This window comes from Microtus oregoni, unplaced genomic scaffold (genome assembly GCF_018167655.1).
Source record: "Microtus oregoni isolate MIOR12 unplaced genomic scaffold, Mior012 000036F_ref0000092, whole genome shotgun sequence".
NCBI lineage: Eukaryota > Metazoa > Chordata > Mammalia > Rodentia > Cricetidae > Microtus > Microtus oregoni.
Window position 1 is genome coordinate 24,395,826 of NW_024543095.1, and position 113,730 is coordinate 24,509,555.

General features: G+C 37.6%; 1 protein-coding gene across 3 annotated transcripts; it reads right to left on the bottom strand.

Annotated features, from left to right (window-relative positions):
* Window positions 1-9,651: 9,651 nt before the first annotated feature.
* Window positions 9,652-103,278, bottom strand: Rictor (RPTOR independent companion of MTOR complex 2). 3 transcript variants are annotated; one of them, XM_041631000.1, is made up of 39 exons: window positions 103,240-103,278; window positions 103,032-103,079; window positions 72,793-72,890; window positions 68,218-68,282; window positions 67,060-67,191; window positions 65,012-65,075; window positions 60,161-60,287; window positions 57,505-57,674; window positions 50,126-50,193; window positions 49,297-49,364; window positions 46,079-46,161; window positions 44,814-44,901; window positions 44,161-44,251; window positions 43,777-43,843; window positions 43,571-43,651; window positions 41,634-41,734; window positions 39,977-40,142; window positions 38,957-39,058; window positions 38,786-38,832; window positions 37,367-37,502; window positions 36,600-36,799; window positions 35,911-36,037; window positions 34,879-35,043; window positions 34,641-34,717; window positions 33,513-33,591; window positions 32,041-32,150; window positions 31,521-31,608; window positions 30,675-30,767; window positions 30,177-30,283; window positions 29,588-29,817; window positions 26,376-27,384; window positions 26,029-26,100; window positions 24,022-24,199; window positions 22,898-22,979; window positions 22,008-22,241; window positions 15,989-16,144; window positions 15,204-15,327; window positions 14,156-14,294; window positions 9,652-14,020 (listed from the first exon to the last, which is right to left on the bottom strand). In XM_041631000.1, exons 3-39 carry the CDS (start codon window positions 72,826-72,828, stop codon window positions 13,946-13,948), a joined length of 5,037 nt encoding a protein of 1,678 aa, XP_041486934.1. In that variant the 5' UTR covers window positions 72,829-72,890; window positions 103,032-103,079; window positions 103,240-103,278; the 3' UTR covers window positions 9,652-13,945. The 3 variants fall into 3 exon arrangements, with proteins under 3 accessions (XP_041486934.1, XP_041486933.1, XP_041486932.1); XM_041630999.1 differs by lacking the exon at window positions 26,029-26,100 and having other exon boundaries at window positions 22,008-22,127; XM_041630998.1 differs by lacking the exon at window positions 26,029-26,100.
* Window positions 103,279-113,730: the final 10,452 nt, after the last annotated feature.

Sequence of the window (113,730 nt, forward strand, 5' to 3'; positions counted from 1 at the left end):
TTCTTTTGCAGCTCTTATTTTTTTTATTCTGTATGTTTAGTGTTTTGATTATTATGTGGTGAGGGGGACTTCATATAGAAGTAAAAAAGACTGAATACCCATAGCAGTTCTTAGCTGGAGACATTATGATATTTGACCATAAACCATTAGATACTCCAAGGCCACATAAACAAAATCATATGCTATGAGCACAAAAAGAGATGGCCAGACTATTGAGATGTGGCAGACAACTCAAAAGCAAACCTACACAGCTACAGCCACCTAGTATTTGAAACTCTGAAACTGCAGAAGACATTAACAAAACACTTCAAGATATAGGCATTAGCCAGCACTTTCAGAAAAGGAAAGGCCAGAGGAGATAAATCTAGGAATTGATAGATGGGATTGCATGGGTTAAATGCTGCTGCACAGCCATTAATCAGCAGAGAGACAGGAGAGCTTGAGAGAGGATTCCTGAACTCATCGGCCATAGCTTAATCATGATCTAAGTTCATCAACAAACCCCATCTCAAAAAAAAAAAGGTGATTTGATATTTGACCTTAGCTCCACATATACAAACATATCTATGTACAGTGTGTGTGATTCTCATGGTTAATATCATTTACAAAGTGTGCATTTATAAGAACACCAAGTTGAATTAGACTTGGAGTTGTATCTATGAGCTGTTGGTTAAGCTTGCTTTGTCTCAAAGGGCTTAGAAGACACTGTATGGAGGGCTTCTTAAACCCTGAAAGATAAAATAGACATGAAAAGTCTTCAAAATTAGCAAATAAAGCCGGGCGATGGTGGCGCACGCCTTTAATCCCAGCACTCGGGAGGCAGAGGTAGGCGGATCTCCGTGAGTTCGAGACCAGCCTGGTCTACAGAGCTAGTTCCAGGACAGGCTCCAAAGCCACAGAGAAACCCTGTCTCGAAAAACCAAAAAAAAAAAAAAAAAAAATTAGCAAATAAGATCATGAGTTACCTCCAACATGAAATATTAAGTGTATGAAGTTGGCCTAGTGCCCCAAATAAGCACTAAGAAAATCACAGGTGGGTGCCGGGAATTGAACCCAGGTCCTCTGAAAAAGAGCCAGTGCTCTTAATCACTGAGTTATCTGTAATGGCGTAAACGAATGCAGACAGATTGTAATAATATTGTATATATATATATATATATACATAACTTTAATGTAGAAATAGACTTACAGAACCACCGTTCCCGCGGAGACCAGGAAAGCAGAAGCAGCTGCTGGGAGCACGCTAGCCAAATTTATAGGCAAACATTAGCCCGAGGCGAACACGCCCCCCAAGGGGCGGGACTTATCCCTACATCTCCCCTTTTTATCTAAATAAGACAGAACCAAACCAAATACAACTATATACAATAACAATAAATAATAAACATAACAAACAATATTGAGAACAAAAGCTTTGCTAAACATTCTATCTCAAGGAGTCCAAATAATGTAGAGAGTAACTACAATTATATAATCTTCAACTCCGTCAAAGATCTGAGAAGGGAATAAACACTACTCAACAAACGAGATATATCCAAAATGTGCAACAATTGACAGAGACAACTGACTACCTGGGCAATCACCCAAAGTCTCGTTTGCAATGTTGAGTCAACCAATTTTGGCTAAGGCCTAACATAACTGACATACCATTATTAAAGGCAAGGAACTTTTCAAAACTATCTTACCCTGTCTTGGCAGGATATGACAGCCCTGTTTTATCCATTGATGCACGCTCTGTATCTCTGTCAGTGGTTGAGGTATGGGCATTTCTTTGCCCAAAGGCCAGTTCTGCCAAATAGAAAGGCTCCAGGTGGAGTGTCTTTGGTGCTCAACATTCTCTCAGGAATAGAGCGGTGTTGCCAGGAGCAATTGTGTCTCACTATCACGAAACTCTGAGTTAGATTAAAGGCCATTTTCTACAGCTCTTTGAAGAGGTCGAAGATTATCTATCTATACTGAGTATAATCTCTATATATCTAAAGAACCTGATTAGTCTAATTATAAATGACAAACTTAGATGACTATTTATCTATATAATTCTCAATATCTATCTAACTTAAAGACTAAGACAATAAACAACTGTGTAACAAATGAGGATAATGACCTCCAAATATAAACACTGTACAAATATACATTGCAATATGGTAAATATATATCAATACACAAACATTATATAAGTATCTTAATCAGAGGTAGAAATGTACACTGCAATATGGTAAATATATACAATATATATTTATCAATACAATATATGTCAATACATAAAAAATGTTTTAAACAGAGATAGAAACATGCATGCATACAATAGTCAATATAATTTAACTTTGTATTAATATACAAGAATGGATACCAATATATTTGTCTAAAAGCAGTAACTCACAATTATAAATCTATTATCCCATCATTCCCTCTTTTTTTTTTCTTCAAAATGATCCCTGAGCTTATAAAATTCCTCCCCCAACCTCCCAACCCCTAAATGATGTCCCTAAACCCAGGGGTAAACTTTACTGGGAGAGGGGACGTCGTCCTCTAGAATTACTTCCAGCTGTCATGGGGGCGACGTTCTTTCTGGGGGATCCTGTGAAAGTAAAATGATAGTTAAATTTCAAGATCAAGGTCTTTTAAAATTGCAAATAGTCTCTGAGTATTTTGTGGAGGTCTGGCCAGAATGTTGTACAAGATGTGCACCATTTCAGCTAACCAAGTTGGGATCGTCTTGTGCAGCTGGTATCCAAAACAGGTCTTGTAGTAGCGCTATCAGTATCATGACGTCATATCAACCAGGTAGAGTTGTTGTTGTGGGGCCCCATCTTCTTTCTGGAAACTTCAAATGTCACTTCAGGAAAAACTCATTGTTCATTGTGAAAAACTTAAACATTAATCATATAGACATACATATATATTTTCAATGAAAGGCATGATAGATATATTCAATGAAAAGTATGATAGATATGGAGAAAAGCAAAGATGTTTTCTAAACTCATATTTCTTTCTGTCCCATATAATGGCTCTTGACATGAGACAGAAACTCCAGAAACTCTGGGTTTTTCTCTTATTAACAGGCTTGGAATCGGAGAGGGACTGAGCCAGAGTCCAACTTCAAAACCAGCTCTACGTATTTATAAAGAAATGTTTAATAAGACATATATATATATATAAAATTAATACTTACAAAATGTGTCCATCTATCAGTAATTAAATATTCAGGGTCCCTTAATTTCTTTGAAGATGAGTATTTTCCTGTGGAGATAAGAAAAGAACCCTGCCCCAACCTATCTGTATTTCTTACCATCAGTATGCTCACCATCCTTGTGAATGAATTGCTATTTATCTTTTCCAAGTGGCTTCTCTTCTTCAAACCGAACCTTTATTAATTTTGACGGTATCCACAATTTTTCCTCACCTGTGGAGATAAGAGCAAAACCCCTTCCCCAACGTAGCACATCTCCTGGCTTCCATTGTGAGGTCAGCACATCCTTGAAATAATCTGGTTGATTTAGTTCAGTAGACTTTTCCATTATCCAATGTCTTTCTGCAGCCGTTGTTCCCTTCTCATTAGCGTTGAGAAAATTCAAGGTTAACAAAGCATTATGCAACCTATTTCTGGGGGTGTTTTCCACCCCTTTCTGTTTGTTCAACATATCCTTTATAGTTCGATTTGATCTTTCTATGACTGCTTGACCTGTAGGATTGTATGGTATACCTGTAACATGCTTGATATTGTAATAATCAAAAAACCGTTTCATTTTCCTAGAGACATAAGCAGGACCATTATCCGTCTTTATTTGTGTAGGAATACCCATGATAGCCATGACTTCTAATAAATGAGTGATTACTGAATCAGCTTTTTCTGAACTTAAAGCAGGCACTGAAAGCCTGAATAAGTGTCAATGGTGTGATGAACATATTTTAATTTGCCAAATTCTGCAAAGTGGAACACATCCATCTGCCAGATTTCATTCGTTTGGGTGCCCTTTGGATTAGTCCCTGCAGGCAGTGGCATTTGGTTATAGAAAGAGCAAGTAGGGCATTTCTTTACAATCTCCTTAGCTTGTTGCCATGTAATAGAAAATTCTTTCTTCAAACCTTTGCTATTAACATGATGTTTTTATGAAATTCAGAGGCTTGTAGCACACTACCAATTAATAATTGATCAATTTCTACATTACCTTGTGCTAGAGGACCTGGCAGACCCGTATGGGATCGGATATGTATTATGTACATAGGGCAAAGCCTGTTCCTGATCAAATCTTGAACCTGGAGAAACAATGAGGTTAGTTCTGTATCATCAGGTATAAATTCAGCAGTTTCAATATGTAAAATAACTCTTTCTGCGTATTGTGAATCTGTAACTATATTAATAGGTTCTTTAAAATCCCTTAGCACCATAAGAATGGCATATAATTCCGCCTTCTGGACAGAATTATACGGACTTTGTTCCACCTTACCCAAGTCTTCTGATTTGTAAGTTGCCTTCCCTGATTTATTGGCATCAGTATAGAATGTATGGGCTCCAGTTTTTGGAGCATCACGGACGATTCGAGGAAGAATCCAAGAAGTTCTCTTTATGAAGTTAAGCCTCTTGCTTTTTGGATAGTTGTTATTAATGTCTTCCAAAAAATTAGCACAAGCTCTTTGCCATGGTTCATTATCTTCCCATAATTTCTTTAGTTCATCAGCAGTGAAAGGTACTATAATTTCTGCTGGGTCTATGCCTGCTAGTTGACGAAGTCTCAGCTTGCCTTTTATAATTAACTCAGAGACTTTTTCCACATAAGTTTTCAGTTTCTTACTTGGTTTATGTGGTAAAAAGATCCATTCCAAAATAATATCATCTCTCTGCATTAAAATTCCTGTAGGAGAAATTTTTGATGGTAGTATGATGAGAATACAATCGAGCTCTGGATTCGCCCTGTCCACATGTGCCTGTTGTAATTTTTCCTCAATCATTGTCAGTTCCTTTTCTGCTTCAGCTGTTAATTCTCTGGGACTGTTTAAATCTTTATCACCATCCAAGGTTTTGTTCAAATGAATTATTAGATCAGGTGTTATTCCAATAGCTGGTCGTAGACTGGAAATGTCTCCTAACAGTCTTTGAAAGACATTAAGAGTCCGTAGGCGATCTCTCCTAATTTGTGCTTTTTGTGTCTTAATTTTCTGCAAACCTATTTTATAACCTAAATAATTAACAGAATCTCCCTTCTGAATCTTTTCAGGAGCGATTTGCAATCCCCATTTAGGTAAAAGTATCTTTATTTCTTCAAACAGTCTGTTCAAGGTATCCATGTTTGAATCAGATAACAAAATGTCGTCCATGTAATGGTATACTATTGATTTGGGAAATTTCTTGCATATTATTTGCAATGGTTGGTTCACAAAATATTGGCACAGGGAGGGGCTATTTAACATACCCTGGGGGAGAACGGTCCAGTGGTACCTCCTCGAAGGTTGAGAATTGTTATAAGTAGGCACTGTGAAGACAAATTTTTCTCTATCTTCTTTTTGCAAAGGTATAGTGAAAAAACAATCCTTTAAATCAATAACTATGAGAGGCCATCCTTTTGGTAATAAAGAGGGCAAAGGAATTCCAGATTGCAGAGGGCCCATAGGTTGAATAACCTTGTGGATGGCCCTGAGATCTGTCACCATTCTCCATTTACCTTATTTTTTCTTAACCACAAATACAGGAGAATTCCAAGGGCTGGTAGATTCTTCTATATGTCCAGCATCTAATTGTTCTTGTACCAGCTGTTCTAAAGCCTGTAACTTTTCCTCAGCTAAAGGCCATTGCTTTGTCCATATTGGTTTCTCAGTCAACCATTTTAGAGGCAAGGCTGTTGGTATCTCTGAAGGGACATCAATTGCTTGTTCTTGTACAGCCCGAATGGCCGGTTTTCTCTGTTTGTAATATCTTTTAATATTATTCTCAGAAATATAGGCTCTAGAAGTAGCAGGAATGTTAATTTTGGAATTCCATTGTTGTAATAGGTCACGACCCCATAAATTCATTGCGATATTGGCTACATATGGCCTTAATTTTCCTATTTGTCCCTCTGGCCCTATACATTCAACCCATCTCGTGCTCTGCCTTACTGGAGATAGGGTTCCAATTCCCAGGAGCTGAACATTTACATTCTGAAGAGGCCAGCACAGATGCCAAGATTCTGGGGTAATGATACTTACATCAGCACCTGTGTCCAGCAGGCCAGTAATAAAAATGCCATTTACACACACTCTCAGTTTAGGTCTTTGATCATTTATAGAAGTTTGCCAAAACACATGTAACTTATCTTTCTGATCATTATTGCTTGTAACAGTAGGCATGGGGCTTCCTAATTGTCCTGATGAGGCACGTTCTCTGCAGAAACTGGAAATGACTGAACCATGTTTGCCATGGGGGCCTGTGAGGCCCCCCCTCTCACATTTCCCGACTGTATCAGGTTGCCTTGTCTATCTCTTGTAGACCTGCATTCATTCGTCCAATGTCTGCCTTTTCCACATCTTCTACATAAACCTGAAGGCTGAGTCCTATTTCTGTTATTTCTAGAAGATGCATTATTATTATTATTTCTGAAAATCCGTTGTCTACAATTCCTTTTCATATGACCCATTTTGCCACAATTAAAACATTTGGTATTCTGGTGTCTCCTTTTACCTTTGGAAATTGCTTCTTCTACCCATGCTTCAGTGCCATAATCAAATGTATCAACATTGAGTGTATGCAAGACCCATTCTTCCAAGGGCGCTGATCTTTAAAGGCCCCCAAATCCTTTTGCATTCCACATTTGCATTTTCATAAGCCAGAGACTCAATCATTATACGTCTTGCTTCTGGGACAGATATCCCTATTTGTACAGCCTTAGTTAATCTTTGTAAAAAGTCACTAAATGGTTCTCTCTGACCCTGTTTAACTCTGACAAATGATTCCATTCTCTGTCCTGGGTCTTGTACCCTGTCCCAAGCCCTTAAGGCTGCTGTAGTACACATGGAGAGTGTGTTTTCATCCTAATTAGCTTGTTCCTGAGGGTCGGAAAAGAGCCCTTCACCTAGAATTTTATCTAGGGAAATGTCAATTCCCTTCGCTTTTTCCTGCTGTTCTAAGAGTCTAGCCTCTTGCCTGAATAAGCATTTCCATTTCAATGGCGGTCCACTCTCAAGTACCGCAGAGCTCAGCTGGAGCCAGTCCGAGGGGGTTGCTCTGCTTGTCGTGGCCCAAGTTCTTAGCATCTCTTTAACAAAAGAGGCATGCATCCCAAAAGTCATGACAGCCTGTTTTATTTCCTTGAGATCATTCATATGGACAGGCTCCCATGTATCCTCCTTGATGACCCTAGGGTTTTTGGAACCAATCACCTTCTCTGTTGTTATTACTGGAAAGGCAGTTAGAGCTGTAGGTAGAGCGTTGTGGAAATTGTCCCGGAGAGATTTACCCACAGATGTAGTTAAAATTTGCCTTTCTACCCTTTGCTCTTCTTCATCAGAATTTAGAAATTCCTCAATCTTTTCATTTCTATTCACCATTGCCTTCTGCAATGTCTCAATCTCCTGTCCAGAATTATGTTCCAAAACCTTCATTGAGGATTCTAAAGTATGAAGTTTGTCCGTTAGAGATAACATCTCATCTTTGGACATAATTTTTTATGGCATAAACCGTGCCTTCTTGTATTGGCAATCTTTCCGTCAATCTGTCATAAGCTTTAGACAAAATCCGATTGTCACATTCAGCAGTTTTGATTCTCTCAGTTAATGTTTCATTTCCTACAGAAAGGGACTGAAGCTTATGATCCAATTCAGCTGTTCCCTCTTCCATAGTAATGAGTTTCTCCTTAATATCAGCCACTAATGTTTCATTTCCTACTGAAAGGGACTGAAGCTTACGATCCAAATCAGTTGTTCCCTCTTCCATAGTAATGAATTTCTCCTTAACATCAGCCTGGAGAACTTCAAACTGATTCTTGAGAAGATTGTTGTCATTCTCAATTGTTTTTAAGCGTTCAATCTCTGCCTTAAGAATCCTGGATTCGTCTCGTAAAGACTTTATCATATTTCTATTATCAAACCATTTAGTGACAATGAAAACTACGAATCCCAGAAGGATCCATAGATGTGGGGTGATAGACACCTCTTGTAAAATCTCCCACATGGTACAATTAAAAAAAAACTGTTAAATTCTTGAATACTAATGTGTTCAGACATTTTATTTATAAATTTTTTTTACCTGCAATGATCGATTCCTGCCAGTGGTGATCTCTGTGCTTTTGGAGCCTGTCCTAGAACTAGCTCTTGTAGAACAGGCTGGCCTCGAACTCACAGAGATCTGCCTGTCTCTGCCTCCCAAGTGCTGGGATTAAAGGCGTGTGCTACCACCGCCTGGCTGGCCTCAAACTCACAGAGATCTGCCTGTCTCTGCCTCCCAAGTGCTGGGATTAAAGGCGTGTGCTACCACCGCCTGGCTGGCCTCAAACTCACAGAGATCCGCCTGCCTTTGCCTCCCAAGTGCTGGTATCAAAAGCGTGTGCCACCACTGCCCGGCCAAGTCACTTTGTATCAGACCAAATCTGCCACTGTGGCGGCTTTTGTTGCAAAACCACAAGTACTTGAGCTTCTGCTAATTCAGGCAGTGGGGTTCCGCTGCAAACTTAGCCAAGGCAGGCAGAATGGGCCTGTGTGGCCGTGTGTGTCTAGGGCTCGGCACTGGGGCCCGAGTCATGAACTAAAAAACAGCACCTGGGAGGGTGCTGTGTTAGCTAGCGGGCTACCTGCTTGAGTCGGGAGCAAAATAGCCCATGTTGGATGCCAAAATGTAGCGGCGTAAACGAATGCAGACAGATTGTAAATATATATATATATATATATATATATATATATATATATATATATATATATATAGCTTTAATGTAGAAATAGACTTACAGAACCACCGTTCCTGTGGAGACCAGGAAAGCAGAAGCAAAGGCTGGGAGCACGATCCAAATTTATAGACAAACATTAGCCCGAGGCGAACACGCCCCCCAAGGGGCGGGACTTATCCCTACAGTTATCTCTACAGTTATTTGAATACTTTCATATGGTAAAGCTTAAAAAAATACAAACTATTATTTTCTTATTCAGTTATGACAAATTAGGCATTCTTTTCATTTTACAATTTTGATAAAAACACGGTATAAGGTGAGAACAATGACACACTCATACATAGGTGTCTACAGGCCAAATATCTGAAACAAGGTTGCTTACGGTGGGGAATATACTTTGGCAACTTCGACTTTCACACTGGCTCTTTCCCTGCAGGGTGCTATTCTGCCTGGTCAGGGCAGTGTGGGAAGAGCTGAGCCAGTCCACTTACACATCACTTTCTTACTATCTCAGGAAGTCCAAAGCTGCTCTAGCTAAACACATTTCTATTTCCAAACCTTCACAATAATGATTTCAAATTTAAAAGTAACTATGTCAGATAAGTTCTAGAGAATACCAAGGAAAACAATTACTTTAAAATTGGGAGCAGCCCCTTTTCACAGGACAAGACCATCCCCATTTAGGGATCAAAAAGGCTCACTCACTGGAAATCATACCTGTCAACGTCAGTATCATGTGATTCAAGTCAAGGAAGGCCCAGGTGACACACATTTTCAAATAGAGCAACACCACCACAAGTTTAAGAATTTTAAGTACATTTTATTAACAATGAATCCCTTTGATAAGATTATGTTTCAGGAGGCCTTAATGCCCTTAACATAAACTGTACACATTATACAAAAACAATAAAACCACAACAACAACAACAAAAAATCAAGGTGAGCAAAACCATTTGGGGACATATCTTATTTAAATTATATACAACTCAATGAAATATTCTTAAGGAAAATATATAAATACTTTTTCTTTCTATGTTACAGTTATACAATATAAATCAGATTTCAATGTCTGTTCAGTGACCTACAAACACCAGAACCTCCAAAAATGTAGCAGCGTATTACTAAATAAAAAAGGTCATGTGGTCAGAGAGCATTGAGTCTAAGATTCTCTTTACCATCCCTTACCACTTTTCAAAGCTAATTTAATTTAATTTACATCATCTGTTTCACAATGCATTGTTAGGGTTTCTGACAGGCCAGTAATGGAGCATTTTTCAATAATTGTTCATAAAAAATTTTCACTACTCCCTCTCTGCCCCAAGACTTTGCATTTTGTGCTAAACCAACCTAGTTAAATGGGAAAATTTTTGTAGGATATGCTTCCTTTTTGGCATAACTTTTCATATTAAGTGTCTTACAGAGTCAAATGTGCAATCCATGCATCTGTGGCAGAGCTGTCCACCTAACTATAAAAATACTCCAAAGAGGAGAAATCCCACATTCTGTGAGTCGTATAAATGTACTAGAAATGAGACACCCCCGGGGACCCTGTGCAGACTTCTGTGTCCTTTGTAAGCACTGCCCTCGAGTTCACTGGCACACCTGGAAGTGGGACTTGGTGTAGTGAAACTCTCAAAGTTAAGATGGGAACAACAGACTCTGTCTATACAGAGAAAATGGAGCCCTTTGCCAACCCACACATAGGAAAATCTGAAATATACATTGCAAGCAGCTTTTCTTAGAAGTCTCTCAAACAATTCTACTTTTCTTTCATGGATTGTGAATTTGAGACAAAATGGAAGTAAAAGTCTAAAGGAAGGGTAAAAAAACCTTACTTCCAAAATATATTTCCAAAGTGGTCACAAATTCTTCACACACAAAATTAGCACCTCACTCTTACCACACAAGAATAATCGCAATTATAATTTGAATGACAGACAATTTTGTTTCTTATTGCTTAATGATCTGTGCTTTGATATGGGGCATAAAAGGCATCCTCTGAAAGGAATGAAATAAAAATGTCTATAAATAGCAGTAGACAAATCTAAATACACAGTGATATCCCACTTTGAACACTCGGCCATGGTAACATGGAATTCAGCTTTACCCATCTCAAGCACTGGACAAGAGTGGAACATGGCTGAAGATACGTCTGCTGGAGACACACCTCCCAGTGACTTTGAATACGGCTGAAGACATGTCTGCTGGAGACACACCTCCCAGTGACTTTGCCACATCACCATAGCAAGAATGCACGCACTTCCTTGCAATATCACTGTCTTATGGGATGTCTATTCATTATTCTATTAGGAACACTTAAGTTAGGGAGAACATTTTGCTCCTCCAATATACCCTAACCACAACAGAAAAAAAGGATAAGAAAATTTAGAGCCTATTTCCTTATAAATACTAAATTTCTCCTTATTTGTCAGTATTTACTTAGTATGTGAAGCTGAAATCTGTTCTTCAAAAAAATTCAATTAGAAATGACAATTTACAGTTAGAAATTCACAGTTTACAACCAGCTTAACTGTTCAAACTCCTCCAAATTATTAAATAATTACGAACAGTACAAATTTATATGACTAAGATTAATTCTAAACTCTTGAAAAACTACTGTATTGACATTATTTTGGTAATATCTATCATTTATAGTTGATTTTCTCAATGATTTCTATTACCATTGACATCATTCCTAACTTCTTCTGCTATAATTTAATTGTCTTAAACGCCTACACTAATCACTTGGCACTGCATGTAGTTTTCATCATGAAAGTCTACTTTTATACAAGTAAGTACTTAAAGGAAATGTATTACACCTCTCGGTGAAACCATGGTTAAACCAAATAGCACTATAAATTTAAACATAGATAATTTCCTCAAATATACTGATAATCACAAAACTCTGATATCTTCCCAAAGTAAGTGCTATAGGCAGATGATGATACATACACATATCTTTTCAAAGTAACAGTCAAAAGTCAAAACAAAACAACAAAACAAAGAACCTGCTTAGGACACTAGGCACAGCCTTAATTTCAGGATGGCTGACTTAGGTGTGCAAGGCTGGGGACAGTTTTGTGTGATGAAACACAAACAAAAATAATAACTGTTATTTTAGAGGGATGAAACCACAGATTTTATACTCTATGTTAACTGAGGTAGTGTTGAAATGAATGTCTAAAATGTTAATCCCATTATGAGTAAGACTACATTCCTTCCTTTGGAATTGTAACCACTATTTGGTCTAGTATCTCTGACATTTGGTTCTCTGGAAAGGCAGTTTCATTACCCAAGACCAAAGACCAAGGCGATAGGCAATGCTCTTAGAAGTACTGTTGACATTTAAATAGACGCTTGGGTTCAGTGATGAAGCTTGAAGTTTTACTCTCACTGAATTTTCTGAGTTGTAACATGAGCAGCAGTTTAGAGCCCTTGTCTGCTTTATCATCATGAAGTTGCTACACAATGCATGTACGAACAACTTGCTGAAGTGCAGTCAAAGAGGAGTTGGGAAGGGAGATGAAATGCTTCATCCTAGTGGGAACTTTCAGTGCCAGTTTAAAAAAAGCCTCTGTGAGTTGTCTCCTAGTTCACAGGCTACTCTACAGAGATCTTGCAAACAAGCCCATTATGAAAAGGGTGTGCAACATGGGAAGATAAGGACTGGTGGCTATGGCGGTGTTAAAGCTGATGTGTAACTCTAAAAACGAGCTACACAAAGGAATTACAAAAGGGTCCTAGTCAGTCCAGCTGGATGTTCTTTTTCTATATATATGATTTCAAAAAAAAAGATAACCCTTTTACTTACAAGCATTCTAGCAATGATGTTCATGCTACTTTATGTACAAATTTGCATATATGTTTAATTTATGTAAAGATTTTCAAATATCTTTATACATACACAAATTAGACAGACAAAACCTTGCCTTCATCAACTTCACAAATGTGATAAAGGCAATGACTGTATTCTTCAGTTCACCTATAACTGACATTATTTTGTGCAAAACAAGAACACTAACAAAAATTGCATTATCACTGCTGTAAAATTTAGTAATTAAGGCTTTTCACCACAAATTTTAATCTTAATGTGTGTCAACGATGCATAATGCTTTTTTAGATATGGCTCATCATTTTTACATGGAATGTATAAATTTCAGGCAAACTTGTTTTTTATTTAAGAGATTGGAAGTATCATTTAATGCTTTGCTTTGCTTGGGGTCCAGACTACTAACACTTGCTCAATCTGTTTAAAGTGGTGATGAGAGGAGCTGATTAGCATGGAGGTACACTGGGCATCCATCCAACCATTTATTTATTTATTTGCACTCTGGAGATGGGACTATGGAAAGTATTTCAACTGAACTATTTACTTTAATCAACAACTGTAGTGAAAAACCTTAATTGGTACAAGTAACCTTTAACAACATACTACAACAAACCTGAAGAGATGGAAAACAAGGAGCATCTTTATGCATTTAGCAACATAAAATAACTTTTAAGTTCCAATTGTTGAGGCTCTTCTTCTGCTCCGAGGTGAGAAACCTCTGAAGTAGTGTTACAAACATTAAGGAAATGTAGAAGGGCCAATGATTACCCTCTGATACCGTCAGTTACAGCACAGCCTATGGGATAACAGGACGCAGCCTCAGAGACAGTGACTCCTGGCTTCCACGAATTATTTAACAAACAAGGCATCTTTTTAATTCACCCTTAACTAAAAAGCAGTCAGAAATAACTGTGTGGAGGGTGCTTCTTCATGTCCTGCTTTTATTCCACTGCCATTATGCTTTTAAAATAAAAAAATAGAAAACCTATGTAGCTATTCAGTGCTTGGCTCTTGAATATGGTGGCAACTAAATTAAAACTGTGGTACTGAATCACGAACCCCAAGAAGGACCCCAAAGGGAAGAGGAAGTCGGCTTGGTTAGGGACGTCAGCAGTTGCAACTGTTCTGTACCAAGGACTGCTGGGACAGCGTCAGAAGATACTCTGTCTCACTGACAGCCAGTCAGTGTCTTGTGAGGCCTTTAGGAAGTCCACAAGTATGGATAAATATATCGTATCTAGCTATAAACATCATAAATATGAGGTCAGGATTCAGCAGATTCATCAACTACAGGTTGTTTTGGTGGAACTGCCAACACAGCCTCTGCTTCTTCATGCATCTAGGAAAAAGTGACAAACTGTTAACTTTTTTTTTTTTTTAATAAAAATGCATATAATGTACATATACTCTTTCAGCTTACTTCAAGTATAGAATAATTCTGGGAGACAAATTTCAGAAATATAGTCTCACTTACTTGTAAAAATTGTACATCCTGAAATAACTCTTGTATGAACCTCCGGCACGGAAGTCTAAATGTGCAGTGTGATAACAAAAGAGAAACTTCAGAATAAAGGCATATGTCATCAAATGTTTGAGGATACTTCTCTTTAATTCTAAAATGAAAAGAAAAACAATGTTATGATAAATATTATAACCAAAATTTATTCATTTAACCCTCAACAATGATACTTTCTGCTAACTTTTTTCACCAGATATCGATTAGATGGAATGTTAGGAGTGGTAGATTAATAAGTTAAGTCGGTTTGTCTGTCTTGCTCTTTTTCCCTTTTTGCTACAGAGTTTCATGTAGTCCAGGCCAGCTTTGAAAACGATTCCATGTCCCTAGCATTTCAGATCCTCCTCCCCAAGTGCCCGCACTAAAGGTGTATGCCATTATACCTGGCTTATTACAAATTACTTTTATAAAACACTTCTTTTTAGAACCACTACTTTAAATAGTGCAAATAAAGATGAATTGCTAAAAATCATTTTTTCATTTATCAGGCTGCTCTGACTTAGAAAAACAATTTTAAAAATTCTACATTTTTCTCTTAAAAGAAGAAAAAGAGAAAAATAATTGAATTAGGAAACCCCACCAGTTTGTAACTTAAGTTTGCTTCTCAATTAGGTCTTCATTTTCTTGAAAAATGATTGAAAAACCTAAAAAGCTTGTTTTTATATTCAAGTTACAGCCACCAATAATTATACCAGAAGCTGGAATTTAGGAATTTATACATTTAATATAAATAATTATTTATTTACCCCCCCCAATTTTATCAAGACTTAAAAAAGAGACAAGAGTGGCCCAGCTTTTAGATAGTTTTCCCTCTTTGCAGACTTGTTTGAAAGTCTAGGTGGAGTCCACTCTGCTCTTCAACCTGTTCTGCAGGCTGAGGCATCACTGCGAAGCCCCTCAGATGGAAACGCAGCCCGTGACTGTTGTTGTGCAACTCTAAGCAACCCAAGTGTTTTCCTGCAACTGACAAAGTAGAACTAACTGCCAGCCTTCAAGCAGTACTCACGTCAAAAGCCCTGTTTCATGACACTTGGTAGAAACCGAGCTGCTCAAATTGACAACTAATCTTAGCACTTCTTTACGAAGCAGGATACGGCACATTGGAGTATCGTCTGGAATGGTTTTCACACCTGAAATGAAGATGTCAGTGTAAGGTCATTCATCGGATCACAATGCAGAATGATTACAGTTCATGGTATTTGTTTTCAAACTACATAAGCAACTAAAACTGGAATCAACTGCACATAATTTGCCAATGATCTAGAAACAGCTCTAATAGAAGAAGATCACTGAGAGGGAACCTGTGAATGGCTGTCTTAGGTGCAGTATTTAAGAATCTGCTAAGTGTCTAACTAATATTGACCTGTCGTAGCTCTGAAACATGTAGCACAATTAATAAAACCTGGAGACAAAAACTGGGGTTCAACAAGAAGATCAGAAAAGCAAAACAGCCAGCCACTGGCTCCTACCTCTACCTCAGTCCGAAATGGTGCCTCCAGGAATCTCAGAAGGAGATTATGTCTGAGAGCTGTCTCCTCCCAGTTTAGTTCTGGGATTAAGGGCGTGCACCACTATTGCCTGGTTTCTATGACAAATAAATGTGGCTATTGGGGTTTCACCACTGCCTGGTCTGTAAGGCTGACCAGTACGGCTGTTTTACTCTGAATTTCAGGCAAGCTTTATTTATTAAAATACAAATGAAATATCACCATAGAGACAACTCTAAATTACAGTACATATGCTAACAAGCAAAATCAACTGAATACAGTTTTATTAAGGATGCAGACTTACCCAGTAGCAACTCTGTGCTTTTGGTGCTACTGACTGAGCCTTCTTGAGACGCACCATCACTGCACCCAGAAATCCCTGAGAACTTGGAGGGAACCACTTCTAAGGGATTGTGGATTGTCTGCTCACACCAATCAGAATACGGAATATCTTGAAGGTCTGAAGGTAAAAGCATTTCGATTAGAGCTCCATTCCTATGCTAAGACTGCACACTCTAAGAGAACTCCTTTCCCGTTCTCAACAATTTATCTCATGAAGATTTTTGAAGTAAATCTAGACTGCTTAGATAATGAGTGTTCACACAAGTGAACCTGCTATATTCCAGAGTTTTTTTTTTCCCGAGTACCAATGTAGGAATATGCCATTAAATTTCAAGCAAATATGTAGAACATACTTTATTATCTTCTCTCCTCCCATCCTTTCTACCTCTACCTGAATGCATCACCCAACAGTAAACGCAATGAAAAGTCTACAGTCATTTCAGACCTCCTCCTACTTTATTTCCCCTTCTTGTTTTTCTCTGTGTGTACTGCTAAGGGCCCCAGCGTGGGATTTTAAAGTCAACCTAACATCTAAGTGAAAAAATTTTTTGGGTTTAAAATTGTCTTGGGCATGGACCAGCTGTATGATTCAATGGGTCAAAAAGGTGCTTGCTGCTAAGTCATACTACCTGAGTTTGACCCCAGGACCCACAGGGTGGAAGGAGAAAACTGACTCCAATTAGTTGTCCTCTGATCTTCAAGTGGGTCCTGTGGCACATGTATATCGGCATACATGTGTATACACGATATACAAACACATGAACAAATAAAAAAACAATACATTCAAAAAAATCCCTAGGGGTCATCAAAAGAACAAATAATCCAATAAAAAAAATGGAGTAGAGACCTAAACAGAGAATTCTCAACAGAGGAATCTAAAATGGCTGAAAGACACTTAAGGAAATGCTCAACATCCTTAGTCATCAGAGAAATACAAAACAAAACAACTCTGAGATTCTATCTTACACCTGTAAGAATGGCCAAGATCAAAAATACTGATGACAACTTATGCTGGAGAGGTTGTGGGGTAAAGGGAACACTCCTGCATTGCTGGTGGGACTGCAAATTGGTATAACCCCTTTGGATGTCAGTATGGTGATTTCTCAGAAAATTAGGAAACAACCTTCCTCAAGACCCAGCTATACCACTTTTGGGTATATACCCAAAGAATGCTCATTCATACCACAAGGACATGTGCTCAACTATGTTCATAGCAGCATTGTTTGTCATAGCCAGAACCTGGAAACAACCTAAATGCCCCTCGATCGAAGAATGGATAAGGAAAATGTGGTACATTTACTCAATGGAGTACTACACAGCATAAAAAAAAAATAACATCTTGAAATTTGTAGGCAAATGGATAGATCTAGAAAACACCATATTGAGTGAGGTAACCCAGACCCAGAAAGACAAATATCATATGTACTCACTCATAAGTGGCTTTTTTCAAAATAAAGCAAAGAAAACCAGCCTACAATTCACAATCCCAGAGAACTTAGACAACAATGAGGACCTTAAGAGAGACATACATGGATCTAATCTACATGGGAAATAGAAAAAGACAAGAGCTCCTGTGTAAATTGGGAGCATGGGGACCATGGGAGAGGGTTGAAGGGAAGGGGAGCGGAAGGGTGGGGAGCAGAGAAAAATGGAAAATGTATAGCTCAATAAAATCAATATAAATAAATACTTAAAAAAAAGAAAAATCCTTAGGCATTAAAAATCAATGATGAAAACAAATATGAAAAAGCTGTTGATCATTCTTTCAGAAAGTAACACTGGGCAGCCTACAAAAAAAAATCACACAAGCTCAGTACTATAAAACAAAACAAAAATTAGTTAAGCATCTATCCTGCTTATGAAAAAAGAGCAACTCAGACAGAAAAGATAAGCACTCAGCTAGAAAGTAAGACTTCTAAAAGCTGGCCTTCTTCCCTTTCTTCATTATACACATGGGAAAAAAAGAGGTTCAACCTCACCAAATTTGGTTCCCACAAAATAAACTTTGTACTACTTTTTATTTCACCTTCAAGTATTTCCTAGATCACTACTTCCATGTCTGCTGTGCTAGATACTTTTATGTCAACTTGCTAAGAGCTAAGTCATCTGAAAGGAGAGAACTTCAATTTAAAAAGTATGCCTCCAATAAGATAGGCCAGAACACCAATAGTGCAGGAACTAAGAAAGACAATTAATAAATGGGACCTCATGAAACTGAAAAGCTTCTGTAAAGGAAAGAACACCGGCAAAAGGACAAAATGGCAGCAGTCTACAGAATGGGAAAAGTTTTTTTTTTTTTAAAAAAAAAAAAACAACAAATACTACATCTGATAGAAGACTAATATCCAAAATACATGAAGAACTCAAAAAACAAGACATTAACAAGCCAGATAATCCAATTTTAAAAATGGGGTATAGATCGAAACAGAATTCTCAACAGAGGAGAATGGCTGAGAAACACTGAAGGAGTTGTTCAACATCCTTAGCCATCAGGGAACTGTAAATCAAAACGACTCTGAGATCCCATCTTATGCCTTTCAGAATGACTTAGATCAAAAACACAAGTGACAGCTTATGCTGGAGAGGATGCAGAGCAAGGGGAGCACTCCTCCACTGCTGGTGGGAGTGCAAATCTGTACAGCCACTATGAAAATAAATATGGAGATTCCTCAGGAAACTGGAAATTGATCTGCTTCAAGACCAGTTATACCACTCCAGGGCATATACCCAAAGGATACCCCATCCTACCACAAAGACACTTGCTCAACTCTGTTCACAGCAACTTTATTTGTAATAAGCACAAACTGGAAACCACTTTGATGTCCCTCAGCCAAAGGATGGATAAAGAAAATATAGTAGGTACATTTACACAATGCTTACAAAAACATCATGAAATTTGCAGGAAATCATCCTGAAGTAAACCAATCCCCAAAAGACAAACATTGCATTATTCACTTATAAGTGGTTATTAGCTGTAAAGTAAAATCATCTAAAATCATCCACAGACTCAGAGAGGCTAAATAACAAGGAATTCCCAAATGGAGGACACATGGCTCTCCCTGGGAAGGGTAAACAGAATAACAGAATAGATTTCATAGGTAGACTGGGGACAGGTGGGGTTGGGACTGATTGGGGGAATGGTGGAAGAAGAGCGGGCTTTACCTGTCCAACAAGGACAACAGCCCAGTTTTTTTTTTTTTTTTTTGGTTTTTTGAGACAGGGTTTCTCTGTAGCTTTGGTTTTTATGTCAGCCTCCCTGGTACTTGAAACCCAGGCCTCTGCTGTTTACATCTGCGCTCTTGCTGGCTGGATGTCCTGGACTTCCTGGCATTTCCTAACCCTCTGTAACTTTGGGAAGAAGGTCAAATGGACCGAGCTCTGCCTCATGATTCCTCAACAGCCTCATTCATACAGCATTGGTCTTCTCACACTTAAAGCATTTAATTTTGAGCTCAAAATAATTTGAAAACCACCTCAGTCAGTCTCCTGACTGTCCTCCAGCTGCAGTCTTAGGTACACCTCCAGTCTATGAGTTTCATAGCTGGTTCTCCTACCATTACTTTTTCTTCCCCTTTTCTGTTTTTAGAAGACACTGGCTGAATATTCAGCATATGAATATATACACCACATATTCCCTATCCATTCATCAATTACGTATTTGTTTGCACTTCTTGGCTATGTGAACTGCAGTTCATTACGGATGGCGTTATCTTTGACATACTGATTTCACTTCCTTTATCTCTCTTAAGTGATGGGACTGCTGGGCTGTATGGTTAGTTTCATTTTGCTTTTCTGAGATTCTTCCTTACTGCTTTCTTTAGTAGCTGTAGCAATTTACATTCCAAGCAACAGTGTGCCAGGATTTTCCTTTTCTTCCTGTCCTTGCCAGCATCTGCCACCATTTGATATTTTGACAAGTATTCTCACTATTGTAAGCTGATAGCTCAAGGTGGTTTTGATTTATATGTCCCGAGAAGTCTATTGCACATTTTTATCCTAAATGCTGTATATTAAATTTTCTTTTCCAGACAGTGTTTCCCCATGTAGCAATGGCTGTCTTGACACTCACTCTGTAGATCAAACTGACCTTGAACTCATAGAAATCCGCTTGCATCTGCCTCCCACATGCTGGGATTAAAGTTGTGTGCAATTAAACCCAGCTTGTATATTAATTTCTTATCAGATATGTAGTTTGTAAGTATTTGCTTAATTTCTGTATGTTCTTTCATTCATTTCCTTTTCTCCATAAAAATGTTTTCTTATAGTTTTGGACATTCTAGCTGTTGTTCCCTAGAGTGTTATTTTAGAGCATGTAGTGAGTGGGGTGGCAGTTGGGATTCCCAAAGATCCTCACCCATCTGAAACTGCTGACAGATCTTCAGCACTTTCACATTTAAGGTCCATGTGAAGTTGAGACATTTGTTCAGAGTGAGACATCTAATCTTATTTATTTTCTGGAGGATATCCAGTTTCCCTTTATCACAAATACTGCCCTCTCTCCAGCAGGTGATCTTAGCACCTTTGCAGAAGAGCAGTGAGCTGAAGATACACAGGCTGGCTTCCAATTCCTCCACTCTGTGCTTTTAGTCTTTGTGTCTGTGCTTAATGCTGACCTCATGCTGCTTGGATTACTACAGCTCTGTAAGGACTGAAGTCAGGTATCTAATTCTGGCTGTGTTCTTTTTGCGTAAGACAGTTTTGGTGGCTGGTCTCCCTGTGCTTTTTCTAACTACAGAGCTCCATACTAAATGATTCACACACTGTTGAGTGAGTAAATGAAAAGTTGAAGGCCCTAAATCATAAACAATATCGCCAACTGACCTAACATGCCCTCTTTTTATGGTGTGTAGTACATCTAATATTTTACAAACTCAAAAAATAATCAAATAAACATAGTTTGCTTTAAAAAATCATAGCATACACAGGCCCTGGGTTCAGAGTGTGAAAAACCTAGTTTAGGAATCTGTCAAATTCAGGCCCATACTGGGACATGGAACCACTGAGAGGATCAGTTTCTAAGCACAACCTCAACCCATTGCAAATCCCAGGAAGCACACTCCTGGCTGGGTGTTTCCCCAGCACCATCATGTGGCATAGGCTACAAGTTGGGAAGTTATGAAATCCTACGGAGAACTTCACAAGAGTCATGCAAAGAATCCTGGTCATCACTAGACTTCTGAGGCTAGTCAACTGATATTTAACAAGAAAAGGTATATACACAAACACTTTAAACATTAGTTGAAATCGTTAATATATACACTTTGGTGACTCATATTAAGAAACTGATCATTTGTGCCTACTTTAATCCCTCTCTAATAAATGTATACCAAGAGCCTAGTGTACAAGGCAGCAGCTACTGTCAGAGATGTGAAAATGAAGATAGTAGATCACGATCTGAAGGAAGTCACCATGGTAAGCTCAGAAGATGACTTGAGTAATGACCACAGTTATAAGAAATCTCTGTACAAAGACAGTGAGAGAAAAAAGGAAGGAATTTCCACACTCAGCTTAGGAGTCGGGACACTTCTCAGACATGAGATTTGAGATGAGGCAAACGTTCCAGACAGACTATGTTTGTTTATGTAAGAGCATGGTGTGTGTTTGGGGGGGTGGGGGTGGGAAAGAATAGGGGGGAATAGCAAGGAAAATACAACTTCCATTCCCAGCGGTTGTTGAAAACTTTAAGTCAGTAAAGCATGGTCTACCAGCTACAAGAAATGAGAACAATGAAAACCACAGAGCACAAAGAATCTTATGTGTTGGGCTACAGAGCCAATAAAGAATTAAAAACAGATTAATTTTAAATAATATATTAAAAGATAAAGTGGAGAGAAAGAGAATTAGACTAAGAGTGCAACTGGAAGCTGCTAAAGGGCTAGACTATGTCTGAGGTAGTGAGATGGAGTGGGAAGGCCTCATTAGAGGGTCGCTGGATGGTTTGTGACTGGAGCAGATGCATCTCCAAGGACGCTACCACTCACCTGAGTGACTACATACTGAACTTAGCTGGGTACTGGGCTGGAAGCCCAGAATTTCAATGCAGACACAGTAAAGGCAATTGTCATCTGTGTGTTCCTGCAGTCCAGTGTCTTCTGTGCTCTCTAAAAACAGAGAAGCGTCTGAGTGAACGGAGTTCATTATTTCCGTGAGACTCATCTGCTGCCGTAGCAAATGAAAGGAGTTTTTTACAAGACCGCCAGCTCCAGATGGAAGACCTGCACGTTTAAGTAAATAAAAATACAATCCGATAAAGACACCTTTGGGATCTTTTTCATGACATCTTAAAATAATACTTTTTAAAGATGAAAACTTAGAACTTTTGATGATTCAACATTTAATAGAAAGAGAATAATTTGTTAAAAATTGTAAAGATAACAACAGATAGCACATATACCTTTATTATTTCAATAGAGTTTTTTAAAGATAAACAAGAAAGGTTATATTGATGTATCATTTTTCCATTAACCCTGATAATTGCCTAAATAAAATCAAGTCTAAGAGGTCTATGTTAAAACAAGATTATAAAACTATTAAATCAACAGTTCATATGCACACATTCACAAATGCAGCAGTTCATAGCACAGAATAACACAATGGCAAATAAGCAACCCCCACCCTTTGTTGATTGTAAGCAGCTGTGCCTCTGGCCCAGGAGACAAGTTTTAACACTCCTCCTGCACTTTAAGAAAAGAAAGAACTATTTTATCAACTGGAGAGGCTGGCCCCTAAAACTGGGAAAACAACTGCATTTTAATTTTTAGTTGACTGAGTTATTTTGGTTTAGTGTGCCCAACTTTTACTGTTACCTCACGAAAAAGAGAATTTCACTTTTAAGGTAAGGAGTCACAGGAGAACCAAGGGCACACATTACCTCCTGCATCGTGGGAAAACGCTCTCGCACCTCGGTCATCTGGTGGCACATGCTTTGATTGAAAATAAGGAATATCCTTTATCTAAAATGCATACAAAGTAGGGTCAGTTTCATCATACAAAGAAATTCATCTTATGAATGTTAAGAAAATTCAGGGAAATGCAACAGAAACAGAATAACTGTAGCATACAAATCTATAAGGCAGTTTACTAAAGAAGATTAAAATTAACAAAACATAACCAAATAACTAGTGTCTTAACTTTATTCTTGTTTAATTAAATGGGTATTCAAGAAATTTAGTGCTTATCTAAAATATCTAGGAGCTAGGGATGGCTCAAAGAGAGTGCTTGTTTGCTTGCTTTACAAGCATGCAAACAGTTTCAATCTCTACCATCCACAGAAAAGCTGGCCATGGCCATGTGTGCATGTGTTTGTAAAGGCTGTGAAGGATGGAGACAGGACGACTGCTGGGGCTTGATGGCTGCCAGTTGAGCTCCAGATTCAATGAGCAATCCTATCTCAAGAGTAAGATGGAGTACATAAGCATGATGCTGATGAGCATCCCTGGCTACTGCAGGTTGTAGACCCAAGTACACACACACACCCATACCACACACACTCTACACACATACTAACAAAAACAGGCTGAAGGAATAAAATACTTAGTCATATAAGAAAATATGTATTATTTAGTATTATTATAACCCACTAGAAATTGTATACACAGATATCACATGTGACTGCTTTAGGTGAGAAAAAGATCAATGACTAAAAAGGAAAAGTTGTATGAGTCTAAAAGATGATTAGGAATTTACTAAACTACTATAGACTACATATAAATCAAACAATTAGATTACCGTTAGAAAGAGTAATGCTCCAGAGACTGAACAAGAGTCTTACTCAGAGGAGCGGAATAAGTACAGAGCAGCTAAGAACATGCTATTCTCATCTTAATGCATTTTTAGATGAAAAAATCACCTCAAAACCTTTATCTTTCCCATAATAAGTATGTCCACTATAAGCTACACATTCTAATAAGCAGTTACAGAACACTAAAAAACAAAACAAACAAAAAACCATCAGGAAGCCAGGTCATAGGAAAACAGTAATAGACTGGATGATACCTGAAATATATCATTGATGTCTACTGGAAGAGCAAGTCCAATGTAGTCATCGGAACCTCCGTATGTAGCACTGGATACCATGGACCTAACTGAGGAGGATCGCTGCAGGGTATTTTGATTAATAGGACTTAATAAATCTTCTTTATCTAATGATGCATAACTTAAAGCTTTCATAAACCTATAACATCACAAAAAACCTTGAATTAGCTTCTTGATTTGTACTATTAAGAATATTAAAAACAAACGAACAATCCCTAATTTTATACCACCATCAAAGTAGCTAGTCAAACATGAAGCAGTATCATTTTAGTTGGCTGGGAACACATAAACACTTTAACATTAGCTGCTATTGGCCAATAAATAGGTTACCAGGAATTCTGCATGTCACCAAAAGAACAACTGCTAAGTTCTGACAGGTGAAGATGAAAGGGGGGTAATGAGAACACCACCAATTTGCAGAAGTAGTAAAGGGAACTAGCCTAAGACAGGTGCAGCTCAAAGACTATGTTTGCAGTAAGTAGACCGCAGGACTTGAGTTATACAGCTAAAGATGTGTCTATTAGCACATGAAAGATTACTCACCAATCTTCTGGGCTAATTAATGCTTGCTTATCAAACAATATTTGTCTAACACAGAAGGTACATACACCATAGTAAAATCCAATCGTTTGTAACTATTACAAGGTACATCTCACAAAACGCTAGTCTTTCTTCATAGGGCACCCTTCACAATCATTCCCTAACCATGGTAAAAGGACATCTCCATAAAACACATTTCTGTCATACCGATTACCAAGCAAGAGACACATTGTTCACTCTGTATAGGCCTTGCCAAATATACAGAACACTATTCAAAGTCTTACATTATTAAATAGAAAACCAAGGCTTATAAAACATATAAATGTAAATCAAAGGATTATTTCACATAAAACACATAAATTTTATGTGCTTTTTCACATAAAAGAAATGTGCTTTAAACAGTAGCCATTAAGATTATAATAGTAAAAACAATTCCTCATTTCCAAGAGAACTCGTATCTGAAATTGATGAATTTTATAAAAGAAGTCAATGTTTTTCAAACCTTACATGGTTATAGCTCTGATTTTATAAAACTCTCTAAGAACTACTGGAGTCAGAGGAATTATGGGAGTGTTTCACTTTCCAATTTTATTTCAATCAGCTATAGCTCCATTTTAAACTGTTTTGCTTATTGGATTTTTATAGAAAATCTTTAAGAAAAAAATTATTTTTTTCTGCTTAGAAAGTAACATTTTAAAGATTTAAAAGCAAGGCTCTAGCATAGCCTCCAACTGAGCTTATGGAAGCCCAGACAAGCTAACCCATCAGCTCTGTTGCTTGGTGGTAGCTCTACACCCATGACTTGCTGACAGGCATGTGGCTCTGTTATGGATTCACAAAGATGACAGATAATGACTTCTAGTTACACCAATCATTACTGTACCGTTTTTTAAAGAGGGGACAAAATTCACTATCTGCTACCAGGATCTTTTTATTAAAAATGTTACTAAAAAAATCAGATATGAGACTGATGGGTTATATAAATAACTCCCAATGCTGAAAATGAGAATATTCTGCAAGCTAGTGTTTACTTTTTAGATACTGGTCTAACTACTCAACACCTAGAAATCTGTTTAAAGGAATATAAATCATTTAAATGAATATAATTCAACGATGAGAAGTCAAACAATAACAACAAAAACAATGCAAGTGGGGAACTTTGCAATGATCAAATTTCAAAGTGTATCATTTTAAAAAACAAACCTAAACTGTATACTGTTAATAGCTTGATATGATCTAAATATAGAATATTTAACATATAAGTGGGACATTTTTTAGCCTTGAGGACCCAGGAACTCATTTAGTGTTTATTGGGTTCCTATTTAATAATTACATGTACTTAAAACCAACTAAAATAATTTAACTGAAATTTTCAGTTATTTTAAAAAATAGTAAGAGGTCAACTTTTGGAGCTTTAAATTGACCTACCTGAAAAGGTTGTTTGTTATTGTAGGTCTTAAGCTCCTGATTCCCCCGACATGCTTCTTTTTAAAATCGATCCTTGCAGAAGCGAAAAATAAATAAAAAAAAGCTTGTGACTTGTATAACCTTGCAAAACAAGTTTATTTTCAGGGCCTAGTGGAGTTTATCTTCCCCCCTCGCAGCTGCAAGAATCCATTTCAAATCATATCAGGTAACAAGGAGCTCACAGCCTACTGTGGTAAATGGGTCAGTTCTGAGACTTGGCTTCTGTGGTGCTCAATCTGACTAATGTCTTATATGACTATCTGTTAAAATTCAACCACTTTCACTTATTTTAAGTATGTACAGCTCACCTGCTTGGGGTCAGTCTGGATTCAAAACTGTTAGCCTTCATAGTGATGGTATCAGTAAATAATACGTCTTTTGCTGGGGAGGCCAAAGCTTCGGAGTGCGATAAGGATGGGTGCATTCTTTGCTGCTGTAATCTTTTCAACGTAGCATAGCCAAAGGCATCTCTAGAACTTGTATAGCTGAAGTTGCAATCTGCTAGACTTTTTATTGTTGCAATGGAGGGCGCTTTAAGGGACTGTGCTCTTCTAGGAAGCGTATGAGAAGAACCTGGTGGCACCAGGGACACTGAGTTTGATTTGGAGAGAGACAGATGGTTAGACTGTGGCGTCAGATAGTGGCTTGTCTTAACTGTTTTAGTACTTACCACAGTACTCATACTTCCACAGTCTGTGTCCATAGTTGTAGGGTCTACACCAACTGTCTCTCGAGAGGGACTTGAGCTCATTGAACTTATGCCACTTGTTGTAGTGTCTGTGTTAAAGCTCTGGCTGCGGATCTTCATATGTGAGCTTGCTGAGCTTTCTACAACCAGCCTCTCTCGGCTTGTGTTTTCTCTGTGATTCTCTGTACCAAAACTCTTGGGGAATTTTAAGTCATTCTCTCCAATACTTGGAGTGCTGCCAGTGTCTTCAAGGTGTTTATTCACAACAAAAGAAGTTTCTAGCTGTAATGTTTTCTGTGCTGTGGAGATAGGTGTAAAGTCATCACTGTGATTAAAGTCAACGCTGGGCTCTGTAAGTGTTCTGATTCGCCGGTTGCTTGTCTTATTTTCAGATGAAAGTTTCCCTCCTTTTGGATCACTGCTGCTGCGGTGTTTTTTAGTCGGCAAAGTAAGTGAATTTAAGATACGATGCTTTACAAGTTTGCTAGACGCAAAAAAGGGAAATGGATTTTTTTCCTTTAGGGGTCCAGGTCGGTCATAAAATGCTGGCTCAGCATCTTCATTGATGTCAAGAAAGAATGTACTGGTAGAGCTGCTGCCGAACCGGTCATCCTCCAGTATGAACATGCCTGTAATTGGAGAACCAGCTGTCAAAGCATGCAAATATGAAGAATTCATCACAATGCTTAGTGCTAGCCCACCTTTTAAACAGCCATCTGGGGGAACATTAAAGAATAAAAATGCTACCCTGAAGGTCAGAGTTACAATATGAATAAACTAGAAGACTGTGTTATTGAGGATCTCTTATTTCTAAAGAAAAACTACAAGACTCATCCTGGTACAGAGTATATGAAGTTTTGATTTTTCAAAATATTCAGGATTAAATTAAAGAGAAAGTAAAAGAAACCAATCCCTTGAGCATGGGTGCTCATTCTGGTAGTCCATGGCATGACTGCTTCTTCACATTACAGCAGCAAGAGACATTCATCTTAGAAGAAATAGACTGCTAAGCTTTAAATACTGCAGGCTTCCATATCAGGAAGTTGTGTATACATGGGTTCAACTAACCAGAAACCAAAAATATTCAAGAAAAGTGCTTAAATTAAACATGTACATATATTTTTCTAGCAGTTATTCCTTAAGCAATTAAGAATAAAATTTACTATTGAGTATTTAGATTAGGTATTAAAGGATCTAATGATTATATATAAAATATTTGGGAGATTTGAATATAAGTCAGATACAGAACCATGTCACTTTATTCAAAGGATTTTTACCATCAATGGATTTGGATACAGAGGTGGGACGGAGTCTGGGATATCACACAGCTATGAAAAGATAACCACACTTACAGATAACAGAGGCACACGTGTAAGCTTCATATTTAAATCAATTATATTTACTGTCCATTTTGCCCATCAAACTTAGTGTCTAACTGTTATACATCACATCAATTAACCCACAGGTATCTAACAGTACCAAAAAGATTTATTCTGTTTGTAACTGGTCTATTGAGTAATTATTAAGAACTTTAAATATATTTTGAAAAAAGACAAAGTAAAATCCTAAGTGAATTTACATATTACACTAACTTTCTAAATCTGTGAACTCTAAGATGTATCTTTTCATATGCAATTTCTCAAAAATCAAGTTTCACCATGTAGTAAAGAGTATGGAGTAGTGTAATAGACAATGATTGAGACATGATTTTACACTGCCCAGGCTGGACTCAAATTTAGTATGTGTATCCCTGACTAGTCTTGAACTTTCAACAGTCTTCTTGCCTCAGGCTTAAGTAATGAAATTTCAAAGATATACTTGCAGACTCAACTTCTCTCCTTTCCTTCCTTTTCTCACGGGTACTGGTGATTGAACACAATACCTCTTATGATTGGCCAAGTTGGCCTTGGCTTTATCCTACAGACTGGACAGGCCTTGAGATTCTCATGCATGAACCTCCTGAAGAATTAGAATTGTAGGCATTGGCAACCAGGCCTAGCCTATCATCACCTTTTCTTTTCCCCTTCCTTTGGTTTTTTGAGACAGGATTTCTCTGAATTAACAGCCCTAGTTGTTCTGGGACATACTCTGTAGACCAGACTGGTGTAGAACTCATGAAGATCCACCTGCCTCTGCCCACAAAGTGCTGGGATTAAAGGTGTGTGTCACCAAGCCCTGCCTGTATTTATCATCTTAAATCTAAAAAGCATGCCTTAAATTCTGTACAACCATTAACATTCAACTCTTGAATCATCTGTTTCATATATCTTTTAACACTTCCACCAATGTCCTTTTCCCCCCTGATTCTGAGGCATAAAATAGGAAAGTGCTCTACAACTGAGTTACACATAAGGCTCCCACACTCTGTAACATCTAATGAAGATATGACTCTCAGCAAAACACATTCTACTTTAGTTACTTATTCTTAAGAAAAAGAGGGAAAGTATTAAGTAAACGAAGTAGGTAAAATCTATCTAGATTGGCTTCTCTACATGACGTATCATCATCTCTGAGCACATAATTCCCTAAAGCTATCCAAAAAGCATGGGAGAGAAGTAGTTAGGCTAGAGACTGTGATATTTGTTGTGAGAAGAGACCCTTTAATAGGGCATCACCACCAAACCATCATCTTTGAAAACATAATCTTGGGCCTGTGTGTAGCTACATGCCTGTACCTCAGGAGCAGAAGCAGGCAGAGCCAATCATCCTTAGCTATTTAGCAAGTTTCAGGTCACACAAGACTCTGTATCCTGATAGTCCAAAAACTAAGAAGAAAAGAGGAATGTAACAAATACAACAGGTTCATTCCTGTGACTCCATCACAATACTCACTTGACGGTGCGGACTCACTTTCACTGTTATGTCTAGAGCCGGTTGACTCAGAGTTTAAACTGAGTGTGCTTGGGACAGACGAGAGCTCATTGCAGAGCTGTTCCACATCATCTGCAACCACCGGCCACAGATGCTTGCGACTGTGCCTCACAGAATCCCAGCTGTGACATTTCAGAATATCACAGCCTTGCTTGGTTTTAGCTATGAGTCCAAGAACATATACACAGGTCCTGCAGGAAAACAAAACAAAACAAAACAAAAACAATATAGTAAAAACAGTTTATAATCCCAAAGTGAGATTTCTTAAATAACCATAAAATAATCTGCTAGATGAGTATCTACATTTTCCTTAAGAAGATACTTAAAAATTGTGCCAGTTTGTAGAAAACAACACATTAAATCTAGTGAAGAATAAATAAACCACAATGAAAATCATGTAAATCTCCCTAATAAAAATAATGAAAACAAATGAAGGCAGTACAGCAGGACCCTAGCAGAGCATATTTAAAGTAACAATTATGAATCATGAAATACTTTGCCTTACATCTATTTATATTCACTAGAAAGACTTCTCAGGTACGTAACATACCCTCTGATGGAAAGAACCTCACACTGTTTTGCAAGTTTTAGTATATCTGGAATCACATTTTCTTCCTGTAGCAAATTAAGCCCCCAATTCGATGAGCCAATATTTCCCTAAAAGAAATAATATCAAATATTTATGACTAATATTTTGAAGAAACTTTAAAAGGTACAAAAAAAACCCCCAAATTTAAATCCAGCTATAAGAGGGAAAGAAAAAAGCCTATGGAAGGAGAAACAAAACCTTAAATAAGGTGTGCTAGGAGTAAGCAAACATGCTGTTTGTCTTAGAAGAACAACAAAAAGCAAAACATTAATATCTTAATCATCTATTTCTTCAGCATAAGAATAACCTTTAAATTGGTAAGAACAATTCTGGTTTTTGAATATTAATCTAAGAACAAGTTCAAGGTAAAATAATTTAAATTTATTTAGCATTAGTGAGTAGAACCTTAAAAAACAAAACCTATACACACTGGAAAGATCAGAAAAATTCATTACAAACCAAGGCCCAAAGAGAGGCTTTCAGCTTTTTAATTTCTTCCCATTTATCCAAGTCTGGAGTACGAACATTGTGACAGAGTTCTGTGATAACATTCTAGACAAAGAAAGAAGTACCATGTAAATAAATAACAATGGGTTATGCTTCTAAAGTATTTCCTTATACTTTGTCCAAGTCAACCCCAAGGTTTGTTTTGGTCATTTCTACACATTTAGAATTCCAAGAGTAACTTTACATATAGTTTACTTGGGAGCCACTTTAGGGCATAGGTTCTGATTTCATATTCTGGATTTATAACTAACTTGCATTAAGGTTCAGCTCAACCTCTGATACAAGAAAGAAAGCAACTTAGTTTTTCCATATTTGTGATCGTAATTTCTTCAGTAAATCATGAAGAATACAACCTGAGCCGAAGCTAACTCTACAGAACAAATGAGCTATCCAAAAACTACTGAACTTGCCCATGCCATGAACTCCTAATCTATAAGGGATAACAGCACCTGCTTTACAAGGCCTGGTGTGTTAATCAATCCTTTACATATGAAGTACTTAGTACCTAGTATTAATTACAGATATTAATTTGTTAAACATTGTATTTGTGTGTGTCTGTGTGTGCATGGGTGCACACGCATGCTACAGCATACTTGTAGCTATCAGTGGAGAACCTATACAAGTTGGATCTTTCCCTCCCACGTGTCTCCTGGGGATCTGACAGACTGTTAAGCTAGACAACAGAAGTCTTTGTACAAGACAGCTTTTGAAAATTCTTGGCAAAGATATTTATTTTAGCACTATTAAGATTTTTTCTTTTACTCTTTTAATAACTTATAATGCATATTATGTTTTTACCTGCACTTCCAGTAAATGGCAGCCTGTTTTATGGTGTACCAGTTGTCCATAAAGGTGTACGGGCAGATAGACATGAGGTCGTTGTAATCTAGTATGACAAAAGATGAACTGAGAAAGCTACTAGCAGACTTAAGTATGCTAATTAAGTAAACAACTATTAATAAGCAGGAAATGATTTCTAACAAAACAATAGAGCTTATGAAACAACGAGGATTCCTCTGAAAAAACTAATAGTTTTGTCAGGTCTACCAGTTTATGGTAACAAAGCAGAGCTAAAAAAGCAGACGGGGCTGAGAACATGGAGTGTATGAGTGGAGTGACAGGAAGCATGTTCAGCATGCCTGTCTAGCATTGCACGATATACACCACTGGAAAACTGGAGCAAGCACTGCTCTGCAGAGATTTTTCCTGTATCGGTGTACAGAAGTCCTCAAAATTTTCTAAATGACCTATTAAAGGCTGATTTTTAAATTTGACATTTGAGAGGTAGTTACACGTGGCCCCACTCACTGGACCATACCTTTGGTTACTCCGACGAACGTAATTATCACCATCAATAGGCTTCCTGTATGTAGTGAGTGCTTCATTAAGTTGTTCCTCAATCAAGTCAACGTATTTTGAATTGTATTCCTGGAAAATAGTATTAAGTCTATATTTTCATAATAACTGTCACTACATTATGTCAGATATTTAGCAAATTTGCGAAGTATAAATATGAGAAAACTAAGTATCTTCACAAGCTTTTAGAAAAAGAAAAGCATGGGTCATGAAGGTAAATGTTCTACCACATCTAAAAGTGTTCTGCCTAATTTTTCCCTCTTTCCAAGTTAGAAAATAATGTTTTTTTTTAAATCATACTTGAATTCTTGTTTCCTTGAAAAAGTTGCTATTTTATTAAATGCTGAAGAGTCAGTATAAATTTAAAAAAGAAAACTGGAATATATAATTTCAGTGTTTTTAATTTAAAACCTTTACCTTACTAATTAAATCAAATCAAAAATAAATTTATTTCATACAAACCCTTGGGAAAAAAAATTTCACTTCAATGTTTTAGACTGAATATATCATACTGCTATCTCTATTACAAAAGTTTTCCATTTCAGGTTGTCAACAAAAATTGGTACATCCAATTTGGAAGGCAATACAGCAGCATTTACTAAAGATTAAATTCTGATTTTTTTGTGGTAATAATAATATTTTTATAATTTAATACAATTTATATACTTTTAGAACTATGAAATACATATCTTTATATATAATTATATGTAATAATATTGAGCAAGTCCCATTTATTTAAAAAATTAGGCTGTACTGGACACACTCTAAATATACATTAATAGCAGGACTGGAACATTACTAAAACAATAAGGTAGTAGCCAGTGAGTTAGTTTTAATGGGGAGAAACAGATGCTGCCAAGTCTGACAGCCAGTTCAGTGTTTAGAGACTACATGGTAAAGGAGATGAATGACTCCTTGAGCTATTCTCTGACTTCACACATGCTTCAGAGCATATGCATGACGTCCATCCCCTTACAACACACACACACACACACACACACAGTTTTAAAAGATGAGGTAGATCTAAATACATTGCTCTGGAAAGTTCTTTTAAGATAAAGTATTAAATGAAAAATTTCAGTTTTATTTACATTTGCAAACTGAATTCACCCCTTTGTATTTTGAATAAAGAATGTGTGTATGTGTGTATGTATGTGTGTATGTATGTATGTATGTATGTATGCTTACAGCTATACACAACCATGGTGGTAATATATTAAACCTCTGAAACTATAAGCTAGCCCCAACTGAATGTTTTCCTTGTAAGAGTTGCTATGGTCATGGTGTCTCTTCATAGCAATAGAAAGTCCAAGATAACATGAATACATTTATTTTTGTCTGTTTTGTAGATAAGGTCTAATGTAGTGTAGATTGGTCTGAATTCCCAAAGGAAAGAGTATACACATTAAATCTTATTATTTAGTAAGAAGTTACCTTGTGCCATTTTTCCAGTTGCTTTGCTACATAACCCCTTTCATTCAGGTAGGAAAATCCTTTTGGAATGGAGAGAAATCTGCAAATTAGAACAACCATAGCTAAACATCAAGTCTAAAAGAGATCTAAATAACCTATAGAATATGCTGAAGAAACAAAGTCTTTGGAATATTCCTGTCTAAGATAAAAAGGTTAACTACAATTTATTAAAATTTCAAACACTAGGACTTCCATTTCTCCCTACAACTGACAGTTGCGCTGGAATGGTTTTTAGATAGACAAGCTGAAGGGCTACCCTGACCACCACTTCACCTGAAAGGAGACAGATCAGCCATCACCCAAATCCATCACGAGGTCTCAAGCCGACAGCACTGTAACCATGCAATTTGTTTATCTACCAGGTACAAAAAAGTCCATGTTTCCCTTTCTTCTCTAAGCATGCTTTCCTCAAAACTCCTGGGTTTCCCCCGCATTCCAGGCTTCCTCCCTCTTTCTCTAATGTTTCACTCCCCACCACATGGCTGCTTATCTGCTAGGCATCTCACCTCCATGCCAGATTACAGTATGGCCTTTTGTCCTACTCTCCTCCACTGTCTTCCTCTGGGCAGCTGTGGAGGTTTTAGTTTGTCTGCCAGGGGTTTTTTCTCTTTTAAACTTTGACAAAATTGTGCTTGACCTTCCAGCTTTTTTTTTCTTTTAAAAGATATTTATTTATTTATTCATTATGTATAGTGTTCTGCTTGCATTCATCCTTGCGTGTCAGCAGAGGGCACCATATCTTATTACAGAGGGTTGGACCTACCATGTGGTTGTTAGGAATTGAACTCTGGACCCCTAGGAAAACAGTGCCCTTAAACTTCAAGCCATCTCTCCAGTTCCCCAATTTTTCTCAATTGCAGATAAATTTTCAATGAATTTGCAAAAAGACTGAACCCAATAAAAATAAAAAAAACTTCATGAAAAGCATGAGACAAATACTGAATACAAGCACACAAAACAAGGAACAGCTCAGTTCTAAATTTAAAATAGATTTGGAGTATTTAGTCAGATTTGGATTTAACATTAATACACATGACTGAGAGGACACAACAAAGAGTATCACCACAAGAACATGTACTTAATCCTTACCTCAGGAGGAGGAGCAAGCCCTTGTCTCCAAGGTGGGATAAGGCTGGTTTCATCTGAATAAGAGCATGAAGATTGGCCTAAAGGGATGACCATCAAGTTAATAAATACACGAAGACAGCATATGCTCTGTTCTAAAATGTTTATGCATACTACACTTTTGTAACACTGCCAATTAAAATGGAAAAAATTATAAAATTCGGTCTAAATGTTTCATTATAACAATACAGTTCAACTTTACCTTGTCTTCACAAGCTTCATCAAGAATATCCAGAGCTTCAGAAGAAATTGTTTTGTTTTTATCATGTAGTTGAGTAACTAGTAACTCAATTCCCCAATTATTGAAGAATTCGACATTAGCTCTCAACAAAACCCTTAAATGTTTTGTTGCATACAATCTGCAGGCCTAAAGAAATAAAGGAACACATTAAAAGTCATCTCAGATATTTACCATTGTTTTGGAAAAGCCGTTGGAATTGAGGGAATGATACAGCCATTCCCTTCTAACTTAGGAGGGTTCTATACAGAGTTCCTCAGAGACACTGAGTTCACTTTTCATTTGGTGAACAACTGGGCACAGGGTCAACCTTGAAGAGTGGTCAATATAACCAATGAGACTCCACTGGAGAAAACTTAATTTTCCCATTGCAAGCAGGTATCAATTGTAGATAGCTTCTTAGTCAGGAGTGGGAGCCATGTCTGAAGTGGGACTCCCCTCTGTATGCTGTGAATATGTTTTATTGCCATTGGCTAAAGAAGCTGCTTTTGGCCAATGGCTTTACAAAATATAGCCAGGCTGGAAAAGATATATAGAAAAAGCAGGTGGAATCAGAGAGATGCCATTTTGCTGCCGAAGGAGACAGACACTGGAGAACCTTACCGGTAAACCACAAGCCTTGTGGCAAAACACAAAACAATAGGAATGGGTTAATTTAAGATGTAAGAGCTAGCTAGAAATATGCCTAAGCTATTGGCCAAACAGTACTACAATTTTAAAAAAAGTTTACTAAAGAGAATATGTGAATGCAATCCTCAACTATCATAAATTATGCATCAAATTTCTTATATTTTGGCAAGTCACAGGGGTCAGCCTATGTGGCGTATGATGGGTCCTGGAAAAACCACTGTATTCACAGAATGTCCCTTGCCAGTAAGTATAACAACTAAAAGTTAAGGCTAACTCAATTTCTTCCCCATATTCTTAGTTCAATGTATAAAGTACTGGAAAGAACTGGTTATAAAACTACAGCTTTATCTCCCATGTTGTACTCACATCAGTAGCTGCCGTGAGGATTTTTGAAAGAATGACTCTAGCTAATCCATCTCGGCTATAGTCTAGGCTAGAAACAGTGAGCTTCAGCAGGTGATCTTGGTTTTTCAAGGAACAAAGATTAAGAAGACTAAAAAAAAAAAAAAAAAAAAAAAAAAAAAAAGAGTATTTATTATAAATTACTGTGTTGATTCATTAATTCAATAAACTTTTCTCCAGTTTAATTGAAATATAACTGAAAAATAGAAAATTATGCATATTCAAAGCAGACAACCTGATTAGATACACAGTTACCTATCAGCTGATACATTCTTTAAAGAACCCATTAGCACAGATGATTAAAATTTTAGGAGATGGTCATGTGAAAACAATTCAGCATACATTTTATTTTGTTTATCAAGACAGGGTTTCTCTGTGTAACAGTCCTGGCTTTCCTGGAACTCACTCTGTAGACCAGGCTAGCCTCGAACTCACTGAGATCCACCTGCCTCTGCCTCCCAAGTGCTGGGATTAAAGGTGTGTGCCACCACCACCTGGCACAACATACATTCTTTAAATCCTGTATCAATAAATATCTATAAGAAAAAGCATTTACCAAACACACGCACACAGACTAAAAAGCATATTGTATATCTGGACTCATTAAAACTCAAGTTTAGGCTTACATTGCAACACAATTAGAGAATGCTCACCACTGAAAGACGCTGCATTTTTCCAACATTTTGACTCCATGAGGATGACAAGAGAGTGTTCCGATGAACAGGAAGTAGTGTTGACTGAGGGTGGTTAGCAAACCATTATTCTGAAGGCTTCTTTCAGGTTTCATCCCAGATGAAGCATTGAGCCACTGAACAATATCTTTCACGAGATCTTCTAAGTACCCCTGCCCATCCTGTAATTAGAAAGTCATCTCTAATAGCCATGAAAATCTTAGTGATGCTAAGTCACTGGTAACAGGATCACCGAGTTTGTGGAGTTTGATCCCTTTGAATTAAAAATAAAAGTTATCTGGAGATCCTCTTTATTTTCATTTCTCCATCTTATCTGAAACCAGGCCATCTAGAGGGTGGGTAATTCCCTAAGGTTTCCTAACTAGGTAGGACTATGTCAGGATTCAAATACAGGTCTAAGCTTATATTTCAAATAGAGCTTATACCAACTAGGGGGGAAAAAGTATACCACATGGGCAGATGTGTTAGCATACACTTTAATTCCAGCACTTTAGGTAGACAGATTGTTGAGTTTGAGGCCAATGTTGCCTACATAGTGAATTCCAGGTAAACAGAGAGAGCTATGTACTCTGACTTTTCTTTAGAAAATGGGAGCTGAAGGGGCGGGGCGGGGGGGAGGGAGAAAGGAAAGGAAAAAAGAAAGTGTGTATTTAAGGGTAGTAGTAGAAGAGAAAAAAGGAGTAGATTCAACAAAAACCATTTTCTGTCAAAGTCTCTAGAAGGCTTACCTCTTCAGACTCAAGAAGAAACTCTGTAAACTGACAGCCGACAACTGTGAGCTGCTTGGACTTGGCAAAGTCTAGATCCAGACTGGCATACAGCTTACTGCTGGGCTTGTAAAAATAAAGAAGTCTACGCACGAACCTAAAATCAAGATGAAATTAGCAGCAAAGTAGGAAACCACAATAATTAAAGAACCTTGAGCAGTTTAGGAAACTTACTAAGCACGTTGGTACATTTCACATTTAAATAAAATATCATTGGGAACCATGTCTGTTAAATAGGAAGTTTGCAGTGAGACCTGGTAGGGAAAGTGCAGTCCTTACCAGGCATGGGCTACATTAAAACCCTCAGCACTCTGGAGTCAAGGGCAGAAAGAGAGTAGCTGAAAGTCGCCAGGACAGGCCACATAGTGGGTTTCAGGTTACCCTCGGCTACATAGCAAGATCATGCCTCAAAAAACCAAAGGAACAAGACTAAAAACAGCCACCACATCCTCAACAGCAAAATTGACATAACACATCTAGACTGGAACGCTGGAGAGATACAAGGAAGCCTCTTACAGATACCAACTTAACTGAATTCATGAATATATTCCAACAACTTTCAATGCTGTGATCACTTAATATAGTTCACTTTAAGTTCTTGCACTACAGTGTAACCTGAAGAAGCAGCTATGCACAGGAGTTACAAAACAAATTTATTATATTATTGTTTTATTCTTTAAGAATATCAAGAGTACTATACTTCTTCATGTCACTGTAACTTGCCTATTCTATATATTTCTCAAAGCCTGATATAAACATTAAGTCGCATACCATTAAGTATGAATACAATATAAGAAATGCTAATGATATGGACTTCTCTGGATAAAAAAGGCCTTTTTATCCAAGGAGATTGGTAACAGTGTTTGCTTATAGTCATGCATGAGTAAAAGCACACAGGTGCAGTAGAGAGCAGCTTCACGTGCCATGAAGTCCTCATGCTTTACAGTGCAGCAGCTTCATGTGCTATGTCATGAAGTCAGCATGCTTTAGAGTGCAGCAGCTTCACATGCTGCATGTGCTATGACATCAGCACGCTTTACAGTACATAAGCGCTGTTAGGAAGAGACAGCTCTCAGAAGATGACTTGTGTGCAAGCACAAGGACTCCAATAAAAATGGATGCCATTTCTTAATGCTGTCCTTGTGTCAGGGTTAGAACCATGGCCTAGATAATACTACCCCAGAGTAAGTAACTTATCATAAAGATCAAAACTGGAAGAAGAATATAAATATCAAGAAAATTAGCTAGTGCATTCTGGTTACAAGACTGCACATAAAATGGATGCATCTTTTAAAAATATCAATGATTATTTTTAGCAGGCATTAACCATAATATAAATTGAAGTTCTTTAAATTTAAATGCACAATAGTTTTTACATACCTGTGCAACTGTTCATCTTTATAGTTTCTTAGATTTACATTTGGCCACTAGAAAAACATGGTATCTTACATTAGAAATGTATATTTGGCAACTCCTAAGCATATAACTATAGTAAATTATAGCAATAAAATGAAAACAGTTTAGCAATCTCCACAAAGTACTCTATCATACCTTAAGAATGGTCCCAATGAGATTCCAATTCCATTCAAGATTTTCTTTGTGTTGAAGAACTTGGCTATCCCTAAGGTTTATTAAAAGAGCTTCCTCTGTATCCTAAAATTAACAGACAATAATAAGGTCAATTAAACAATCTATGCTCACATCAGAAAACTAATTTCTAATTTTAAAAATGAAGGGGGGTATCATTAATGATCTTCAAAAATAATTTTCAAAAAACTAATAAAAAATCCTAAAAAACTAGGGCAGGTAGAAGTTTCAGTTAATAAAGTACTTGCCTTGCAAGCAAGAGCACCTGAGTTCAATCAGCAGAACCTACACATGCTTAGACTGTGACACACACTTGACATCGCTGCACTATGGAAGAAGATGCAAGGGGAATTGTTGGGACTAATGAGTCCTGACCTTCAGCTGCTCTTCCCTCCTAGAACCTTCTAATTAAAGTTACTAGAAGCTGTGCCTAGCTTAGAGAATCAGAGGATGGGATTTTCACCTGTTGGCCATTGACTGCAGGGTATTTAAGCCTACATGGTGCTAATAAAGAGGGACTTTTGGTACCAGTGTTGGAAGGTCTGCGTGTCGGTCTGACTCTGTGTCTGTGTTCTCAACCTCCAGCCCCTTGCCCGAAGCTCGCGAACTGGGGCCTAGGGCACAGAGAGCAGACGGAGGCCACGGTGTGCGTCAGGGAATCTGTATCTGCTGGCCAGCCCAGCTTCCTAGTCTACGCAGTGAGTTTTTGGTTAATGAGAGACCCTATCTCAAAAACAAACAACTCAAGGTACATGGTGTCTTTTGAGAAACAGCACACTGCTGTCCTCTGGCCTCACACAGATATCTGCAACACATACTCTACCCTCACATAGACTAAACCCAGCTCCAGGGTCCCTCTTCAACGTAAAACTAGTAATTTCAAAACCCATATGCTTGAATGAAATTGAAAACCCAAACATGTATAAGTATACTACAATCCAGTTGTTGAGAATTAGGAAACTAAAGTAACATTCACGCCAATACCTTAAGAACAAATATATCTTTCTGAACTCGAAGATACTGATCCCGTTTCTGGTGTGTTGCAATTGCTTTCTGAATGATGTGATCTAAATGAAGGCTATAAGGCTTAGGTCCTCGCTTCTTCATTTCATGGAAGCGTTTTAAACAGTTCAGGGCTGCACTGGCTCGGCTAAAGGAAAGAAAAATCAATACTGTAGCAAGGCTAGCATACTTTTAAATTAATGGCTGCTAAGTTATTTAAACTTACATAAATTCAAGGATAGCAATTACTATGCAAACAGAAACATTTACTGAAGCATGGGAGCATAAGAACAGATCAACACTGCTGATTCACATAAAGAAAAACCCATTTTGGGTTCAAACTTTCACTTACTAATCTTTTCTTCTAAGGTGGTAGGCCCATTTTGTGTATTGGTTTTAGGAATTCCTATGCAGTAATGATGAGATGATTCAATGCACAAGGCATTTGCTTTGCAAGCATTAGGGTACCTGACTTTGGAACCCTAGTACCCACAAAAAGGACTGCACTGCAGTATGCACCTATAACTTTAGAGTCTGAGGTGAGGACAAGCAGATCCCAGGTCTACTTAGCCAGCCTAGCCAGAGGGTGAGCTCCTAGTTCCATGAGAGAGATCCTCTCTTATCACAGGGAAACACCTGGCTTCTACATACATAACAAGTGCACCCCCGACCCCAAACACATACTCACAGGCAGTTACAGAAAGTCAAGAACCCAGTTTTCTTATTCACATTTTAAAGCTTTGCTTTTCACAAGTGTTCTACTTGAAACTGATTTTTATTTACATTAAGTTGCAATAAAACTTCATTGTCCATTAATATAATTTAATATAATATAATTTAGCAACTAAATTGTCTCATCTCGGCATTGACTGATAACCATAATTAGAATCCGTTAAAGTTATTTAATTACTTGTTATATGAAAAAAAAACAATTTTGAAGAATTTGGCAGCAACCAAGTCTCAACCTTAGAACTTTTGGTAAATAGAGTCTAAAACTTTTAGGATGCAGTCAGATTGGCAAATACTTAATCTGTTAGTAAAGAGAAGTTAAGGAGCTAAAAAAAACAATAAAATAAACAAAAACTTAAGAGTACTACTATTACTGTTATTTTAAGCATAATTTTTATTGCCAATTTATTGGCAAAATTAAAGCAAATAATTGATATTTATTGATAGGCCCATTTATAAACATTTGTTTTACTAAAGCTAATTAAACTTTTGAAGAATGTGTAATTTTAAAGAAAAGTTCAGAGCTCCAGAGAGCTAGTGAATTGCATTTTATTTACATTAGCAGGGGATACTGTGCTTGACATATACTAACTTTTTCCAGATCATAAAAGCAAATAAAAACAACAACAACAACAACAACAAACCCTCATAAGTCATACAGTAAAGCCTGCATCTTTGTTCAGAAACATGGAAGGAAATAGGTCAATTTATCATTTATTAACCCTCTGTAGTCTCAAATAAAATTATTAAATATTTTGAGAATCCTAACTTTCCTTCCTTGAGGTTTTCAAAGGTAATTCCCAAGCACAAGCTTTCCATACTGTTTGTTTTCTTTCCGTGTTTAAAGAGAAGATTATCTAGGAAGATACTAAATATATTAAGCATACTTTGCTAAGGCTCTAATACTTACAGTCTCTTTTCCTTGGGAATATCAAAGGATGCAGCCATATTCATAAGGGTTGGCAAGCAGTGCAAATGATGGCTATGTGAATGAGGAAGAATTGTGTTTGCCTAGATGAGATTTTAGAAACAGTTACTTACAGACATAGCATGTAAGACTAATAAAACTCAAGGCTTTTCATAAAATTAACTTATTTTTCACCCACACATACTTAGCATTTTTAATCCCATCCAATTCCATTAAGAATGATAGGTTGGAGCCAGTGAGATGGTTTCACAGGACAGAATATTTGCCATTAAATTTGAGGACCTGAGATTGATCCTAGGACCCACATGGTAGAAAGGACAAACCAACCCCTCCAAAGCTGTACTCTGATCCCCAATGTACCATAGCACAATTGCATGCCCACATGTGTCACACACACACACAATTTAAAATATTTTTAAAATAATGAGAATTTTAAATGACCTAAAGAATTATGTAGCAAAGCATCATATTTGAGAAAAGTACAGAAACAATATCAACCTTCTCAGAAAATGCTGATGCCATATAGCAACACTCTTTAAACAGAAACATTATCTCCTGGTGCAAGGCAAAATTCCACTACCCAACCAGTTTCCTACAAATAAGTACACTTATTAAATGTAAATAAGAAGATATGATAAAAATAGTAAATGTAACTAATACTGTTATCCTTCAGTCTGGTCAGCTTTTATATTTCATGAGAATCACAGAATTCTGAGACTTGAGGGAAAATATTAAATTCATATAAAAAGATTCCTCCATAAAAAGAAATTAGTACTAATATCTTTATAGGAAATGGTATCTTGAGACCTAACATACAGCTTATCTAACGTGAGAATTTGCAGTACTGCTTAGTGCTTTCACAGAAAGGCCAATGAGATTAGAGAAAGTGACTACGTCATTGATAAGAAGACAGATTTTATATAATGCTTAATCCTGTACCTTACATATACAGCTCAGTTACTATGTGGGGAAAAAAAGAGTTGGGGGAAGAAAGGAGGAAACATGCACATTTTTGGTTTTGGAGACAGTGTCTATTATGTAGCCCTGGCTGTTTTGATATTCACTGATATTCATTATGTAGACCAGGTTGGCCTCAAACTCAGGGATCCACATGGCTCTGCTTTCTGAGTGCTGCAATTAAGATCAAGACCAGGTGCTACCACACCCAGCCAGAAACACTTAAAAAAACAAAAACAAACAAAAAATAATTCTGCCAATAAAAGCAAGCCATGGTGAATATGAAAAGGTATATCAAAATAATCACTTCTTCCTAATCAAGTCCAAAGTGATTTTTATTTAGTATTTTATCAGTTGGTAGTGACCTACAAGTACAAATCTTTATAATGTACAATTCTTTCCCTATTCAGTTTACTAAAGAGTATAGAAAAGTGCCCACAGCCTCTAGTTTCTGGTAGTTAGTAAACGTCAGAAAAAAAATCAAGGAGGCCTAGCTGAGGACTCTACCCAAAGAATCTCGTTCTTTAAACCTAAAAGTACTAATTTGCAGACATCAGTGATATTCAGATATTATATTTAAAACTTTTTCACTAAACTTTCTGAAGGTCAATAAGTCACTACAATGTATGGATTACATTCCTTGCAGACATAAAATTCATGGTTTTGTATTTTTTATTTCTTGCTTTCTTCAGTTAGGATGCCTTTCTGAATGCAATCAAGGTTTAAAGGATCAAAATATCAACATTAAAAGAGGTTAAAGAAAAAAAATCAACATTCAGTACTTGTTACATTTATAAAACCAGTTAATACAGACATAGAACATCTCTATCAGGAATCAAGGGCTTTGGCAAAAGGAAAATGTACTGTCTGAACTATCATAAAGTAATGCCATCCAATTAACCAGTTTTATCATTTAAAATCCTACACATTTTAACCACATAACCAGAGGTCATAATACTTACCATATGCAAGAGCTCTCCTAAAAGGATGGTCGCTCTAACTGAGATGTGGTCATCACTGTTCGTTATCACTTCAACCAAGCCCTATGGCGGCAAGAAGAAAGCATCACTGCTGCACAATGGTGCACACAGACATATTTCTGAATTAGATCTGTTTCTCACTCTAACGAATTTTGTTAATGGACAGAATAAAGGTGTCGAAACATTACCTCTAAAAGTCCATTACGAATAAATGCAGAAAGTATCAGTGCCAAGTAATTGTCCATGAGGTCTGGTCTAGAAATAAAAGCATATAAAAAATTTACATGTTCTACATAACATAAAAACAGTAATGGTGGGGGCTGGAGAGATGGCTCAGTGGTTAAGAGCATTGCCTGCTCTTCCAAAGTTCCTGAGTTCAATTCCCGGCAACCACATGGTGGCTCACAACCATCTGTAATGATCTGTAATGAGGTCTGGTGCCCTCTTCTGGCCTGCATACATACACACAGACAGACTATTGTATACATAATAAATAAATAAAATAAATAAATATTTAAAAAAACCAAAACAGTAATAGTAATAAATGAATCATTTTTATATCTATATTCTACCTGGATCTAGCACGATGGGGAAGAATAGTTTTTGCTTCAGCTGCCACAAAGCCATCTGAAAGCCTCCAACTGTCCTGGAACCTTCCTGGATCTAAAAGAGTTAAAATAGGTAGTTACCAGATTATGTAACAGTGAATAAGATGAGTATTGGACTATCAGCTATCCAGGCTACAGAAAACTTCAAGGGGGTTTTAAAAATAATCTGCTTGTGGAGTGGTAGAGACTGTCATGATTGGCAAAGGGGTGGTTACTTGGGCCTGTTATGTGGACATTTCTATAATGTCTGTGCTTGTCAAGTAGTGTGTATGCCTGTGACAGTGGCATATGGGAGTGGAGACAGGCAGATCTGGAGAGCTCAAGGGCCAGCCAGACTAGCTGAAACAATCAGGCCCTGGTTCACTGAGACTCTATCTCAAAGCAATAAGGGAGTGACAGAGGAAGAAACCCCATATGGAGTGAGCATACCTGCACACTCACATGCAACACACACATGGCATAGCAGCTGTAACTTTATGAGTCAGATAATGTCTAACTTTCCGAAAGAAGAGAAAGTGATGTTCAAATTAGTATTTCACCAATTTATCGTTTATTTCCATCAAGTCATTTAAAAGTTCCCATAAGCAACAGATCCCAGTGCAGGTGTTAGTACTCACCTACACTGAGCAGGGCTTCTATGAACTCATCTGTCACAACAGGTAGAGGGAGACGAAATATATCATAGAGCACTTCAAGCAGACCTCGCTAGAAGAGCAAATACAGTTCACTTATTTCTACAAAAGTTTTTTAATGACTTTTAAAAGATCATGTTCAAAGAGAATGACAAAATTAATAAAAACATACCTATCACATTCTATCAAGATTATATTAGGGAACAGATAATTACTAAATATTTAATATGTCAATTTTTTTCCAAGAAAGTGTTTCCTTATCACCATTGTGCAAATCTGAAAACAGATTTCAGTTCTTTCCACGCCCAGGAAGTCAGTAGATGAGCAGGGGTGTGCTCAGTGGCAAACTACTTGCCTACAATGTCCCAAGGTTTGATTCCCAACACCCCAAAAAGGGTCAACAAAGTTGCTCCTTTTGTTCCTTGCTGGAGATGTGTTTGTTTATAAGCACACCTCCCACTTAAAAGGTCTAGTGCATTTTATTTCACATTGTAAGCAAGGAATGCCTAGCCAAGGTTTTCTCACAAGCTTGTTCAGCTACAGGTATGGTTCATTTAAAGAAAACCAACTAGGAGGTAAAACAGAGAAACAAAATTAAAACAAAAACATTTAAGGGAAAAGAGAACTGAAGAGTTAATGTATTTTTTTTCCCCCTCTACATTCAATTTGTTTTTAGCTACTTACTATAAATAAAGGTCTTAATTATAACCATTTATGAAAATATCTAATAAATCAAGACACAAATAACTTAGTTTTAGTGACAGTCACCATCTTGGAAATAAAAACATGGTAACAATGGTATCAAAAATATATAAATTACAAAGCATGACTACATAAATATACATCTACTTTTTGTTACATATATTTCTAGGTTTGATTCTTTAAAATAAAAATGTTCTTCTGTTTCACTTGCATTGTTTTAATAATTTTAACTCAAGTTTTAATAGAATTGTCACTCCCAACAGTATTTTAAATGATCCATATATTACTATTATGTAGTCAAGTGCTGTACAATGCTCTAAACTAAAAGTTACCAGCTTGAGGTAAGTGCAGATGACTGTAGAGACCAGTGGCATTAGACTTTAGTGGAACTGCAATCACAGGTAGCTATGACAGGTGTGCTGGAAGCCCAGCCTGAATCTTCCACAAGAGCAGGGCACAGCTCACTCTTAATAAGAAGCCTTCTCTACAGTCACTAATGTAACTTTTAAGAGTCCAGGCATGTAAGAATTACAGTAACTGTTACTTACCCTTATTTCCATATTTGGTATGCAAAGTACTCCAATTAGGGACTGGATCCCAGAGTTCCCAGGTTTACATAAATTAATAATACCTAAGGAGGATAAAAGTTAAAAAAAATTCTACAATAATATATCATGATATAAAATTTGTGATTATCTTTCAAGTTAAATTATACTACTTGGCTACTCTAATTGATATCATCTAACTAAAGGATACCAAGTATTCTCTGACAATCCCCACCGATTGCAAATTGTCATTAAGTCCATCACCTAAATTCCTCATCAATTTCTATTTCATATCTAGAAACTGATGAACACCAAGGTATATACATGAATACCTCTCTAGAAGTAAGAACATGAGAGAGAAAAACAACAGTATTTTCCCTATCGAATACTCCTCAGACTACAGGAAAAAAAAAAACAAACCCATATGACATTTGTCAAATATATTTCTAAAATCAGTTGAATGCATATATGAAAACAAGTAACATACTCTAAATTCACGGATCAAAGAGTTTAAGTTGCAGAATTTTGAACATACTAAAATTTTATGTCACAAAAGATATGTAAATAGGTGATAAGCAAGCATAAAATGCTCAGTATCATTAATTTTCATGAAATGCAAATTGTATCAGAGAGACCACTACACTAAAATAGTTAACACTGGGGATCACAACAGCAAACACTGAAAAGGATGCAGAGCAACTGAACTCACACCGGCTGATGGCAGTGCACAAGAGAACATTTGTACTGAGCAGCTAACCAGAGTGTGCATGTGCACCTTTTCCAGGATTAAAGAATGCTGGCATCTGTAAGCTTCTTCACAGTACATCACAGAAACTTAAATGGAATGATGGAGACACATAGGGACAGACAGACAAGCAGATAGTGGAGACAGATACAAAATCTACATAGTAAGAATATATGCTAACCACAGCAGTTTTCAAAATTCTTCCAAATGTTTTGTATTAAAATGTTAGGGTAGTCACACAGGACTCTAAAGCTCACTGTCACCACTACAATGGCTAAACAACCATTAACAAAAATTCTTAGAACCAGATATGTTTCAAATTCTGATTTTTTTCTTTCAAACTTCAGAATACCTGCATGTTTGTCATGGGATAACTCAGGTATGGACCCAACATAAAGTCATTTATGCTTCATATATACTTTATATATATATATCCTGAAGACAAATGTTCCTGTGTTAACTGTAACTAATCACATGAGGTCACATGTAAAATTTTCTATTTATGTCACCACTCCAAAAAAAAAAATCTCAGCTATTGAAGCAATTTGGATTTCATATTAAGGATGTTTGATTCGTATGTCCGTATGCATGAATAAGTTATAACTTCTCTTTAGACTTAGAAACAAAGTTCAAGTTAAACATAGTAAGCAGAATTAAGTGCTTAAGTTCTTGAAGAGCACTTCTCACACCTTGAGAAGCCAGAGATTGTGATAAGGGGCATAAACCTTCTTTTCTGCTAACACAGGAGAAAGGCTGTTGACACTTGGGGAAAATCTGTGCTGCTGAAGTTACCATCCCATCAGTTATGTGGAACTTGAAACCTGTCACCGTGTTAGCACTGCAGAACTTTATTTAATTCATAAATACTGCCACAGAACCTAAACACTATTTAGGAAAATGTTTCTGTTCGAAAAATATTTTGAAGGTGGGAACTTGAAATGCTACTATTTTCATCGTTCAACAAAAGGTAGAAAGCATCTAACTTTTAAAGTTTCTAGTCACAAGTCAATATATAATGGCATTGGGAGAAAGTCACTTAGTAAGAACGTATGAGGTGAATTTTAAACAGAGACTGACAACAATAGTCTAGAAGGAAGGTCGAAGAGTGAGCAGTTAGGTCATCTTGGTAGTTAAAGCACAGTGCAATCAATATGTTTCGTAAAAACAAAAACAGCACTGACAGTGGTTAAGCTGGAGATAACAGAGGACACTCAATGGCAGAAAACAGCATCATTCTCCTTAGCAGGAGGACCTAAGCTGTGTCTGTTAAAGAGGACCTGGGAGCTAGGATGCACTGCTCTATACTTTCAGCCTTGAGGGACCTCAATGATCACATGCCAGAAACCCAGTCCCCAAATGCACACTGATGGTTTCTGAGAGGTGACTGGGGATTAGATGAGGTCATCCTAACAAAGCCCCAAAACTAACTCTACGAGAGCAAAGTCTGGAGCTTGCAGTCTGTCATTTTCGCCATATGAGGTTAATGCCAGGTTCTTGAACATTTCAGCTTCCAGAAGTAAAAACTATATAAATCTTAATTTTAAAATAAATCACATACTTGTTAGCATTTAGTTTTGGGAATAAAAAATAAATTAGAATAAGTATGAAAATTATTATTATTTACTCTTACATTCACACACAGCCTTTCAGCTGTCCATGAAGGTAAGCACAACAGATAAGGCAAGGTTTTCACTGAGGTACTAAGATGGCAGAAGCACACTAGACACACTAGCGAAAGCCCAGTGGCTAGGATAAACATTTGTATAGAAAAGATATTTGTAAGATAGGGTTACTTAGTACACAGCAGTATTAAAGGAATTTTCTTTGTTCTGCTTATGCTAACGTTCCTTTACAAGCTCTCTTTGCAGGAATACTGTGAACCCAAGAAGGTGATCATTGCCAGAAAATAAAGTCAATGGCCATATTACTTTATGAAAAAATATTTTTTACTTCAGAGAATGAGGAAACATGTATAACCCGATATTAAAGAACTCTGGTGAGCTGGTTATGAGGCTCAGGAATAGAGCTCTTGCTTATCAGGCACAAAGCCCTGGGTTCAAAACAAGTAACAACAATGTTTGAGACTCCTAACACCCTGCCTAACATACCTACTACTTATGACATTACTAAACGATTTTAAGCAAGAAGCTTCAGCAATACATGATACATGAGTTTTGTCTTTTACTTTGGGAGTCTTCTTCAGGAATGTAGATCATGCTGGATTTTTCTTAAAATGTCCAGGTAATCAATAGCACAGTCTTGCAAGTATAATGAATGTGTATATACAGAACGGAATATGCTACTTATTATAAACTTTCTTCATTGTGTTTTAATCATTTTGTGTAAATCTCCTTGGTTATAATACCATAAATGTAAAACTACATTTGTATTTAAATTAGATGCTACAACAATTAAACATTTGAAAAACCAATTAAGGTCTATTCTTTGACGTCACTGAGCAACATACAGAACCTACCTGCCCATGAGCGGAATGTCGCAATGATTCCCATTTTACTGGCTAGAAATCGTGCCTCTCTGTCTTCTCTGTTGGAGGGTGGGGATAGGGAATTAGTAAAGACACAAGAGAAAAAAAGGAGGTGAGTTTCATTAAAGTATTTATGTTTGAAATCAAAACAAGATGTTTAAAAAAGAGCAGATTACTCTACAATTAGACAACTATTAGTATAAATTGATTTTCAATTTTCAATTGACAATATGATCTCAGAGCTCAGGAGACAGACAGGAGAACTGCTGTAGGTTCAAGGTCAGACTGGGCTACACAGCAGTTTCCTGGCTAGTCAGAGATAACACAGAAAGGCACAAATAAATTAATGAATAAAAATAAAATCTACACCATGATTTATAACTAAGTTAGAAATCTTGATCCTTCTGAAAACTGCTCTTTGCTGGGCTTCAACTGAGCACGAGAGCACAGCCAGCTGAATGAGCATCTGTGCAGCAAGGATGCTCCAGAAGCAAGAGCCCACGCCCACCACAGAAGCTTGTCAACCAGCATTCTCTTCCGCTTTTCTACACAGCAGGCCCAGTAATCTGCAGTCATCAAACAATTACTAAATCAAAGGAATCCAGTGCTGTATCAATGTGAAGATCACGAATTAACATTTAAATTTCTCAAAGCCTTCCTTTAGTGTATACTATGTAACTCAGAGAGTACAACGTAAACCCTGAGATAGGACATTCACGTATACTCCCACTCCCTAGCACTGTACACTATCAGTGTAACCATAGCACTTAATATAAGTACACAGACACCACACGCCCTAGCAGAAACTCATGGTACTTACTTGAGCTGTCCTTCAGCTGTATCTGGACTGTGTCTGTAGTGGAAATCAGTATAGGGTGCTAAAATTCGCTAATTAGAAAAGGAAATAGAAACAGAAGCAATTTTTATTATAAAAGGCATTCTTTCTATAACACAAAATTAATTTCATTCCTCTGTGTCTTTAAGAGGATTAGCTGTTTTAGTTATTTAATCTTCAAATTCATTTTAAAAATGTAGCGTGATTTTAGGTACATTAACTGAATTTTTAGTTCATAAATTAAGGTATAATATGCATCTATGAAACAAAGCAGACACAGGTATAAATGTGTTTCTCGGTTGGGTTGGCAGTCATCTTCCTTCAGCACCCAATATGATTACCAAATACACCCGTTTCCATTGACTATTGAGAAACCAAGTGTCAAAGGTTCTTTTGAAGTCACATGTCTTTTTGTTGGTTTCTTCTTCTCCTCAAGTTGTTCTTGAGTTTATGAAATCTGGATTTAGCAGTCTTATGATGGAGTGTCTAACAACTTATTTTCTTTTACATTCTATTTGAAAAATGTAGTTAAATCTAGAAGCTAAATTTTAGTCATTGTTTCTGTGGATCCTTGCTTTCTGCTAATCTTCTCTCTCCTCCCTAAGGATTGAACTGTTGTTGTGTTGATGTTCTGTGTCCCGGATGCCGCTCACCCTCTCTGTGATTTACTCTGGTTATTTTCAGTTTCCTATTGACATCTCCTTGTCCACAATAAAATTGGAATTTCACAGAATCCTGACTTCTAGATCTATTTTTCACACTAGAAATTTCATTTGACTCATTTTGTATGTCTAATTATAGGACAAAAGTTACCATATTTTCACTTACAGTTGCTTTCCAGAACAAATTAAGTATGGTTTACTTAAACTCTTTTCTATTTGGATTATGCCTAAGCAAGTACTAAGAATTTTTTTCTTTTGAGTTTTCAGTAATGTGATTTTTTTTTGTAGAATAGAAATCATGTATGCTGGGAGCTGAACTGTCTGTCCAAGCACATACACTTTTCCACCATATTTTCTGATATAGCCTCCCACTGAACCTAGAGATCATTGTTTACGCTAGTCCACAAGGTACTGTGCCCCTGGGACCCATCTGTCTCCGGCACATTTCACCATATCCAGTTGTTCATCGGGTGTTGCAGATGCCAACTTCGGTCCCTGTGCTTGTACCAAGCACTTCATACATTGAGCCAGCCAGTCCATGACTAGACAACTCTAAATGAATGTTCACAGTCATTTTATAGAAGATCTACCTGATGTTATCTCCCACTAGAGGTGGTTGATCTTTTCTTTTATGCAGATAAATGAAAGCAGCTAATCATTCTACTCCAAGGCAGTTATACTGCAATTCCAGTAACACTAGGTCTATCTGTTTGTTCTGACATCCTAGTATGTTCTGCCAGTGCTTTCAACAGAACGTAGGTATTTTTACTCCTTAGCAATGAGAATGGGGTTTTAAAAGATTCCTTTCTATTATTTTTCACTATGTGTGCGTGTTGTGACTTCATGTGCATGAGTGTGGGTGTCCACAGAGGCCAAGGAGGCAGGTGTCCCTGGAGCTGGAGTTACAAGAGCTGTTTGCTGACACTCAAACTGGGACCCTGGAAGAGCGGATGGCTCTAACCATGGAACCACCTTTCCAGTCAAAAGGATTGGATTTTTTTCTTCTTCTTCTTTTTAAAACAAAACCAAAAAAACCCCCCAAAAAACAAAAAAAAACAAGGTCTCATTATGTAGCCTTGCTTAATCTGGAATTCACTATGTAGAACAGGGTGGTCTAGAACTCAGAAAATTATGCTTGCCTCTGTCTCCCAAGTACTGGGATTAAAGGCAATACACCATCCCAAGAACGATATTTTAAAGACAATATTTTGCATGTTAAACTGAGACCTTTATTCCAATAACTTTGAGAATCTGGTAAAAGTCAAGAACAGATTAGTTACAAATTATCCAGTTTGTTACTTTAGCACACCCACCAAAAGTTCTTGAGTTTTCTGATCTCAAGTAGAGTATATGTGAATTTCCCCTTCAAATATACCCTGAGTAGGAAACTGCCTAGGAAAAAGTAAACACTTCCATGATAACTTGTATAAATTCACTACAAATGAATATCAGGGTAAACTAAAAACATAGTGAGCCACTCATCTATTTTTAACAGGAGGAAGATGATGTCTGGTAGCAGAGATAAGGGTACTATCGGTAGTTCTTTATAGAAAAGAAAAGGCATTGATTTAAAATGAAAACAAAATGATATGATGAATAAAAAGATTACATTCTCCTAACTTAATCCATGATAAAGACACAGTGATGAAGACAGAGGACAGTGATAGCCAGCCAAGAAAGCTGGCATGTACTACACAGGAAGAACTATGCAACATACTTATGTAGAGCAGAAAAAAAGAGGAAATGCATATAGCTAAATGTAAACTTGGATGGATGAAAAGTACTACAGTTATTATTGTTAAGATTTGTTATTTAGAACACTGAAATTTCAAAATATTTTTTAACTCTGAAAACCATGGCCTTCATTTTACCTATGAAAAATATAAGTAGATGTCTTCGTAGTATGATTGAGCATCTTTTGGGTATATGCCCAAGAGGAGAATTGCTCCATCCTGAGGTAGGTTGATTCCCAATTTTCTGAGAAACGGTCATGCTGATAGCCAAAGGTTGTACAAGTGTGCATTCTCACCAGCAATGGATGAGTGTTCCCCTTACTCTACATCCTCTCTAGCATAAGCTATCATTAGTGCTCTTGATTTTAGCCATTCTGACAGGATTAAGATGGTATCTGAGAACTGTTTAATTTCCCTGATGGTTAAGGATATTGAACATTTCCTTAAGTGTCTTTCAGCCATTTGAGATTCTTCTGTTGAGAATTCTGTTTATTTCTGTATCCCACTTCTTAATTGGGTTATTTGGAATTTTGATGTCTAATATCTTGAGTTCTTTATATATTTTGAAGATCAGTCCTTTGTCTGATGTGGGTTGGTGAAGATCTTTTCCCATTCAGTAGGCTGCCTTTTTGTCTTATTGTCTTTGTCCTTTGCCTTACAGAAGCTTCTCAGTTTCAGGAGGTCCCATTTATTTATTGTTGCTCTCAGTGTCTGTGCTACTGTGGTTATATTTAGGAAATGATCTCCTGTGCCCATGCATTGGGGGATACTTCACACTTTCTCTTCAATCAAGTTCAGTGTAGCTGGATTTATATTGAGGTCTTTAATCCATTTGAACTTGAGTTTTGTGCATGGGGATAGATATAGATCTATTTTCATTCTTCTATATGTTGACATCCAGCTATGCCAGCACCATTTGTTGAAGATGTTTTCTTTTTTACATTGTAAAATTTTAGCTTTGGTGTCAAAAATCAAATGTTCATCAGTGTGTGGACTAATATCTGGGTCTTCAATATGAATCCAATGGTCAATTTCTCTGTTTTTATGCTAATACCAAGTTGTTTTCATTACTGTAGCTCTGTAATAGAGCTTGATGTAAGGTATGGTGATGCCTCTGGAAGTTCCTTTATTGTACAGAACTGTTTTGGCTATCCTCGGTTTTTAATTTTTCCATATGAAGTTGAATATTGTTATTTCAAGGTCTGTGAAGAATTGTCTTGGAATTTTGATGGGAATTGTATTGAATCTACAGATTGCTTTTGGTAGAATTGCCATTTTTATGTTGATCCTACCTATCCAAGAGCATGGGAGATCGTTCCATTTTCTGGTATCTTCAATTTCTTTCTTCAAAGACCAAAGTTCTTGTCAAATAGATCTTTCACTTCTTTGGTTAGTGTTACCCGAAGACATTTTATGTTATTTGTGGCTATTGTGAAAGGTGATTTTTCTCTGATTTCTTTCTCAGCTTTGTTATCATTTGTACAAAGGAGGTTACTGATTTTTTTTGAGTTGATCTTGTATCCTGCCACATCACTGAAGGTATTTATCAGTTGTAGGAGTTCTCTGGTAGAGTTTTTGGGGTCATTTATATATACTATCTTATCATCTGCAAATAACAAAAGTTTGACTTTTTCCTTCCTAATTTGAATCCTGTTGATCTCCTTTTATTGTCTTATTGCTATACCTAGAACGTCAAGAACTATGCTGACAAGATATGGAGAGAGTGGACAGCCTTGTTCAACTATGTTCATAGCAGCATTGTTTGTAATAGCCAGAACCTGCAAACAACCCAGATGCCCCTCAGCTAAAGAATGGATAAAGAAAATGTGGCATACTTACATGTTAGAGTACTCTCAGCAATAAAAAGCAATGACATCTTGAATTGTACATGCAAATGGGTGGAACTAGAAAACACCATCCTGAGTGATATAACCCAGACCCAAAAAGATGCGCTATGTACTCACTCATAAGTGGATACTAGCTATAAACAAAAGATATTGAGCCTATAGTTCATGAATCTAGAGAAGCTAAGTAACAAGGTGAACCCTAAGAAAAATATATATATAAAACCACCTGGAAAGTTGAAATAGACAAGATCACCTGACAAAATTGGGAACATGGAGGTAGGGGGAGAAGGCTGGATGGAAGGGGAAAAGGAGAGGAGAAGGGGAGGGGCAAGGAGAACTTGAGGGAACAGGATAGTCGAGATAGAGTAAGGACAGAGATGAGAGCAAGGAAAGAGATCCATTATTAATTGAGAGAGCCATTATTGGGTTAGCAAAGAAACCTACCTGGCTCTAGAGAAATTTCCAGGAATCCACAAGGATGACCCCAGCTAAGACCCTAAGCAATAGAGAGGGGGCCTGAACTGGCCTTGCCCTGTAGTCAAACTGATGAATACTTTAAATATCACCACAGAACCTTCATCCAGCAACTGATGGAAAGAGAGGCAGAGACCTAGTGGAGCACTGCAGTGAGCTCCCAAAGTCCAGCTGAAGAGTGGGAGTGAGAATATGAGCAAAGAGGTCCAGACCATGGTGGAGACATGCGCTGAAACAGTCTACCTGAGCTAACGGGAGCTCACCAACTCTAGCCAGACTGGGAAGGAACAAACATAGGACCAAACTAGTCCCTCTGAATGTGGTTGACAGTTGTATGGCTGGGGCAGACTGAGGGGCCACTGGCAGTGGCACCAGGATTTATCCCTACTGCTTGTACTGGCTTTTTGGGAACCTATTCTCTTTGTATGGATACCTTGCTCAGCCTAGGTATAATAGGGAGGGCCTTGGACCTTCCCCAAAAAATGTGCCTTACCCTGGCTGAGGAGTGGATGGGAGGGTAAGTGGAGGAAAGGGAGGAGGCGAAGGAGTGGGGAACTTGGATTTGTATGTATAATGAAAAAAGATAGTTTAATTTAAAAAAAAGAAAAATTTAAGTCAAGAAAAACTAAATAACTTGCCTAAAGCCACAAAGTTAGCAAGATCATGCGATAAATTCACACCTAATATACTATATTCTTGAGGGAACTATATTCTCATCATCTAACAGAACCTGTAAAGCCTAAAGTCGACCCTCTCAGGCTTTGTGTCACTGGGGTGACATCTTATTAAGGGAAAAAAATGTTTATGGCTGCAAGCATAAAATATAAGAATTTATTTAAAAATATATCATAGTCTTCACAGGTTATTTTCATTTACATAAAGGTTTGCTAGTTTGCTTTATAATGTATAGAATTTAAAAAGCCTATGCTAATACCTTGAGTCATCTCTTCTCTTTAAATAAAAACATCTTCAATTTTTAATAGTAATTATTCAACTTGATAAAAATTAAAGCTAAGTATTCTATGAAAGATCAGTAATACCCATTGGCATAGGACTCCAATGAATAATACATTTAAAAATCACTAAGAGACTATTATGTTTATTACATTTGTTAGTAATGATAGTCTGATGAAGTTTCATCATCTGTAACGTTCTAAAAATAGTCCCAATGGCAAGAATGCTGGTGCTGACTACAGTCCACCTACATGGCAAGCTGAGGTGGGAGTCTACGATCTGGAGACCATCTCAGGGATCATAGTAAGACCAGATCACATGAAAGAGAGGTGGGGGAGGGGAGAGGAAACATCCTAATAAAATCAGAACCACAACATTTTAAGGCTCCTACCCTAAAATGGTAAGGATAATTAGAAAATGGTAAGCATTCTAAATCTCATTTAAATTCTTGACTTAAATTTATTTTAGATGCTATCTTCAACAAACAATAATGTACTACATTCAAAACCAACTCTTAAGATCTAACTTGTGATAGCTGCTCTGTCCAGTATCGTCTCACTAGGAGCCCTGTTTGGCCTCCAACTCCCATTTCTCCTACTCTGCCTCATGAATGCTAGGATTATAGTCAGGGCTGCCATCCTCAGTTAATAACACCTTATCATAAGAAGTATATAGTAACCTCAGTAATTTAGATATAAAACTTCCACCTGAATTAGTAAATATTTTACATTCATATTTTTAAAAGATACATTAATTACAGATAGTGTCAAAGTGTTTTTCCCCTTTTGTATTATTAATTTAGGATGTGTACAAGTGTGTGCACATATGCTTATGATGTGAGCATAGGTATACATATGCCATGGTGTGCCCACGGAGGTTGGAGGACACCTTTTGGGAGTCTCTTCTCTCTTCCACCTTATTTCTGAGGAAGAATTCTTCTTGCTGATTTTTTGCCCCTGAGTTTCCTACAGGAGCTTCCAGGCAGATCTGGGATCACAAAATTGAATCATGTCCAGCTTTTACGTGGTCCCAAGACCAAACTCAAGCTGTCAAATTACATGTTAAAGAGTTTTCCCTCTGAACCATCTCTTCAGTCCCCAAAGTGGTTCTTATATTAAAAAATTTTTGTATTGTTTAATGAATAAACAGAACATAATTAGCAGAAAATAGACAATATTAACATAGTGAATTTCTTATTAGAAGGTGTCTTAGTATAAACTTTACTCATCCTTTAGTTTGCTCAGGAAACTTCTTAGGGCTAATACAAAATGAACTATTTTGCATGTTGCTGAAATACTGATAACATTTTTAATTTATTACTAATCAAATAACTATACAAAATGAGAATAAACCAAATGAACACAGGTTAGATAATTAATGTAGCACTTGAGTCTATAATCTCAAAATTTCAAAGTAAGGTTATGTATTTAAACTTATATATTTTGGGCTAGAGAGATGGCTCAGGGGTTAAGACCATTGGCTGCTCTTCCAAAGGACCCAAGTTCGATTCCCAGCACCCACATGGTACCTTACAAGCATCTGAAACTCCATTTCTTGGGGTTCCGACGCCCTCTTCTAGCCTCTGTGGGCTCTGTACACATATGGTGCACAGACATTCACCAAGGTAAAACCCTGACACCCATTAATTATTTTTAAGAATTGTATTTTAAATTAGAAACACTAAAAGTGCCTACCTCTAATTCTACATCAGCTCGCACATACTGTCGGGTCTTTGGATGATTAAGAAGGTGCAAAATTGTAGTAATGAGGGCCTCATTTATTCGACTTAATTGGCAATCAATCACATTTTTCAGGATGGTGTTTAGTCCGCCTCGAAGGGCTACCACCTCGGGGTTCTGAAGTGCTAAAATGAAAGAAAAACTAATTATATTCATAGTATTAAGTATTTAAAACCTACACTTTTACTAAAATCTTAAGTTTCCTTTTGGATTTGGAAACTTTCTTAGTACCTATATTTACAAGTAAAAGATTTCACTTAAGAGTCATTTACTATCTTTTTCCCAAGCCTGATTTTTAAAATGTCTTTGAACAATTTTGTCATATTCTTCAGACTTACTTTACTTAGTATTTTTCTTCAATTTCAGAGTACATTTTACTGTGGAGACACTAGCCCTTTAGTGATTTTTTTTCAAATATTTTATAGTATTTGTAATTTTAAAATTTGCTTCAAATAGTGTATATCATTTACTTTTATCAAAAAAAAAAAACCACAGACATAAAATCATACATCCACACAGACCCCTTTGTAACTTTAAGATAAACTTCTCTCTTACTTTGAAGACCATGACTGCTCCTCACATGTAGTTTCTGCTTTTTGTTGTGGACCTTGTTTTGGAAACAGTGCCTAAAAGTCAGCACAGAGCTCAGACAGTCTCACACGCACTATTCTGTCTGTGTACTGAGTGTCTATCACCATGTGGGTCAGACATGGATGCATCTTTATGACTTACGTTTCATCTGTTTCAATCTGTCATGAAATTGGAATTCACTGAGATAATAAACTCAATTTTCCCCACAAATATTTTACTAATTATCCCATCATGTTTCTCTAATTATACCTATTCTCTTTTTAGAGACAGTGTTGCTATATTTGCAAGCTGGTTTTGAATTTGGTGTCTTACTAGCTCTGGCTCCCAAGGCTGAGATGACAGGGATATGTTGTCATGTCCAGTAGGGTTTTTATTCTTAATGATATGCCAATGTGTTTTTCAAAATATGATCAGTAACTTTTTTTTTAAAGGTTTTTTTCTCTTAAAAAATGAGTGAAGTTAATAGTTTTAAAAATAATATGAGGGGGCTGGAGAGATGGCTCAGAGGTTAAGAGCACTGACTGCTCTTCCAAAGGTCCTGAGTTCAATTCCCAGCAACCACATGGTGGCTCACAACCACCTGTAATGAGATCTGGTGCCCTCTTCTGGCCTGCAGGCATATATGCAGACAGAACACTGTACACATAATAAAAAAATCTTTAAAACAAAACAAAAAACAAAATAATATGAAAAGAAAGTTTCCTTTCTCCTAAATTTTTTTTTCACAATGTTTCTAGAGCTTCTTCTGTCATGTTTGTTCTGGACTTTAGAGTTGGGTTTTCTCCTGTTTTCTAAAATTAGGTAAAATCACACAGGACCACAGTGCAGATTTCAATGGTATGGGTCAGTAATATCTGAACAGTTACACCCACGCCCAAATCTGCTTGATGTAGAACTTAACTACGTTAGAAGGTCCAATGTACTTCCTCCCGTGTCATCACTGTCTTCATTATCTCTCTTTATTACAAGTTAGCTGTACCTTCTTAAACCCCAATCTGACACACTCAAAAGCATCTTCTCCACACAAATCACCATATTTCCTATATATTTCTTTTGTTTATTCTACTGTGATTATTTCTGAAATATATCAAATTTAAATTTTCACAATTCCACATAGATCACTTCTTCACTTGATTCAGTTTTCCGATATATATTTATAGTGACAACTAGCAGCTTTCCAATATTTAAACTTCATTCATTACTTTATCCAAAATATGGTTAAGCATTTTAAACAATGTTTACTAATTGTGTTGTTTCAAAAAATAAGGTACAAAGTAACTAAGAAAGATAATGTATGTCCACCTCTAGCTTTGAGTCTTCAGTGGTAGAGTGGCTCTTCGTTTGTAACTTAAACTTTATTAATTTATTTATTATCCCAAGCAGAAATATGACCGCCACAATTTGTACTTTTGGCAATAGAAAAAAAACTCATTATCTTCTTGATACTTAAAATTATATTCCACTGATAACAAATGAAATTGAACTTTTAAAGTTTTTAAAGTAGGTATTTAGGGATTATTTCTGTTTACTATTTTACTTTATACTTGTTATTTTGCTTGTTTGATCTGCCAACAATCTTTTTTTGTTTTTGGTTCCTTAACGTAAACTCTATTGCTACCACCCATGTACAATAATTCACAACCGACTTTCCTCATGTCCAGATAAATATACATTCATGTTTCTACTCTCCCTTTTTTCGCTCTAATCTCTGATCTGTAATACAAAGGGTTTTATTAGGATTAATTTTTTGCACTGTAAACTATTACTTTAAACCATATCAAGACATAGTATCATCAATGTCAGAAGGTTACACGAGTAGATTTCATTACTACTGGATTGAAGACAATCAAATTTTATAATAAATTTGAAAATTTACACAATAATAATATGAATTTTGAATTGTCTACTTTCCAATAAGAAGTAAACATTTTCTTATTTTTGTAGCACTTTTCTTCTAAGGACATTAGGTAATATTATATGTACTTTATAAAACATTTCATTACTTCAAGAAAATTCTGACCTAGTTCACAGATAATGGCAATGCATGCCCGGACCATTCTGTCTCTTTCTTGAAGGCCATCATTTCCAACTGCAATTAGTGAGTTGGCCACAGAACTAGGAAACAAGGAAGCATTCACAGTAATCATCTGTAACAGAGAAGAATCAGAAGGTAAGTCATTTACATTGAAAATTTTATTTTATTCAGATGGAGATAGTTCAGGCACAAAATTCTCGTAAGATCAAGGCACCAATTTTAACATTTAGCTTTGTATGGACATCCTAAAGGATTGTTTTAACTATAAAGATTGCTATTATTATAACTAACAGCAAATATTAACAGTAGTTCCTATGGAAATGGTCCTGATTCTTTTCTAATAATTTAAAACTAAATTAATTACTAAACAAGATTATTTCTAAGATTCTAGGTCTCTCCAGAATAGGAGTGGCATCTTACACAGCTCCTCGGTGTCCACAATGTCGCCCAGTGGACACACACCTGTGCTGCTCCATCATCACCATGTCCCTGACACTTACCTCCATTCCTCCCGCCTGATCAAACTTATTTGAACTTCATCCAGTCAAAACTCTTTAGCTGTCACTACCTGTTGCTATGCCAAAAGGTAGCCTGACTAATTCAGAATCTTTTCTTGATGTGTAAAAAATTCTGAGGTAAATCATATGTATATATACCTTGCAATAAAACTTGGGGTAAACCTAAATCAAAAGATGAACAGTCAATAACATTAACTACAATTCTGGAAATATGTCAAGACCGTTTATGTTTGGTTTAAAAAGCAGGAAGAAAATAAAGCAGGTGGCAAACTACTGTTTAATACAGACTATGTGGTAAATCAACTATTTCAAAGTTAACACCCTTGGGAAGGAAAAGAAGAGAAGTTTTGTTCTGACAGAGAGAAAAGTAACTTTTCCTGATGTTACTGGAGTTAGAAACCTGTTAGAAGAATTAAAATTTGTGTTCTGATACAGGATACAAGATGACTAGAGAAAGACACTCAGGTAAGGTTATGAGGACCAAGGAAACCATCTGTGCTGGTCAGTCTGGCTGTAACACAGGTAGCTTATGTCATGTAAGCAGCAATAAGTAATACTACACGGTTCAACTGAAATTAAAGAACTCAATTTCACAATCATAAGATAAACATTTCCAATCACTAGACTCTAAGTAAGGTGTCCCAGTTGTTCTTAATCAATTCTTCCCACTAACCAAATAAAGGAGGATAAAGGTAGTGAGGTAGAAGAAAATGATCTTCCCGGGGAGAAAAACCTCATATCTTATATTTTAATTTTTGCTGGTATGCTATACATAGCTCTGGTGTTCGTAAGAGAACTTCTAGGAAAGAACTGGAAGATGGATCAGGAGTTACCAGTACAGCTACTCTTCTGGAGGACCCAAACTCATTCCCCAAGACCAACTCTGGGGAATCCATCACCTCTGGCTTCTGTACCTGCAACCATGTGCACATAGCATTTGCCCTCTATACATATATATATATATATATATATATATATATATATATATATATATATATATAATTTTAAAAATTAAAAACATTTAAAGAATTATCTAGAAATAAATTTCATGTGATATATTTCTAAAAGAGCTAAGATAATTTAGTTTTCCAAATTAAACAGACTACTAAGTAATAAAGTATATTTTCTTTGCCAAGTCAATCCTCTTTTTGAGTGAGATTGCTTACATGGAAAATGAAGATGTAAACAATGAAATTGTGCCAACAATTTCAAATACAGAAAGAAATTCTACCTAAAATCTTATATGGCTACTAAAAACATTCTTTATCTATTAAATAGATTATGGACCAAATACATAAAATTAAATTTTATAAATAGAAATTATGGTTTATATTTTCCAGGGAGATGCAAGTGAAGAAACTCTCAGAGTCAATGAGATCGAAGGATGCTTTCCTCACTTATTTGTCTAACCTCAATAAAGGAAAAGTCCTACAATGTCTGATACTTTGTGGCCACTATTTATAGCCATCTTTTCTGGCACGAACAGACACATAAAGCAAGGAGCAAGCCTAGACAATAAATCCACACAACTGACACAAAGCAGATACACACAGTGATCTTAGAAAAAAAGGTAAAATTTGTGTTGTGACTGGAAGGTGAACGGAGGGTGGAAAGAGGAGGAAATGAGAAGCAAGCAGTAATTGTGGTAATGGTGGTATTTTGCATACTACATGTATGGTGTCATAAGATGACAGCTTAGATAGAAATGTTTGGCAGGACCAAAGTAGGCAGGTTGTACTTAACACCTATTAGTCAATGTAGTTTTGGAAATCTGGACACTGAGTTCTCATTCTGGCTTTCCCACTATCTAGTGTTATAGTATAATGAGGGCATCTAATTCCAACAAATGAAATCTTACAGGTACAAAGAACAGAAAACGACAGTATAAATTCCTATTAATATTAATAGTATTAATCCCCGATAGTATTAATTCTTATTTTATGAATAAAGACATTCCATATGAATATAGCAAAGATAAGCTAGCATGGCAAGAAGCAGAATATATAGTATTATGTATGTGTACATTTGAAGGGGTATGTATATGTGTACAGGTCCCACTATGTGGAAACCAGAGGTCAATGTTGGATGTTTTCCTCAGTTACTGTTCATCTTATGATTTGAGACAGGGTCTCTCACTGAACCTGGAGCCCAGTGATTCAGTTAAACTGGCTGGGCAAGAACCCCAGGGATCTGTCTTACCCTTTCTGCAGCACTGGGATTATGCCATATTCACATTTTTACTAGAGATATGAACTCTGGTCCTAATGCTTATGCAGCAAGGATTTTATTAATTGAGCCATCATCTTGCCAACCCTAGTAGAATTTAAATGAAAAGGAGAGCAGGAACAGACTATGCAGAAAACATGTACAACAAAACCAGAAAGAAATACCAGATGAAAAGAGCAAAAAAAAAAAAAAAAAAAAAGATCAGAGACACTGAAGAAAAAGGTCGAATAAATGAGGTATGTAAATGAGAAGAAAAGATAATTACTCAGACTTTTTATGTGCCTTCACACATGTTTGAAAACCTAGCTTCTTTAGCTTTAGGGTAGCTTAACCCATGACTAATTATGGAGTATGTCAGTTACTTTTCTTCTAATATTTTACTTAAAACAAAAGTTTCAAAGCCTATCCTTGTGGCAATTTGAAAGGAAATGACCGCACTAGGAGTGGCACTATAAGGAGGTGTGACTTTGTTGGAGTAGGTGTGGCCTTGCTAGAGAAAGTATGTCACTGTGGGAGTGGGCTTTGAGGTGTCCTATGCTCAAGTTAAACCTAGTGGCAATTTAAGTTTTGTTGCCTGTGAATTAAGATGCAGAATTCCCAGATGCTTCTCCAGCACCATGTCTGTCTGCATGCTGCAATGTACCACAAACCTCTGAAACTGTGAGCCACCCCAATTAAATGTTTCTTTTATAAGAATTGTCATGGTCATGGTGTCTCTTCACAGCAATAGAAACACTGACTAAGACACGCTCCAATATCACTTTCATTGGAATTTCAATCTTCTTTAAAAAAAACTCGTCCATTTCCTTATTTCTTACTATGTTTAAAAAAAAAAGAGGGAAAGGAGAAAACAGTATACTAATTCTGTAATCTAGCATCTGAAACATGCAATAAATTTAAAGACAAGGAAAAGAAGACATAGCTAATAAATTCAATTATTGAAAAATTTTATGTGTATGTAAGTGAATGTAGTGGTAAACACCTGCATTTCCAGCATTAGGGAGGCTGAGGCAGGAGAATAAAGAGCTTGAGGCCACTCTGGGCTCCAAAATGTAGTTTGTTCAGCTAGAGCTACATGGCAAGACCCAGTTTTAAAATACCAGTAATAACAGGACTAGATATCTTCCCATTCGGAAACATATCCTGCATTAGTTTTATGAATTAGTTTCCCTCAAAGGAAAAGAAATGATTGTCTTAGGATGTGTCCCAACCAAATTTACTTTCTTGACCATCACATCAACAACTGAAAGTAAAATCTGTGAGGGAATCTCAGAAGCTTTGTGCATTGTCTTGAATCAAATCCTTCACTCATCTTAAACTGTGGCGTTGTATACAGCAAAGCTATCTGCTGAAATTGTTTATCACACGTTCCCATGTGTGAGAAGGTCCTTCTGTATTTGTGTTGCTTTCATTGGTTAAATAAAGAAACTGCCTTGGCCTTTTGATAGGGCAGTATTTAGATAGGTGGGAAGACAGAACTGAATGCTGGGAGGAGGAGGGCAGACAGGAAGAGCTGCCATGAAGTCGCCAGGTCAGAGATGTGAATCTTTCCTGGTAAGTCACAACCTCGTCGTGATACACAGATTAACGGAAATGGGTTAGATCTGGATGTGAGAGTGGGCCAAGAAGAGGCTAGATATAATGGGCCAGGTAGTAATTAAATTAATACAATTTCTGTGTGGTTATTTTGGGAGTTAAGCTAGCCAGGCAGTGGGATGCAGCCCGCTCCTCCATACTACACCCATGGGTTGTGTACAAACTTATCTTGAAAGCAGTAACTTCCTGTTTGTGATATTTTATACTAGTAGCTAGAAGAAGTACACATTAAGGGATGACAAAGCAGTAATAACACTTACATGCCCACTATGGACAAAAATACTTCTCAGCATAATCATTTTCTAAGAAGCTATCAAATCACATAGACTAATTACACAAATAATCATGCTTATTATGTTTAACAGATTTACTAACCTCATAACAAAATTTAAATGTTTAATGAAAATTCATTCTTTAAATTTTAATAAAAATATTCTCTAATCAACTAGATATGGAAGCACTCATTTGCCTTTGTGCTCTCACACGTGGTGCGTACCTTTCTGACTAGGCGAAGTGCTTGTGTCCTCTCCACCTCATTGCTCTGCTGGATGTCGATGCACCTATATAGTACAAAACATCAGTCACTGAGAAATCCCACGTAACAATACCTTACAGAATGTTGGCTCCAATTTACCTTCACAATCCAATACAGTGAATTAAACCTTCAAAAAAAAAATTGTACTATATGCTTTCCCAGTAACAGCCAATACTTAATTATATAGATCTAGTGATAAATGTTACCAGAAACATCGGTTAAAATATCAAGGGAAAATGAGGTGATATATCTATAAATAAAGATATCACAACAGATGCACAGAGCAAAGTATCAGAGATATACTGAAAAATTTTACCTACCTGATAAAAAATTACAGTAATGTATATAAATTATATAGGAAAATATTTCCACCTTGTTCTAGTTTGTTTTAATCAAGGTTTAAATTGTATCTATAATAACTGTCTTATTCAATGTTAAAAATCCTATTTTAGCATAGTGGTGCATCTTTATCCCAGCACTTGGGTAGCAGAGGTAGATGGTTCTCTTGTGAGTTCAAGGCCAGCTTGGTCTACAAAGCAAGTTCCAGGACAGCCAGAGCTATATAGTGAGAGCCTGTCTCAAAACAAAACAACAAAAATTCTATTTTACTAAAGAATTTGCATCCAGAATTCTCTTTAAAAACATTTGATCCAGTATCACTTCAACAAAATTACTTTTCAAATATTTACATTAGGGAGTTGAGTATTTTACCAAATATTTTATAGGTAGGTAAATTATTATTCAAAGCCATTTTTGTTTTGTCTAAAGATAATTAAAAAGTAAGTGAGGGAGAGCTAGATTTTCTGCTTATTCAAGTTCAGCAATACAACATACGCAGGCACACACATATACACATGCAGACGAGATTTATATTATTGGCTATTAACTTGGATTATAACCAATTCTCCTGCCAAAATCAACCATAAAGACTAAAAAACTTACTTTGGACAACTACTTCTAAAAGGGAAATGGAGAATAACCCTGGAAAAATAAGCACCTGAACTCAAGAACATTCCAATTCAATAAGGTTCTCAGCAGTGTAACAAAGGATGCTAAAAGTATTGGAAGAAATAAGAGTCATCATTCGCCATTAATGCTTATGTACATAGGAAGCACAATATAATCTGCAAACTAGAAGAACTATAAACTGAATTTGCCAAGATCGCTACGGAAGAAGACAATATGCCCTATTTTCTATATCTTAGTGGCTAAAAACAGTAAAAAAAAATTTTAATCATTGATGTCATTACAAAATCTAAGCCGTATATGTTGGTGCATGTCTGTAACCCCAGCACTCAAGAGATTGGGGCAAGAGAACCCTAAGTCTGAAGTCAGCCTGGAATATGTATTGAGACCATGTCAAAACAAAACAACATAAACAAACATACACACACATTCAAAGAAACAACCACACAACTATAGTAAATACAAAGAGAGCTCACAAACCAAGTCAAGGTCTCTGAAGTATTATATTAGTGCCATATCTTTAAAAAATTCATACAGCAATATCTCTCAAGGCTAGACACACATGCATCTTGTTCCAACATTTCTATTTCTACACCCGTTTGTAAGAAATGAGAGCCTCACAGAGTTGCACAAAAATTTCAGGGCATCCTCCTTCAACTGTGTTCTAATCTTAAAACCAAATACTACATAGCAAAAATAAATTTAAAAGACAAAAAGTATATCAACATGGAAGAACCTTACAAATAATCAGAAAAGAATAACTGATGTATACTTAGATATATTAATTATATATATTAATATAGAATGTGAAATGCAAGGACAGGGAAACTATTCTATAAGGAGAAAACTATTTTACAATTGCTTAGAGATATAATGGAGAATTCCTGTTATGCTACAAATGCCCTTAGTCTAACATGATCATATATGTTTGCAAAAACTGTCACACTTTACACCAAAAGAATCTATACACATTTGATACTATACTAAAACTGAACAAAAAACTTTAAAAACATACAAAACATAAGCAATTCTTGGAAACTTACCTAGCTATTAAATAGTCCACTTTCAATTTTAGCACCTTCTGTAGAATAATGGAATCCTGGATGAGATAGCGCAGCGCTCGCAGCCCTGCTGCTCTCACTTCTTTTGCTTCATTTAATAAAGCTAAGCGCAAACTGCATGAAAACAAACAAAAAAGTTCATTATTACATGAGTTTCAAAGACATACAAAATTTCAGAAGAGTTTACTTAGCCCTCATCTGAAATGCATAGGAAGAAAAGTATTTCTGATTCTTGGTATTTTTAAACTGGACTACTTTCAAGTCCAAAAGTTGAGTATTTTTTATCTGTAATTCTAGAACGCTAATCTTTTTGAACACTTAAAATAACTAACAAAGTCTCAGACTTTGGAGCAATCCAGATTTTTTCAGACTTTTAGGTATTCACCCACATCAAGTTCTTCCCCAGTTGAGGATATCCCAAACTTTCGGTTATGTAAGATTAATTCTATAAAAACAAACAAACAAAAAACTACTCCAAAGTAAAGAGTTTCACTTGGTAATGTTGTTAACCTGTGTTTGTTCCAGTCTCAATAATCTAGTCAATGTTGAGTTTTAATCATGTTCTGGCACATTGTGTAACTACAAGAAGAAATCACATAGAGTCTTTCCAAAGTGTATCTTTAGATATGTTTCTGCCATGTATCCTTTGTTTCTATGCTTCCACAAATCCCAAAGGATTGATTTAAATTAATAACAAACTCTTTAACAGTAGCAAACACACATCACTAGTAATCTTAACTCTTAAGAATGTCAAAAAGCAGTAATGATTAATAACCTATTACCATACAACAAACTTGTAAGAGGCACGCACATACTTTCATAGGTAAAATCTAGATTTATTGATTTGTATTATTCCTGGGAAGAGTCAGAAAAATTCAGTCTGCAGATTTAATATTTAATTTTAACCTTTAGAGAAGTCTGGGTATTTTTGAACAGCAATTTCAGTTCTTTATATCCAGCAACCACAAAAGCTCAACTAAGGCTCATGACATAACAAAGTCACTGAAGACCCAGTATTTCTCTTCTGGCCAACCATCAACTCTACAGAAATAAGCATGTGATGCTGTTTATCCTACCTTTTATTTAAATTGTTACAATGGAAATTACTAAAATAAGGGAGGAAGACTGAACTAAACTTACCAAATTATGATGTCTTCATAATTAAAGCCCAGTTTTTCTTCACTATGGCCAATATCACAAAGAAGCTGTTAGAAGAAACACAAAAATACCTTGCATATAAATTTAGATTTATATATTTATATGTACAATGTAAGGCTTAAAATAGGGAATTCTTCTTTAATAAATTTGTAAAAAAAACCTATCTTTTTACATACAAAAATGTGCTGCATTATTTCCACCATCTTACTTTTATTAACCACAATTTTAGATTTAACTCTTTTTCCCTTTTTGAATTACTGTCTCTTATTCTGTTTCTCTTCCCCAATGTATCACTTACTTATCATTCTCAGTGGCTGCAACTGTCTTTCCAAGCATTACTGGTTCCTCTAATGTATGATTCTTTACCACATCCTCAATGCTGGAAGCTCACATTACATTGACTTTATTTACTCTTAACCCTCATGTCCCGTAAGTTTTTTTTTTAATCTTCAAAATGCATAAGATATCAATACTATTAACTGATGATTGTCTCAATCCATACATAATCAATAATTTATATTAACACCCATATTCATTCACCCTTCATTATTCTTCTGTAATGCCACATTTTTTTCCTCATTGGTCAAAAGCTATTGTTAATGTTGACACTGTTTGCTGGTGTTAGACTAGATTTTTGCCTAGATTAGTAGTTAACAGTTCTCCATGTTTGTATTTGTCTGGAAATGATTTTATTTTCACTTTTGACGGTACATTTTGGTGACTATATTGAATTTTAGTTTAGCTGCTACTTCTTCCTAACATTTCAAGCCACTTGGTTGTTAAGTCTTGCTGTCTGCTCTTTGGAAACATGTCTTTTTAACTCAGAATCTTTTAAAGATTTTTTTTCTCATCATTGGTCTTCAGCAGTCTTACTCTATTCCACTGTGGTTTCCTTTGTATCTATCTTGAAATAAAACTTTGCAGGCTGGAAAGATGGGTCAGTGGTTAAGAGCACTAGCTGTTCTTCCAGAGGACCTGGGTTCAATTCCCAGCAACCACATGTCAGGTCTCTCCTTCCAGCACTTGGTTCCTAGGACTGAGCTCAAGCCTTTAGGCTTGGCAGCAATGCCTTTACCCACTGAGTCATCTCATTAATTCCAAGCCCTTGAGATCTTTTTGTCTCAGCCTTCAAAGCAGCTGGGATTACAGACTGCACCACCAAGCCTAAGTCTTAGAAGGGAATTTATAGCCGGGCGGTGGTGGCGCACGCCTTTAATCCCAGCACTCGGGAGGCAGAGGCAGGCGGATCTCTGTGAGTTCGAGACCAGCCTGGTCTACAGAGCTAGTTCCAGGACAGGCTCCAAAGCCACAGAGAACCCCTGTCTCGAAAAACCAAAAAAAAAAAAAAAAAAGAAGGGAATTTATATATACACACAACACATATAGACAAATATATATAAAAAAGAGATTTATATCTTAAACTCGTGTTTTAGACCAGGCTGGCCTTGGAACTCACAGAGATTCGCCAGTCTCTGCCTCCCAAGAACTGGGATTAAAAGTGTGTGCCGCAATCACCTGGCTAGTTTGTTTAATTCTTATATAAATAAACCATATACATAAACATATTCACACATTGTTTGTTACCAGAAAAGGTCAGTGCCTTCTAATCACAACCTCTGGTAAAATGGTAGAGTGCTTGAGAGGGGGAAGGAGATAAATGAGAAAAGGATTTCTCTTTTTACTGTAAAATTTCTAAACCATTTTCACATTTTATAATACACACACACACTAAAAGTTTAAGTGAATAAAGTTATAAAATAGCAAATTATATACACATATATAATAAATATATAAAATAGCAAATAAAGATACTTTCAGAGCATTCTCATCTTTAGAAGACAGGTCTCTAGATTGTGAACATGTTGCCTGTCTTAAAAATAGAACACTGAGGTTATATTCATCATCAGTCTGCTATACACACTGTTCTATCTAGTGATGTCAGAGGGAAAGTATGGTGTGTGGCAGTCACATGATGAAAAGATCACACCACAAGCTCCTTCTCTTAAAAGTCTGGTACAGGATAGATGTTGGGGTAAAGAAAAGTTGGAGAGTAGAAACTCGCAGAATACTTCATCTGTCTGAAAACCTTAGTTTAAAGGGTTAGTACCCTCTAGCTTGCAATAAGAGCTAAAACGCAGAGAGAAAGTGTGTGTGTGTGTGTGTTCTAATGTAAAGAGAATATCCACTAGCTCTAGAATTATAATTACTATCTTTTTATTTTCTTAGCCAATCAAGCCATTCTTAAGAGACTTTTGAAAACCTCTAAATTAGACTAAGAACATATACATACAGCCTTTATAAGATATGCCAGCTCAATACATACTTTTACACCTAACTCTCTAACAATATGGATTAGAAGCTTACTATTACAGTTAAATTCAGTATATGCTTGTGCTTGGTAAACAAGTGAATTTTATTAACAAAATCCACACGCACTTACTTGGAAGAGCACTTGTTCTTAAATAGGGGCATTTTATCTCCTGGGAACATTTGGTTTTCCTGGGGACCTTTTTTCTTATCACTCAGGTGTGTTAAGTAAATATTTCTGCTATATAGTAGGCAGAGCCAGAAACAAGGCTTAGCCTTTCTCCAAAATAATTACCTGCTAAGTCAAGAGAGCTAACACTGAAAAACCCTGATTAACAGCCTACAATTCAACTATTAAACAGGCTTATCTTCTTGGAGTTAACGAAAAAGTAGCAAACAGGTAAACATTAAAATCCAAATAAAATGAGTCCCAAGTTGCCATACATTGTGCTACAGAGCTATCTCACAAGCTCAGTGCTCTGCATCTGAAGACATTAATATTCTGTGAATTTCCCCAGGATTGCTTTGATACTTACTTACTTGTTGGACTGTAAATTTTGAACTAAAGTTTCATGCTTCTCCTATATTATTAAATAGTCACAGTAAATTTTATCATGTTTAAGTTAATGAGTTTATTTATGAGGCAGTGCTTTAGACCTAACTCTGAACTTCTTCCTGTAGACATTTTCTACCCAGTCTGACTACCTGGTCTCCCAATCCACAAGGGCCTGAAGACAGGCAATAATAAGTTAGCACAAAAAGGTAAAAGTTACTTTTAAAATATGGTTTAAAAATACAAAACACACACACTTGGGCCTTCATCACAGAAATCACTATACAGTGGTGAAATTCCCACACGTTGAGAGGAGGAAAAACAAAGCACAGGAGAATTAGGAAAAAGAGAGGAGAGAAGAATGGAGCAGAAGGGAAGGACAGGGATTGTGGGTAGGGGACAGCCCAAAGACGGTAAGGAAAGAGAGAAGATCATTTGAGAATACAATCTAAGATGCACAGACCAAGTAGAGAAAAAAACTAATGAAGTGAGACGAAGCCAGAAAGAATGAGAGGAAGGAGAATAAAGAAACTAACACCCACACACCAATGCCTGGACCTGCACAGAAAACAAAAAACAAAAAACAAAAAACACAGGAGCAGAGAAAGGAGAAACAGTACTGCCCTAAAAGTGAAAGGCTAAATCAACCCCACTCCAGAAGTCCTATCCAGTACCACCCAAGGACTGGCAGTTGGCTGTCACAGTTGGATATTAATACTAGAAACATAGCTAGCAGGAACTGAGACATGTCTAAGTATAAAATATTCATTTACTTATGAAGATGCGGTATAAACAGTCAAATGATATTTATGTCTGATACGTCAAACAGCAATCATCTGGAAAAGTACAGTGCAAACTACAAAATGAAGTTCACGTGCCTCTTTTAAGTGCTCACATTGATCCCCACTAGACAACACTCTTCTGCTTTGGGACTAAGCTGGCTCCAGAGTGTTGGCAAGAACAGGCACAGCCATCCTTACAACTATCCCTAGTTTCCAAAACATACTGGGACAGGTAGAGCAACACACTGAGGTGTCCAATGCCAGTTATGACAGCATTCCTAAGCCTAATAAATTGTTTTTAATCGTTTAACTTAGGCAAGTGGGCTTATCTGAGTCATGTAAAGATCAGCAAAATAAAACTGATATTTAGTAAAAGGGAATAAAACCAGAAAATGCATTCCACTTGAGCTCGAATTTAGGTACAAATTGTGAGAATAAATAATCAGGGTAAGTAAGTGAAAGAAAATACAAACAGGTCTCTGAGAACTACGTTTGTTTCTAAATACTTAACAAATTAATATTGTCACCAACATACTATGCCAATAAAAGACTGGATTATAGGCTTCCTAGTGATTCGTTTCATTTCTATTTTGTTTTCTGAGCCTACCGAACTTTCTACAATACGAACATACTCCTATTATTTAAATGCATTTGCTAGCAAAGCATGGTGATGTGTGACTGCAGCTCCACTCCCTCAGGGAGAGGGCAGGTGCCCAGAGGTTCTGGGATCAGCATAGACAACAGTAAACTCAGAAATTTAAAACAGGACGAAATCAATGAGAAAAATTAGAAAACCACAAGCAAATAATTCAGTAACTCAGTAAGTTAGTATTCAAAATTTCTTCTTAATGATCAATAGGAAATGTTTATCGAGTCAAGAAAAAGAATATAACAGTATAGTTTCAAGCTGCTTACCTTAGTGAAGTTATTCAAATGGCCCAGCTTTCTCATATTTGATACACCTTGTAATTTGGCCACATTTTGGAGAATCTCTCTTAAGTTATCAGAAGGATCTGGTAAAAAATGCAAAACAATTTAATGTAAGTTTTTGTTTTTGTTTTTTTTTTTGATTTTTCGAGACAGGATTTCTCCGTAACTTTTGGTTCCTGTCCTGGAACTAGCTCTTGTAGACCAGGCAGGCCTCGAACTCACAGAGATCCGCCTGCCTCTGCCTCCTGAGTTTTGGGATTAAAGGCGTGCGCCACCACCGCCTGGCTAATGTAAGTTTAAGAATATTAACGTAATCAAACAGAAAACAAGGTGTGTCAAACCTCCACAAAGTTGGTTCTCAGTTTATAGTCTAACCCTTCACCCTGAAATCCATGCATTTAGTTAACTTCAAAGTTCAATTCCCTTCATGTTCCCACTGCACTCATATATACTTATTGTCCAACACTGTGTATCACCTGGAATTATTCAACCACAAAATCATAAATCTCAACATAAAAACTTTCATTTTTAGTTATTAGATGGCAACAGAGATCAAGTATACTGTCCAGCTTTAATTAGCCCAAAACATAAGATTTAGGGTATAGGTTTCACAACTCTTGACATATGCAATAGAGAACAATGATTCCTGAAAAATGAGAAGCAGCCACGCAAGCCCTACTTGCTAACTGCCTTAAGTGTTTCCCAGGCACTGTAACAGGGAGGGAAAATCTAGGCAAACTGAGTTAAGCTAAAAGTCTAGAGACCATGAATTACTAGAGAAAGACACTACCCCGAAAAAGAACTCTGAAGATCTGGTAAAGGAGCTTGTGGGACAGCCAGCAGAACAAGGAGGAAAGAAGCCATGGATCAGGAGCAAACCTGGAGGAAGAATATCCTTCCTTACAGCCAGGTTAAAAAGCACTATATGACATGAAGTGAGCATTACCAATTTAATAAAAACAGCAAGTCAAATTTCAAGATTTCAAGCAGAGGGAACATAAAGAAAATAGACAAAGACATATCATAATTAAACTGCTCAATACTGTTGAAACAGGACCAGCAAGATGGCTCAGCAGGTAATCAAGCCTGATGACCTCAGTTTGATCTCCCACTGCCACGGAAAGGTGGGAGAAAACGAACTTCACAAACTTGTCTTCTTACCTCCACATGTGTGTTGTGGCATGTACACCTAAGTGCACACACAATATTAAATTCCACTGAAAGTCTAAGAGTAGAAAAACTTATCATAGTTCATTTGCTTTACAAGAGCAGGCCAAAGCCCATGTACAGTTCTGAAGTAGTTTATCAATCTCTCAAAACAACACAAAATTTCTCAAGCTATTAATAATTTTAACATTTTGTTTTAAATAAAAAAACAGAATCTTTAAAATCACATTATAATTTTAGTTTAGAAGCCACTGTAACTTCATTTGAGATTTTAAAAAAGAACTCAACTACTTGCTGTAATTAGTGTTTTCCTTACCAAATGAAACTGTCCTGCTCTACATTTCGTTTCTAGTCTACCTCCCTTCACTGTACTATTTGGTGTTGGCCATGACAGTGCTGATACCCCAAGAAGCACGGCACCAAAACTAATTCCCTTTCCTTTGATGCTGAAACCTGCTAAAACCATCCCCTTCATTTCTACCTTCATCTCTTACAAATTCAATTTAGTTTTAAGTGGGTTGGCAATGGACTGTATTAATGACTTACACATCAACCTTAAAAGTAAAACGAAAGTCTACCATTAAGAGAGATCAGATCCTTTACAAAAAAATGATAAAGGCCTCATGTAGGTCACTACTGCTACTCTGTAATATTGCTTTGTTGTTCTAAATTGTATCTATAATGAATAAGGGATGAAAACATGTTAATCATTTAACAATGTTTGAGAAGATCACAAAAATTCCTAACAACCTTTAAGATAAGATAATTTAGAACCTCTGGAGCTTGCAGAGACAAAGAGGAAAGTCCATAAAAATGTTAGGAACCAAAGAATTCCTCAAGTGACAAGTGGTTAGTTACTCCTCTCTAAATAACTCTCAGGATTAAGACTTAGAAGGACTACTTTAGAGAGGCATTACAAACTTCCTAAGTACAATTTGCTGTTAAGAGTGGAATCTTCTCCCAGTTCACTCATCAACAGGAATCAACTAAAAGCTCCTTTTTCTCAGGTTCTATCTCAGGCACTAGGAACACAGCAAGTACAAAAGCCAGGTCTCTGTTCCCACAGAAAAGGGAAAAAGGCTGCATTCAACAGGGCCTCAACGTATAGAAGAAATGCAGTCTCTTTGTAAATAGTTGCTGAAAACATAGTTCCTCTAAACAGCGTGTTACTTCCCAGGCCAACTAAAAACAGTAAGAAGGCCTTTTCAGGTCCTGAGATAGTAACACTCACGTGCTACAATGTTGCAATCAGAGAACTCTAACTTCTATTGGGTCAAAGATCCCCTGGTAATGAGATGAGAGATTCTAGTTTCTTCTTTCCCTATTAGCCTGGGGTTTGGTAAACTTTTTCTGAACAAGTCTCAGATAAATGTCAAAGTAGACTTTGTAGATCATAAAGTTTCTTGATAGGTAAGTAAGTAAATAAATAAATAAAACAGTTTTGTGTTTTAAATCCAAACTGTCATGAAACAGAAACACTGGGTAAGAGTCTTAAAAACCAAAATAAGGTCAGAGTAAATTTAGCGGAGTTTGAATGAGGCCCCCTTCCCTTTATATCCTCCCATGGTGGAGAAACAGAACTAGACAAATGACCCTCTCACTATCCCTTCAGGAGGGGGCCATCCTCATGACCTAAGTACCTTCCCAGGGTTCAACTTCCTAACTGCAGCAGGGCACTAGGATTTCAACATACAAATCTCAGGTGGATATACACATTTCATTCACTGGATTGTATCTCAGGATGACAGACTTAGGGTAAAGGCGATAGTTTCGTTCTGCCATCTTGGTGGTTAACTCCTATAATCCCAGAGGTATATCAAAAGGATCAGGAATTCAAAGTCTGTCTTGGCCACACTGGCAAAGAAAGTGAGAGGATTATATATTGACTAAAAAAAATTAATACAGATTATATGTTCCATGGCTTTGAAGGCAACAACATAACTGCATGCCCATGCCTGTTTTGTTTTTTTATGCACTTACAAACGATGTAATCTTGGTTAAATCACTTAACTTCAAAGAAATGCATTTTTTATCTACAGTAGAAAATAGTAACAGCTACTCCATTAATACTAACTGTAATTAAAAGTTATTTGCTTAGCAATAACTATTTTTATGAACCAAGCATGTGAAAATTATGTGGTTAGCCCAAGCAAATGTTTCATTCATGTCTTTTTAAATTAATAGATTTTATTACAGAGTACTTTGATGCATTAATTTCATGATCCAAGATCTGCTCATATTAAAATAGAAACAATTACCTTTCAGAGTTATACTAGTGATTATATAGCCTATATAGAAAAAGTAAAATCACAATGCTGTATGAGTATTAGGAAATTATATGTTCTTTTTCTATTTAGTGTGAATGATTTGAAATCATTTAATAAGCAAAGAATATTTGCTTCCATGAATATAGTAATTATATGAATAAATCTAATCTAAAAGTTGTTATGTAATAAAATCCCAAAAATCTCAAAGAAATATATGTATTTGAAGAGTAAATAATAAATTGTTATAAATTTCATGGTTCTCAATAGGATAAGTGAACATACCCCAGTGCTGTCATTAACTGTATCCTTGACTATACTGAACAGCATCAAGAATACTTGAAAGAGTCAATTCTTAACCTACTACCCCACAGATAACTTTGCCTTTGATTTCTCAACGTTCTTTTTCCCTAAATTCACTATTCTGGAGCTGTTACACGCACTAAAGCATTATCTGTATATACTCTGCTTCTAATGTTTCCAATCCAAAATGAGACTAAGAGACCAGGTGAACATTTACATAAGACAGGATTTTAGAAAGGCTTTCAAGTCTCACAAGGTCAATAACATATTTAGAACTATATCAAGGGCCAAGTACAGTCTTGACCACATAGTGGGTTTTCAAGAATTATTTTCTGTATAACAGAACAGCTGAGCATGGTAACTCATTATTGTAAACTGCAATACATGGTAGGCTAAGGCAGGACTGCTGGCTTGCCTGGGCTACAGAGACCCTGCTGAAAGAGAGGGAAAGCTAAGACAAGGAAAGGAATGTCAAAAGGGAGAACACATGAAAGGAGGAAAGGAAAGAGGAAATAGGAATTAATTAACTATTTTTGATAAAACAAGGTTGTTGTGGGGAAAGTAATCATGGCAGGGGTGAAAAGGTTAACCAGTATTTATATTTCTGCTCATACATTAATTCTACTAAGGACTGCATGTTTTACTCCTTCTGGTAGCCCCATGAAGCAAGCCAGTAAAAGCACAGGGATGTGGAGAGTAACGTATAAATAAGAAAGGTAACACAAGAGTGCACAAGGTAGCAAGACCTAAGAAAGCTTTAGAGTCTCCCAGTATCTCTAATGCTCAAGGCGCCATGCAGAGCTCTACACATTCATGGGCTCCTTCTTATTAAATTATTAGTAAGATGTTTTCGCAAGGGTTGGAGGCTGACCAGAATCCTAAAGCAATTTTCTAATTATATCTTCTTTTATCTCCTCAATCCATAGTTATTCAGAAACAGCAAATATTTTGGTTAATTACAGACCAAGCTTGTTTACAATGGCTTTAAAAAGGCAGGAAGAGTTAGATGCAAACGGAATGGTTCTAGTCAATTAAGACACTTCCCACCACACAGAAAACTTTCTCCTAAAAGCTTAAATTCACTTATTCATTTACCTGATCGCTCACCCTCAAATGACCAGAGTTGCACTATTTGCACCTTTTCAAATTTCCTGACAACTATTCCTTCTTTTTATTTCACCATTACATTTCAACTGCTGTACCTCATACATAAATGATGGCAGAAGTAACAAAAATCTAATCTTAATTTATCCCTACGGTAACAGCATGTTCATATGTTTTCAATATTACCCATGATCCTGGGGACAAACTTAAATGACTAAAGGCATACTGCAGCTTCTCTGGAATTACCTTTACGAGGAGAGAGGCAAAACCATTCCTCCCACTGTGAAGACAATGATAAGCATCAGATATGCAGAACTTCTTCAAACCATATCTCTAACAGATTCTGCGATTCTAACAATTATTAATTTCAGAGAGTTATATAATTTAGTAAAGAAATGATCTATCTCAATGATAGCACCATGGAAGACTTCTAATGTAGCTAAACTACATCAGGTATGGAAAGTCAGAACTTGCCAGATATACCTAAGTTTATCTTTGGACAGAGAAGTAGAAAATTTATTATACTATTTTGCCAAAATCTGATACTAATTCCAAACATTTATCCTTTGTAATTTTGATATGTTTCTTCTGGTCATCAGCATTTAGAATGCGGAATAACCTTGCACACTGAAAGTGGTGTTTTTGCTCAAGCAACACTAGCAGTAATAACCTTTGAATTTCGGGCACGTTATAAACAGTGATGGAAATGGGTCAGAAACCCTACCATCACAACTGCAGGTAAATTGGCTTATTTGGTTACAGTGTTTCTAAATACTTGATTGGGAGCCAAATTAAAAATAAATTACATAAATACTGGTTCCATGCATATGGAGTTTGTAAGTGGCCACATTTGCTTTCCAAGTAAAAGTTAAGAGACTGAAAATCCAATAATCTCACTTGGATTCCTAAGAGAAGTAAGGGCATAAGGCGAGCGGTCATCATGCACCCCCAAGACCAGAGACAGCTTCATGATTAGAGGGAGTCACACATCTTAACTGGGATTTAAAAAACAACAACAAAAACAACTTATGATTTGAGAAGCAGTTCAAGTAGGAAAATATAAACTGTATTTGATGAACTGAAGATTATATAAACAAAACTGAGTTTAAAAGAAAGAAGGGATATATGAGGAGGTTTAGAGGGAGAAAGGGAAAGGGGGAAAGATACAATCTCAAAAAAAAAAGAATACCACAAAAGGCTGAAGAGATGACTCAGCAGGTAGGAGTACTTCAAGAAGTTCTGTCCAGTTCCCAAAACTCAATATGTTGGTTCACTGCTCTCTGTAACTCCAGTCCTACAGGATCCAACTTCCTCTTCTGGGCTCCACAGGCACCAGGTACACATATGGTGTACAGACATACATGGAGGTAAAACATCCATACACAAAAAAAAATAAATAATTTTTTTAAAATACCACAGGAAGCCAGGCTTGGCTGGCACATACCTGTTAATTATAGCACTTGGAAGACAGAGGAATGAGGATTGATTGCCATTCAGAGGTCAGTCTAAGTCACATAGTGGCTTCAAGGCCAGCTTGAGTTACACACTAAGAAACAATCTAGAAAGAAAGCTTTATCAAAAACAAAAACATCTCATCTCAAAAAACAAGCAAGTAACAAATAAGAAAAATACCTAAAAATATGTATTGGTATCTCTAGCTCCTCAAAATTTTAATAAGTGCATATATTGCCATAAATAAATTCATAAAAAATTAAAATGCATCAAGCTCTGTTTCCTGGACTAGCTACTGGTTTCTGGTTTCATTGGTGGGTGGAACAATGAATGAAGATTCACCAATCTACATGCTGATGGTAAGTAGTTAAAAACAAGAATTAAAGGATATTCTGTTAGATAGATAGATAGATAGATAGATAGATAGATAGATAGATAGATACCAGTGACTACTAGTCTCTATTTACAGTACACAGGAATGCACCACTCAAAATTGACTTTTCACAATCTGGCATTTATATAACAAAGAAAAAGGAAAAAAAAACTGGAAGATTCCTGGTCAGAACTGGGAATGTCAAAATATAAGAATTTACAGTAGAAACAGAAACTAATCTTATGATTAGTTATGAGAGCTGCTGTGTGTACGTTAAAAGGGAACAATAAAAGTAATAATACTACTTCAAAGTTCATCAATGTTCTAAATTAAGAGCTAACAAAATATAAAATATAATTGCCCCAACACAGAAAAAGTTTCACATTTTCAGAAATGTAATGGGCCTTATTTGCTTAAATTTGCCAAATGTATTTTTTTTTAATAGCAATCCTAGGAATACAAAAAGAAAAGACTAAAATTTTTGCCTGTTTTCTACCCTCAGAATACCACATTCCTGGGCCTTTTGAGTTGGCTGAATTGGCAGCTGCCAAGCAAGCATGAGGACCTTACTTGATCTCCAGTACTCATCTACATACAAGCCAGGTGTGGCAGATGTGCCTGTAATTCCAGAGCTTAAGGGCAGGAAGAAGACAAGGGAACTCTGGAACCCACTAACCAGTTAGCCTAGGAGGACAGAGAAGAAACCTTGTCTCAAAATATAAGGAAGAAAGATACCCAATGTTCATCTTGGAAGTAACACACTTCAAAGTAACAAAGACACTCATAGTAATATGTACATAAGCAACACACACACACATAAGCCTAGCCTGTCTTTAACTCAGCATAAAGATAGTTACCTAACCTAAAAAACTAGAGCCAAGCCGGGTGGTGGTGGCACACGCCTTTAATCCCAGCACTCGGGAGGCAGAGGCAGGCGGATCTCTGTGAGTTCGAGGCCAGCCTGGTCTACAAGAGCTAGTTCCAGGGCAGGACAGGCTCCAAAGCTACAGAAAAACCCTGTCTCAAAAATTAAAAAAACAAAACAAAAAACTAGAGCCAAATCACTCATCTGAGGCAATCCTCCAATCATCTCCACATTTTTTTCTGCTTTTACAAAATAAGTGGTGAATTTATTAGTGTTTCTAGCACAGATGTTTATGGTAGAAAGAGTTGATGAATGGATGAAAAAATAATTGAGTCCTTTCTTAAATTCTGTATCCTTCTGTTCATATTAAAAGTAGAGTATAGTAACCTAAGTATCAAATAAATGTCTGTAAAAAGATTATCCCCAGGTATAGTGGCACAGGTAATCTCAGCACTTGTGGGATAAAGGTGTAAGTGTTTAAGATCATCCTTGGCTACAAAGTGAGTTCCAATCATCCTGGACTACATGAGACCCAGTTATAAAACAAAGACAACCATTAGCAGAAAACTGATCCAAACACACAAGGCACTTTTACTTTGTGTACAAGTAAATACTAAAAATTTACAAAGGCGAATTTTCAGGCTACAGAAATGGCTGTCATTCAAAGAAATGCTGGTAACACATTGGGTTTAATACTATTTTTTCTCATGAAAATATGGAAAAAAAATTTTTTTGCTGAAGGAATACAATTACTGCATGTCCTGCTATCATTTGTGTCAAACTACTATACCTTTGTTAAAATTCATTTATTTTTTTAAAAACTATCTTTTCTCATTTTACCTACTAATCCCAGTTTCCGCTCCCTCTCCTTCCCCCCATCCACTCCTCAGAGAGGATAAGGCTTCCCATGAAGAGTCAACAAAGTCTAGTACGTTGCTTTGAGACAGGACCAAGGCCCTCCCCACTATATTTAAACCTATTATATCTTACACTGATAATCATAAGGTAATTAGGCATCCACAGTCCTCTAATTAGGAACCCTTTATAATAAGAGAAAAATTATTTGCCTTTGAAATAACTCACAATTTAAATGAACCCCACGAAAGAACAGAACATCTGTGTCTAAAAGCAGAAACAATTAACTGTGATATACACCCGATAATGAGATTAATTCTACACCTAATAAAATTAATTCGAATTCCTTTAGAATCACTTAGGAGCTGTTTGCACGTCTTGTATATATACACCTACTTTCACAAAGCTGCAGTCAGAGCATGTGACTATCAAGTGGCGTCTATGAATGTAGGGAGGAGCATCACTCAGAAACTAGAAACAGACAGATACAAATACACCTCAGCTATACAATATACTTCATCTGAGTAGGGTTTGAAACCTGAAGAAAAGCTACCAAGCTACATTCTACTATTTCCATGTATTCTTAGTTCCTAATTTCTTCTCATTCTTATACTTCTATTATTTATTTTCTCGCAGATCTTCAGTCTCTTTGACTTTTTAAATCTCTTTTTAAAATTATTTCATTTGAAACATTGCTCTATAATGCACTCCTCATACACATGGAATGGCTTCTCTCCCTTCAGCTTCTAAACTTCACCAACCTACTCTGTGCCCAGTCTGCTGCGGGGACTGTCATGTTCATCATCTACCCAGTTCAAAGGCTGTCCGCTTGCTTTCCCCCTTAGCTCTTCAAGACCTGACTTCACTGTGCTGGTGATGTGCTACTCACAGACATCTTTGCTGGAGTTTTTTCCACACCCATCTCTTCACGGTCCCAGTGTTCCTCTCTTAAAGATTTGTATTTCCCTCCTCATGACCCATTTTCTCTAACACAGTCTCAAATTCTAGCCTCTGCCTTCATAGTTCTCTTTCAACTGTCCCAACCAACTCTAGTAACAAGGCTAAGTCTAACATGGAGGGGAAAAAAATGACTTGAAACTGCAATTCTTAACTGCATCTTCAATTAAATAATTATATCCCAGATATGGAAGCTGCAGGATGTCACCTTTAATTTAAAAAAAAAAAAAACAACCCATAATCAAAATAATCCATCATAAAAGAAAAAAATAAAGCTTTCCAAAATTTCTTTCCTAATGTAATATGACAAGTGGAAATGCTAGGCTTCACATGCTACTTACATCCACACACAGTTTGTAAGTATCACAGACACACCTTACTGAACATATCTTAATCATCGTTAAGTAAGCCTGTTGTCATACCTGTGTCTTGTTTTCATAGTCTAAGTTTCAATAAATGCCTTGTAAATGTTTTCCTGTTTAGTATCCAGCCAATAAACATTAATATACATCAAAGAAGACATAGCATGCTCAAAATCATCACAACAAAAATATATTGGCTATCTCAAGCCCCAAGCATTAAAAGGAAACATGTTAAATTATGCCTTTTCAAGACAATCTTAAGTTAGTAGAAAAAAAAAGTGTAACTTAAAATTAATTTGTATAGTATGAACGCAAGTTGGTTCATATTTAAAAATTATTGTTTTTCTTTCCCCATATCTCACTTAGACATTCTTAACAACTTCATGGTATTTATAATCAAAAAAATCTAAAATTTTAACAATCCAAAGCTTTGGGTTATTACAAATAAAATCAATATGATTCATTTTTAGGTATATCTTCCAAGAATAAGAAGTTAGAACACGATATATACCGTGTGGTGGTTAAATTAAATGGCTCCTATAATCTTAAGCATTTAAATACTTAGTTCCTAGTTGGTAGCATTATATGAACAGTCTTAGGAGGTATGGCCTTGCTGAGAAAATATACCCCCCTGGGGCAGCTATGAGTTCACAAAAGCAGCCTGAATTCTCAGGTGGCTTTCTCCCACACTCCCTATCCTGACAGTGCTGGACTCTTATCCCTCTGGAACCATAAGCTCCAATAGTTCCTTCCTTCTCTAAGTTGCCTTGGTCATGGCGTTTTATCACAACAATAGAAAAGTAACTAAGAAAGACTGCTAACATTTCTACATGTATATGTTCTGACAGTGCTTTTGACACACATTTTCCCCATATTTACTGTTGGCTGTAATCTCTCATTTGAATTTTAGTGATTAGACAAGATTAAAAATTCATTTATTATTTTAAAATGTATTTATCAGAGTATTCCAAAATAGTATTAGGGACAGTCTTGCTTATTCACAAAGTATAATTTTCTGTTTGAGGTAAAACATGAAACTAGATACACTACTGGAAATCAACATTAATAATAAAATTCCAGTCAGGCTCAAAACCAGTGAGTTTAAGTCGGGTCAGGTTTTATCAGGTTATTGATTAAGAAAAAACAATTTTCAGAGATCTGGGGTTTCCAAGGTTGTAAAGTGATCATGAGCCTATATAATTAATATTACCACATTATAAATCTAGAACTTTTTCTAATGTGAAAGTACATAAATAAAAGATGTAAAACGGATGACAAGGATTTCCCTTAAACTCTGCATGAGCCATTCAAATAGCTCTACTCCAAGTACAGCAATACACATGGGTGTAAGACAGGTCAGCAGTGGGCAGCAGTGATGCAAGCAGCATTGCCAAGAGCAAAAAAAAAAAAAAAAGAAATTACTCTAGAGTTCTATTCAGAATAAAAAACAATTAAGATTATAAAAGCAGTAACTTCACCAACTTCTAGTTGGCTTAATTGACCGTATTTCCAAGGCTAATTTCAACATCTAGAAAGCACCTAGCAGCAGCAACATAGCAAGAGGGATCATGTGAATAGAACCAGACTTTATAGGTGCGTGCATGCGTGCGTGCGTGCGTGTGTGTGTGTGTGTGTGTGTGTACAGAGCAGGGAAGGAGACCAAGACAGCCAGCCAATGCCCTTCATGCTCCCTGCTTTGTCAGGCTAATTTAATTAGTCTTTCAAAAATTACTTTTATAAAAAATTATACGCAACTAACTGAATCTTGAGTACGGTCAGCACTATCTTAAAATCTCAATCAGAATCTGGTAGAATACTCTGTGGTATTCTATACAGTAACCACCTGAATAAATGAACAAGTGAATAAATGAATGTAACATTTCTACCTACTACAGAAAAGTCTCACTGAAACTGATATTGTTTTGGGTATTCCTTGATCACTTGAAATATTAAAACATGAGGGTTTACAAATCCAGAGCTTTAACCAAGTCCATTTTGGTTTGTTTCAAAGACAATATATAAATCTCAAATGATTCTAACTGAAAAATCTTGCCTGTGTTGTGATCAAAATGAAAGGATTAATTCTTTCAATTAGTACTGATTTAGTGCTATGTGTTATCCAGAGACTGTTCTGCTGTGGAGTATATTTTCATTAGACAAAGATGTGTTATACTTGCTTATGCTGTAGAATATTACTTTAACTGTGTAAAAGTGTGTTACTTTTGTTTACACTGCATTTGTTTAATTACATAAAGATGTGTTGTATTTGTATCACCTTGCCTACCAAAGGCACCTGACTGGTCTAATAAGAAGCTGAACAGCCAACAGCAAGGCAGGAAAAAGACAGGGCTGGTAGGGAGAGAGAATAAATAGGAGAAGAATTCTAGGCTAGAGAGGAGAGAAGGAAGAGGCGGAGAGAACAAGGGAGACACCTGAAGCAGTGAAAGATATTCAGAAGAAAAAATAAAAAGCCCTGAGACCAAAGGAAGAGAAATAGAAACAGATTAATTTAAGTTAAAAAAAAAAAAGAGCCTAAACCTGGCTGCACATTCAAAGCTAGTAAGTTTCCGTGCCACAATTTAGGAGCTGGTTGATGGCCCAAAAGAAAAAACCTGGTACACTGTTCCAAGGGCAAGTGCATTTCTCCAAACAGTGATGGTTCTAAGTCAGATCACATGACTCTCAATTGTATCATCTTATCCAACTTAATACTTGTCTGTCTCTCTCGTCTGATTTCACATACCTCCCCTCTCCCTCTCATTCATCACATGCCAGCCATTCCAGTTCTTTCTATCTCTGGGAATTTGTACTAGCTGTTCCTTCCATTTGGAAGATTTCTACCCTACACTCACAGTGTGTCCTCCTAAATACTACACCTCGGAGTGCATCTCTCAACCCCTCTTCCCCAGCCAACAGTCAATATTCTTTCACATGCCAAATTTTATATGACTAACAGCATTTAACAGTACTTAAAATCCCACATTCACATGTTTACAGTGAACATGGGACTCACTCTGTCATTACTGAAGCAGGCACAGTCAAAGATCAGTGTCCAGTGCACAGTAAAACGTCAATAAATATTTGCTAATTTTGATTAGTAAGATAAAACATGAGAATAAATTAAAGCATATTATAAAGTAACACATATTACTGAATCCCAAAAAGCAAGAACTCAACCCCATTTGGGAAGTTATATTGACTTTTCAGAAAATGTGTTGGCTGCAGGAGCGAAGAGATTGGGAAAATATAGATCTCCTGGAGGAGTATTATAGTTTTCCAGTCATCCAGCAGAAACAAGAGCCTGAGTAAAGTATGGCAGCAGGTAGGAACCACCAGATGATAAATGTATTTCAGAAACAGAAACCGGTACCACCATCCTGTAGTAATAAGAGGCGGCGGCGGGCTGCGTCCCCCCAACACCCAAGCCGCCTGCCCGGCTAGCTTATGCCCCAAAATAATTACACGGACACTGTATTCTTTTAAACACTGCTTGGCCCATTCTCTTCTAGGCTAATTCTCACATATTAATTTAGCCCATTTCTAATCATCTGTGTTGCACCCCTAGGTGCGCTTACCGGGAAGATTCTAGCCGATGTCCATCCTGGGTCGGAGCTTCATAGCGTGCGTCTGCCCAGGAGCCAGGAGAATGGCGTCTCTCTCAGGCATCTGCTCCCGAGAGGAAAGCGGTCGAGTCTCTGAGCTCACTTCCTCTTCCTCCCAGCATTTTGTTCTGTTTACTCCTCCCACCTATCCTCTAACCAATAAAATGGGCCAAGGCAGTTCCTTTATTAGCCAATGACCTTCCTCCATCACCATCCCAATGAAGATTCGATTCATGGAATAAGGACAAGAAACAAGGTTATGATGGCTCCAGGGCATCTGATTTGGCCCAATTAAAATACTGCTCTTAACCCAAATGAGAAATGTGAAAAAAAATTAGAATATGATACTTAGTAATTTTAAATGGTCAAGTTTGGTGTACTTGACTATAAGATTAAGATATCGTAAGCAATACAAAACTGCTCGGAAGCTCTCAAACTAAAACATAAATCTGATGGTCTCTTTTACTCAGTCAATAAATATTTATTAGGCATGCACAGCATGCCAGAGTTATTCCAGTCATCAATATAATAATAAGCAAAGCAAAGTACATTTATGCTCACAAAATTTACATTGCAGGAAGACATACACATTATAATGTCACCAATGGCAAGGACTATGAAAAAGATGTGTTACACTCCAGTAGTAGAACATTTGCTTATCATATGCAAAGTCCTAGGTTCAACCGCAGCCAAACAAAAAGAAAAGGAAAGAAGTGGAAGGGAAGGGATGGGGAGGAGAGAAGAATCAACAATACAAAATTTAAAGAAAATGAAAAGGGACACAGATAGGCTCCTTTGCATAGAATGAACAAAAGCCTCACGATAAGGCAAATAAAATTAAGTGAAGTGAGGGAGAAAGTCCCATCCATGACCCTGACAGTATAATCAAGGTACATCTGCTCTACAAAGAAAATATCATTAGAAACACTAAGGAAGCCAGGTGGTGGTGGCACAAGCCTTTAATCCCAGCACTGGGTGGGGTGAAATACATTTAACATTTGAAACTGCATGGTAGCACAGGCGGATCTCTCTGAGTTGGAGGCCAACATGGTCTATAAGAATGAGTTCCAGGACTGGCTCCATAGCTACTGAGAAACCCTGACTCAAACAAACAAACAAACAAACAAACACTAAGGAAGCTGTTTTATCAAACACAAATGAGTGAAAACAGAAAATGAAAACGGTTATTACAGAAAACGGTCACCATACCCAGGGACCCGTCTATAATGATGAAGTCATCAGAGTGCAAGCTATTAAAAACAAAATTATCTGTCTTACATTCACTTCCCAGTATTCAACAGAGTACTGGAAAGAGATACTCAGTGTATTGTTTTACAATAATTAGGTTAACAAAGCGATTTTTCTTTTTTTTTTTTCATGGAACATTTTTATTTCATGGAATGACTCAACAGCAAAAAGTCAGTGGCATTTTCTTTTGGCATTTTTTTTTATTTTTTAAATTTATTTATTTATTAAGGATTTCTGCCTCGTCCCCGCAACCGCTTCCCATTTCCCTCCCCCTCCCCCGATCAAGTCCCCCTCCCTCATCTGCTCGAAGAGCAATCAGGGTTCCCTGACCTGTGGGAAGCCCAAGGACTGCCCACCTCTATCCAGGTCTCGTAAGGTGAGCATCCATATTGCCTAGGCTCCCACAAAGCCAGTACGTGCAGTAGGATCAAAAACCCACTGCGATTGTTCTTGAATTCTCAGTATTCCTCATTGTCCGCTATGTTCAGCTAGTCCGGATATATCCCATGCTTTTTTAGACCTAGGCCAGCTGGCCTTGGTGAATTCCCGATAGAACATCCCCATTGTCTCAGTGTGTGGGTGCACCCCTCGTGGTCCTGAGTTCTTTGCTCGTGCTCCGTCTCCTTCTGCTCCTGATGTGGACCCATATTATACTTAAACATCCCAAACTTTATCTCCAAAAGACAATCCAACCAAAATTTAAAGAAAGTGTATTTAAATAAATACCCTTTAGTAACCTTCAAAAGCAGTTTTTGAAAATTTGTTTATTTGGTGGTGGCAGAGGGGGAACCCAGACCTACAACCCCAGCCAAAACAGAATCTTTAAAGGGTCTGACAGCAGCAACATCACTGGATGACATACCTGCCCTCCACTGGCTCTACACAGAAGGAAGCATCTACTTTAAAGTATGTGAATTAAAATATCGTAGTACTTGAGAAGTCTTCCACACTTTTTTTCCCCCAAGACAGGGTTTCTCTGTAGCTTTGGAGCCTGTCCTGGAACTAGCTCTTGTAGACCAGGCTGGCCACGCACTCACAGTGATCCGCCTGCCTCTGCCTACTGAGTGCTAGGATTAAAGGCGTGTGCCCCCACCACCTGGCTCAACTTTGTTGATGTCTTATTAATTGAAATATTGTTTTGGACCAAGTTCTGATTATGCTGGACATTATTAAGCTCCAAACAGTCACTGACAGCAGCTAAGGGGAATGTACCAGCTACACACCAGACAGACATTACCATTATCTTAAACAAGACACTGCTGGTTAAAAATAGATTTACTGCACTGTGTCATTCATAACAGCATCTATCACTTAAAATTCATCTCTAAAAACAATTGCCCTTTAACACTAATAATCTATACTGCATTTACAGTTGTTCAATATACTGCAGACTCACAAACAGCAAGGATCTTTCAGGATTACTGTTTCCACCAATAGGGAAGTCCAGGCGTAAACATTTGAAATTGCATGGTAGCACAGGCCTTTAATCCCAGAACTGGGGAAGCAGATCTCTGAGTTCAAGGCCAGCCTGGTCTTCTGACCAAGTTTCAGAACTGCGAGGCTACAGAGAAACTCTGTCTTGGAAAAAAGAGAGGGAAGGAGGGAGGGAGAGAAGGGGAGAGGAAGGAGAGGAAGGAAGGGAGAAGAAGGCAAGGAAGGCTGGCAGGCTGGTAGGCAGGCAGACATAGTCAAACTATCAGCATTTAGAATTCTATGCATTCAACTGGAAACTTAACTAAAGTGTAGTTCAATTTGCACACTTAATCTACTGCTTTTGCATAATGAAATGAATAAAATTTTCTTTATTCTAAAAGACTACATTAACCATGCCTTGCCATGTTTAATCAGTTATCTATGAAATACTTGGTTCTAACTTGGGGGACAGGTAAGCTAGCCAGCGAAATCTTCACCACTAACTTTCACATAACCAACTTGAAGGGAATAAAGAATGGTTAGGAAGACTAATTAAAAAGGACTTAACAGTTTAAATTTATTGTAAATCAGTGACAATAAATATCAAATGTCACTATGGAAAAATGCAATCTATCTTTACGGAATATTCTATTGGTGACATCAGAAAAATGAAAACTAGCAAAAGAGAAACAGAAACCAATGAAAGACATAAGAAGAAAAAAAAGAGAATAAATGAATAGAATATAAAATGTTGTGAATCACCAGGCTTGATTCACCTGCAATCTCAGCCCTTGGCCAGCACAGGCTACAGGGTGAAACTGTCTTGAAAAGCCAATGTGGACAGTGGGTAAGGGCAATCTGATATTAACTTATGACTTCCTAGAATGAACAAGAAAAGAAAGACAACTAGGATGGTCCCTTTGCAATCTTAAGAAAGAGAATCAATGTTTAATCATGTATAAGCTTTTAAGGAAAAGCATCTTTAGAAATAATTTAAAAAGTGGAAATAATAAAAAATAGCAAAAAGGAGATAATTGCTGTGGGAACTCCTTTAACCAATTGATGGAGGAAGGTCATTGGTTAATTAAATAAAGAAACTGCTTGCCCTGATAGGTTAGAACATAGGTGGGTGGAGTAAACAGAACAGAGTGCTGGAAGGAAGAGGAAGTGAGCCCAGAGACACCATGCTTCCCTCTCCTGGGCAGACACGATAGCTCTGCTCTCTGAGGCAGACACAATCCATGAAGCTCCGACCCAGGATGGACATAGGCTAGCATCTTTCCCGGTAAGACTGATGCTACACAGATTATTAGAGATGGGTTGATAGGGATATGAGAATTAGCCTGTAAGGGCTAGAGTTAATGGGCCAAGCAGTGTTTAAAAGAATACAGTGTCCGTGTAATTATTTCGGGGCATAAGCTAGCAGGCGGCCAGGGTGCTGGGGACGCAGCCCCGCTGCTCCAATTACTACAACCAATAGCACAGTAATTCCAAACTCCTCTGTTGTTTTCAAGCACAGAAAAAAAAAATGGGTTCCTCTGTGGACCTGTTGACATTCCAGAGCACAGTCACCAATTTTACTCCAAATACTAAGAAGGCCTGGATTCTGTGCAGCACGATTGTTTTAAGAAAGTAACATTAAAGAACTACAGAACCCTAGCCAGGTGGTGGTGATGGTACACACCTTTAATCCCAGCACTCAAGAAGCAGAGGCAGGTGGATCTCTGTGAATTCAGGGTCAGTGTGATCCACAGAGCAAGTTCCAGGAAAGCTAGGGCTGTTACATGGAGAAATTCCATCTCCCCCACAGGTGAGGAACACTAACTACAGGACTACCAACATTGGTCTCTTTCCTTTAAAGAATATCATGCAGGAGTCTCTTCTTCACATGCATGACTTTCAGAGTCCTCCTTTAAAGAAAAAAAAATGGAGTGGAGATGGCACAGATAATAAAATGATCCTATTTCTTATTTCTTCTTCCCCTCTTTCTTTAGGTAACACACACCCAAACCTTAAATTAGTGGTAATTATAGGAATTATATGGCATAGAATAGTATGGCTTGTAACTAAAATCCAATTTGGCCTTAAACTTGTTAAATAGCTGAGACTAGCTTTGAACTTAATCCCCCTGCCCTGCTTCCCAAGTGCTGGGATTGTAGACATAACTCTGACTTTGATTTGGTAGGGGTGGAGTGCAAGATCTGCATGCTGAAAAATCATTCTCATATGTCTAAGTAGATAAACAATGGTCTAGCGTGGTATACAATATCCTCTCTTCTACCAAACACAGCACTGGGCCAGCTACATCAGAGCTTACTAGAAAAAGTGTCCAGGAAAGTGCAGTGTTTTATTTTCCAAGAAGCAGATCTGACTGCCTTAAAGCCACACTTGGTGACTTACTGCTCTGGATCAAAGGAAAGGGCTCTGGGATGAGTTGAGACAAGGAGACAATGATCTTGTGTCCAAGCAGGCAGGAATGAAGTGGAGAACACAGCAAGGGCAAAGGTCAAGGAGGAAGCCAGACACAAGAATACTGTGAAGCTCCACCCGTGGAAATGACTGTTTACAAGTCTAGGTTTGCTTCTCGTCTTCTGTCATAGGACACCTCCTGCCCTGTTCATTATCCTGAGTCTTCTTCCCTCCAGTGATCTCCCAGCTCAGTCAGTGACTGAGCTTTCAAGTATGAGGGTCTGTATGATCTTACAGCTTTCATTGTTTGGGGGAAAGGGAAACCTCTGGAAAAATCTATGCAAGGTTTTTAACAAGCTGTTTTCGTATACTCATTGATCTTGCCTCATCAGATCCCTTCATGAAGCATTAAATTGCTCTCTGTGAATTTTTTCTCCTATATACTGTCAATTATTCCCAATGCTCTTCATGGGTTATAGCCATGTAACTGAAGATACTTAGGAGGTGTAATAGAACACTAATGTTTATTCAGGAATTCACAGGTTAAATTTTCATCTTGCTAAAGATTTATTTTATGTGTATGAGTGTTTTGTCTGCATGTATGTACATGCACTGTGTGTGCACGCCTGGTGCCTGCAGAGGCCAGAAAATGGTGTCATATCTCCTGGAACCGGAATTAAAGAGGTTGTGAGCTGCTGTGTGAGTGTGAGGAACTGAGCCTGAGTCCTCTGCAAGAGCAGCCAGTGTTTTTAACCACTGAGCCAGCTCTCCATCTTCCTTGTTTTGCACCACCTTTTCTGTGTTTCACTTTTAAGATGTAAGTTCCCTCATCAGTTCTTAATGGTTTCAGTATTTAACCTACATATTACAACTAGATGGCATTGTATAAGTAATGTGCACCTTAGAAGACTGGAAAGAAATGAGTATGTATGAACATGTGCCTCCTGTCAATAAAATATGTAAGTAAGCTTTAAAAACAAAAAGACGGGGGTAGGGGGGGTAAGGTCCACATCTTTGATCCTAGCACTCAGGAGGCAGAGGCAAGGGGATTACCTGATCTACAAATCCAGTTCCAGGGCAGTCAGGGTTACCTGGTTTGAGAAACCCTGTCTCAAAAACAGCAAAACAAACAAACAAAGAAACAAAATGACTGTGCATGGAGCTCAGTAGTAGAATGCCTACAAGGCCCTGGGTTCAAGTCCCAATACCACAAGAACTAAATAAATAATAGGTTCATAGATAAAACATACTTTATCCCAATTCAGGCATATGCCAATACCCCATTACACATTTCATGGCAATATATGCATGTGTTTACAACATAAAGCCAGAAGTAGTAGTGCACACCTGTACACCAACACTTAGGAGACTGTTAGCTCCTGTCTCAAAAATAAATAAATACTTTTCCTCTGCGGCACTTTTATAATATAAAAACAATTACTGATGTATGGTGAAAAATCCTCAATAATCAAACACAGAATTAAAAAATACAATTATGAATAAAAACAACTGTCACTTTTTTTAACCCAGGCTCTCAATATCTTTTTTGTTTTCATCTGAAAATCCAAAAGGTTTTTTCTTTTTCAAGTAATTTCTCTCTTTTGGCTAGGGAGAAAACAAGGCTAAAACAGTTAACACCGTAAGAGGGGAATAAAGCATATACATTAACAACCATTTCAATGCTAATGTACTCTTCAATTTAACTACTCAAAAATGACTAAAATTGTATATAATAATTTCATATAACATATGAAACTTAAGCATGAACACGACCTAACTTCCTTCAGCAGCCTGGGCCGTTTAAGAACATCACCAGTAACAGTCTAGTAAGGAAACCTCCTGCCATTCATTCTAAGCAAACAGCCTATCCAACAGCTCCAGTGTTCAGCCCCTCCATCACCACCAAGTTAACTCACTATCACAGGAGACAAATGTGATTTAAAAGAACAAACCCACTTCTTACAACATATATGTGGAATAATAAGTGTCACAATATTCTATTGTCCCCTGGCCACACACAGAAACTACAATGCAGCTCGAGGTTGGAGGTCATATCACCAAAAATGTTCTCTCCATACAATTCTGACTTTCTCTCCCCCTTCCAATAGCAGGAGGCAGGGGTGGGGATGGCACGATGTTAGGGAGGGCATCAGAAGATTACGAATGGAAAAAAAAAAAAAAGGGCAATTAAAAGTTTTAATACACCAGGGATAGACCAAGCACGGAAATAATTAGCACTACTATTTCAAGATGTGACTTTTCTAGATCTATGTAACTGCTGAAAAAATATATATACATGCCCAATTTAAAGCAGTTCAATATCCCTTTCCCTGGCAAACTGCTCCTTTTTAAGTAACTAAGTTACTTGGCAATCTCCTTTGTTTACAGTTCCTGTGCCTCTTCACTCTCAAGTCATTATGAGAAACACATGAAATTATACTGGATTCGGAGCAAGATTACTAAAATCTCTGCAACAAGTCTTGTTTTGATACCCTAGTACAGCAGTCATTTCACCAAATATTATTTACTATTTGATAGGGCTAAGCAGGGTCTCAGAGATTGACATGAAACATTATGATTTTAAGATAAATGTCTCTTGCATATTTATTTATTTATTTATGTGTGTTGGGAGTGTGTGTTCATGTGCATGCTACAGCACATGTGTGGTGACCAAAGAAGAAAATACTGGAGTCAGTCTTCTTGTTCTTTCATGTGGGTTCCAAAGATGGAATTCAGGCATGTCAGCAAGTCAAGTGCCTTCATCCATTGAGTGATCTGGCCAGCCTTCAGGATATTAATTTCAAATCATTCACCTCATTGGTAGGTGATATGCTTAAATTCTGAGCTAGAAAACAGTCATTTCAGTGTAGGAAATAATGAAAGTACAGCTACCCCACTTTAGTCTCTTATTTCCAGGTTGCATCTCTTTAGAATTAAGTTTGCTAAACTTACAGAGCCCCTTGAACTTGCACAATATCCTCTGTGAATAACATATGAATGAAGAGGAAGCCAATAAGCACTACAGTAATGGGAGAAAAATCATTTATGAGTTAGCTTGGAATGGGAGCAATTATATACTCATCGTCACAAGTATGCAATTATTTCACAGTATGCTTCAAATCTCTCAATCCAATTCGGCATTACTTTCAAAGGCTAAATAAGCCCAAGCTTAACATATAATCAGTCTTCAACATTTAAGGAGGAAAACATTTGTTACTAACTTCCCCCAATACTATCTTAAATATTGAATGACTTGCTAGTAAAATTCAGCTTTTCAGCCAGGTGTGATGGTGCATGCCTTTAATTCTAGCACTAGGGAGGAAGGTGATCTCTGTGAGTTTAAGGCCAGCCTGTCTACAACTCCAGGACAACCAGAGCGGTTATGTAGATAAAAACTGTATCTCAAAAATCAAAACAAAAAAAGATTTTAGTTCTCAAATTTGTTTTGATTTTTAAAATTTCCTCAAGCCTGCTGTAGTGGCACAAGCTGACATTAAGAAAACCACTAACCATCCAAATTCTTCAGCATATTGGAGTAAAAACTGGAAGCCATTTAAGGTAAGTCTTTAAAACCCAAGTTCATTTGATACTTCTTAAAGTATCTGTTACTATATTCGTCTGGCTCCGTAAACAGGGTACACTTAAGGTATCAGCATATCCTCTCTGTTCTGTCAACTTCATCATTACTAGGTGCACGGTATGGTGCATGAGTCGACGTTAGACTCACAGGGACATGAAGTATGCACTTATGTTTGGCTTCCTTGGTGACCCATTACACTGAATATATGTTATTTTTAGCTGTCACACATAAATATTTCCTATTTACTTTAGCATCTACATAATCCCTATATGCCATTCAGTGTACGGATACAACTTTCAGGGGGCAGGTCAGTTTCACCTGGCTGCACTAACAAAAAAAGTACAATGATATCAAAACACTGGATGATTCACAAAGCTTAGCAGTTACCTCTCGATCATCTATGTATTTGTTACCTAATAAACATTTTAATCTGTTTGCTTTCCTCCACTATTCTGAGAGTATTCGCTCAGGAAATAAAAATTGTGCCCCCCCCCCAAGAAAAACCTACTAGAGGGGAAAAGAAGAACATGCAATCTTCCCAAACTACACATAAAAATAAATATTAAGAATATAGATTTAGCACTCTCAAATCATCATTGTTTTAAGTGCAGGTAAGAGCAGACCATAATTAGATGGGATAGAGACACAGGCATGCAAAGCATTCACTTACCCACTGTGCTTTGCACAGCACAATTTTCTAGAGCTTGGGACCTGCAAGGCAGGGAGCAAGTCATAGCAGTGGGTCACTTGACTGTAAGGTACATTTAAAGGGCTACGGAACACCACCACTCCAATACACATTCACTACGATTTATGGGAATATATCTCACCACGACTTTAACAAGGTTCTGAGTGCCTTCTTCTTAACCTTTCTTTTTGTCTTTTTTTTAAATTTATTTGTTTATTAAAGATGTCTGCCTCCTCCCTGCCACCTCCTCCCATTTCCCTCCCCTCCCCCAATCAAGTCCCCCTCCCTCATCAGCTCAAAGACCAATCAGGGTTCCCTGCCCTGTGGGAAGTCCAAGGACCGCCCACCTCCATCCAGGTCTAGTAAGGTGAGCATCCAAACTGCCTAGGCTCCCACAAAGCCAGTACGTGCAGTAGGATCAAAAACCCATTGCCATTGTTCTTGGGTTCTCAGTAGTCCTCATTGTCTGCTATGTTCAGCTAGTCCGGTTTTATCCCAGGCTTTTTCAGACCCAGGCCAGCTGGCCTTGGTGAGTTCCCAAGAGAACATCCCCATTGTCTCAGTGTGTGGGTGCACCCCTCGTGGTCCTGAGTTCCTTGCTCGTGCTCTCTCTCCTTCTGCTCCTGATTTCGACCTTGAGATTTCAGTCCGGTGTTCCAATGTGGGTCTCTGTCTCCTTTCATCGCCTGATGAAGGTTATTATTCAGGAGGATGCCTATATGTTTTTCTTTGGATTCACCTTCTTATTTAGCTTCTCTAGGATCACTAATTATAAGCTCAATGTCCTTTATTTATGGCTAGAAACCAAATATGAGTGAGTACATCCCATGTTCCTCTTTTTGGATCTGACTTACCTCACTCAGGATAGTGTTTTCTATTTCCATCTATTTGCATGCAAAATTCAAGAAGTCAACCTTTCAACAGCTGATAGTGATTGGTGCTGTATGCAAAAAGTATTATGCATTGCAGAGGTAAGGTAACTGAAACCCAGAGGTTAAACAGCCGGCCAAAAGCAGTCTCACATTCAGAGTAGAACTGAATTCTACAGACCCTACCTTCAGTTTTCAGCCCCTTCAAATGAAAAACTCACAGATTATAACCTTCCTATTACCTCATGGCCTCTTCTTAAGGCTCCTATCCATGATATGCAGTCTTACCACATTGTCTTGGAATGCTCAAATCTTTAACTCTCCATTAAGAGATGAGGAAACAGTTCAGTAGTGACATGTTTAGCATGTGTAAGCTCCTATACTTAATCCTAATGTACACTTTCTGTGTGTGCATGTGCGTTCGTGTGTTTCCATTCTCCCAACATCTTATACAAAAAAGTAATCAAATCATAAACTCAGAGTAACAACCACTAGACACACACTCCAGCATTTGGTAGCTGGATCAACCACATGAAAGTTAAAACCCAACTGATCTCATAACTGTCCCTTCCAGAAAGATGTTTCTATTTTATAGCACGATCGATTTGGTTGCCCCAAAGGACTGCAAGCTTCAAAGCATTATTTTTCTCTATTCTCTTTAACAATATACTATTCTTTTTGCTCATTTCCTTCTCCATTCTTTCACTTCAGGGAACAAGGTCGATGATAAAGTTCTTGGCTAGCATGTGTGCAAGATCCTTCAGTTCTATCCCTTAACCTTAAAGAATTAGGATTTTTATTGATAAAGTATTGGGAGTGTATTCCTATGTAAAGGAATCTATGTAAGTAAATATAAAATTGCATGCCACACTTAAGGAACAGCATTCCTCTCTGACTCAGCAAGGGTTCTCAAATAGGGACACAGTTTCCAAGAGAGTCGATGCTTTAGACCAGTAAACTAACCCTTTATTTCCTATGAGAAGAGTTCTGTGTATGAAAAAATGTGTACACACACAAGCTGTACGAATAGGCAGAAATATCGACCACAACAGCTGTAGTAGCACATAAGACAATACATAAATTATAAAGGGTCTTGGAAGCCAAGCTAAGAAATTTGGACTTTATTCCGTATGCCAAAGTAGATCTTGTTTGGCTGTTGTTTAAGTGAATGACAAAATCAAATCTGGATTTACAAGAAAATGATTCTGGTTGTAGTACAGCGGGGGGGGGGGGGGGGGAGGTAAAACCAGAAATAAGGTCTTCTTGTTATTTACCAGGGAACAGACTATCAAATAGGTATCAAAGGCAACCTGAAGCAGTTTGTCAACAGGACTGAACGATCTATAGTTTCAAAAACTGAAAATAATGGTTCTGAAAAGTCAGAAAGTAGATACACTTTCAGGTACCAAGTTTTAGACATTCTAACTTTAAAATGATTATTAGAGACATGGCACTCACTGGCCCTATGACACTGGTTGAAGTCTCATTGCTTTAGAATTTCAAAGCTTTTATTCTTTTGATTAGGATGAACATAGCAAACAGTTGGTTAAAACTGAGATAAGTTAGTACAACATTTTTACTACAGTAGAATGTAGAACTTCAGATGCCAGTGAGTTTTACTAAAGGATATTCACATCCATTAAGAAAGCATTATCAATAGGGGGAGAGCCAATGTAGTGAAGACACTGTAAAATGAAACTATCCCATCTACAGTCTCAGCAAAGTAACTTTTCCAATCTTCATCCCTTTCTATCTTCAGCCTTGGCCCATGCCCACTCTAGTAGGCTACCCATATGAAGGTAGAGCAAATGTTTGCTAAGCATATGGAAACTGAATTGACAAGATGGAAGGAAAAAAAGTTCCCCACAGCCTCCTGAAGGAACTCTGATCAGGAGTATAGCCACTCCTGGAAAGAAACAGATGCTATGCAGTTTGACTCTAGGCAAGAAGTCTGAAGTGATTAGGTCTGTCAGGTTTCACCTTCTTCATAAAGAAATGAAAGTAGCTGGCTGTGCTAGCACATGTTGTCATCCCACACTGAAGCCAAAGCTGGAGGTCTACTTCAAGTTCAAAGCTAGCCTGGACCACACATTCAAAATCAGGCCAGCTAGAGATAAACAGCAAGACTGCTTCCAAAATGGGGGGAGAGGGAGTTTTAACAAGGTCAGAATCAGTTTTCAATGGGAAAAAGCAAATCAGTTGATTTCCTCACTCTAATACATCTTTGTTTCCATTTCTGTAGCTAAACACTAGTCTACTCCTTTAGCATTTCTCAGATTGTCTTAGCTCCTCTGTCTACTGACTTTCCCTTCCAAAAGTGTGGGTTATTCTTCATAGTCCACATTTCCTTCCGTGCTGTCAGTTTTTAAGAGAAGTTTATTCCTTTAGAAGGCTTCTCTGGTCACCAATCCACCAGATAGTCACATTCTCTTCTGACTGCTGTGGCACTCACTCTGTTCGTTACACAGTCTGTACTTATTGTTCCTTACGACAATCACTTCTTTATGTCAGCCCCAATGAACTCTTTAAAAGGAACAACATCCTTCTCGTTCCTACTCCTCCAGCATTTAATTCAGTTTCTGATACATAAGAGATTTCTGTCAATGTTTGTTTGAACTCATGAGCAATTAAAAAAATGAGTAACCTCCCAACTAAGGGAAATTAGAAAACAAAAATGTTCAAATTCACACTATTTCAGATAGCCTTCCTGCTCTTCTAAATACTAAACAGCAAGCTGGACCGACCATCAGCATTTCATTCTTCTAATGGAAAAATAAAGGGATTTAAATTTTCAAAATACGTAAAACTCGGCAGTTTTATAATAACTGATACAGAAGTGTCCATTTTCTGGGAATACATTTTGAACACTATACTAACAGGGACTTACTCTCACAGAACACTGTATCTTTTCAAGTCTGAGTCAGTACCAGAAGGGGATGCACTATAAAAAAGAAGAAGAAGGAGGAGGAGGAGGCAGCTATGCTTGCTGTAGACATAGGCTAAATGAAACATTTGGGTGTTTGCATTTGTTTTTAAAAAATAAATTTTGATGCAAAATATAGGAAGTATTTAACGATATCAGTAGCAAATTTGGGGACTTTCACAAATTAAGTAGAATAGGTTTCTGAACAAAACTGAATGCAAGAATTACTCATAACTAAGACTAACTAAATGAGTTCCTAGGTCAGAATTAGTCCATCAATAATTTTTAATAGAGGTATTCTGTCTGAACCATAGCAATAACAGAAGTACCCAAGCCAAACTCTTCTGGACCTCAGGAGAATCATACATAATACAAGCCACTCATTGTCACTAAAAACATTTCTATGGGAGGAGGAAAACAAAATATATAGCACATTCCTATCCAAACAATTAAAATGAGAAGATTAATTTTAAAAAAAGTGTCTAAGGCTCACAAAATACAATGTCATGTCATACCTAATCCTAAGTACATACAACAAACAGAACTTTAGGTAAACTTAGTTGGTAACTTTTTTTTTTTTTGAGACAGGTCTCACGTAGCCCAGGCTGGCATCCAATTCACAATGCTCTCTACACCTCCTAAATGCTGATACTAACAACATGGACCACCTTGCTTGACTTGTGATCTCTTTTGAAATGAAAAATATATTTTTAAAAAACACATTATCATCAAATACTCTATTTCAAATACACCCAACTAATAAAGCAGACTATCTCAAAAAGGAATTCTCTGATTCCTGAATGAATTTATGATAGTGAAAACAATTTGAGACTTGGGAAATAGCTGTGTCAGAGCTTGCGGGAAGCACAGGGAATTCAGCATCCAGAACCCCTGTAAATAAATAAATAATAGGCGCTCCTGAAATGCAGCCCTAGGCTGTCCTCAGCTCCCACACAGACACGCACCCATGCACCTCTCTATCTGCTGGTGTACACGCACCCGTGCACCTCTCTATCTGCTGGTGTACACGCACCCGTGCACCTCTCTATCTGCTGGTGTACACGCACCCGTGCGCCTCTCTATCTGCTGGTGTACACGCACCCGTGCGCCTCTCTATCTGCTGGTGTACACGCACCCGTGCGCCTCTCTATCTGCTGGTGTACACGCACCCGTGTGCCTCTCTATCTGCCCATGACATGCAAACACACTGCCAAGCTTTTTTAAAACTATGATTTAAAGAATCCCAATTTCACGATGCAGGGAAGCAACTAACACTGAAGATTACTCATAAACTACAAGATTCTATGCTGAGTAACTAAGAACCACCTTCATTGACCTTTTACAGTCTTACTAACACTCTAAAGCTACTTTTTCGCCCAGTTGGAGAAACCAGGAGGGAAGCAAGGTCAAATAACTTGTCCCCAAACCCTCACTATTGTTGCCCCTGAGATTACAATCCAGAATTACCTGACTTTACAAGAGCGCTCTTAACTACATGTGGAAGTCTTCAGGGATTACTATGATCATAACCTCTATGTATGATGAACATGGCTGTCCACCTACACAATGAACTTCTCAAAACAATTGGAATAAGAGCAAATACTGCCGTAGCACTAAGCAAAACAAAAATTTCGTTGCTCAAACTTTATCATTTTTCGTATTGTAATCTGATCCACAAGCAGCTGTCATTCAGCTGCAACTGGGACTGCTTCACTGGTCTCAAATTATTACCAAACTTTAATTCTTCATGAACTTTCTTCGTGTGTGATCCACAAGCCTTTGAACAATGAAACATTCATCAAAGTAACACTTTCTCTAGTCAACAGTTTCACAATATAATGAATCTTATGATTTAGGATTATAATTCCCATGTACCTTCTCTCTCTCGGTTGTGTACAGCTTTTGGGATCAGCTTCAACTGGCTGTGTATACTTATATAGGACACGAGTACATTTTATCAGGGCAAGTGAAAACCATTTTCTGAGCATTTTACATAATTCTAGAAACAGTTCTATTACATAGGTGTTCACTAAATTCTCCAAGAACTGATTATTTTTAATAATACACAAAGATCCGCCTTCCTGACTTCAAACTGAAATGAGGCAGGTCTCAAATAAGCTTTTCTACACGCCCAAATTTTGACACCAACCACACAAAGGAGTTTAACAAAATCAACATACTCTACAATTACAATGTATTTCCAACACCACATCCAAGCAGGTTTTTACTGGAGAGACTAGGATCAGGTTTACTCAAGTGCTCTTTTATCTCAATTGCTTGAATACAAATTAAAACACTGACCTACTACATAGTTAGAAAAGTGCAATGCTAAATTTCAGGTCGGTATTATGATCCTCATCAGAACGCTTGCTGGAAAATCTACTTTGTATACATTTTTATGTCTACGTAATGTTAAGTTTACAAATTTGCAAAAAAAAAAAACTTAACAGTCTGATCTTTTTCTATACCGATTCTCAGACCGAGTCACTGGGGAAAAAAAGTTCCAAATCATTGATGTAATTAGGTGCCATTTCCAGGACTTACACACCACTGCACTGCATCTTAGAAAAGTTTCTGCCTTTGAAAGGGCTTGTTTACTCAAAACGTAACTTCCTGAACTATCGGAACCAAATACTAACAAACATGTACTCACGTAACTAAATCAAAACTGGTCGCTCAGTCTACACAGAAAGAGTCTTAAATCAAAACTACGAACGCATTATGCTGTCAATACCCCACAACCACCAACTACTTTATTGAGTATAATACAGGGTAAAACAACAGCAAACTTCTGTCACGTAGAATGTTTATGTCTTTTTTTTTTTTAACTTCCTGAAGCGTTTCACAGATCTCAAAAAACTGAATCTGTTCAGCAGAACTAGTTACACCCTAAGCAACGGCGCTGCGGAATATGAACACCGAACTCTGTAAACCAAATCCTGTTTATGGAGAAAGAGAAAAGAATCTACCGTGTGACTACTAATGCTTCAGGCTGATATTGAGGAGTAAACACCGGTCCGGTGGTGCGTGACCGAAGAAAGAATCGCCGATCGTTAGGCGGATACAGTTCTTCAGGCTCTAACCCGGGCCGGCCCTGCAGAGAAGGTGTAAACAAACCCAGCCCCGCTGCTGCAGAAGGTACACAATGAACCTGCGGCAGAGTGAGGGGGCGGTCTCTAGCCAACTCCAGACCCGGCGGGCCCGGGAAAGGGAAGCAGCAGGGAGACACGGCAGAAACCAGACACTCAGCCCTAATCACCGGCTCTCGATTTCACCTCCGAGTTATCAAAGCCGCGGGTCCCCGGAGCAGCGCGCGCGGACAGGGCAAAGCCCACAACGCAGTCAGCGAGAACCCAGCAGGTCCAGCATCTGCTCCGGGGGACGGGGAGGGCAGGATGTGGTCGCTCTTCCCTCAAACATCCTCCAGTAACCTAAATAACAACGTCTACCCCCCCACCCGCCTCCTCCCAGGCCGCCCCCGGGATCGGGGGCCCGGGAGCGGTGATGGGAGAAGAAATGTTCCAGCGGGCGAGCGAGGGGGGTGGTAGTCTGGAGCGCCCCGGGATCGCTGGCTGCACCGAATCCGCCCCGAGCTCCCGAGCTCCCGCAGCCGCCCGAGGCCCGGAGGGGCTCAGCCCAGGGAAGCGGGCGCGGGGCAGGGGGATGGGCGCGGGCTCGGCCCCTCGCTGCCCCCGGGGCCGCGAGTCGCTCGCTGGCCGGCCCACCCTAGCCTCGGGGCCCCGGGCTCCGGCCCAAGCTCCCGCGCCTCTCCGCCGGCGCCCAGCATTACCTCGGGTCAGATCCAGCGGGACGTTCTCCTCGCCGCTGTCATTCCGCCCTGTGCGAAACAGACACACAAGCCCCTGTTAGGAAGCATCGCCGGCCGCCGGCGGCCAGTGCCCAAGCTCGTCTCCCCCACCCCAGGACCCGGGGCAGGTTGAGCACCGCGGTGGTGGGCACCGAGCGCGCGGGGTTGCGAGGGCGGCGGCGGGCTTTACCTCGTATTCGGAGGTTCTTCAGCGAGCGGCCGCGGCCGATCGCCGCCATATTGACGGGTTTCAGTCACAACACCGGAAACCTCGCCCAATCGCGCGAGAACCCCTTCCCCTCCCCGCGCGCCGCTCCCGCCCCCCCTCCCCGCACCGCGGCGGCGCCCCCGCCCCTCGGCACTGAGAGTCGTCCGCGGGCGTGGAGCAACGCGGCGCGGAGCCGGGGTGGGATGCGGCACCCGGGGCGCGGAGACGGGCTGGGCGTCCGAGCGCAGGCGTGGTGGGAGGCGCCTTTCCCACGGGGGATTCCCATTGATGTGGAGCGGAGTCCGCGCGCTGGTTCGGCCGTGGGCCGGGCTGCGGGCCGCTGGCCACCTGCTGAACTGCCCTGCTCGCACTCCCCGCGTGGCTTTAAAGCCCGCTTCTTTACTCATCGGCTACAGTTATTTTTATTTAAAAAAGAAAAAGGGAAGAAAGGGGCGGGGAGGGTGATGTAGGGAAGCGCTGCGCACTGTTAGGAAGGTCGCTTTGATCCTTTCCCAGAACCGCGGTGCTCCAAGTGAACACGAAACGAAGTTTGTTTGCCACCCACGCTCTGACCATTGAGCTAAGCGGCTCTGCGCTTGATCTTAGGCGAAGCCGCTCTCGGGCCCCCAGGCTTTTCCGAGAGCAGGCGGCAGGGTGGAGGTTTGTTTTCGGTCCGCCTGGCATCGGACGTGAAAGGAGTACAGAAGCGGGTGTGCAGGGCGGGTGTCCCCGCGCGGGACCGTTCCCGGGCGAGCGCCGGCGCCAGGAGGCCCCGGAGAGGGTTTCCTCTCTGCCTGGAGCCCGGGAGGAGGTTGGGCGCCCCGTCCTGGCTTTCTGTTACTCCTACATCACTGGCTAATGCAGACGTCGTCGTGGGTAGATTTTTTTTTTTTTAATACACACAAGTAACAATTATTAGTTGTTCGGGTTTCTGGAAGCGGTTTATTACATAGTCATTTGGTCCTTAACCCAGCAACTCCCTTAAACTAGATTACTTAAGTGAGAGTATTTTTCTCTCCTCGAATTTCTCATCTCTATTCCAGACTTAAAGGTTAGTTGGTAGTGGAGATCTTGCCTTAACCATTTCTCTTTTATCACAAATATCAAAACCAAATATCTGTTGGAGGAGTAAACACCTTCGGTTCCTTCTATGTGATAATGTTCTAAATCAAATCCAAACAAACAAACAACCAAAAACAAAATCCCTCCAAAAACACAAAGAAAAAAATTGAAGAAACTTCCCTTGTTCATAATAGTGAACAATTGCAAACAAAAGCCCAAAGGTGCAATTTATGCAAATGTAGTAGCCATCTGAAATGACTATGTTGATCTTATGTACTAATTAGTGTCTGGTACTGGGTAAACTATTATAATTTTCCTGTATTAATAAATGTTAGACATATATATATATATAAATTGCAAAGGATCCACTGTAAGACACTTTTTACATACATGTACGTGAGGAAAAAATCCAAGATGTGTAGCTGAATGTTTACTGCTATTCTTTTCCCTCAATTGTGGGGTCACACCTTCGCTTTTTGTTCTTGCTTGGTCATATGCACCTTTTAAATAATAGTTGGTCTAGGACAGTTGTGGAAGTAAAAGTTTTTTAAAGAAGAGTTAAAGAACACCAGGAAAATGAACTGTGCTCGCTGCTTTCTTAAGGAACTACCTCATGTCTGCACATTCCAGGTTCCTCAGGGTGAGATCTGCATTCTGGCATCTGCTGCTGCTCTTAGATTTAAGGATCTAACACAATTATAATGCTTTAAAGAAATATTTCCTGACACTATCAGTACAAGCTTTGATAATAACAAGCTTGCTTCCTTTTTTTTTTTTTTTTTTTTTTTTAGCTTTCAAGTCTCAGTGGAAGCTGTTTACTCTATTTCCTGCCTCAGACGACAACCACAAAGCTTGATGCCTGGCCAGGACATTGAAAATTTTATCTTTCGTCCCTCCACACATCACCATCGCTAGGAACAAAAATAGTAGAAATCTGTCAATGAAGATAAAAATAAAGAAAATTCTACCAGATTTTCAAATGATCCTTTTAATACTATTGTTTATCCTCGCCTATTTTCAAATTTTCCTAAACTGTTTTAACTTTTTTTTCTTGCTCAGTATTTCCCACAAGTGAGTACAACAGATCCACTTTAGCCAAGGAACTTCTGCACCTCTTACCTTCCTAACTGTGTGTTTTTATTTGAAGTCCAGTATTTACTTACTCCATTCTTCCAGATAGCAATGAATGATGCTGTTTGCTTCTACTACCTCAGCCATTTAGATGAAGTTATGGTCTTCACATTTGTTCTTAAAGTGGATAGCATTTCTGAGCAAAAGAAAAAAGAGTGTTTGCATTGGCACTCAACTGGGAATGAGGAGTTTTTTTGGTGAGTTATAACAGGGAATGCATTATACATTATGATTGAATTTTAAATAATATCAATTATAGTTGGCCCCTGAACAAAGGATACTTATTTTTGTGAAGCCTGGTTGTTTGCTGTGATACTTGTTAAAAGTTGCCCTTGATACTTGTTTTTTTCCCCTTTGTCTATTTTAAGCCTCCCCCAAAGACTCACTCATTTTGTTTACTTCTTGCTACTTCTGTAATTTTATTTTGATTCTGATCTAGTCACTGTGAAGATGACTTCCTCTTCTTAGTTTTCATTTCCCAGCTAGGTTTCATTTACTGTGTCAATGAATTTCTTTTTCTAATATTAGTCATTGATAAAAAATGTCCTCTGAGACGGAGTCCAAGACCACACCTCTAAATGACAGCTCACTTGAATTGGAAGATACCATGACTTCACTAATAGTCACTGTCTGGGTTCAATTCTCTAACTTGCTGCACACAATTAATAATTCTAAAATTGTATTTTTATCACTTGGAGGCGAAGTTACAATACTGAACAGAAACAAAAGCTTCCTTGCCAAACCCTTGGTTCCCTTTAATCTACCTGCTTTGCTACCTGGGCCATATGAAGATAAACTAAGTCAAAAGCCACCAAGTTTGGTGTGGCTGTTTCTTGGTAACTTCTCTTTGTTCGAGCCACACGTTTAATATCTAGATGAAGACCATTAAAATGACAAACGATGGACTCCGTGAGACCAATGTTACCATCCTTCCCCAGGTGGACTGCGGGAATTCATGTTAGATCACATCAAAACAAAGTTAGGTTTAAGGTTGATTTAAGCACGTTGAGAATTCCTTAACATTTGATGCTGTCCAAAAATAATTATTTAGATTTTATTTTAAATAATTCTGTAAGGCATCAAGGCTCCCTACAAAAGCAGCTTTAAGTGAAGAACAAAGCTCTGTGGATGAATAGAAAATAGCTGTGCATTCAGAACATAGTCTAGAAGCATGTGCCCTGATTTCAGTAGTGGTTGTGGAGTGCTAGAAATCTGAGTGATATTTTTCTTCATTTTTTTATCACTTTATGCTAAAACAATTTTTTACTTGACTAATCTTTTGTAAGGAAAACTAGAGAAATTTTCTTGGCTATTTTAAAAGCAAATGGCAAACATTTTTTTACAATACTAATTTGGTTAGCACTGAACATATCAAAATTGGTTTTGTATCACTGTCAATAAAGAGAAAGCATTAACATATGTATCCATATATATGCATATATTTACCTATTATTTAGGGAAAATAAAAAAGATAAAATAATTATTAAAGTTACTGCTTTACTAATAGCAGAGATAGTAGCAATAGGATCAAACTAATGCTTAATTCTCTTCTATATTTCTGGCTTAACCTTGTGATATGGCAATTCAAAAAGTCTGGTTTTAAAAATTGGAATTTAATAAAAATAAAACTTGCAACAGTTCAAGTTAATATTAAAGTCAATAGCAGAAAACCATTCTATTGCCTGAAGTTTTTAGACTCTAACCCTTGTGTTTCCAGTGTCTTCAGAACTTAGAGCAGGATTTTGAAAAAGTAATTTCACTAATAAATGCCCATCTTCTGTGGCTGTGACTAGTTTTCCACAGGAAACTAGAAGAAAGAACATTTAGAAACCTTCAGCCGAAGGTAACAACACGGTTTCAGAATGCTTCATCTGAAAGATATTTACACAGGTAGGAAAACTCTGTTTCCGTCATTTGTAAGAGTGAAAATATGGAAAACTGTGTGATATATTTTATATTTTAATCGTTTCTAGAAGAAAAGAAGCACAGCACTGTGACATATAAAAGTTCTTGCCCTAGCCCAAGCCTCTGTTCAAAGTACCGTGCTCAGTGCCTGTTTGCACATTTTTCCAGAGGAGCAAGAGTAAATACTAACAATCTGACAGGTCACATGCCTTTGGAAGACGTTGGTCATCACGGGACAGAGAGCTCCAAGTGTTTGCACGGCACACACACTTTCATGGTCACTCCGCTTCGTGTCTCAAACCGTGAAGACGTTAAACTACAGTGAGGGTCTTATTTCTATAAAATGATCGGAGGCTGAGCAGTCTCTGTACTTCTGTTTGGATCTCTTTTAAAATGTCATCCGCCGGAACTGCTTTATTGCTTTTCATAGAGCACTGCTCTTATGAACGACCTTATTTGCTCATAAGGATACATGTTTTTCGTACTTTTTGTTACCCAGGGGTTCGAGGAGGAATTACTGAGATATTTTGATATGGAAGAGAATTTAGCTGATAACACGAACTGGCATGTTTCCAAACAACTATGCTTCTTGCCAGCTTCGTGGCAAAACTTCCATAATTCCTAGATATTTTCTGCTTCTTTTACCAGTGGAGCTCTGTCTCAGCTCATCAGCAGACCTTTTGTTTGTGTTTTATTTCAGCTATTCTTTTTAATTGTAACAAGAAATACCTCTATATTCCCTGAAGATATTCTGACTTTCTGTTAATGGATAGAAAGAAGTATTTCTTTTCAGAAAGTGATGAAGTCAATATTGTACATCTTGAAACATCACTAAAAATATAGAGATATTATATTCATAATCTGCTGATTCTTAAAACTATTTTACTAATCAACTAGCTTTGTAGTATCACTGGTTAACATTTCATGGGACAATTTATACTTAAGAGTTGAGTATTAGTGGATAATGCATGTAAATTCCTATCTTGCATAATGGTAATACTTTCAATCTTTAGATATAACATCTAATTGCACCATTATTGCTTTTGTTTTCTGTTTTCTTCCTTCCTTTTTTTTTTTTGTTTGATTTTCCGAAACAGGCTTTCTCTTTGCAGCCTTGGCTGTCCTGTGACTTACTCTATAGATCAGGATGGTCTTGAACTCGCAGAGATCCACCTGCCTCCTTAACGCTGCAATTAAAGGTGTGTGCCACCACCACCTGGCTGCTTTTGTTTTCTTATAAGAAAGCTCTTAAAGTACTAAAATCAGAACCATCAGATCTGTCAGCTCTGGAAACTCCGTTCTTTGCTTTAATTGTTTTTGTTATGTACTTAATAGTTTCTTTGTAAGATTTTTTTTGATTCTTATGTAACACATGCTGATTTTTTTATTTTTGCATCTGTAATCCTGTCTGAGCCTTCTGGGTGCTGGCATTTCAGGCCTGGGCCACCACATCTGGCTGTGTGAGACTGTTTTTAGACCATGTATACATTTTGTGATGAGTAGTTTATAACATTCTCCATGAATTCACTTACATTATTATATGGGCATATGCCAAAGCGGAAGGCTTCTCTGGGAAGTCCTGGGAACTATAGAACCCCTAATTCTTCCTTCCTCTAGGATACCTTATGCTGGTTTAACCTGCTGACCAAATGCGAGATGAATTGTGAATCTGCAGAATATCAGTAGTTTACTTTTTCTTAGCTGAAGGAAGGAGGCTTAAAAAGCTCCTCAAAAGTCCCACCAAAACAAAACAAAAAACTACAAAACCCAAAAACAAACAAACAAAAAAAAATAAGGGATTCAAGATACATAGCTCAGAATACAGTGCTTGCTTTTACTTGGGATGCAAAAAGTTTGGGGTTGGTCTTCAACCGACAGTGGGGTGCAAAGTACAGTAAAATCAGAATAAAGAAAAGTAACCAAATAGAAAACAGAAGTGGTAACTGGCCTATGTAGAGGGTAAATACCACTGGCTTGGCCGAGATAAGACAGACTAAGGAAGTACATAAGGCAGGAGAGTTGCGCTCTCCATTGAGCTCAGAGTTAGGAGGTGGACCAACGTGAACCCAGGTTGGCAGCACCCGCTCACTGCCCCCTATCAGCAGCAACTACAAGTTCTTTTAGGAGAAAAGTCTGGCATGTACTGAAAAATGGAATCATCACATATCACGATCCAATAGAGAAGAGTCTATGCTCTAACATTTTCAATACCCACAGGCAAGCGTCACGGCAAATATAAATTGGAGGACGAAACTGACAGAACTGTATCATTTCTAGAGCAGTTTACACGTAAAGTTGAGTGATAGTGGACTTTAGGTTTGCGCGGTGGAATGAATTTTTTACACCATCCACGATGGAGAAGTGAGTATTGGACTTCACTTCTCACAGCGCATAACTGCTAATCTAGGTAGAAATGCAAGGCAGCTGTCCTTCGGTTGGACAATGGATACCGGGACTTTGAGATGAAAGAAACAAAGTGATCCACATTCTCACTGGTTTTCTGCCTGGGGTTTTTCTTCTTAAACATAGCGCACAGACGTGGAAACGAACCCAACAGCGGGCTCACGGGCTAGGAACTAGAATGACGTACGCCAGGCAGTGGTGGTGCACGCCTTTAATCCCAGCACTCGGGAGGCAGAGGCACAGAGGTCAGGCGGATCTCTGTGAGTTCCAGGTCAGCCTGGTCAACAGAGCGAGTTCCAGGATCCAAAGCTACAGAGAAGCCCTGTCTCCAAAAACAAAGCAAAAACAAAAAAAAAACAAAAAAAAACAAAAAACAAAAAAACGAAACAAAACAAAACACAAATAAACAAATAAAATGACTGAAGTTCAATGATAACAAGACCTTTTATGTTTGATGAGCAGGATAGCAGAAATGAGGGACTTCTACTCAGAAACCCTGCACATAGACACTCTCTTGCTTATTTCCTGTAATTGAAAGCTTTGAGCAGTACTTGGGAAGTTTGGCATGGTTTACTATTATGTATGTTTTTGAGGGATTTTTAATATCTAATATCTTGGTGTGTTGGGGGCAGAGAAGGTAAATTGCCGTGTTAAAAGAAGAATATATTCTCCCAGATTGCTTCATTTAGCCTTAATGAAAGAGTAGGTGCCTAGCCTCACTGCAACTTGATATACTTCGGGTGGTTGATATCCACGGAAGGGATGCCCTTTTCTGAAGAGAAACAGGAGGAGTGGGTAGGGGTGAGCAGGTAGATGGGAGGAACTGGGGCAAGAGGAGCAGGGGAAACTTTGGTTGGGATGAAAAAAGAAACAAAAGAATTTGTTCTTAGAAAACATTCAATGATGTGCTATCTACATGGAAAATGATATGGTCTGTTATTAATTTTAATTTAATTTTCCTTTAATTTTTTTTTTTCGAGACAGGGTTTCTCTGGGTAGCACTGGCTGTCCTGGAACTTGCTCTGTTGACCAGTCCTTGAATCCAACCTCTGCCTCCCAGTTGCTAGAATTAAAGGTGTATGTCACCATTACCTGGCATTTTAATTTAATTTTCCTTTGTGTGTGTGTCTGAATATATGTGTCTGTGTGAGTGCATATACTTATAATTGAGCAGCAAGTGGTGTTATGAGCCACATCTTCCAGCTCTATAATTTTGTTTTAAATAGTGATCATTTAGAATACTGATTGATGACTAGAGATCGGGGAGGGGGTGGCCAAATGGGCGATAGATAAAGAAAAGCGGATTTAATCAGTCCTTGTAGAATGCTTGTGTTGAACTACTACCCTGGGCCTTATTAATATTTATAATTAATTTATGTTAGTTAAAAATTAAACATACTCTGTGAAAACACTAATCAAATGAAGGCTACTGTGACTATATTAATATCAGACAATTCTGAAGAACAATTATGAGGGACATGGAGAAATGATTATGTTAGTAAGATAACCAATTCACTAAAGAGACATAGCCAATCCAAATGCATGTGTGGTAATAAAAGCCAAATCACAAAGTAATAACACTGCAAAGAAGTAGAGACAAATATCCAATAGGTTGAAAATGGCAATGCCCCTGTCTCAGTAATCCATAAAAAAAAAGTTTAGAAATCAAAGAATGGTAGTATTATGAAAAAATGACCCCTATAGATTCATATATTTGATCTTTGGTCCCCAGTTGGTGAGCGTGTTTGAGAAGATTCAGGAAGTGCAGCTCTATTGGAGGAGGTTTGTCACTGAGGGCAGACTTTGGGGTTTCAAAGCCACAGTGCTGTACCCATTGCTGTCTGCCTCCTGCTTGCAGTCCAGATGTGAGCTCTCAGCTGTTGCTGTCTCCATGCCTTCATTCTCCCATCATGGAGACTCTAACCCTCTGGAACTGTAAAGCCAATTAAACTCTTTCTTTTATACAATGTCTTTGCCATAGTGTTCTAACACAGCAATAGAAAAGGAACTAAGACACAGGGTATAGAGAACATGAACAGTAATATCAACCATATTCCTAAGTGACATTCAGAGAGCGATCTGTCAGAGAATGACCGCACATTCCTTTCACACACACATACTCTGTTCACCAAGGCAGAGTTGTTGGAGTATAGAACAAACTTCCACAAGTGGGAATAAGAAGAAGTGCATGTGCATTCCGTATACTAACGACATTAAATTAGCAATCAGTAATATTTTTAAAGCATGACACATTCTCAGACTGTAAAAGTTAAACAGCAAAAGCACCCAAATAACATAGAATAAAGTAGATAAATGGATAACTAGAGCCTGTTTGGAATTAAATATAAATAAAAAATATAGCATACAAATATTGTCAGGATAACTGTAAGCATTAGATAGTTCAAGACTTTTTTTTTTTCAAGAAGAAAGTGTAAAACTAATGATGTATTATGCTTGTATGTCAGGGAAAGAACAGTGCATTGAATCAAAACCAAACAAAAGAAAGTCAGCTGTAGAAATGGAGAAGAGGAAATTGAAGGAAAACAGTACAATCCAAATCTGTTTGTCTGGGACTGGAGAGAAGGGTCAGTTGTTAGGAGTAAGCACCCCACTATCACAAAGACCAGGTTTGGCTCCCAAAACCCACATTGGGTGCTTTACGGCCACCCGTAAACCCAGGTCTGTTGGGACCTGACCCCTCCAGGTTCCAGGGGCATCTGCACTTACATACTCGGCCCCACACACCCCATACACATAACTTTTTTTTTTATTGGTTTTTCGAGACAGGGTTTCTCTGTGGCTTTTGGAGCCTGTCCTGGAACTAGTTCTGTAGACCAGGCTGGTCTCGAACTCACAGAGATCCACCTGCCTCTGCCTCCCGAGTGCTGGGATTAAAGGCGTGCGCCACCACCGCCCGGCTATACACATAACTTTTAAAAATTAAAAAAAAATTTTCTTGAGGAAAAAAAACTAAACTAAGCTAAAGTTGATAAATCTGTAGCCAGACTCATCAAAGACAATAAAGAGAGAAGATATTAATTAAAAACATCAGGCTTGAAATTTGGGATATTATAACATAACAAATACGAAAAGCAAGGAAGGAAATATTAATTTTATGCTGATGAATTTGACTACTTAAATGAAACCAATCAACTCATTGAAAGAAAAAAATGCCAAAGCTGCCCTCAAGCTATTTAATCGATTGTTCAAATGACTCTCAGGAATAGATAAAGGGGGAATGCTAGGATAGCCAGCATAGTGCCCAAGAAAAACCAATCAGAGAGCTCGCAAATTCTGTGTAAAGACTTATTTAAAGCTACCAGACATTTCTAGAGAAAGGAAAAACATAAATTAATAGCACAGAAAAAATATATTCCGTTAAATTTTTGATTATTATAACAACAAAGCAATCCATTGTAAAGAGAACATTTTCAACTACTGGTGCTGGATCAACTGGATTTCCATCCACAACTAATGAATATTGATCTATACCTTAAACCTTGCTCAAAAACAGAGTCAAATGGATCATAAGCCCAGCTCTGCAAATGTCTAGAAGAAAACAGTAGAAAATCTTCATGCTGTTGCATATGAGAAGCATTTCTGAGACATGATAGCAGAAGCCCGATCAATAAAGGGAAAGTGATAAACCTGATGGATTTATCAAAAGGCAGAATATCCCTCGGAAGGACACTGCTGGAATAAAAGGACTTGCTGTAGACTTCTAAAAAGTACTGGGGTAGTTTGTTATGTGTCTCTTTTGTGGCATTGCAGAGTAAGTCTGGGACATCACACGACTGAGTTATATCCTTAGTCTGGGAAGTATTTTTTTTTTAGATTTAAAATAAAATATGTATTTAAAAATAAAAACGTATACAGATACTGTAATATATATACTACATACAATTTTGATACATTAAAATTTATAATAAATAAAATTTTGAAATACAAAAATCTTTTAAAATGGAGAAGAGA

Coding starts and splice junctions, on each gene's coding strand:
- Rictor (XM_041631000.1), bottom strand. CDS start 72,828: ATGAGAAAGCTGGGCCATTTGAATAACTTCACTAAG. Junction 67,192..68,217: donor TATGAAGACATCATAATTTG/GTAAGTTTAGTT, acceptor GTTTTCATGCAG/TTTGCGCTTAGCTTTATTAA. Junction 29,818..30,176: donor GAGGTTCTTTCCATCAGAGG/GTATGTTACGTA, acceptor GTTTTCCTGCAG/GACCTGTGTATATGTTCTTG.